General features: G+C 43.1%; 7 protein-coding genes across 20 annotated transcripts in view; 3 read left to right on the top strand and 4 right to left on the bottom strand.

Moving 5' to 3' along the window:
* The window catches only part of lef1 (lymphoid enhancer-binding factor 1), a 38,194-nt gene extending 20,636 nt beyond the window's left edge, over window positions 1-17,558 (top strand). Inside the window, exons 5-11 of one of the 5 annotated variants that reach the window (XM_076294757.1) lie at window positions 2,659-2,749; window positions 4,576-4,695; window positions 5,695-5,857; window positions 6,568-6,675; window positions 8,285-8,321; window positions 9,194-9,234; window positions 16,017-17,558. In XM_076294757.1, coding sequence (XP_076150872.1) covers window positions 2,659-2,749; window positions 4,576-4,695; window positions 5,695-5,857; window positions 6,568-6,675; window positions 8,285-8,321; window positions 9,194-9,228 — 554 coding nt within the window. In that variant the 3' untranslated portion in view covers window positions 9,229-9,234; window positions 16,017-17,558. Of the gene's footprint in view, window positions 1-2,658; window positions 2,750-4,575; window positions 4,696-5,694; window positions 5,858-6,567; window positions 6,676-8,272; window positions 8,322-9,193; window positions 9,235-16,016 lie in introns of all 5 variants that reach the window. The other 4 variants (XM_076294756.1, XM_076294755.1, XM_076294754.1 and 1 more) reach the window with 4 other exon arrangements.
* A 4,318-nt stretch (window positions 17,559-21,876) lies between these two features.
* uso1 (USO1 vesicle transport factor) lies at window positions 21,877-39,098 on the bottom strand. 4 transcript variants are annotated; one of them, XM_076294750.1, is made up of 28 exons: window positions 38,879-39,098; window positions 38,006-38,092; window positions 36,843-36,907; window positions 36,013-36,089; window positions 35,723-35,734; window positions 35,390-35,431; window positions 34,614-34,711; window positions 34,254-34,356; window positions 34,065-34,120; window positions 33,760-33,880; window positions 33,454-33,632; window positions 31,731-31,871; window positions 31,522-31,610; window positions 31,266-31,420; window positions 30,802-31,007; window positions 30,373-30,393; window positions 29,838-29,852; window positions 27,876-27,986; window positions 27,594-27,712; window positions 27,220-27,401; window positions 26,904-27,025; window positions 26,670-26,808; window positions 26,209-26,372; window positions 25,939-26,004; window positions 25,518-25,616; window positions 25,143-25,244; window positions 24,721-24,936; window positions 21,877-23,193 (listed from the first exon to the last, which is right to left on the bottom strand). In XM_076294750.1, the coding sequence occupies exons 1-28, from the start codon at window positions 38,942-38,944 to the stop codon at window positions 23,101-23,103; spliced, it is 2,946 nt and encodes a 981-aa protein (XP_076150865.1). In that variant the 5' UTR covers window positions 38,945-39,098; the 3' UTR covers window positions 21,877-23,100. The 4 variants fall into 4 exon arrangements, with proteins under 4 accessions (XP_076150865.1, XP_076150867.1, XP_076150866.1 ...); XM_076294752.1 differs by lacking the exon at window positions 29,838-29,852; XM_076294751.1 differs by lacking the exon at window positions 35,723-35,734.
* A 5,798-nt stretch (window positions 39,099-44,896) lies between these two features.
* Window positions 44,897-57,113, bottom strand: g3bp2a (G3BP stress granule assembly factor 2a). Of its 5 annotated transcripts, none has more exons than XM_076294742.1 (13): window positions 56,973-57,113; window positions 55,018-55,136; window positions 54,833-54,914; window positions 54,526-54,699; window positions 54,333-54,423; window positions 54,141-54,246; window positions 53,848-54,028; window positions 53,671-53,760; window positions 52,823-52,925; window positions 52,676-52,735; window positions 52,382-52,510; window positions 48,867-48,985; window positions 44,897-48,171 (listed from the first exon to the last, which is right to left on the bottom strand). In XM_076294742.1, the coding sequence occupies exons 2-13, from the start codon at window positions 55,110-55,112 to the stop codon at window positions 47,887-47,889; spliced, it is 1,515 nt and encodes a 504-aa protein (XP_076150857.1). In that variant the 5' UTR covers window positions 55,113-55,136; window positions 56,973-57,113; the 3' UTR covers window positions 44,897-47,886. The 5 variants fall into 5 exon arrangements, with proteins under 5 accessions (XP_076150857.1, XP_076150859.1, XP_076150861.1 ...); XM_076294744.1 differs by lacking the exon at window positions 56,973-57,113 and adding an exon at window positions 56,664-56,959; XM_076294746.1 differs by lacking the exon at window positions 56,973-57,113 and adding an exon at window positions 56,683-56,959.
* ints12 (integrator complex subunit 12) lies at window positions 56,226-61,383 on the top strand. 2 transcript variants are annotated; one of them, XM_076294749.1, is made up of 7 exons: window positions 56,226-56,318; window positions 58,411-58,574; window positions 58,670-58,825; window positions 58,920-59,117; window positions 59,249-59,404; window positions 59,509-59,664; window positions 59,864-61,383. In XM_076294749.1, exons 2-7 carry the CDS (start codon window positions 58,419-58,421, stop codon window positions 60,470-60,472), a joined length of 1,431 nt encoding a protein of 476 aa, XP_076150864.1. In that variant the 5' UTR covers window positions 56,226-56,318; window positions 58,411-58,418; the 3' UTR covers window positions 60,473-61,383. The 2 variants fall into 2 exon arrangements, with proteins under 2 accessions (XP_076150864.1, XP_076150862.1); XM_076294747.1 differs by lacking the exon at window positions 56,226-56,318 and adding an exon at window positions 57,622-58,030.
* An 81-nt stretch (window positions 61,384-61,464) lies between these two features.
* Window positions 61,465-72,204, bottom strand: arhgef38 (Rho guanine nucleotide exchange factor (GEF) 38). Its single transcript, XM_076294741.1, has 14 exons — window positions 71,860-72,204; window positions 68,320-68,495; window positions 68,045-68,162; window positions 67,500-67,647; window positions 67,385-67,402; window positions 67,050-67,249; window positions 66,732-66,865; window positions 66,460-66,564; window positions 66,189-66,320; window positions 65,458-65,832; window positions 65,130-65,264; window positions 64,427-64,628; window positions 62,929-63,167; window positions 61,465-61,992 (listed from the first exon to the last, which is right to left on the bottom strand). Exons 1-14 carry the CDS (start codon window positions 72,077-72,079, stop codon window positions 61,810-61,812), a joined length of 2,385 nt encoding a protein of 794 aa, XP_076150856.1. The 5' UTR covers window positions 72,080-72,204; the 3' UTR covers window positions 61,465-61,809.
* Window positions 72,205-75,991: 3,787 nt separating this feature from the next.
* On the top strand, window positions 75,992-80,488 carry ppa2 (inorganic pyrophosphatase 2). Of its 2 annotated transcripts, XM_076294740.1 has the most exons (13): window positions 76,005-76,123; window positions 76,207-76,274; window positions 76,921-76,985; window positions 77,107-77,148; window positions 77,247-77,300; window positions 77,765-77,884; window positions 78,348-78,434; window positions 78,533-78,659; window positions 78,750-78,877; window positions 79,030-79,115; window positions 79,393-79,462; window positions 79,546-79,585; window positions 79,997-80,488. In XM_076294740.1, the coding sequence occupies exons 2-13, from the start codon at window positions 76,211-76,213 to the stop codon at window positions 80,017-80,019; spliced, it is 906 nt and encodes a 301-aa protein (XP_076150855.1). In that variant the 5' UTR covers window positions 76,005-76,123; window positions 76,207-76,210; the 3' UTR covers window positions 80,020-80,488. The 2 variants fall into 2 exon arrangements, with proteins under 2 accessions (XP_076150854.1, XP_076150855.1); XM_076294739.1 differs by having other exon boundaries at window positions 75,992-76,274.
* Window positions 80,489-80,560: 72 nt separating this feature from the next.
* tet2 (tet methylcytosine dioxygenase 2) lies at window positions 80,561-113,309 on the bottom strand. Its single transcript, XM_076294738.1, has 10 exons — window positions 112,641-113,309; window positions 90,097-93,192; window positions 89,831-89,921; window positions 89,625-89,718; window positions 89,284-89,492; window positions 87,653-87,803; window positions 87,477-87,566; window positions 87,222-87,359; window positions 86,322-86,679; window positions 80,561-84,946 (listed from the first exon to the last, which is right to left on the bottom strand). The coding sequence occupies exons 2-10, from the start codon at window positions 93,146-93,148 to the stop codon at window positions 83,571-83,573; spliced, it is 5,559 nt and encodes a 1,852-aa protein (XP_076150853.1). The 5' UTR covers window positions 93,149-93,192; window positions 112,641-113,309; the 3' UTR covers window positions 80,561-83,570.
* Window positions 113,310-142,921: the final 29,612 nt, after the last annotated feature.

Here is a 142,921-nt window from a genome sequence, read left to right as displayed (position 1 = left end):
CCGTGACGCCTGTAGGTCTTCGATCCACCACAACACACATCTCCCTCGCTACAAAAGCAGAGCCAGGAGGAGACAGGCTGGGAGGGAGGCAGGCAGGGAGGGAGGGAGGGGGGCAGGGAGGGAGGGAGGGAGGGGGGCAGAGGGGCTTGGCAGCCACTCCACCGCACGAGCCGGCCTCCATATGTGCACCCTGTTCCTTCCGGCTGCCACTCATCTGCTCCACCACTTAAAAGAGAAAGAGGGAGTGAAGGAGGGGGAGCGACCGAGGGAGTGCGAGGGGAGGGAGGGAGGGAGGGAGCGCGCAGACAGGATGTGATGATGCAGAGGAGGTCTGGAGGAGCTATAAATATCCCACACAGGGCCGCACGCCACAATCAGACAGCGGCATCTCGCACGCCTCCAAACACAAGCCCAGTCCACCCAGGCTGCCCTCGCTCACAACATGCTTGGACTCCACAACTGGTGTTTGTGAACTCGCACGCTAATGTGGTGGGTGTGTGTGAGTAAGCCATGCGCAGGTTCAGACTTCAGAGTTCCCCGTGGGAGATGTTAAATGGATCTGATACGAAGACCAGTTCACTCCCTCACCACATGGTTTGGTGTAGAGGGTATGTTGAGGTGTCTGCATTCATCTCCCACTGTAATGTTTTAGCCCTGTGTGTCTGGTTCCACTTAACCAGAGGTCACTTGAGGACCGGTCACCATGGTCACTGCATAAACAACTAATACGGCTCATAAAACCATATAGTGCTATTGTTACACTGGCTATATAAACACCGTACCGTTCATACAAAAGAGGTACCACCAAGGGAACCGCTGGCCAAAATGCACTCTGAAGAGATGCAGATGCAATATGTAGAGGGGGCTAGAATGGCAAAACCCCAAAGCAAAAGTAAACATGTGAAGAGCCGGCAGAAAGAGACGATTGGCTTTGGTCTCTTCCATCTTTATTGAATTAGATGCCCTCACGTGGTGCTGTGGTTCATTCCAGAGGAGGAGAGCTGGAGGAACAAAGGGGCCGCCGCGTTCTAGTGAGGTGCGTGGACGCTCTTAGGAGCTGGCGTTTAGGGCAGGACTCGCACAGCAATGAGATGGGCTCGGCGGGGTGGTCCATATCAGAGGTCACGGACGCCATGTCTGTTTTCATCTGAGGTGCTTTCTGATTAAGACTTGGGCCAAGGCTGGTTCTTTCTACAAATCAGTCTTCTTTTAGTATTCATCAGTGCTGCCTCATGTCCCATATTTTCTGTCATATACATTAGAGATATTAGCATAGCAGCAGTTGGCATTTGCAGTGCTGTTTAAGTCTGCAAAACCTTATTTTGATGGGGAGTTAATTACATAAAACACTGCAGGCTGAAGGGTCAAGCAGCGGTTACATTTTAATTTGACAAGGAAAAGCCATCATGAAACACTCCGAAGTTTTGATCCGTCAGTTCCCTCATGTGGAACTAAGAAGAGAGTATGTTGACAGGAGTGTGTGTGTGTGTGTGTGTGTGTAGTGTTGTGTGTAGTGTTGGGTGTTAGTGTGACTGACGGGTGTTGTGTAGAGCCTCTCTGGTTCTCCCCTTCCCCTGCTGCCCTGAAGGAGGTGGTGAAACAGTAAGGCGCGTGGGAGATTAGCAGCCATGGGGTTAAAGTGAGCTCCCTCTCTTGCTCTCGCTCTCTCTCTCTCACTCTCTCTCACTCTCGCTCGCTCTCGCTTTGTCTTCTTCTCTCTCTCTCACTCTTTCTTTTGCTCTCCCTCTTTCTATTGTTGTCTCTCTCTCTTGCTCTCACTTTTACTTCCTCACCCTCTCTCTCTCTCTCCATCTTTCTCTTGCTGCTCCCCCCTTGCTCTCTCTCGCACTCTCGCTCTCTCGCGCGCTTTCTCAGTGGAGGAATCTGAGACTGCTACAGTGGTTTCAGATATAAGCCCTCACTATGGGGGTAGACCCCTTTTGAGCCCAGTTTGAAAGGAGGGCAGGGTAGAAAAGCCAGGATCCATTTGGGATTAGGAGATGGTGTTAATCTTGAGGCAGTCTCTCTCTTTCTTTCCCTCTCTCTCTCTCCCTCTCTCTCTCTCTCCTCACCCCCCCCCCCCCTCCTGTTTTTGTGAGCCTGTGCATAGCTGCGGGGCTTTGCGGTTGTGAGGAGATGCCAGTCAGACAGAGCCATCCATCGCAGAGGCCTCGGTGCTCTCTCCTCGTCTCACCAAACGAGTCCAAAGCTCTTGACCTTGAATCCTGAGAGGAGCCCTCCTGATGAAGAGCTTAGCGCCAAAGGCGGAGTGACAGTCATAGCGCCATGAATCATATCGAGAGGGAGCATTAGCCGAGCGCAAAAGCGTCCTTAATTAGCCGGTGATCGGCTTACGCGGCACACCGGACCGGAGGGACTGCTGTGCGGGACGTAGCCCATTCTCCTGACGTCTTGCCCGATTCCCCCCAGCACCGCATGCCCAATCTCACACGTCTAATGCCTCCCCATGCTCTGTCATGCTGCATAAGTGACAAGCTGTGTGTGTGTGTGTCTGTGTGTGTGTGTTGCTGAAAGGTTGTCTAATGGAATGAGAGTAACTAGTCATTAGTTTAGTCTAGTCTGGTCGTTAGATTATAGGAGACGTACGATTGCATTGGGTCAAATCATTAGGTGTGTAACATGCATTGTTTTCCACAGGTATGCAGAGGCATCATCATGGTCAAGACATTCCCAACTTCTATCCCTTGTCCCCAGGAGGAGTTGGACAGATCACTCCACCACTGGGATGGTAAGTGCTGGCATGCATGAAGGCATAAACTCACTTCACTCTCCCCCCCCCCCCACACACACACACACACTCACACAGGCACACAGTCATTTGGCACACTGTTCAACAAAGGAACGTGGTATCAAGATGGAGCCCTTTTCCTTATGCGGGCCTGTGTACAGTACAGCAGTGAACCCGAGGCCGGCCCAGCCCCAGGCCCCTCCTCCCCTTCTCTCCTCCTTTCCTCTTCCCCTCCCCTCCTCTCCTCCTCTCCTCCTCTCCTCCTTTCCTCCTTTCCTCCCCTCCTCCTCTCCTCCTCCCCTCCTCTTCTCCTCCTCAGCTCTCCACTGCCGCAGCCTCACAAGCCACTCTGTGCTGCCCCCCCCCCCCCTCCTGTGCCTCTCGCTCTCCTGGTGCACATGTCAAACAGACGCGGTCCGCAGCCATGCCTCTGCATCTCTCAAGTGCAAATTTGTCTCCGGTGGGCCGTGCTGGATGGTGGTGCCGTGGCAGTGGGGAGAGCGAGTGCCGCTGGAACTGAAAGGCTCGATTCAGGCCTGTCAGCGCCACGCTGGTACTGTGGGCATGCAGAGTGGAGACAGATGTGAGCAGAGTGAGAGGAGAGGAGAGGAGAGGAGAGTCAGAGCTGACTCTTCAGAGGCTGCTGCTGCTGCCGCCGCCACTGCTGCCTCAGGGCTACTCCAAAAGCCTTTTAGACGAGCCAGAGCAGAGCAGAGCAGAGCTGCCTCTCCACACTCCAAGAGATGAGCTGGTCTTAATGAGTCCAACAGAACAAAGACAGTGGACATCTTTGGTCCAACTAGGAAAAACCAAAACTTGAGAGCGATTGGTGATTTCAAACGGAGTTTGAACTGAATGTCTAGCTGCTTTAGACTAATGATCGTGAAGTTGTGGTATAGGTCCTTCGATTAAAATTCATGAGGCTTTATTGACATGACTTGCAAAGTTGACTATTCTCTGCCTTTTCAACATTATTTTGGCAATGTAAGAAAATGGAATGAATGCAGTAGTGTACCAATAAGAAGTACATAGAAGTACATAATGAAAAACAATGAAATGGATTGGATTGTACAGTGGTTATGTTGGGGGCAACCGTCACTCCAATCCAGGATAAACTCCAATCCAGGATAAACTCCACTTTATTGGAATGACTGGGCTTTACTCATTGTTTGTCCCGCTGTGGTAGACATACTGGACAGCCAGAGGCTGTTTATGCCTGTACCCAAGTACTCAGCAAATGGATAACTGTATCCTGAATAATCCTTTCATCATTAACCATAAATATAGGGAGAAAACAATATATGTCAAACATATAAGTTGTCTTAGTGGTACAGTCTACCCCCTCCCCCAAACAAACAAACAAATAAATAAATACATAAATAAACGTTATTACACCCAGCCCAGCTTCCCAATCTTCAGGACTAGTGGTGGCTGAGCTGAGAGCTCGTTACTTGGTAATGAAGCAGCTGTGGGAAGCTCTGTGTGCTTGTTTACTCTCCGCAGCATTATGCACAACCAGGGCAAACTTCATTAGCACTCATTAGCTGGTTCCCAGGCAGAGCTGAGGGAGGGCCTGAGAGAGCAGCAGAGAGGCGCTGAGGAAGAGGAGCATTGGATGGGTCAGAACAGCCCTGTCTCCCAGGAACGGTGCAGAAGCACTGCTCTCTCCACTAATACCCATCATCCCATGCCTGTGTTAGACATCCCCTTTGTATGCATTGTCTGGTCTCATTACATCTTACACTCTCACAATATAGCACACCACTATTGTCAGGAACCAAAGTTCCTTCTAAATGAGAATGTTTGTTGCTTTCCTCTCATTTCAGGTTTTCCCACCACATGGTCCCAGGTCCGCCCGGCCCCCATGCCACAGGCATCCCGCACCCTGCTATCGTAAACCCCCAGGTCAAACATGAGCCCCATCACGACACCGATCTGATGCACATGTAAGACCTGCCAGACTCACCAACCAACAACTCATGACGACTTTTAACAAATTGGGACATGTTCAGTTTCTGAACCCGATCATATCCCCCATCCCTAGAAAACACACACACACACACACACACACACACACACACACACACACACACACACACGTTTGCTCTCATTCTCTTACACTTACTCATACACCAGTTCGATCGAATCGCACTGGCTCCAGTCAGTGCAGAGGAAGTAGTTTAGTGTGCAAACATACCTTCAGGTATTGCGGAGTGCAGTCGACCAGAAAAAGACGACCCCGGTCGAACAAAATCATTTGCAGAATTTCCACTCCTATTACCGAGATGGAGAGCGGTGATAAAGCTAAGAGCGCCGGGGCGAGCTGATAAGACCTGGCCCCATGCTCCATTTCCCCACAGGCATCGCACCATACCTGCACTGCACATACTCCAGTCTGCTCGCCAGGCTCCACACACCGCTCTCTGCAGTGCATCATGGACAAGGGTTCATTCTGCCTTTCAGAGGGGGAGAGACAATAGACTGAGACAGACAGACAGACAGACAGACTGACAGGCACAGAGTGGAAGACTGAAAAGATGAAGACTTTGAGTTCTAGGCGAGATCTAGGCTGGGAGAGGGAGAAGGAAAAGGGAGAAGGAAAATGGTTTGGTTGCCATTACTGGTGAAGTAATCTCTCTGCATGAAAGCACCCAACTGGACGTGATTAAAGGGGCTGCCGCACACCGCTTCTGGCACTCGAGCGCTCTCACGCAGCTCTGCCATTGGCCGACAGGAAACAGACCCTCGCCATTCTCACACTAGCGCCGTCGCCGTGGCGGCAAAGCCTAGCACCACCGTCTCCATTGTTGAGTTTTTTTTTTTCTTTTTTTTTTTTTTCCCTCTCTTCCTCCCTCTTATGTTGCCTCGCTTCTTTTCCTTTTTTCCTTCCCTTCTTTCACACACTCGTCTGTGCTTTTTCCCCCCTTCTTCCTCTGTTTCTGCAGGAAACCTCAGCACGAACAGAGAAAAGAGCAAGAGCCCAAAAGACCTCACATCAAGAAACCTCTAAACGCTTTCATGCTGTATATGAAAGAGATGCGGGCCAACGTGGTGGCCGAGTGTACGCTGAAGGAGAGCGCCGCCATCAACCAGATCCTGGGGAGGCGGGTGAGTCGCGCACGCTGATGCAGCCATCTCTGCCTCTCTGCTCTTCTCCGCTCCACCGTGGGGCCTCTTCTGGAGGCTCCTCCACCATAGGGCTTCCTCTGTGATGGGGCCTCCTCCACCGTGGGGCCTCTTCTGGAGGCTCCTCCACCATAGGGCTTCCTCTGTGATAGGGCCTCCTCCACGGCCAGGCTCTCCCATCATAAGTGTCCCCATGCCTAGACCCCCTTTTCCTGACGAAACAGACTGACAGGCCAAAGAATTGACTAAACAAAAAATTGGTTGCCGATAATGGATGGTTTGCAGTGACGGAGCACGCCTCTCTGTGACTTGGAAAATAGTGGAACCGCTAAACATGTTTAATGCCTTAACCAAAGCCCTGGCGGTCGGAGGCAGCCAGCCACAGCAAAGCGCCATTTGCGGCTGTGTGGGGTAATTGCCCGCTGACATAGTTTGAAGTAAAGCGCCGCTAAATTGGAACCAGTGTTTTGATATGAAATCAAAGTTTTTTTTCCTCGCTGTGCATGTTAATCTCTTCATCGTGTTTCCCCCTTCTCTCTCTGCTGTTTTTTTTTCTTCCCATACAAATCGTTTGGAAGTTAAAAAGGATTTTTTAGCAAAACACTAGCACGCGTCTCTTTGGAGGGAACTTGAAAGTGCATGCCAGTAATTGACTGCCTCTTTTTTTCCCTAATCTCCCTTGTACTGAACAGTGGCATGCTTTATCTCGGGAAGAGCAAGCTAAGTATTACGAATTAGCCCGCAAGGAACGCCAGCTCCACATGCAGCTCTACCCTGGCTGGTCCGCCCGAGACAATTATGTAAGTATCTACAGAACAGCCCAGCAGATGAGAGGTGTGTGACCTGAGAGACCCCTCCCTAAACATTCCTGCATGGGTTACGTAGTGGTGGTGGTGTTGGTGTTGTTGTTGTTATTATTATTGTTATTATTATTATTATTATTTAGGTTATTCTTTTCAGTCTTTTTACATGCTACATATCTAGTACCAGTCATTTTTAGTTCTGTAGATTGAATTGAATTTGAATTTATTTTAATTAATATTTAATACATGAATGGAATAGTTGAGAATTATTTATACTTGTGTCAGAATTTATTAGTCTTACTGTTGTTTAAGATGTCAGGAGATTATATAGAAAATTATTTGAGATGGCGATTAAATGTCATCATGCAGTGTGGTATTTCCATGCATGTGTGTGTGTGTGTGTGTGTGTGTGTGTGTGTGTGTGTGTGTGTTTTTGAGTGTGTGTGCCTACGTAAGATGTTTTTTTTAGCTCTCTGTGTGCGTGTGTGTTGATGAGTATGTGAGCGCGTCTGCTTTTGTTAAAAGTGTGGCTCCAGCACTCACATTCACTCCACCACTGAGGTGCTTTGTGGTGTTTATCTGCCTCCCCTCGGGCACGGCAGGCAGCCCTCTCCTTGAGCCTCCCTCCTGCTGCAGCCAAGTCGCCCCACACAGGGCCACGCCATGCCACCGCAGGCTCCTCTTACAGCGCTCGCTCTTACAGCCTGCTGCTAATTACGGAGCGCCCGTCTCTGAATACTTTATGTTTACTGTGATGCTAGAACATTTCATATTTTTTGTACTCAGACTGTAAGATGTTACTCCACTATTTCAGCAGGCAGATCAATTTGGTATGGCAGAAATGGTTCCCCGTGAGTGGAGTGTTTGAGTCGGGCTCTGCTAGCTCAGAGCTCCAGCCCCAGCTCACCCAGGCCTACAGCCCATCCCTGCTCTGTCACAGACTTCACAGAGGCGCTCGAGGCTCCCTCTCACTGTCAGCACGGGCAGAATACACAGATTAGTGGCTGAATAAGTGGATTATCAGAATTTACAGCAGGAAACCAAAGCGCCCCTCATATTGGACTAAAAAATGACGGCACACTGCTATCTATACCTATAGTCACCCCCCCCCCCCTCCACACCACCCCTAAGGATTTGGAATAAGCTTCCCATCCATACCAATCCAGACTTCTCGAAAGAACAGGATGCTTTTTATGGAAATGAGGATGTGCCCAAATAAGATACCCTAGAATTATTTTTGACATTTTTCTGGTGCATCACTGGCCATCCTTATGACTGACTTAGAGAACTTTTACAAGTGGAGTTGTACAAATAAAAGATCACGGTGGTGCACACTGCATATTTTCAGATATTTAATATAATTTATTGGAGTAAAATGGATGTAGTGAAAATGACCACCTCAGGAGGAGTTTGGTGTGTAAGGGTGGGGCCTGCTGCTCTCTGAGCTGTGATTGGCTGGAGCAGTGAGTGGCGTGGGTTGCCGGCGGTGTCTAGCGGGGGATGAGTGAACATGGCAAATGGCAGAACGATGATAGTGGTCTAGTGGGCGTGAGTGCTGGAGCCGCACTTTAAGCCTTCCCTGTATATTTTATAGGGAAAGAAGAAGAAGCGGAAGCGGGAGAAGATGCAGGAACAGGCCACAGGTAAGAGCGCTGACCCTTGACCCCTGACCCTCCCACTGTGTGTCTGCTGCTGCCGCTCTGTGCACCCTCCACCTCTACCACTGGACAGCCTGCAGCACAGATCGCATCACACCAGCTCAGCACTGCCAGTCACACACTCACAGAGCCTGTGCCTGTCTATTGGCACTAAAGCACAAAAGCGTTTGAGCATGCTAAATTGAGGAGCCTCATGAATAATCAGCAGTAATTATACATGCCCTACATTATCCTCCTCACAGTCTGGTGATTGGCATATAGGTGAGGTTTTGCGTTGGCACTTGTGCTCTGTGCTCAGGCTCCAGGTAGGGCTGCCATCTTCGCCATCTCGTGCCCTTATCTCTAGACCACTACTCCCTGCCCACCCTGTGGCTCACTATTAGGTGGAGTGGATTTTTAAAGTGCACTTGTGAGTATTTTTCCCCCTTTTGCTCTGTCTCCCCCTCTCTCCACCCTCCTCCCTCCTTGCTTTCCTCCCTCCACATATTTCTGCAGACTTTGGGATTAGTCTGGCCATTCTAGTTGACTACTGCCTCGGGCTTTGCTCTCTCGTCTGCTTGCTTGCTGTTTTTTTGCTGACCTGTGAGAAGTTGTGGCTGCAGCCCTGTGCAGACACATTTTTAGCACAATAGTCTTGTGTGTTACCCCCAACACTGTACAATATAACGTCACTAATCTCCAGCAACTATAGTTATAGCTTGAGCTTGTACTTTCAGCAGTAGAATGTTGTATCTTTCTCGAGTAAGCCTCACCTGGCCGCCATTTTTAAATCACTGTTTGGTCAGAATTAGGATGGTTGGTGGATGGTAGCAACACCAAACTCCACCACCACTGTTAAAAGCTGCGATCTTCCGCAGGTACAGGCCAGAGAATGAAAACGGCGTACATCTGAGCTATGGTAAGACCACCCTACTCCCTCCGCTCTCCAGTCTCCTCTATTCTGATTCTGATGTGCTGCTCTTGGGTCTAAGACCTCTACAGACTAATCCTAAAGCTCCGACCTAACCATAACTCACTCATCATTGGCCAATGGAGTCGATTGTGTGTTTCTATCCAAACGCAATTGATTTTTTTTTGTATGTGTGTCCTCTCCTTCATAACCTCTCCCCTCCTCTAAACCAGTCTCTCTGTCACGTTTTTAAGGATTTATTATATTAATCCAATTGGCTCTGTCCCTGCAGTTGGGATGGTGCTTGTTGCATGGCATGGTTTCATGTCGTACACAATGTGCTTTCACGCTATCACATTGTCACCAATTCACTGCCCGCAAATAAGGACTGAATGAACTGTATTGTATTATTTTTCCACAGGCATCTCTGCAGTCCAAACAATGTATTGCTCTGTTGTTGTTTACTCATAAATGTGTGGCTGGCTAATCACAACCATGTCCACCCACATCTTTCCCTTTGACGGTTACTGCGCAAACAACAAGATTAGCACTTTCCTCACATTCAATATATCTTAAAAATAATAATAATAATAAAAAAAAAAAAATATATATATATATACATTATTTATTTTATTTTTTTTGATGAATGTGCTCTTTGGCTTTCTGTACATGTGCCCCTGCTAGGTTGTGCAGCCGAGGGCTGCTGCTGTGTGCTGTGAGGCCTGTAGGCATAGAGTGAGTGCGGCAGATTAAAGCACAGCCCCAGATGGAGCTCCTCTCCCTCACTCATGTGTCCCCCATGTGTGATCTGGCCAATGCCGTGAATGAATAATGACCTTGCCAGGAGTTTCTGCCTCACACGTGCTTTTCCCCACTCGGAAGGGGGAAACTAGCCACTATGGGGCTCCAAGTTTTTTCACCAGAGCAACTGCTGTGTGAACATGCAAGCATGGTGCAAACATGGGTGACATGAATCCTTTTTTTTTTAATCAGAATAAAATCAGAATTTTGAATTTTGCTGGAATTTGTTGTAAACAAGGGGCAGAATAACACCAGAAATGTAGACATAATTTTTCTGATCATAGCTCCCTATAAAGTCTGAATTGGACAGCTTTCTTTGAGTATCTCGTTCTTTGCATAAACTACTGTGGATTTCCAACTGCAACGAAGAAAGCATTTCATCTCTGATCCAATAATTAGCAGTGCCTTGTGGAGTCTGGACGGACACCCTTGCTGATTCATTGTGACAGCCTTAAACTAATATGCATAATACCAGGAATACTGATGCAATGTGGAAAGCCCTCAATTTATGCAGATCCTGGGAGCTGGATTTTAAGTTAGCTTAGCATAGACTGTAGAAAAAAAAAAATTTCTTTAAAAAATTAGGTTATTTGTCTATTTCTTCCTCTACACCACCTGGCACCCTCTAAGTCATATGTGGTGTTTAAGAAGAGTGAGATCCATTTGATGCTCTTGATTTTAGCTCGCACGTCTCGGCCTTGTTGGACATGATGCATAACGCACTGACTCTCTGAGCTTTCCCCCGATGTGTTGGATCCTTAAACAAAACAACGTTGCCGTAAATGGTTGGGCTGTTATAAATGAAGCCCCGGCAGTCTTTTTATCATGTCGTGGCTGCCCCCATCTCAGACCTGCCTATCTCGCCTCCATGCTGGGCCGGCAGTAGTTTTATGGGCATGACTCGCTGACAGGTTAGACACAGTGGAATGATGTAGTGTACATTTACATGACCAAAGTAAAGGCCTCCCATTTCCTTCCCCCCTCAGCACTGTGTCTGCTGCCTCTGCCTGTTGGGCTTTCTGTCTGACTAAGCCCTCTGATTTACCGGCTTTCAGATTCTTATCTTCTCACGACACACGCACACACACAGACGGAGACGCACACGCACACACAAACACACACACACACACACACACACACACACGTACGTACGTACACACACACACACACACACACACACACACACACACGTACACACGCATGCACACAGACACACACCAAAGGCTCTTGTTCCTTTTGCCATTGTGTGTTCTCATTTTAAAGGGGGGAGGTTATGTAACTAAAGTGCCGTTTAAAGAAATGTGAATTTGAACCTGCATTTTGGGAGGTAATCTCAATTGTAAGAGCAGAGAGGCTGTGACTCATCTGGCCCAGACGCATCTGAGCTTGCCCCTTTGTTGCTCGCTGTAACTCTACACACACTGCCTTCCTTGTTACACTCCCCACACAATGTGTGTACATTTGACCGTCACGCTCAACTCTGACTGCGATTGTTTGCCTTGTTGGCTGTTGAGGTTGATGTTGCTGTCCGATTCGCTGCTCTCGGCGGGCCTAAAATAGACACTGGCAGCATAAAGGAGGGCCGTGTTCTTAAGGTCCTTGTCCGCGGCGGCGAGGGAAAGGGGCCGGTGGTGCGGAGAGCGTAGTCCAGCCCACAGACATGAAAGGAGGCGCTGTTCTCGCTGGAGCCGTGGCCGCGGCTTCTGCTGGGCGCAGCTCCGCTGCTGTGATGTGTGGGGGCAGGAGTCAGCTGTCAGCCTTTGATGAAAGAAGAAAGGAGGAGAGATGGAAAGAAGGGGCCAGAAAAGAACAGCAAGGAGAGAGAGAGAAGGGGAGAGGGAGAGGGAGAGAGAGAAAAAATCATTAACACACAGGATTTTTTTTATTTGTAGTCTTGTCCTCAGTCCCTCATCATGCCTTAAAGGCAGAAGGTTTTGGTCTTTGCCTGAATCTGGGCAACATTCAGCCAGTGCTCCTCTCTCTCCCCCTACCATGTGCGTCTGCCAGCGGACCATGCTGCTGCTCCAGCCAGCAGTCCCCTAACCAGTGGGCTGACATAACTAGTGTCTGACCACCAGCAATGCACAAGGCATTGCCTCTGCTCACCAAAGGCAGTTCAGCAGGCACTCTGACATAAATCACAGGTGACTGCTCAGCTAATGTTACTGTGGGACCCTCAGGTTTCTGGCACCAAAACCACCGTGGCCTACTTGAAGGGGGGCAGAAGGAGAAGGAGGAGGAGTAGTAGAACAGCATCCTCAGCAGTTTTGGGGAGTTTTGTGCACATTTGAGTGTGGAGGTCCGTCATGCAGGTGTGCTGAGCTAGACGTGGCTGTGGAGGAGTGGAGTAATGGCTTTGAAGTCTTCTTGGGAGAAGGGCTCCCCATTTTTGTCCCTCTTCCTCTGTTTTTATTTTTTTTCTTTATCTGCCTCTCCTCTCTCCGGGAAGTGATCAAGGTGCATGCCTTTTGTTTAGGCTGGGCCTGAGGTTTGTTGTCATTTGGTCGCAAGCTCGTTGTGTAGATGTTTGAGGCAGCTGTTGAGCAGCATGGGGGACAGGAGGGTCCTGAGTTTGGTCTTTTCCATTTCCTCTCTCTCGCTCTCCCAGTTTCTCTCCATGTTTCTCTTCCTAGGAGGGCTGAGATTTGACCTTGTAAAGGTCCCCTCTGTGAGATTGTTATCTGGGGATGAAAAGGTACTGGGGTAAGGGAAGAGACAGGAAGAGCAAAAGAGGCTGGAGGAGGAAGCCAGGGGACTGCTTGGCAGCTGTTTTAGTGGTAACTTTTCTCTCTCTCTCTTCCCCCCTCCCCCTCTCATCCGTCTCTTTCTCTCTCTCTCTCTCTCTCCCCCTCTCCTCTCTCTCTCCCCTCTCCTCTCTCTCTCCCCCCCCCCCTCTCTCTCTCTCTCTCTCTCTCTCTCTCTCTCTCTCTCTCTCTCTTTCTCTTTCTCTTTCTCTCTCTCACTCTCTCCCTTTCTGACTCTCTCCCTCTCTCTCCCTCTCCCTCTCCCTCTCCCTCTCCCTCTCTCTCTCTCTCTCTCTCTCTCTCTCTGTCTGTCTGTCTGTAGTGGAGTTCCTCTACTCTGGAGTAAATCTGGCTTCTATTGTAAGTGCAGGCGGAACCCCTCCCTCCCTCCCTGGCCCCCCTCCCTCTGCTGACTGCGAGTGGCGGCTGGGCCTTTGAAGCTGCGCGCCGGCGGAGGGGTGCAGTCATTGTGCTGCTCTTTGATAGTGCCGCCCTGGCCCGCAGCTCAGGCTGTGCAGGGGCACGCCACGCCGCGCCTGGCCCCCGCGCTGCAGCCACGCAGGGCTCGGGGGGCCCCCAGCGACGCCGCCTCAGATGTGGGAAGCCCCCCACCCCACCCCTTACGCTCCCCCCCCCCCAACCAACCCCTCAGTCTCTCCACACATGCCTGAGGTTTTGGTGGCTCTCGCCTTACCCCCACCCCCAACTCTCTCCTCCACGGCTCCACCCTCCTTCCTACACCACCCGTGCACTGCCCTCCAGCCCAGTATACGCAGTACCCTCAACCTCCAACTCATTTAAGTTTTTTTATCCCTTTAACCGAGCCCCACTTTTTTTTTCCTCTCTCCTCAGGAGCCCTACCCCTCCCCCACCCTTTCTATGCTTTTTTGCTCCAGTGAAATTATAAAGACATAATTGTGCCGAGGCCATTTTTCCTTGCTCCTTTAATGTTATTGTCTCTGGGCCAAAGGAACTGCTGACAGAATGAAGCAGTTTGTTTAAAACATCATTTTCTTCCAGGTGCCGTTTTTTATTACTCGGTTCTGTTTTACCGTCTTCCTCGGAGCGCTGGGCTGCTTCTCGAGGAGAGGGTGTCTGAGTTTTATAGACTTGCTGCTTCTACGAGGGTGTTGCCAAACAAAACGCTGAGCCGGGCGCAGCCAGCCGAGGTCACTCGCCCACATTGAGATCGGTGCTAGGGGCTTTCCAGATGATTTGATTTCATAAATCCCAGAATGCTCTGGGCTTGTCGGGGCCTACAAGCAAGGGTTCCCCTGTAAGTTTCCACTTATATTTCACAGTTGAGGAGCCTTGTCAATCGGTTCATCTTTAGTATTTTTTTTTTATTGGACTGTAGCATGTGTTTTACTGGAAGAGCTATTTCTGTTTGTTTCCTCTCGGTAAGGTCTTTGAGATGCAGTGCAGCACTTCATGCTGTGAGCGAGTGGAAGAGCCATCTCGCTCTTCTAGTGCAGGCTTGAGGAGCTGTGGAACACACGGTCAGCTGATTTGCTGTTTTCACTTCTGACCAATCGGCTCTTGCGCTCTGGGCTGTGCAGCCTGAGTGGCTCAGCCAGTGCCACGGTAAAGTCTGCCCAGCCCTGTATGGAGTCATCTCACTGCTCAGCTTCACTTATTTTCAGAGCAATTTGTCCCCTGTTTTTTCCTTCTCTCCCCTCCTTTTTTTTTTTTTTTTTTTACGGCTCGGTAAGAAAGCCAAAGCGGTTGTGGGGGAGAGGATGAGGGCGCAGGAGGAAGAGGAGGGGGAGGAGCGGGCCCAGCTGCGGGCTCTTTGATTTGCCCCGGGAGGTGAACAGGCCGATTGAGAGACGCGGGGCCGTGCCAGTTATCTTAACCTCCCACACTTCAAAGAGGGCTGTGCCGCCACAGAGTGCGACGGAGCAGGAGAGCGAGAGAGGGAGTGAGAGTGAGGGAGGGAGAGAGAGAGAGAGAGAAAGGGAGTGAGGGGGAGAGAGAGAGACCAGCCAAGCCTCAGAAAACAGAGGAGCGTTTCATTTCCTGCAAGTCGGACCCAGCATTCCACAGCACTAATGGGGAGTAGCTCTTGAATCCCGGCGTTTGTGTGGGGTGGGCCGTGAGGTGCTGGCCCGATGCCCCTCCAGCCCCCAGGCCTCTTCCCCGGCAGGAAGGCCCGCGCTTTTCATCTGTGGCTGGGAAGGAAAAAGCTCCCCAGGAAGGGGGCGCAGGGCGCGGGGGAGCTTTGAGATCCTGGGATGAAAAGGGGGCGTGGGGGTGGGGAGGTAGCAGGGCAGAGGAGGTAAATAAAAGCAACAGGGCGCTCTCACCACTGCCACAGCAGCCACCCTCACCATCCCTTTCTCTCTCCCTCTCTCTCTCTCTCTCTCGCTCGCTCTCTCGCTCTCTCTCTCTCTCCCTTTCTCTCTCCTGCTCTCCCTCCCTCCCTCCAGTTCAGGGTCAGCCCTCTGAGAAAGACGCAGTCTTTCATCCACATGTGGTAAAGGCGTCTCTGTCCAGGTGGCGTGAGTGCTGGGGGTGGGGGCAAGTGTGGGCCGTGACCCGAGTGTGGCGACTCCAGGGCACATATGGGTGAAACGTTGCTTTGTGTGTGGGAGGATGGACTGAATGTCACCAACCAGCAAAGAGATGCAAGGCTCTGCTCAGTTCCCCTCACACAAACATCATGTACTTCAAACATGCCAAAAAAACCCACCATCTACTCACTTCTATTGTTTATTGATCAGTTATTCTGTTTGATGCTGTAGAATAATTCACAATGCTATGTCCATTATTGATGGGCTTCTCTATTAAAAAATACACATTGCCCTTATGTACCAACATACAACAGAAGCTAGTTAATATCACAGGCTTCAGTGGCCACCCTGGCACATCAGTGGCCATTTTGTTTGGCACTAGCAATGCTGAGCTCCAAGTTTCTTGTTCCTGGAAGTTGTGACACATGTGGTTTATAACACCACTGTTGGTTGTGCTGGAAAAGTGCCCATGTCCACCCTCGTCCACCATCTAACTAAAAAAACCAGAAGCATGTGCCTGTTGGCCTTTATGGGTCATGTTTTTGGGGTGAACGTGTCAAGTGGATATGCTGTTTCTCACGAGCCTATGACTAAGAACTTATTTTGTATTTGCCTTGATTGTCGGTCATATTAAGCCTTCCTGCACGTTGAGCTTGCTTGTCCATCTTGCTGACTTAGCAATGTGTCTTTGTCTTGCCCTCAACCCCCCCCCCCCCCCTGTCTCCTCTCACAGGAGGGAAGCGGAATGCGTTCTCTACATGTAAGGCGAAGGCTGCAGCTACAGGCCCCCTTTTAGAGATGGAGGCCTGCTAAATTGACCATGACCTCTCCTGTCCCTCCTGACGCGTCTGCCAGAGGAACCCTGAACCAGACCACGCTCCTCTCCTCTCCGCTCCTCTCCTGCAGTCACTGCTGTAGAGACACTGAACTGAGAAAAGACAATCAATCCTTTTCGAAGACCCGTACCCTCTCACGAGACAGGCCCTCAATCAAACGAACAAAACACAGAGACGGCGTCTGTTCAAGTTCCTTTTCTGTCCTCTTTTGACTTGTTTTATTGTCATCAAAGCCCTAGGCATTGCACTGAATACATCCAGCAAGTTGTTCACCCCCCCCACCCCCACCCCGACACACTCAGATGTTCACGTCCACACGAGCGTCCCCAAGCCCCCCCACTCTGGAGCCGGTCTGGCTGGACCTACGCCAGCTCTGTTCCAGACCGCACTGCCTGCCACCCCACCAGGGCAGCTGTTTGCTCCTAAGTTATTAACTTATTTTGCACCTTTGTTTCTATCAGCACAGTTCACTGAGTTCCTCCCCGTCACTCGCTTGGTTTCGTCCTCCTCACGGCTGACGTCTGGTTGTCCAGACACGCAGTCCTGTTCAGGGGCCCAGTACCTCTTAGCACCCTGCTGTCACCGCCAACACACTTCCCAGGACCCTGGGCCATCACAGACGACATCCTCTCAAGACCCAAGTTTGGGCTTTCTGACCAGGGGGTGCAAAAAGGAAAAAAGGATCAACATTTCACTCTGTTCACATCTGATGTTTAAATTCATTTTGAATGCTTTTTTGTATGTTTTTTTTTTTTGACATTTCATTTCTTGGTGTATATTTCAAGTGAGATTTTGTTCTGTTTTTGTATCATTTTTATATATATATATATATATATATATATACTGGTATATATGAAAATAAGCTTTGGAGACAGGAAAGCCATTTTTTCTTGTTGAAGCATCCTGCAGAAATGAAATGAATAGGCGTCTTTTTGATAACTATTTGTAACAGATAGTGACCTCTCAGTCTTGCGCTAATGTAAAATAATGCTCACTATATTATATGTACTTTTTAAAGACAAGAGTCTTCAGGATGCATCACTTTTCTTGGTATTTTTGCAGGCGATGTTAGGACAAAAGCATAAGAGTAGGTGCGCAGATGCCTCTATTTTATTGTTCTAAATCAAGACATGAAGCAGATATATATATATATATTTACCCCAGCACTTGACCGTCTTTCTTTTATTGCGATGTACCTCTGTCTTCTCTTTATTGTAGGTAATAGTGTGGTATTTTGCCATGTTCTTTATTCCATGCAAGCATTTCTGTAACATTTTATCAATTTTATGTTCTTTTTTTAGTATTACCTGATGCATTTTTTTACTCATTGTCATATTTTAAATCATTGTCATCTTGGTTTAGCATTTCGCTTCCAAGTGGTCACATTTTAACTGTGTTTCAAAATGTCTTGTTTTTTTTTAAGAAAATAAACAGGCATCATTGACTGAGAATGTGTCAAAATAATTACAGCAAAAAGAAAGCACTTCTATTTTTTCTCTGGATCGCATTGTTTCATAGGCAGATGTAATGAAGTCAGGACTGTTGCTGATGTGTAATTGCACATAGAAGTGTGGTGATGCCTGATGAAGAACAGTGAAATGTGTAGTGCATCTCTATCTCTTGGGGCACTTCAAAAGACTCCACAAAATGGACCAGCAATTAAAACCAACTAGCAAGCGATGCCTAAGGCTACATTCATAACGCATTAAATGCAGGATAATGAAAAGAGAAATCTAAATATTCTCGATGGCTTCTCTTTTTTTCCCCCCCTCAAATTGAGGAATACCCTGGTCAGTAAGGAGCTACCAAATATACAGTAATTTAATTCCCTCTGAGGCAGTGCCAAGTGAAATCGAAGCGTGAAATGGACATAAAGGATGCTATGTAACAGCACCCTCTTGTGGGCTTCAGGTGAAGTGTAGGATGGCACCATATGCCACTATTGCAAAGATGTTCCTGACTGGTTAGCCGCACTCTAGAATCTACAGTTATCCATGAGCCTGAAAACCAAAGGACCAACACAATCATTGTGGGAAGGAGGTAGGTTTGCTGTTATCCCCTCATAGCTGTATTATTAATAATAATAATACAAATAATAATAATATATAAAAATATATCACCATAACACTATTTTAACAAGAGGGTTGCACTCAAAGTTGTTCTAAACTCACCATCAGATTTCATTTAAATATAATTTCTTATGTGATCATTATCTGATGTTTCTTGTTAGTATAGACATCATAGATCATAGACACACACACACACCAACTATCTCAGCATGTATCCTTTTTGGCCCAGGTGCTGAAGTATTTTTAGATAATTAGACAAGACGCCCCTGATAAAAAAATGAGCCCAATTGATTTCCCTTAGTCATCACCATCCCTGTTATCTCCCACTCCCCCTGTCTTTAATGCCAGCCTGTCAGGCCTTATCAGGGAACCTCAGACAGGGAGAGGAATGCATCGCCGTGCTCTTCTGACAGCCCAGGCCAGCACACAGCTGCAGCACCCAACTTCACTTTATTGACCAAGACTGCACAGGTATCATGCCTACAGAATGAAAAGGCTGCAGTCTGAATAAGCATCCGCCAGATCCGTCAGCACCCCAGAGTGATCGTGAGCTTCATTTGCTTTACTCAAAAAGCTGTTGATCCATTACTTGGATCACAGCACCCATCTCCACATTCTTTGTTAAATTAGGATATTTTATTTTATGTTGATGCTGAGTCTCATTTTGTCAAATCAAAGTTATTTGTCTATTAAGTGCATTTCCTCAGAAAGAAGTAACTTTCTCTTTGTTTTATAAACTGTGGGCAGACACCCAGGTAAAAGTTAAGGTAAATAGTTAGGACTTTGTAAGCAAAGGTTCTTTTTCTGATTTTATATGGTTCTCTCCACACATCTAAAAACATTCTGTCATGCGAATGATTTCCATCGCTTCATTAAAAAAATTGTATTAATGTGCATATTGAATAATGTCAGACATATGGTCAACACGTACACATTAACCAGACACCCCACAGGGTGACAGTACTATACTATAGTGTGTGACAGGTATATGAAGTAGCCCTACATCCTGTTCAGCTCATGACAAATGAGGAATCCGTTGATTAACTGTTACTACAAAACCAAAAATAATTTGGGCTCCTTGAGAGAATTCAAACAAAAAAATACATTTGTGCACCTCCAACAGGGTGGGGGGCTGAGAGGGAGAGAGTGCTATGCTAACATGGAGAAAATAGAAATGACCCAGGCTTGCTTATGGAGGCCTTTAAAGCCATTGGGTTATTAATTAAAATGAGATGAACAAACAGTAACCAGTACCCGGAGAATATAAAATCACAAAAACAAATCTAGATGAGACTCCTAATATTTACAGTGTTAATACTAATAATATATTTTATTCTATTTATTTTTTTACCATGCGAACCATAGCAAAAACATACATACGAAACATACATACGAAATGTATCCATCCCATCCCATGTATTAAAAAGATTAAATAACAGAGCCACACACTCGAAATCAGGAATATCAATACTATTAAGTCCCATTAATAGTATCACTGTCAGTTTATGAGTAGATTATGTTCAACTTCACACAGGCCAGCATGAAACCAGAATTATTCACTGTGAACATTTCAGCTAGGAACACAGAAAATCAGAGATCTAGTGAAATACTTGATCCAAAACATGCTTTCATCTTCAGCTCTGCCATCAACAAAGCATAAAAACACAGCTAACAGCAATCTGGATGTTCAGTGGGGTGCATGGCCCTCTGGTGGTGATAATGTCTACTGCACTCATGTAAAGATCAGTTCAGCGCACATCTAAAGATCGCATCACAACACAATTTGTATGACGTTTAGGAAATGAAGCATGACGTGGCTATAATTGAGAGAGTCCTTTTGTCATTTGTCATGTCATTTAACATTTCATATTATGTGCCTGTGATAAAATTGGAAGTATAGCTCAGCCAACCGAATAGATTGATGTATGTATACACATGGATGTAGACTGCCGGCTGTCCATCCATTTCTGTCTGTAGAAAACAGCACAAACTTAAACAGGACTCTAGATCATCTGGGAATAAAATATCCAGGTGCACATGTGCGTGGCTTGCAGGGTAGTGTAATGTGAAGTGTTAAGTCTAAAACATAATGAATTGCAGAAATCAGACGGACAGCTGGATAAGTGAAACGTGCATTGTAGTCAAGACAAGATCCAGCAAGTGGACAGAAAAAGAACAGGAACCAATAAGACAGGTGAGTCTTTTTATAGACAGGGGACTCTCCAAACCATTCAAATGAACCACTACACTTGCCCATTTACTCAAACCTGCAAGGAACAAATGCTGGCAGAGATTCAAAATGAGACAAATGACAGCATAAGAGCTACTTCTCAAACTTAGACTTTATGCAAAGAAATTGAATGACACAGCCGTGCATGTAGTTGAAAAACACAGTCCAAGTGCAGAAGATCCAAGATCACCAACTCTAAGAAATTCATTACAGGAACAGTTGAAAATACTCATCAAACAGCATTAATGCATAGTGCTACAAGAGATGATGTCTGTCACTTGTTTGGGCTGGTGGGCAGCTGTTCACACTAAAACTGTGAAATACAAGTTGAATGATATAACTTATGACAGCCCGTGTGACGGGTACATAACAGAACCATTGCCACCCAAGTCAATATTTATCTTCTCAACAACAAAACATATCACTAATAACTGCAATTCTACAATGAAGCCTTGGCTGAAATGTCTATAACAAGTATGGCAAACAATTTCAACTCAAATTCAATGTAACATGTGATCAAGATTTTGTGCATGTGAATTCTCTAGTCTATAACATTTTACTCTGGTGGCTGATTATTTATGAGCTACAATGTAACCAAAAATTTAAACCAAAACATTCAGTCTCCTACAAATGTATGCATTTATTTTAGTGGGTATAATATGAACAATAATTCATTCTCGTACAGAAGCCTATCGCCTGGACCAGACAAATGTTGCAAAAATATTTGTCTTGCATTAGCGGGATCTGAGACGATCACAGCATATCAAAGGGCTGTAGCCGGAGTCCTCTAACCAAACGTAACCAATAAAATAGGTGCTGAGCGGTGGGCACCCGTAAGGAATTCTGTGATGTAGTAAATAAGCATGAAGTAGATGGTTCTGGAAAACCCAGATCCAGCAGGAGAGCAGAAGTGAGGAGAAGTCTTTTGTGGGTTTGAATCTCATCTCATCTTGCCCAGAACTAAGGAATGCCTAAAAGACCACATCACCTCCTCAGTAAGCTACTCCACCTCCTCATCAGTACCCCACCTCCTCATCAGTACCCCACCTCCTCATCAGTACCCCACCTCCTCACTACTCCATATCGTCTGAGAGAGCGACACATGGAGAACGATGCCACTGAGATGACTTACCACTGCATGGGCCATGCAATCAAGCTCACAGACATACACATAACACACACACATAATGCTGACAACAGACTCACATAAACACAGTGGACGACAGACAGACATCCAGACACACAGATACACACACACACACACAAGCACACTCTTTACACAGAGTGGAATCAGTATGGGATGCACTACCTTGAAACCAGATCATTACTTCATCATAGTTCTTATTAGAAAGAGCAGGCAACAGTGCTGGTTCCCAACCTCTGCAGTGGGGCTGCAAGGTGACAGTTCACAAAGGCTTTGGAGTGCACAGGGTTTGGGTCCAATCACAAAGACTACAATTCAACAAAGGAACTTGAATTTGTATTCTACCATCAAAGGCCTTGGGGAAACAGAATTGGAATCATTAAGTTGCTGCAAGTATATTTTTGTAATCCCAATAAATAAACTTCAATTTAGTTGTATACTTCAGCAAGAATTAGAATATACATCAACACAAAGCGGCAATTAATTTAGTTTTCCAGATATTTTAGATCTAACATACTTAATCCTACAAACATAATGCTAAAAGTACATTGCTTAGAGTTTTTATACAACATATAAAGTATTTTCTACAGATAAATACATCTAACGATACATAAATGTGGCATCTTCCAGTATAGTTGAGTGAAGTGTTGTAATCATTTAATATTTTAAAGGACCAGATGTTAAAAATGCAGAATGACTGAGACAGTATTATTCATTCTACCTCATTCAACCATACAAACATTTCAAGGGACGACATGTTGAAAAGGGGGATTTCTCAGAGATCCTCCAAATATGTAATTCTGAGGGAACTACTGCATGTCAAGGCAGAGAAAGAACACAGTATGAACTCACACAACGTAGTAGTATCATGCTTTGAATAGTCCTTCACATTTACAGCATTATGACTATGAAGGAAGAGGCAACACGACCATTTCTGACAAGAACATGGTCTTACTATTTCAACTGAAGATGCATGGCATAACATTCAACTTGCCAGAGAATTTGTAATTACCTCAAGAAAAAAATAATTGAAATCACTAAAATTAGGTTCTCACCCATTCTCACGCAGGCAGACTTTATGTACTACTGTATATAAAACTGTCGTAGGTTTTGGCCCAAAACAGACAGTCGGGCATATTAACTTGGCATATTTATTCCATTTATTAAAGGTTGCTTGTAATGAATGACATGTAATAAATCACCCAGGCACACTCAGTCTCACAAGTAGGTAGCTGGTTACCATTTCTCTCTACTTAACTTTCCAATTCCATTTCCTCAAGGCTGTGTTCGCACTCTAAAAGTATTCCACCATCCCATGTAGAATGCTGTTTTTTTTTCTTTTTTCAGTTCCGCTGGGAAAAGAACGGATCCAACCCTGGAGGAGATCTTAAGAGAGGGGAACATGGTGATGGGTGAAGCCACTGCAGGTCAGTCCTAAGGTCCTGACCCCTCTCTTCTATTGAGTAGAAAGTGGGGGGGCGGTGGTGCCAAAACGCCTTACACAGTTTCTTTACAACAGGTGGTATCTAAGGGTCTGTCTACTCATCATCTTCCTCCTCATCTTCTTCTTCATCATCATCATCGTCCTCTTCAGATTGGTCCTTGGAGTCTAGGTCATCCTCATCGTCAATCTGTGAAGAGACGATCATCAGTGAGTCTCGCAACATGCTACTGCTTGCAGGCCTACATGAACTTCTTTTTTCCATATGACGTATAGATGCCATACACTTTTCAATTATTTTACAATATTCCCTGAAATGCTTTTGTAATAGATACAATCATCAACAATAAAGAAAATGGTTTCCTGTGACATGACTACATTCCAATGCACTGATCAAGTTTGAGATGTTCACTCTCAGGCATTATATACCTTGAATATTGACCAGAGCAAGTCCAGTTCTCTTGACACTATCAACGTACACTGCCTTGCCAAAGAAAAGGTCACACACTCTAATGTTCCGTTGGACCGCCTTTAGCTTTGATTACTGCACGCATTCACTGTGGCATCGTTTCCAAAAGCTTCTGCAATTTCACAACATTTATTTCCGTCCAACGTTGCAATACAAGATCTTGTATTGATGACGGGAGATTCGGACCGCTGCGCAGCACATCCCAAAGATTCTCAATGGGGTTAAGGTCTGGACTCTGTGGTGAAAATGATGTCTCATGCTCTCTGAACCATTCTTTCACAATTTGAGGCCATCCTTCAAAATATTTTTGCTTGCAGTAACAAACAAAAAAAAAAAAAAAAAGGGTCAGCAGGTAGGTCTATATAAATATTTTCTTAAGATTCAAAGTAAAAAAATGATGGAAAATGCATTCCTTATATTGTTGGGTGGCTCACTTCAATTTCAATTTTTAAAAAAACATTTTGATTCGAGGGTCGAACTGTAGCACATCCTCAATGGTTTGAGTTTCCTCCACCAAAACTTTAGTGGTCTCCTTGAGGTCAGTCGACACGGTCACCGTTGGACTTGTGGATGGGAAAAGATCTGGGCACAGTTCTTCCAGAACTTTGTGCTAAGTTAAAGCGGTGTCGAGATGTTTTAATGCATTTTTTAGATGTATTACTATGTGCCCGAACCCGTATGACTTTGGGCGATGACCGCAAACATTTTCTTTACTGCAGCCGCAGCCATCATAACAAACAAGCTCAAACCATTAATAGTGAATGAAACTAGGCGAACTTGGTCAGACTAAAGCATATTTGGGTTGGTCCTAAAACAGGGTCGGAGGGGTTACGGCAAACAAAAATATTCTTAAGGATGGCCTGAGCCCGATGAATCCTAGGCATTGTCATCTTGGAATATGCCCATGCCATCAGTGAAGAAAAAATCCATTGATGGAATAACCTGGTCATTCAGAATATATTTCAGGTAGTCAGCTGACGTTGCTGAACCTAGCACTGCCCCCAGAGGGAGCCTCTTACCTATTTTTGGTGACCTTTTTTTTTTGGCCAGGCAGTGTATTTATGCTTGCTCTTCTACTCCTTTCTGATACAGTAGCTATGCCTGGTTACTGTACTGAGACCTCTGGGCAGGTTTTCCTGCTACCTGATAACCTGACTGGCATTAACTGGTCATTTTAACTGCCCACTGCTCGTCTGACTCGCAGAGCGTAGCCCTGTGATGCAGCTGCACTGCCCGTGATGCTCTCACCGGCTCGCCCAGGTCTTTGAGCTTCTGCTTGAGTGAGTGGATCTTCTGGTCCTGGTCGGCGAGCAGCATGAGCAGGTCGTCCTGCTCCTTCTTGGACTCCTGCACCTCCTGCTGCAGCTTACTCTTCTCCGCCTGCAGGATGGCCACAGTGCTGGTCGCCGAGGCCAGGTCAGACTCCAGGCCGGCCCGGCTCGCACTCAGACTCTTCTTCTCCTCCTGCGAGCACGGAACCATAACAACAGTCAGGAAGCCATCACAGCCAACAGAAAAGGAATCAGGGTTGGCCGTTTTACAATGACCAGTGACCAACAGAAACAGACAGACAAAATGAGACAGAGGGGTTATGAGGTTCTGTGACAGGATGGCCGAGGAAACATGGACAGCTGGCGCCGATGTCACAAGGACCTCTAGGCAAGACGCACCTGCAGTTTCTGTGCCTCTGCACTCTGAGCTGCCAATCGCTTCTCCAGTTCTGCTACTTTGGCCGTGTCAACTCCACCGTCCACACTAGCTGACCCGGACTCCTGTGAGAGATAGAAGCAGCGAAGGTCACTACAGTGACAGCATCAGATCATCCACTAGGGTGATGGTGGTACAACATGCTTCAGTGCAGATTTTCCTATAGCCCAATTTCTTGTACATGTACATGTACTGCCACCATGAATGGAATATCAACTACAGGTATTATATCTGAGGTGTTATGCGAGTGTGTGTGTGTGTGTGTGTGTGTGTGTGTGTGTGTGTACCTGTGTGTACCTGTGTGTGTGTGTGTGTGTGTGTGTGCGCGTTTAACTCACCGCAGTCTCGGATCTCCTCAGCAGTTCCTGTCTCTCTGTCTGGAGCTGTGTGATGTCAGCAGACTGGCTCTGTACTTGGGCCCGCAATACCTCCAGCTCCTGCCACAAACAAAACCACAGCACAACAAAACATAAACACTCACAGACAACATAAGCACTCACAGACACCATAAGCACTCACAGACAACATAAGCACTCACAGACAAAATAAACTTTCACAAACAAATTAAACACTCACTGACAACATAAGCACTCACTGACAACATAAGCACTCACACACAACAAAAGCACTCACACACAACAAAAGCACTCACACACAACATAAGCACTCACACACAACATAAGCACTCACACAGCTGTCAACACTATTGAACTTAGAAATAAAGCCTACTGAAGCAGTGTGAGAGGAGATGAGTTTTACCTTCAGCAGTTCAGAGTTGTCTGAGGCTCCTGCTGCCGCCTCAGCTGGAGAAGCTGCCTCAGATTTCTGTGGAGGAGACAGACAGACAAACGCGGCTACAACTGACTGCAGCACAATCCAACAGTGCAACAAGCCAGCAGCTGGAGTTGCACTGCCACCTAGTGTCTATACTAGGAAATGACTGGCACAGGTGGGTTTTAATAGTTATGCTATTTATAAAAGTTCCACATATTCAAGACAGTGCGTGCGCACGCGCACACACACTCTCACCAGGCTGTCTATGAGTGTGCCCTTGTCTGCGAGCTGTGTTTGCAGCTGTGCGTGTTGTCTGCGCAGCTCCTCCAGCTCCTCCCGGAGTTGACTCAGCTCCTCTGACTGCAGGCCGTTGACATGAGCGCCCTCCCCCTGTGAGGCCGACTGATCACCTGTCTTACCTGCGCGCACACACACACACCAGGGAGCACAGAAATAAAATTAATGATACAAAGTATTAAAACACTGAATACTACTACTGCACATCTGTACATTAATGTTTACAGTTGCAGTGTGCGTGTGTGTGAGCATGTGTCTGTGTATGCGTGTGTTTGTGTAGGCTAGTTGCTTTGCTTGTGTACGAGTGCTTAATTTACCCATGCATACCTGAGAGCTTACTAACTCTGAGTGAGTGAGTGAGTGAGTGAGTGAGTGAGTGAGTGTGTCAGTGAATGTGTGTATGTGATTGTGTTTGCTACCTAGTTTGAGCTTGAGGATGTTGTACTGGTCTTTGTGCTGCTGGATCTGGGCCAGCTGCTGTGTGAGGGTGCTCTGCATCTGCTCGCTCTGGCCCGTCATGGAGGCTACCTGCGCCTTCAGCTCGTTGATCTGAGCGTCCTGTACACACACACACAAAGCCTTGTTTGATACACATCCACAAGGCATCTATGAGTAGCCAAGCAATCACGGAGACCACAAATCTACTATCTTACCTGTTCTCGGATCAGCTCCTTATACTGAGTCACTATGCTGTCATGCTGCTCCAGCGTCTTTTTTACCTCCTCCTCTTTCTTCTCATCCTCACTGGACTTATGGACAGCTTTAGTTATCACACCTTCACATTAAAAAAACACACACACACACACACACACACACACACACACACACAGACACACACAGACACAGAGACACAGACACACCCTTTTTGAATCACAAAATTCAATGCCACACGGTGTCATTTACTGCAGTGCACCATCCCCATGACATAACATGGAGGGAGTTGGTGCTGTCTAAAGGCAAGCCACTGACCCTCCAGTTCCTTGACCAGTTTGGTGAACTCGTGGTCGAAGAGCATGTGCTCGGGCGTGGAGAAGACCGGCTGCGGCTTCTGGCCGGCGCGGGAGTAGAGCTCGTGCTTAGTGATGAAGCCCAGCTTCTCCACAAAGTTCTCCTTCCCAATGCGCTTCTCAATCAGCTGCTTTAGCTTATCTCTGAGAGAGGTTCCATTGGGAGAGAGAGAGAGAGAGAGAGAGACAGAGAGAGAGAGAGAGAGAGAGAGAAAGAGAGCGAGAAAAAGAAACTCAGGAATACAGACATAATGACGGATGATGGTTTAACTGTGGCCTGTGAGGGCTGGTGGTCAGTGAGCCCAGTGGTGGTGGGGGGGGGGGGGGGAGGCGTACTTGGTAGAGTTCTCCAGTGTGTTGTCGTTGTAGTAGATGCAGATGCCCAGCAGGAGGGCACACAGGCCCTGCACCAGCCGCTCGTCCTCTCCCAGGTTCTCCGAGATCTGCGCCGTCAGCTGACACGGCACAAGGTCAAGGACACAACAGTTTCGACTCCCACTGCCTCGACCCCTTTCCCTACCGACTCCCTCCCTCCGCCATTTCAATTTCCTGCTACCACACTGCCTGCTGCTTCCTCCCCACTCTCCTCCTGCCTGCTAAGCCTGCTGTTTAGGATACAAAGGGCACGTTCTCCTGGTTGTGCAGGAAGTGGTAGACGGCAATGGGACAGTTACTGATCCAGGTGCAGAGCAGCATCAGGAGGCCAACGCGGGTCTGCACCTTACTGCCCTGTGGAGACAACACACACACACACACACACAGTCGTGAGAAGGAATACATGGACGCCCTAAGAATAAGAACAAATGAGGGCACATTCAAAATGAGAGGTAGGCAAGCCAGACCAGGAGAGACACGGTGCATGCAGTTCTTACCTTGATTACTACCTGAGCTCTAAATGCCCCACTAATATTTATATAGATCTCTAGTGTGTGTGTGTATGTGATAACAGCAGATGCACCCTAGGCTAGTCTGCCCACCTCTTCATTGAGTGGTTCCTCACAGGACAAGCTGGCCACTGTTCTAGAACGCATAACATTCAGTCCTACATCAGAGGTCACCTTGTCCTGATAGAACATTCATCTATCTGGAACAGTGAGTGAGTTTAGATTAAATGAAACATCTCGACCCATGAGTCATTGTCTCCAGCCTGGAACTAATCCCCAACACAGATCACAACACTAATAAAATAACCTAATGAGTGTGTCTCACAGTCAGCTGACTGATGGGTCTCGTTTGATTTAATCGAACTACAAAATATGTTAGCTGAACAGACAGGACCGGAAGATTAAGAACTCAGAGAAACTTTCAAAACAGAACATCCGTGTACATATTCTGGAACCTTCTGAAAATTTCTAAGCCAAGTCACAACGCTCCTGGGTGGACTCGACATGGACAGAAAATAAAAAAAATGGCATTTTAAAAGCGTGGGAAAACAAATGAACTGAAATATAATAGCATCACACCACTATTATCTTAAAGGACGCAGCATCAGATAAGAAAACAAACAAAAGAGAACACAAAAAAACACAACCTATTAGTGATTAATAAGGTTACTTAAAAACAACAGCTGGGTCACAAGAGAAATCAATTGTACACACAGTTAGAAGAAGCATGCACTTCTCTATAGCCTGGACGGCAATCTGCTTCAGCATGGACAGAGCTCAGCTGACCTCAAGGTCTAGAATGAGCCATCACTGAAGCAAATGGCTCTTCTGACAACGCTTAGGCTAGGGGTTGATTTAAGATGCCACTTCAAATAATATGAAGGCAAACAGATCGTTGTGTTCTTCCAGATCATTTAATCTGAATGTTTATAATTTTTACAGGATTTATAAATTATAATTATATGATGGAATAATCTCTACACCTGATTGGCATGTATGGGCAAAGCTATTGCTGCATGCCCTTCAAAGTAGACTTCAAAGAGAAATAATGAAAGCGTTACCAAAAGCACTTCAAAACGGATCACTACATATTTATTTGAAATTAAAATGAAATTCAAAAAGGCACTTTGACATCCTTGCTTCATGAAAGAAATAAGAGAGTAGACCCCTTCACAGTGGGGGAAAACAAGAGCTACACGTGTAAAACTAAAAAACAAAACAAAATCAAAAGAATAATTGCTACTAAAATATATTAAAGTAATTGAAGGCATTTGTTTGCTTGACAAAAGTCAATGACTGCAAAAAATGCACAGCAAAGTGATCTGTACGCGTTTGGTGTTTCTGTGGTGATTTCACAAACACAGCCACAGTTCTTTTTTGGTATTAAGGCCTCCAGTTAAACATTGTAAGGGGCACGCCCAACTTCAACAAGGTTTGCCTTCAAGTAGGCAGGTTTGTTTTGTAGGGAAATGAAAGGGGAGATGAGTCAAGCTCAGGGCCTTTTGGGGGGAATCCTGTGGCAGGCATGTGCTGTGCTGTGCTGTGCAATGCAGTCCTTACTGCTGCTGCAGATGCAGGTGCTCAAATAAAGACAGAAAGAAAGGGGCATCATTCCAAAATGGAGACATGGTGCTGCACGGACATGATTGATCAGTCAGAGACACAGTAGGAGTATTAGAGCAATTGAAGTCTTCACCTTTTCAGATTTGGTCTCCAGGGGTGACGTAATGCAAAAACAGAAATGCATTGAGAGGGGGAAGGGGGTGAGAAACAAGAGGAATCACAACAGTTAGCTGTGGAGGTCCTTGAGTAGGAAGATGAACATGTTACAGGTGATTGTTTTTCCTGTGCTCTGATCACATTGCCACCTAGGCGCCTGGGTGTGAATGCCAGTGACATTGTGAGACCGCTCTAAGCAGAGAAGCGCAAAGGGATGGACACACTGGCATCATCTAGATCCTCCAGAGAGCAACCCCACCCCTCCCCAGAACAAACAAACAAACAAAAAAAAACAAAGTACCACTGCAAAGGGTCAAAGTTCAAAGCCAGGGCTAACAGGGAGATTGGGGTGTTGGGTCAGTAAGGAACAACAAATCGGGTGAAAACAGACAAACAAGAGGAACCAAAGGGAACACAACAGGAAGCCAGAACCCCCAAAACAGAGAGGAGAGAGGCACCCTGCTAGAGGCCAAGCCAAACCATCACGATGTGCTGCTCACACACATACTCACCCGCCGGTCGATTTTATCCCCCTGCAAAACCACAATGCAACACTATTGACATTCACTGACAAACACAACCAGGCACTCTCAAGCCAGGGGCGAACATCAATCTGCACATTAAAACAAATAGTTCATGAACATTTATACTGCAGGCACCAGTGTTCGACTACGTCCTTGTTTTTACTGTCAATAAACTGCACTTCATAATTCTGCACTTTCTAATGTATAAATCAACACAATTAACTGTCATAAGTCCTACCAAGGTACAATACCTGATTACAGGTAACAATGCAACTTCCTGTAAAGATGCCAGGGACAAAACACCATGTTCATAGCTCTACAGTTCTTACTGAGCCCTACCCCTGACCTGGCTACAATGCCTGCCTCCTGACCTGACCCAAGCCCAAGCTGGGCAGGCCGGGGCGGAGTGGGGGCTACCTGGGAGAGGATGTTGGTGCACTGCTGCAGGAGGGAGACGGGGGGCTTGCCCAGGCTGGTGGCCAGCTGCACCCGCAGCAGCTGCTCCTTCTGGGTCGGGTTGTCCTGGAGCGCGTGGGCCAGAGCCACCGCCGCACACCAGTTGGACAGAGAGTCTGCCGAGAACAGGCCTCCACACAGCAGCTGACCTGCCGAGATGGAGTTAGCTGGGGAGGGGGGCAGGGAGAGAGAGAGAGAGAGAGTGCACACATGATGAGGCATTCATAGAAAAGACATTCAGGAACAGAGAGATATGAAAAGATATGGTAGAAAAGAAAAAGACCAAGGAAGATAAAACAGGGGAGAGTATGGTAATGCCTAACAAAAATTGCAGCCTAAGGGAAAATATCCAAAATATTTCAGACTTCATCAATGTTATGTTCCATTTTGTCCAACACAAGTGAAGGGCAGGTGCAGATGCTTACCATCTATGGTGGAAGGCAGCAGTGTGGCCACGATCTCCCCCTGGCCCTTCTGGTTTTTATAGAGGAAGCACTGGAAGCAGTAGAGCACAGCACAGCGCAGCACGAACGGCTGCCTCTCGTTCACCATGGACATCAGCAGCACCACGATGGCCGGCCTGCGGAACGAGCGCAAACACTGTTGAAGACTTTGCATGAAATAAGGCGGATGTGTTTCAGGGAGCCTTTGGAGTTGAGCAGGAGTCGGTAGGAAACTGACCTGGGGGGGTTGGATGGAGCGTTGACTGATGCAAAATAGTCCTGGTTAACCTGGGAACCTCGAATAACCTCTGACACTGTGTTTATAGTCTGAAGGGTAGACAGTAAAACCATGTCAAGGGAATCATCTTTTCCAATAAATGACCATAGTTGAGGCGGCTAATGCTGATTGGGTAATGGGGGTGTGCGAGGCGCTGCAGTGAGTCTGACCTCTGTGAGGATGTCTGCGGGGACACCGGTGGCCATGAGGATGGTGCAGAGCTGTTGCAGGAGGCCGCACTGGAACATGGCCTTCTGACAGCTGGCCGTGGCCCCAGGAGAGTTCACTGGGGACACCAGCACCCGCACCAGCTACCAAGACAGGGGGAGACAGAGGGACGGGAAGACATGCAAACAGGACAATAACTTTCCAAAGCTCTGACAAAAAACTAAATCTTTTTCAAATAGTTGACACTGAGTAAGTTTACATTGTGGTATAAAATTATCACTATGGTTTGTAGACACCATGATGAGAGGACAAGTTTGAAACGGTAAAGCATGTATTTATATAACCTCAAACATAATCAAGTAATACACTGAAGTTATTCCTAACTAACATACTTTTATAACATTTTAAATAACAAGTTTAACTAATACTTTTAAAATACTGAAGCTATTCTACCAGAATTCACCCTATGTGCGCTCTGTATACCTATGTCTCTCTTTGTCGCTTTGTATCTCACTGTGGATGGGCGAAGCCTGTTTGGAAAAAAAGCATGCTTGGCCTTGCAGCTGCAGAGGGCTCTACTCAAAATAGCTAGTAAGAGAGAAATTGAGTGTAACCCATGAACGATGTGTGACCTGTGTTCACTGTATAAACCCCTGAACTTTGTGTAAACCCCTGAACTTGTGTTACGGTGAAAAGTTTGTACCCTTGGCAGCAATAGTGCTGACTTGCAAAGATAAAACCAAACAACGATCCTTTCATAACGCCACCTGTGGGTTCGAAGTTGGCAAATGTTGTGTCAGCATCTAAAGAGGGGTATAAATGTTGGTGTTCAACAATTGTTCGGGAGTGCGATCGTACGATCCACTCAGGCTTTGCGCTATGTAGTCATTAAAAGGATTTTTCACGGAACTCTGCTAGACTTTTGCGCCTTCTTTTTGGGATAAGTTTTTGACTTCAGCACTTATAATGGTGTATTTTTGGTACGTTGTAGACAAGATATTTGGACTTAAATTCTGGCCTGAGTCTGAATATCTGATACGACAACATGGACATTAATATTCCGATATTAACCGGGTTAAGACAATATTCATAATAAGACAGTGCCATGTAAACAGCATATTCTGACTGCCTTAACCAGAATAAGATCGTATTCAGAATAAGCATAACTGAAGTAAGGTATGTGGAGTATTCCAATCTTATTCGCAATATGAGGTATGTTCTAGCCTTGTGTTTTGTCTTCTGTTGCGACCTTCTGGCGGCAAAGTTTCAAAGTTATTTATGAGCGGAGCTATGTGGAGCTTCAGAAAAGATGTCGGGAATGAGAAGGTAGGCTGCACTTTTTGGGCAAGGAAGAAACACATAAGACAGCGTTGTGGCAACATAAGTGGCAGTATAGCTTAAGTAGTGATAAGGTTACTATGGAAACATTCACAGAAGGAACTTTAGAACTTTGTCGTTACTCTTATAAAGTCGTTATTAATCAGAATATGCTGCATGACACGTAAACAGGAATATGATAATATGATTCATTAACTCATGTAAAATCCATATTCGCAATATTTTCTTATTTTGAATAAGGTCAGTACTCAGAATATGAATGTAAACACTCATTGTCTCTTTACTCTTGTCTCTAATTACTATTCCCTACCTTTTTATACTACAGTCAAACCACAGTGGACCAATACGATCATGCTCTTTTAGGTCTACAAAAAACTACTTTCTCACCTGTAGCATGTAATGAAGGTTGGTGACCTTCTGAGCCGACCAGCCAGCATTGTCGTCTCCCACCTCAAACCACGGCTTCATCCGCTGGACGTAGGAGCCTTCCTTGAAAAAGTTCTGGTTGGAGCTGTTGTTCTTGAGTAGGTTCAACAGCAGCAACAGACAGTCCTCCACAACAATACCTGTACACAGAATACCCGGGAGATCGTGTGAGAGCTTGAACCTGCCATCAACTATGGAAAAAAAGAAATCTAGCACACAAAAGAATCCATTTAAATGTGCATTCAACAATGCATCTGCATTCCATACCTCCATCACTGGTGCCCTCCTCTGTAATGATGTCTAGGAGTCGCTCAAAAGCATTTTCAAAAGCTACAATCTTCTGAATGGCTGCATTGCTTTTCGTGAGTTGCTGTAATAACAGCAGACCCTGGGAGACAGAAAGCTCATTTAGACGACCAAACATAACTCATAAGACTGAAAAGAATCAAGTCCATAATTTATATAGGTAATGTCGTCTACACCATCTAAATGTCCTGTAAACAAACATCTACAGTCTAAATCTACCAATGACAAACATTGCAATCACTTCCAAAATGACAGGAATTACTTACATCATTACGAATGACTTCTCTGGAGTCGGCTAACAAGTCCATTAGTCTGGACACTCCTGCAGAGAACCCAAAAAGTCCCAGGTGACCAGATGCCAGACACCAGAGTAACACTTCCCTCACAAAAGGGTCTTCTATGGAAGAAACATTTACCCCGAGCCAGTCGGAGAACAGCAGTGTCTGCACGCTTACCCATGGGGCTCACAAGGATGATCCCCTGAACCTGAGCACACTGGTTCTTCAACAAGGCTGTAAGGAGCTTCACACCAGGCCATCTCACGTGGAAGTCAAATTCCTAACACACACACACACACACACACACACACACACACACACACACACACACACACACACACACACACACACACACACACACACACACACACACACACACACACACACACACACACACACACACACACACACACACACACGTGGCTGTAGCTCTCTATTCTGGTAAGTTTGGATGTGACAATGTGCTGGCGCTTGTGTGTGTGTGTGTGTGTGTGTGTGTGTGTGTGTGTGTGTGTGTGTGTGTGTGTGCCATCTCACCTCCAGGAGTGTGAGGAGCAGTGTGATGTTCTCGGGGTCCTGGATGAACCGCTCTGTGAACTGTGCTCCTACATCATCCTCCTGCTTCTGCATCTCCTCTGAGAGCCAGATTGGGAGGGGGGGGGGGGGGGGGGGGGGGGGGGGCGGACTGTGAAACCTTTTCGCTTGCAATGCTATGTCACGTGTTTTATTCAGATGAGAATTATTCAGAGAAAAGAGAAGAGAGGGAACAAAGGAGGTCTAGGGAACAAAGGGAACAGCTAAGGTCTGGGGGAAGAAGGGGCTGGGGTGGGGGGTGGGGGGTAACAAGGGCGGTCTAGGAGAGGATGAGTGGAGAGCAGTGGCATAGTAGTAAAAGGAGAAAAGCTGCATGTTCACAGCTGTCCTGTGATTCATGCTTGTGAGTGATTGAATGTAAAGAACCTCTAAAAGCACACAAAAAGCTTAGAACCAGGGACTAGACTAGAGCGGGGATTAAGACACTGCAACACACACAGATCCTCATAAAGGTCCTCATACAAGTAGGACATTAGTGACTGGCTGATTGGGATGATAGTTAATCACACAGTAAGTGTAGTGAGCGTATTGCATGAAAGATTTGTAAGAAGACCGAAAAAGATGAGTGAATAGAATTTACACCACCTATTCCCCTCACACAGACACAAAGAAAAGAAGTCAACACCCCACTGTTTTAACACACTTATTTCAGTATTATAGTTAATAGACCAACACTGGGGAAGGATAGTGAGGATTCTACAGCCGACTACCATACTGACCAGGAATATTCCTAGTCTTCCCTGAAACAGGGGGTACAGCATCTGCAAAGGGTGAGGTAGACAGTGAATCCCACCTCAATCATTTAGGAAGATCTCTCCATACATCCACCTATTCTCCTTCCTACATTCACAGCATCTACATTTCCATATGATCAGCACATCATCAAACAGTCTAGATGCACAGTCGGACCGAAAAAACAGGTAAACTCTCATTCAACAAAATGGCGCACAATGAATCGGATTCATTGGCAGCACCCAGGCCAGAGCCAGACAACATTAGCGGAGACAGGCCACCTGCAGGTTTAGAAAGTGTCATGCACATAAGTAATTTACCTTCTGATTCATCTGCAGGGTTAAACATAGAAGAAAAGAAAGGGGAAGATTCAAAACATGATCTTTGCTGAAACAGCACATCATCAAAATCATGAAAGACTGGCTGAGAGGACAGCGAGTCAAATTAGGTTTACAAAAACGTGGTAATTCACCAACATCAAATCACAATGAGTAGGCCATTTGGTGCCATAAATTGGTAAATTAACTGAATTAATTATTCATGCAGGGCAAGAAAATTCACCATCACAGATGTGAGTTAAAAAAAATGAAACAATGCCACACAAAACTACCTTGCTCTTCTTCCTCGTCACTGCAGATGATGTTGTATATAGTGTCCAGAGCATACCCAAGGATTTCAGAGTCCGCCCTGAAGAAACAGGCAACACTCTACTTAGTGAAATACAATTCCACCGTAGCGGACATCTGTCTGCTTTATAAGTAAGGGATAATGGACGACACAATGCGCAGCGAAGTGGTCATTATATCTCGAAGGTGCATTATTTTTCTGATAACCAGACGGTGTGGAGTCCATTATCCTGCTTATACCACTGTTGCGTTGTGTTGTGTTGTGTTGTGTTAATTTGCTGCTATAATTCCTACCATTTGATCGCTAAAACTGTCTTGTTTGTAGAACTACTTCTATCCGCCACATATCAACTCATTTCTCAACTTGCAGGACAAAGTGCCGTTGCTAGTTCTAGATGGATAGTTGCTATGGCCAAAGGCCAGTCATTAGTTCCATCTCTCTCATTGTCAAGCGGGCATATCTCAGGATTGTTACTTAGCCTACTGCAGTGCAACTGAGCTAAAAGCCACCTTAGTCAAATGCTACAACATCGGTCAGATTGCTAATTCGTAGCTCTGTTGCAATGTGACCGTTCATTTTAACTTCTCAAGGAGTTTGGTGAATTGATATACGGCCAAAAAAGCAGCCAAAAAACTTCATAGGTGTGCAATTATCAGAAATATTTGACGTAATAATAATTGACATTCTAAACACTGCATCACAATAGGAAATTCAGCCAAGCAGTGGTATGACATTGTATACCAACTAGAGGATGTGGACAAAAGATATTATCTTCAAGGATTCCACAGACAGAACAATTCACATGTACTATACCTGTCAGTTTGAAGAATACGAATCAGGTGGTCCATAGCCTGTGAGCCCACCTCCATGCGGTATTTCTACAAGCAAAAACAGCCATTTTAGTTAATACATGCACCAACTAGCCTGGTTTCACTAAACTCAATGCTTCGTTTCACTTTGTGAAGAGTCTGGATACTCACACTGGGAAATGTTTACAACCCTAGCAGCGTAATAGAAACGTAATAATCGTAATAAAACTTTGAAATCATTGGTCCAGCCTAACCATTGATCTATCTCATTGATCAGGTATTCCTAGCGTTATTTCCAACTTTGCCTAAGCTACAAACTAACTAATAATAAACCCATCGGCAGTCAGGAAACTATGTTTTTACCTTTGCTGTATAAATGTACACATTCTTTGTGCAATTTTTTTATGTTTGCACTTTGCAGGCGTTGCTACTACCTTTTACCAATGTAAACGCATTGAGAGGAGCCAGACTAGTACTTCAGTGAAAAGAAAATTAGCAGAGGCACTAGGTGGGCGGGGCCAGGCTACCCAACAACAGCAGGAGAGGAAATGTCATTCATATAGAGAAATTAGAAAACATTAGATAGGGAGGAGCTCTCTATCTGACACCCAACCATGTAATGTGCTGACCGTTAGGAGCTGGTGGGAGCCAGAGGTCTGTGGACAGCTTTGCTCAGCAGAATACTCCGAGCCCACTGGGGAGCACCCAGCATCCAGATCAGCTGAGCCACTGAGTGGGATTACCTCCACTCTCTCCCCTGGCTACCCTCAGAACTAGACATTCATGTCCGATCAACACATTACTCATGGCTGGGGAGGCAGGCTGCTCATTGAAACAGTAGCACCACCAGCTCAGTGGCGACAGGGGAGGCAAAAACAGGCAATTGCCTGCCTGGGTTCTCGAGCTGGAAGGGGGGACCCCAAAGGACATATTACATTGATGTACAGCAATGAAAGAGGCCAAACAAGCCCTTTTGGGGACCCTATACCATTAACTTGCTTAGCCCTATTCCAAAACTACATATTTGAATACTGGATACTTATTCATAACAACCTCTGGATGCTGATGTGCCCTAATGATAGGCCTTCATGCCACTGAGAGAAACTGGGTTTGGTTTTCGTCTGGCTTCTGATAATGTCACACTTGAGATTCATCTTTGCCGCATACCTTGGACAGAGATTTAAGGGCCCGGACAGCATCTCTACGGTCCTCCAATAGTGTTGAGGAGGCAACACGATCACAAAGCTTCTGGATCTGTGGAATAATAACAGATTACAAATTAAATGTCTTTGTGCAGCATCTTGCATACATATACTGGGATTCAGAATTTAGACTATTTCCAACACAAATCTGTCACTGTCACTCCATCCCTCTCAGCCATGCCAAGAATGTGAATACTGTCAGCTGTCCTAATGCACAGGCTCGTTACAAAAAAGCTGTTTAACTAACTTTACAACAAGAAGCATTTGTTTGACTGCCTTTATACCAGAAACCCCGACTTCGAGATGACAGAAAAATGCTTGAATATGTCAAACAATAAATTCACGATTAGCCATATCCATTTGACAGCTCATCAGTTCGCTAACACACTGCGCTAGCAAGATATCGCTGTTTGGCTATCAGACATGTAAAACAAGGCAGGCAAAAGTTAACCGTTATTTACGTACGATGGTGAACAACTCATGACGCTGGTAAATAATGTTATCTGAATGTTTGCAAGCGATCAGGGACTTATTTGTAACAGCTAGGACTTCTGTCCAGTTTGGCTTTGCACGATGCCGGTTAGCTCTGGTTTTCAAGCTAGCACAGAATAAATTCAACCCTGCCCCTCAACACCTCACTGTCACTCTGATGATTACAGCTGCCACCCACCTCACAGGGAGCATTGACACCCCAGTGCAAAACCAGGGTTCTGAAGAGAATATGATCCAGCTACAACAATTTATCTTGCTGTTGACAGTTAATTTAAATACTGGGCTACTAGTAAACTTAATGGCTGACTACCTGAAATTGTGAAAAGCTAGCTTACTGCGAACTCACCGTCTCAACACCAGAATGTTGTGGCCCCGCTGGCTGCCCGCCTATTACTCCTCTGAAAAAATTCATCCTCTTTGATGTCCTCTTGATCAAGAGTTAAACGTGTTTCTCTTAGTTAATGTACTTATTTCGTGTTTTCTGGTGTTTACGGGCCTTCAGTGATAAAAAAAAACAAGTACCTCAGTGTTGATCTGAGATAGTACATAGGCTACTATGTCGACCCCGGAACTTAGCATTCTGTAATGCGCAAGCGCGGAGACGTGGCGCTACGTGGCTCAGCAGACCAGGGGAGCTAAATATTTAAAGAGAACGTGTGTTAAATTAGACCCTTATGGCTTGTGCGCTATTTTAAGAGATTCTGCATTAAAATTAAATAAATTTGTGGTTTCATGTGGTACATTCCATAGTTTTGCTTTAAGTTTATGCTTCCTTTGTAAGCAAGCACACCAGATAGGGTTAACTGTTTGTTGTCACATAAGCAAATGTGTAATCTGGTCAAGGTCAACGGTTGATCAGAAGTGATTTTGCAGTAGGTAGGCCTACTTGCCATACTGTAGGCCTACTACACACCGCCACCGACTTGAGCTTCCAAAGATTCAGAAGGTCATTCATTTTCAATGGAAGCCGGCTTCTCTCAGCTAGTCTGGCTTTCACCAGACCAAGCACAATCTTTTAAGATTGAACATTGGTCTGGGGAGTCCGCTATGTATTTTCTATGTAAGAGGCGTGATCAACGGACATAGTTCAAATGACTCTGTACGCAATTGGATAGTCATTCACCAATCTGACCAACAAACTGGGTGACGTTTGCAGAGCGACGTGAAAAGTCAGTAGGGGTTATTAGCCAATAGCGTGCCAGGTGGATAAGCCAGCTTGTGATTGGTCCCAGCAAAATTGTAACGGAACCAGCAGAAAAAGATGCACAGGTTTCCAGGCTGAGATGCAGGGTGAAAAAGAAATCGCCGTCAGATCAGTCTGGGTTCACTCAGCCTATTTCTCAGATGCAAGAAGCGCGTGGAGGAAAAAGTACGAAAATATTGTACTCAAGTAAAAAAGTACCAATACTTTGATGAAATATTACTCAAGTACAAGTTAAAATACCGATCTGAAAATGCACTCAAGTAAAAGTAAAAAGTAGTTCATTTAAAATGTACTTTAAGTAAAAGTTACTTAGTTACTTTTTTTTGGGGGGGGGGAGCTAAGGCAGCCATGTTCATGCTCCCAGTGTGTAGCGCTGTAGCTGCAGCAACTCGAGCTAGGTAAAACTGATTGTTTCAGTTTTGTTCATACCGACAGTACTCGGTGACGTTGAGAAATGTCAAAAATGTGAAAAATCGCTTAAAGGAGTTCTCCTTTAAGTTTGAGCAGTAGTTGATTTTTAAAGTTAGTTGCACTCATCCTTGGTCACTTTGCAGTGAACAGTAATCCAGCACAATTGAAAAGCCCCTCACAGGCAGCTGAGGCAGGCAGGCCAATGTTGAGTTGCAGAGAGTTTTTTTATATTTGGAAACGAGCAGAAGGTTCAGCAGATTAAAGGGCGTCGAACTCGGGGGGAAAGTGGGAAGTATAGGGCCCCAATGGAGGAGAGGGCCCTTGAAAAAAACATTTTCACCAGGCATTAGTAATAACTCAGGTAATCCACACATAAAAAATCCAAACAACTCCATAAGTAGAGTCATGTGTAATGAAGTGGAATAACACAGGGGAAAAGTATTGAACACGCTAAGAAAAAGCACTAAGGCAAGGAAAGGGAAGGAACGAGCTAGAATCTGTAATTAAAGTCATTAGAGAGTAGTTATCCTTTCTATCTGTGCAAATTAACATAAGTTTGGTTAGTAGCCTACATATTGATGGGCTATAAAAAGGTTTTTCATTACCAAGGTGTCACACAAGAAATATTTCATGCTGGATAAAAGCAAAAAGCTCTCCCAAGACCTTTGCAACCTTATTGTTGCAAAACATATCAATGAAACTGGTTACAGATGCATTTAAAAACTTCAGAATCGTCCAGTAAGCAGCATGGGAGCCATTATCTGCAAGTGGAAGGAACATCACTGCATCATCAACCGGCCATGCACAGGATCTCCTCGCAATATTTCTGACCAGGGAGTCAGAAGGATAGTCATTGACATTGACTGAGTCATCCAAGAGCCAAGGACCACTCAGAGAAAGCTCCAGAAAGACTTGAAGGCAGCCAATTCAATTAAATTCAATTAAACAGTTCTGGAAGTAACTAAAGTTCAGGATTCACAAGAGGGACCCCTGGAATCTGTTTAGAACAATGGGCCAAAATCACACCTGATACTGCGACTAATAAGGTTTGTCATACAGGAAATGTCTTGAAGCTGTCATTACAAACAAAGGCTTTTCCACAAAGTATTGAAGAAATTTCAGTAGGCACGTTCAATATTTTTTTCCTGTGCCATTCCACTTTATTACACATAACTCTTATGTTTGGATTTTTTATATGTGTGTTAATATAATGTGTGGTGAAAATTTCGAATAGACTCACTGGAAGTTTAGGCTAATTACTGAAAAAAACATTTAAGTGTTCAATACTTATTTCCACCATATATTTATTTTACCTGAATATTTTAACTTCCAAATTAAATGTCAAAATGAATGTCAGACGAAATTTAAAGTTTGACTGACTGGATTTTGTATACAACATAGTGAAAACTGTCTAAGGTCACTCTCACTCTCCCTTGCTAAAGAGCTAAATGGTTTAGCCGAGTCCGCCTGCACAATTCATAAGGTAGTCTATCTTTTGTTTATTTAGTTGAGCATCGCTAGGCCTAGTGGACCGTTGTGCTGCTGGTGCAATGTCTTGCTCCAAGCCAAGTCAGGTTACCAAAAACAAAGGCCAAAGCTTGATTCATGTCCTGTTGTAGGCTAGCCTACATGCTGATCATTATCACTAGGCTAGTGGTTTTTTTTCTCTCCCTTTCTGTTTTCGTTAGTCTTAACTTTTTTTTTTTTTTACTCAAGTAATGGATAGGATTTTTACGGAGCCCTAAGGGGACATGAGAAAAAAAAATCTAAAGTTTAGTTTCATGTGCTCACGTGAAACTTTCATGTGCTCACCTGAAACTTTCATGTGCACATATGAAAGTTTCACGTGCGCACATGAAAGTTTCACGTGAGCACATGAAAGTTTCGTTTGCGCATACAAAACCTTTTCACATGAAACTTTCATGTGCGCACATGAAACTTTCGGCTTTTTGGAAATTATGGACTCTGGGCTAAAAAGGAGAGGAACTATCCAACTTGTTATAGTGCTCAGTTCAAAACCCAGCATTTATGATATGGAGGTGCATTAGTGGCAATGGCACAGGCATCCTGCACATCTGGCAAGGCACAATTAATTCTGAATTATGTACACAGGTTTTGTGCAACATACTGTATACTGCTGTGCTGTGTTCGAAATGTTCACTCGTTCACTATAGTGCACTATATAACAGTAAATGAGTGAGTGAGTGAACGAGTGAACATTTCGAACACAGCTTCGAAATGTTCATGTCAAATGCCAAAATGCACATATTACAGTGTAGCCTATATGGCTCCATTGAATAAGAGTGCAGATGCTAAAATAGTCTGTCTGCAGACCTGTGAAAGTGGGCACATCATAGAATGAAAAACATGATTAAGAAGACTCCAGACTGTTGTTGAGCAGCTGAAATCCTATCGGGTGAATATGGGATAACATATCATTCTAAACTCTAGCAACTGGTCTCCTCAGTCCCTAAACAGTGTACAACACAGTGGTAAACATGCCCCTGTCCCACCTTTCTTAAGACATATTGCCTCAAATTCAAAATGAAAACATATATTTTCAAAAAAACAATACATTTGTTCTCCTTCAACTGTTGATATGTTGTCGTTGGACTACAATTAATAGGGTTAACATGATTTGTAAATAATGGTATCCTGTTTTCTTTACACATTTTACACAGCATCTCAACTTTTTCGGAATTGGGCTTGTAGTTTCTTTCCACTTTCTTTTATTCTATCCTCATTTTCCTGACATGAGAGAGAGGTACCACCCAGACAATTTAATTCTACCAACATTTTTATGATATTGGTCACACTGAATCATAAGCCACAGAATTAGCCAAAGGGCACATCAATTAGTGGTGTGAAATACCTTTGTCAATATATAACAGTCCTCTCATCTCATCACCGCTCACTGTTTCACCATGACTCTCACGGTGGCTGTTGTCTTGTTGCGATTCCTCATAGAGGTACACCTGGCAGGTAGGACATGTTTTAAGATAAATACTGTATCTAAATAGTAATAAAATCACAATAGTTTTTGTTACCTGTATACAAAATATTGGATTTGTTATAGGTAGTAGTCATTTAAAATATCTTGGGATTTACAATGAATGCTGAGAAGAGAAAAAAAAAAAGATTTCAAAGTCAGTGTTCTGTGTCACTCAAAACATATTGTTTTATTTAGAGACATAAATGGAATATGGGTGAGTTACGCATGAATCTTGACAAGTCCATATAATGCTTTCAGAGAACAATGTGGTTTCTGGATTTTACCATGCTGCAGGCAATGATGATCACCCCTGGAATATGCTTGGAGATGGTTCAGACCAAGGTCTCACTTCCAAACTATAATCCATTGTAAAGTAGCCTAGTTACTGTATTATAGGAGGAATTCCCAAAAGCCTTAAGTTGTCAATAAACATTTTTGTGGGACAAAATCAGCTTCTTACAAATTTACAATTACTACCTTTATTGTAGCAAAATCATGTAATCTTTTAAAATGTTCTTTCAGGGCTGCTTGTTGGACAAGACAGCAAAAATCCCATAACTGCATTGGCTCAGGTAGATATAGAAACACCAGACTGTCAGGTCATCACAGTCACAGAAGAAGCTCTCTCCACTGGACCTGAAGCCTCCACTGTCCCCATCGCCACCCCAGGCCCCTCATCCCCCTCACCTACCACCACTGTGCCACCTGAGCCTCCCAGGCCTGAGGTTTCGTACGACACCATTGTGCTTTACCCTCCATACCTGGCTAACGGCAGACTTGGCTATATACAGGGTCGTGGCGGCTGGTCCGGCCCAGCGTGGCTTCCTACTAATGCACATACGGGAATGCATTACCACCGTCTTCTTCCAACCAATTACAGATGGCCATTCCCTCCAGCAGGATATCAGTTCCAAAGACCAGTCATTGGGCCACACTCCTATATCCCAGGTATAAGGCACCAAAGAGTCTTTGGCTATCCTTACGGCGTCCAAAGTGTCCATGGTATGTTAGGGGTAACTGGCTCTTCTGATGAGATAAGTGACTAGATCAGAGTTAAGGTTGGATTGAACATGAAAATAAACATGAAAGTAGCTTCCTTATAATCCAACAATAAATTATGCATTTCATGTTTTCACCAACCATCAGCCAAAATCCCATCTTTGTAATACATAATATTAATCTTCATAGTACCAAGATATTGTAGCCAGGCGTAACCACTCAGTTCTATTCTGAATTTGGGCAGGGTAAATTCGATCTGGCTTCCAGGCTAAATATATTGTGTACTTATTTTGTTTTAGCCAATGACTGTATGGCTTAAGCACAATGTTGTCTTTTGCTTGGTCTGATTTGTTCATCATCTGAAAGCAGTTGAAGGCAAGAGCCCACTTGCAGTGTTGTTCCATAGCGAGTTGGAATGCCTCTAACGTTCTGCCAGGTCCATTTACAGTGGCTGCCAGGACTGAAGAGAAGTATCTTCTTGGAGATTTCCTGCTCAGTTTAGCCAGCTAGTTGAAACATGAAAGCAATGATTATGGTTCTATTAAACAATCTCTTCTCATCATGCCAGTGTTGACAAACACTTTGTGGTAAACCTAAGTGCGTTCATTGTCTACATGAGAAATAATACTTCAGTTGGTTCATGTTGAGCCTTGTACCAGAAATTTCTTCCTTGAGTTCCGTGAATTGAATTTCTTCCGTGAATTGAGTGTGTGAAGGCTATTATAGACACTTTTATGCAAAACACCAGTACCACATAGTGCAGATATCAGTAGTTTTATTGTATGTTAAGTTTAACACATTCAAAATGGAAAACTAGAAACAAACCAAATAAAATTGCTCCACCTGCAACACATTTTCTACTTACAAAAAAAACAACAAAAAAAAACAATAAAGGCAAAAACAAAAACAAGTAAAGGCAATCCACTGCTTACCACACCTGCTAAAGCCAAGAGGATGATTCTACTCCATGGAACACACAGAACTGGAATGATGACACAAAAATTCTCTCCACTGCACCTTTAACAGTGGATCAAATTTACAGCCTTTGCTTTGGGGGGTGCTTTGAATTTGGGTGGATTAGGGTTACTGAAGTTACTGTGGTAAGAGTAACGCAGTCTGTCTGTGTAAACTTCTCCGAAGACAATGCTCTGAGCATTCAAATTCGGGTATTCACAAGTTTAACTGTAGACAAAGATATTCTGTTCTAATAAGGACTCCTTTCAATCCTTAAATGTACTTTAAAAAAAATGAACCATGTATGCAACACCTTAATAGAGTTATTGATAAGGGTTGAGGTGGATCCATCCCAAACACAGGGCGTGCCAGTTACAGAGCCAGGTCAAAATGCCAACTCCAATAGCCGCCATGCAAATGACCACTCCAGGTCAGACACACTAATGCACTGTGAGAAAATCTTCTACAGAGAACAGTAGGTTAAGTCCACATTGCAAAAACTCTTCATAGAGTGCTTTTTGGTCATGTATTTTACAAAATTAATTAACACTTGATATGGACAGCTCAAGAGAGCCACCACTCCTCTTCCCAATCAATCTGCATAAAAAGTAAGAACAATGCAGTTACACTGACAGCGATTGTCCCAAAACCATTGGAAATAGTGCAAGACTACCTAGCAAGGAAGACTGTTAAGTCCATTTTTGTAATAAAAAAAAAAAAGGTGCTACATCAAATAGTATTTCCCAAATCAGTGCAAAAATAAAATATAATAGCTTAATGACAACTGGAAATCTTTCACTGTTTCATACATATCCTGTTCAAGCTGCTTCTTGAGGCCCTTCCACTCCCACTCATATTTACTGGCAAAGAAGGCCGGGCTTAAATACCACAGCCTCCCCAGTGGAGATGGGTCAGAGCACACAGCATGCAAAGAGGATGGCAACACAGAGTCTTGGGTGCTCTGCTAGGGCAGGGGAGGTCAGTACAAAGTGGGACCTGCTCATCTCAAAGTAAACATATGAAAGCCTAGCCTAATGTGCTCCTGTCTTGGGCTTATCCACGCTGGTCTGAGGTGGGTTAAGATTTATGGCATGTGAAAACTGTTATAAAATGTCAAACCTCAATCTCCAAAGCTACACCTCATAGAGCGAGATGAGACATCAATAATCCATTTTTTTTGTCTTTGTATCCATTCAGTTCCGAGTTCAAAAGTTTGCAACAGGAGAGTTGTAGTCCATCCAAAAAAAGTGTTTCCGTTTTCTTTTTTAGTGTCCAAATTGTCAGTGTATATGCATTTGTTGCAGTAGATCTCACTGTAGTTCCCCTGGAATTGTTGTTTATTCGCTTATGGAAGCAACTTTGGTCAACTGCTTCACATCTGCTGTCACAACCACTTTTGACTTTTCAATCATAATTTAGGCACAATTTTTTTGTTCTCTTATAGCCAATATAAAAAAATAAACATACAAAACTTACAGCAGGTCATATATTTGGAACTCAAAAGCTGTCCAAAAAAAATACAATTTGAGCCAGAGAAACATGCACCAGCGAAGTGGTGTAGAATACTGCCCCGTTGCCCTGTATTAGACATTGTAATGGCTGTTGCACTTTGCTGAGAAACCCACCCAGCCACAGCTCATCAGTAAGACTGAAGGGATGCAAGAGAAGGCACCATCATGCTTGTATTAAGTCAAGGTAAGAAGAAATTCCTGCTAAAACAGGACTGTTCATTAAAGTATCTTTTTTTCAGTTTTTAACCATACATTTCATATGGCATCTCATATGGAGTCAGTGCTGATCCAGACATCCCTCTAGCCATCCTTCACTATAGAGTAGGGTTAAAAAAAACATTAACAATGATAAAATAAAAACAAATCTTTTCAGTGATAAAGAAAACAAACAAACTGCCACTTTCAATGTCACCCTCCTATTGTTCATGTACATTGTTGCTGTGTGCACTTAAGGTTTTTTTTCTTTCCCTTTAGGCTTTGAGTCCAGGGTGCAGCTTTCTTGAAATAATAATAAAAAAAGAACTTTGTTACTTTCCAGCAATAACAGAAACCTTAAACAGGTATGAGAAATATTGGTCACAGCACACACAGGCAGTAAGGGAATCCTGCCCAGTTCAATAGGTTAGCTTAAAGACATCAAGTCAGGGTGTCCATCAAGCTGCATATTATGGTGTCAATATGTCAAAGTACCCATTAGTGCATATGAATGAGTGCATTTTTATGCTGCTGAAGCAGTATTTATTAAAAGAAAACTAAAAAAGAATTTAAGAAATAAAAGGCAAGTTTGCCAACTGCACAAAATGTGTACCCAACACTTATTAAATGGTAATGAGAAGAAAACGATCATAGAAAAAATGTGCAATGGAGGGCTTTCTCAAAGTATCTCCTCAATAAATTTGAGGCATGTAATCTCTTTGCCAAATGGGCTAAACTATCAAAACCAAAGTCTACCAGTTCCGCCAAACTCTGCAGATAATTCCTTGTTGGTTTGTATTTAGTCACATTTACAAATTGAAGTTCGTGAAATCTGGAGAAACCAGAAAAGGATGCTCTGCTCAAAAGCTAGTAGCAAAGGATTTTGTTTGTCTGTTTCAAACCAAAATAAATGGTTGGCAGGCTGCGTCACATTCCAACTTGGAAAAAAAAAAAAAAAAAAAACATAAAAAAAAAAAAAAAAAAAAAAAAATATATATACTTGTATACATGTAGATCTTTTTCTTTCGTTAACGCGAACGGTAAAGATGAACATGGTACTACTTCCAAACTGCAGGGGCGTTGCAGGCTCAGCGACGCTGGGTGCTGAAGCGGCCCTCACCCTGTGGGCCGGCCCCTCTGCCGGAGCCCTGACCTGCTTTAGGGGCCATGCCCCCTCTGGGGGGTGGGCCCCTACCATCGCGCTCCCTCATCATCCCTGCACCGGACACGCCGCGGGGGCCTCCAGGGCCGCGGTCGCTGCGTCGCAGGTCTCTGCGGTCGTCCGGTCCGCTTCCACGGGTTTCGCGCTCCCGCACAGCCCTCGTTTTCTTCTCCTCCACGTTCAGACGCACCTCGCCACGGAACATGATGGGCTGAGATGAAATCAAGACCAGACAAACGGGGGTCAAAATGAGGGTACAATTTTACAGCCAATACAAAAACTGATTGTCAGGGCCTCACATGTAGTGACTGACATTCTAGCAATGCTACACTACCAGTCAAAAGTTTGGAGACACTTAGAAATTTCCATTCCACTCCATTATAGACAGAATACCAGCTGAGATCATTTGGATTGTTTTTTTAATCAGGGCAGCAGTTTTCAGATTACATTATGTGCTTACATAATTGCAAAAGGGTTCTCGACTGTTGTAGAAAGAAATGGCTGATCTTTAATGAAATCTACATTGCCCGTTATCAGCAACCATTCATCCAATGTTGCAAAGGCACATTCTGTTTGCTAATCTGATATCATTTTAAAAGCCTAACTGAGAAAACATTAGAGAACCCTTTTGCAAATATGTAAGCACATAGTGTAATCTGAAAACTGCTGACCTTATTAAAAAAACAATGCAAATGATCTCAGCTGATATTCTGTCTATAATGGAGTGGAATGGAAATTTCTCCAAGTGTCTTCAAACTTTTGACTGGTAGTGTACATTACTGTGCGGTCCACTGCACTTTATACGATTATTTTTGAAAGGCACATATAGAACAGATTTCCTAAAGCAACACTAGAAACCTGTTTTAAAATATGTAATGTGGGGGAAACCTTTTATACCGTTCGCACCTTAGCTGTAAGGATTCTCTGCACGGGATCAGAGTCATCAAAGACCACAAAACCAAAGTTCGGCAGCTTTCCGCCGACACCCTTGGTGTTAATCCGGAGCTCAACAACAGTGCCGAATGCTAGAGAAAAGGAGAACAAGCACAAATTCATAAAAAAAAAAAAAATGTAGCTACAATAAGTCAAGTCATTTATTTATATAGCACATTTAAAAACAACAGGGGTTGAGCCAAAGTGCTGAACAAAGAAAAGGTTAGCTAATAAGTCATAACAATAAGACCATACATCTACACAAAGGCCATACATCTACACAAACTAAGTGTGATTATTCATATCAAGACAGCATTAGTAGAAGCGACAAGAAAATAGATAAGATAAATAAAAATAAATAAGAAAATTAAAACAAGACCAAAAACATCATACTGTATTAAAAGCAAGTGAGAAAAAATATGTCTTGAGATTGGATTTGAAGGAGGTAATTGTAGGGGATGATTTGATATGTGGAGGAAGGGTATTCCAGAGATTTGGAGCAGCTACAGAAAAAGCTTGGTCGCCACGGGTTTTAAGGCGTGTACGTGGGACAGCAAGCAGTAGTTGGTCTTAGTGTTGTCACGATACCAAAATTATGACTTCGATACGATACCTGCCATAAATATCACGATGCTCGATACTAAGGCGAAATCCTAAGATATCTGGAGAAGAAAGGACTCATACCTCCTCCAAGTGTATTGAGTCATTTGTGTTGAATTTGGTGCACTTTTGTAGTGTGTAGGTCAATTCTGGGTTCTAAACTTCTAAACTTCCTACATAATGATTATTTTTTTATAGTCAGTAAAATAGTAGGCCTAATTTCTGTGATTAAGTCCTTTATTGTTTGTTATAGTTAATTTACATTGTGTTGTGTTTTGGCAATAAAGTAGCTTTAAATAGCCAAACTAGGCTAGATCAAGGTCAGTGTTCAAATTACTGCATGCAAATCACTGAATGCTATGCAGAGGGGCCTAATCTTTAGGCCATCTGATGTACAGTATAGGCTACCCTAGGCCTTCCCGTGTTCATGGGATTTCTTTGACAGTTGCAAAGGGGAAAATGTGAGGATAGTCTTCTTTGCGCCCAGTGTACAAGTACGACGTTCCAACCACTCAGGTCTTCGTCAGATAGGCCTACACCATTACCTGTTGCAATATATCTGTGTGCATTACTACATTACGTCTATTTCTTTGATAACATGATTTGCTAGCACGTACTGTAACAATACGCCGCTATTATTATTAGGACTCAACACGCTTTGGTGGTATTATGCTGTGGGCTTTAATTAGCGCATTTCGGGTAGCCTATCCTACATCTGGGCAATAATTATTGAACAAATTGCAGTCTACATGCCATGACAAATATTACCAGTAGTAGGCTACTGACCGAACATGAAATAGATCGTTTACAAGTTATGGTAATGTTATTCTGGCGTGAACATTGCGCTTTCATCACGTTAGCACCCTATGATTACAGCTCGTTATGTCTCGTCAAAATGATTACAGCTCGTTATGTCTCGTCAAAATTCATTGATGAAGGAAGGTTCGCTTTATCCCAGAGAACCATACTCGTTTCACTTAGGCTAGACTAAAACATAAGAGAAGAACTTGGCACTAACCATGTAGTCGTGTTTTCTATAGCATATTCGTTAACCTGTCGTTCTTTGAACTCTTTAAAAATGTTGGGATATGTCTGCGAGGTGTTTTGCCAAGTTCCATGCGTAGCCTACTGCTTTTAAATGACTTTGTGTACCTGATGGCTTGCCTTAATTCGCGATGTATCCGAAATAGTTGCAGATTTCACTGCACCTTTTGTTTTATCCACAAGGCCTAGAACTGTCGGCAAAGAACTATGACGTTGGCTGCGCACTCACTCACTCAGAGCTGCCTGCTTGACACGCTCACTTGCCTAGATGCGTGAAAGGAGCAGTGAGAACAGCAGTTCACACAGACACAGAACGTTATTATTTTAATAAAGTATCGATTCTAAAAACGTCTGAAATCGTATCGTTTTTTGCATGAAGGCATCGCGATACCTTTTTAGTATCGATACACCGTGCAACACTAGTTGGTCTTGTGACCGGAGTGACCTGGTAGTAGAGTGTGGGGGCAGAAGTTCAGAGATGTAAGGTGGGGCTAAACCTTTTAGGGCTTTAAAAACAAAAAGTAAAATTTTAAACTCAATCCTGAATTTGACCGGAAGCCAGTGTAGCCGAGCTAAAATTGGTGTTATGTGATCACTCTTTTTGGTGTTGGTGAGGAGCCTAGCAGCAGCGTTTTGTACCAGCTGGAGTTTATTTAGATTTGATTGTGACATGCCAATGTACAGAGAATTGCAGTAGTCTAAGCGGGAGGAGATGAAGGTTTCAAGATCAGTTTGAACGGTTTCAAGATCAGTTGCGGACAGAATGGGTTTTATCTTGGCTATGGTTCTTAATTGGTAGAAACTGCCTTTGACTACACTGCTGACTTGTTTGTTAAAATTCAAGGACCCATCTAACTGAACGCCCAGGTTTTTGACTAGGCTATGCAGGTTAGGTGAGAGAGGACCAAGTGCACTGCTTAGGTTGGCGACAGAGGAGGGGGAGCCAAAGAGAATTATTTCTGTTTTGCTTTCATTTAATTGCAACTACTTTGACACAAAAGGTTCTGTCCTCCAGATAGGACCTAAACCAGTTTAGGACTGAGCCTCGCTGTCCTACTTTGTCATGTAGGCGTGCCAGCAGAATGTTGTGGTCTATAGTGTCAAATGCAGCACTGAGGTCAAGAAGGAGAAGGACAGCACATGAACCAGAGTCTACGGTGAGCAGAATGTTGTTAAAAACTTTAAGTAAGGCAGACTCTGTGCTGTGAAGGGCTCTGAAGCCTGACTGAAACTTATCCAAGATGTTGCAGTTGTTTAGGTGGGAGGAAAGCTGCTGGAAAACCACCTTTTCTAAGATTTTAGAAAGAAAAGGTAGCTTAGAGATGGGTCTAAAGTTTTGGGGGTCGCTGGGGTCCAGACTGGGCTTTTTTTAACAGAGGCTGGACTATGGCATACTTAAAGCTAGAGGGGGCAGTACCATTGGATAAAGAGCAGTTTATAATAGCTAGTATAATGGGGCAGAGTATACTGAAAACTTCCTTGAACAGTCGAGAGGGCATGATGTCAGAGGGGCAAAAGGAGGGCTTCAAATGAGACACTACATCTGACAGCTGAGAGGAGGATACCGAAGAGAACAGCTGAAAGGGGCTGATGGGCTCAAGGGTCTGGGGTGGAAGAGGGTTTACAGGTGAGATATTGAGCCTGATTTTGTCAATTTTTTCAATGAAGAATTTTAGAAATTCCTCACAAGTAATTGATGTGTCAGCAGGGTTAAGAAATAAATGTATTGTTTTAAAGAGAACCCTAGGCCTGTGAGCCTAGGGTTCTATATATTGTAATGTTTCCTTCAAAAACGTTTTGTATTCCTTTAAAAACAAAAGTTGATTAAATAGGACAATACTCACACATGAAGAAGTCCTTTAGTTCGTTCTCATCAATGTCATGAGGGAGGTTGCCCACGAAGAGCTGATGACTGTCTGGGTACCTCACCATCCGTCTGCCCTCTGTGTCACTCTGCTCTGGCTCTCCCCTCCCTGCAGATGGGGATCAAACTCCATATTCAGAGGCAACCGAGCTGGGTTTTCTTCAGAACGTGCCTTACAAAAACATGCCTCACATCTTGGTGTTGCTTAGGTAGAAAGACTTTTCTCCCCTCAAACAAAGTCTATTTCACACACAAAGGAAACACTAGACCTCACCTTTGTTGATGAAGCTTAAATGTGGTTTTCCGACCTGGGATTCCACCGGGGCAACACCATCTAAATGGTATTAAAATGAAGTAATCAGCAGAGATCCCTGGTGGTGAAAAACAGTAGTGCCTTAAGGTGGATGATTTATTTTCTCACCAGGCCTGGGTCCTCTTGAAGTGAAGGTTGGTCTGTCACGAGTCCGCTGGTCCCGGGCCCGCATTGGCGGAGCCTGAGCCTCAGTCTTAATGTCCCCTCGGGGCTTAAAAAGAGAAACAAGAAACAGGCACATCAATAAACTAGGACATCAAGTCAGGAGGGTATTCCATCAACCTCGCTAATGAAGGTGGCGCTTAACAAAAATAGCCTGGCTTGAACTAGCGTAGACTTTCACTTGAGGCTGAAGCCATTCCATTAACTCAAGTTAGCTGCATCTAGCCTTCGTTTATTCAAGTGTGGCTTAGGTCAGCCTCATGTCTGAATCCTCATGTCTCATGTCATGAATTGGGGACAATATTTAATAAGCATCATTTAATTGCAGTAATTTTACCTACCACCAATGCTGGACAAAACTCATAATAGTCCTCAATGGTACAGCAGTCAACAAAATAGCAGCTGCAGTAGCCTAAGCCTATATGTGGCTCCTTTAAGTGAAGGAGGATCCTTCACTTAAAATGAAGTGAAGGATCATTCATGAGAGGATTTTGGGCTGCACAGATTACAACTCAGATCCACAGATCTGGTTAGAATGGCAAAATACATCAACATACATTATTTTGAGGAAGAAGCTCAAGTAGCTCAGTGTAGCCAGATGGGTCTTTGGCCTAGTTGGGAAATTAGGGCTTTAAAAAATATTGGCGAAAATTATCGGCCGGAATTGATCGGAACAATAATAATATTTAAATGTTTTCACTTATTGGCCAATATTATATTGGCCGCCAATATATCATGCATCCTTACTAAACACACACAAATAAATATAAACATCACAAATGCAAGACATTCACCTGTGAGCTTGGTGCTTTGAGAACATGGGGCGTCACACCAGTGCCACTTGGAGGAAGGTTTTTACTGGTCACCGAGGCCCAGGAAAAAGTCTGCAAGACATCACCATTTAAAAAAAAACACACAAAACAAAGGCACAGTGGACTTCGTTTTCGTCAACAAAACCAAGGTGGTGTCACCTTGGGTGCTTCCTGGGTGTTGGATGGCACCTCCTCAGGCACAGGTGAGGGTACCTTCTCCTCCTTCTCCTCCACAACCTTCTCCTCTATCTCCACCTTGAGGGCCTTGGCCTTTGGCTCAGGTTCTAGCTCTGGTTCTGGTTCAGGGGCCGGTTCCTCAAGCGGTTCCTCAACACCATTACTGAGAAAGTAGACCGACTGTGTAAGGGAGACTGCGCATGTTTGCCTGTATGACAGCAGAAACCATTACTATGTCTCCAATTTGTTGTGTCTGCGTGAGAGAGAAGGTTCACCTCACAGGATGTGGCTCATAGTAGTTGGTGCCATTGGAATTCTCCGGAACAGGTTCAGGAGAGGGTTGCCTCTCTTCAGTCTCCTCCTCCATTTCCTCTTCTGATTCTGAAGACGAATAAAAGATCTCATAATTCAATTCACTATTTTTTGACATTATTACACATAACCATCATTGACAAGTAAACACTCACCTTCATCAAGTTCAGCCTCAGAATCTCCAAAAACTTCATCTTCATAGCGGAAGATGTCATTGTGTACATAGAATTTATTAGCCACAGAACCCTGCGGAAACAATCACACCAGTAACTAAACCAGACACATCATTACCCATTTCCAGTCACAAGTAGGACAAATACTCTGCAATGTTCTGTGTGAACAAGTTACCTCTGGAGCAAGGACAAAGGTCTGCATGAACTTCCTCATGGGCTGCCCATTGTTTGACAGCTCCCCCAACACCTGGACAACGACCCCATCATTCAGTGTGGCATGGGCATCAACAAGCCTTATTTTTGTGTGGCATTCACTAAACTGTAGCGACATGACTTTCTTGTGAATTTCCTGCAAAAGTGGATTATTAAGGAAGATTTTAAAACCAGGCTTCATCCTGCCAGACATGACAGATGTCTATTCAACAGAAACTAGTGTAATATTATACACTGGAATAAGGAATGTGACTCAAATATGTACGTACAGCCTGGCCATACACCGCCTCTGCCAACTTTCCATTGGAGTCCAGACCTCCATGCACATACGATGAGTGTCTTCCATAGAACCTGTCAGATTAGAGGACAGATTGCAGTAACATTTCTAGTAATATTGGCAAGGAATACAAAAGTATTTAACCTACAACTGAAGCAGGGTACTAACTATACATACCTGTGGAGAAAATCTGGTGCCTTATTCAGAAGTGTATAGTACTGCCTCACAAACTCCCGCCCTACAAGCAGGGGACTTGGCTTCTCCATCACCATTTCTTTGGTAAACAATTTGAATTACTGAAATGAGACCAACAAGCAACAAAAATCTGAACGTGAATCTTGATCATCCAAGTAAGGCTGTAGTGCATTTTTCTTGCTGTAATTCCAAGCAAGTACAAATTGTATACACATTGAAAGTGACTGATTCTGCAGTACATTCAAAATAATGAAATATTACAACTAATAGTCCTACAATGTCATTGCTCCAAATTTGAAGCCATAATTGTTGGCCTTGGGATGAAAATCAAAGGAATCTATGAGAGCTCTGAGTTTTTCTAGATTAATCTCCGTTTTCTCCCTCCAGACACCCAAGACCAAAGTTTAAAGGACGAGGCTGCTGCACAGCTAGACAACACATTCGTCAATTGATATAATATTCAACGTCCTATTTCATGACTAGGCCTACTTCTTCGACTTAATGTGTGCGTGTAGAACATTAGCACGTTGTTATCACACCCGTCTTATTTTCGTATGACAGTAAGGCACTATGTATAGATCGACCGTGTTCAACACACTGACAATTTTTACATAAGAAACAAAACGCATGATTGAACCTTATAGCTACTGTTACTATACAAGACGCTTGCACTGACCAAGTTAAGGATGCAAGGTCTGAAGATATCGTTGACCCGTTTGCAGTGGATGACCCCTATCTAGTATAGCTAGCTGCTATTGGAATGCTAAATTCACGCCGGCTAACGTTAACAATTAGTTCGTTTAGTTTACCAATATAACAAATTTATCAGGGGGAGAAAAAGCTATACCCCACTTTTATTTGCACAGCAAGTAAGATCTTTCGGAAATGGATTAAACGTTCTCAATAACATGAAATGAAAACCCAACTAGCCGTAAATGTTTAGCAAGTGTACTTGTGGCGTCGTTCCTTTTTCCATCAGGCACCACCGCTGTTCAATGTGTTCCTGGTATCGAGCGCGTACAAACAACCATTTATGATGCCTAAATCCACCTAATAACGTTACACATTCAATGATCATTATTAACTATTGGAGGTCAACACAATTTAATTACCAGTAATATACAACGTTAATACGCCCATACACATGAGAGAACGACACCGAAAGGGTAAAGTTAGCTGACGTTACCAGAGCCCGTTTAGACATTCTCTGACGTTACACTACTGCTACACCTAAAACAAACGAATTTGAGCGAAAATCAACGCATGCCTAGGTCTACTTCTAGGTAAGTTAACGTTCTCAGACATAATGCTACGCACGCGTGTTCAAATGCAAAATATAACGCACGACACTGAAATCATATACATTATTTAGCGACATAGGCTAGCCATACTAAGTTAACTTACGTTCCCTCGCCTAGCAGCTAAAAGTAACACCAAGATGAAGAGGGATGTCCTGACAGAATGCTAACGTTAGCTAGACTACAATGTTAACATGATAGCACTACGTTACACATAGCAGACTTTGAATCCCAAACTTGGGGTAACTGCTAAGCACAAAGTTAACGTTCACTTTTGTGTTGACACTCGTCCAAGACCGATAGCAATCTAGCTAAATAATGTTAACTTACCGTCAGCTAACTAATTTACCGGTAGGCCACTTCAACTACTACCCGAACACCGCTAACGTTAACTTAACGTTATCTTATGCGACAAAGGAACTGAGTTGCAACGTCAACGTGTAATGGAAATATGGTGAACATGTGACATCGTAACGTTAGTTGACGGGCAGACAGGTAGTAGCAGAAAACACGTATCATTAGATAAAGGGGCATTTTAGTTTAGCTCATGAATTACAAGTTGGCCATTTTCCCCCAGCTAGTTATGCTAACTTGCTAGCATCTTTCGCATGGTAGGTTAAGTCCACAATGTACACTTACCTTAAATATTTAAGGGCCTATCTAATTGAACACAGTGATCAAATAAATTATGTCAAACAGTGATTCAGTCAGCCGAGTATATTTATATAACAGGACTGCCTGACGCCTTTATTTCCAGACTGATAGGCTACTGTGGCTTTTGATCTCTGCTCTTCAGAGATTGGTATTTAAAGGGGTACCCCCCAATTTGATTGTTTTACCCCTGCAATCCAGGGCTCGAATCCCCGTTTAGGCACAGTAACTGACTGGGGACTGGATACATGAATTATGACGTGAAATCCTTAGACTACATTATCATTCATGTATTTTACTTTTTCTAGTTCCAAACCCTGTCAAATGAGTAAACTAAAGGGAAATGCTAAAATAAATTGGTGTAGCTGATTGTATCAGGCTATCGTGATTACAAAGATAAGCATGGTAAAGAGGTGCTGGGAAAACCCATGATTTTTAAAATTGTTATTATTATTATTATTATTATTATTATTATTATATAGAACAGTGTAATGTCCAATCATCATTGAGCATCTTGTGTCCAATCTGCGCAGTGTTAGCCCGCCTGTCCAATCATCATTGAGCATCTTGTGTCCAATCTGCGCAGTGTTAGCCCGCCTGCACAACCTGCGCAACCAATCGTTATCGCGAACATGTCCCATGTTCCTTGTGTAACGCTTAAAACTAGTCGATAGGATCCGAGCGTTCCCTGAGTGAAATTGTACATAAATGTATAGCCCTTGTTTAAATATGGGGATTATTTACATTGGATTATTGCTTAAGTCTGTTGTATACATATATAAGATATTGGGGAAAACGAATGAACGAACGAATGAATGAAATTATGAACTAGGCCGTGTTTCCATAGGAGGATTTAAAGGTTGGACAGCGTTGGAGACGTCTGGCGGCGAACTAGCTGGCTAAGCTTGAAAGTGCATTATTATTGTGACATTACTGTCCGATATAATATTTGTGCTTTAATGTTATCAATAGCACGTTCTCAAATACTGACTTTGACTTGGTTCGCCTGGTAGCTGAATACATTTTATAATCCTAACAAATAACAGGTAAGATATACCGGTGAAAAATAACCTAGCCATAATGCTACCTGCACTTCCTGCAAATTAATGAACATTCGTCCGATTTACTGTGGTTATTTAACTATGATTTTAAGATTCTTGGAGACAAAAAAAAACAAAACAAAAAACAGCCTGTGATGTTAGTTTCTAACATTTACTTAGCTTCAAGTATCATCACTGTTGCTTGCTATTTCTAAATAAATGAATTCATCATCAGGTAAATTCATTCGCCACATTAACGAAATTTCAGCAATGTCTTCATCAATGTCTTTCAGCAATGTCTTTTTAGCAGTAACGTTATTATTACTACTATTATTATTTGAGCCGAAGGGGTTCTCATGTACGTTTTATTTGATCTGTACCCACAGGTAAAATTATGGCTGGATCAGTTAGTCTTGAACTAGACCCTATCTTTCTGAAAGGCCTGGGATACTTGCATTCGAAAAGTAAAGACTCTGCCGAAAAGTTGAAGGCGTTACTTGATGAATCAATGGCCAGAGGGAGCGACTCGACCTACCGGACCTTACAGAAGGTTTACCCCCCCCCGTATTCCTTTCTTTCCTGTGAATAAAATTCAGAAACCTTACATAACTCTAATGTCTCCCTGATGCTGCTGCTGTTTTGCAGGAGGTTGAGGTTCCTAAGGTGCCAGGCCCTAAGGTAACGTTAATTAAACAGGACTCAAAGTCCTCCTCCAGCTCTTCATCTTCCAGCAGCAGTAGCAGTAAATCAAGCAGTTCAGAAAAGAGCAAAAAGGAGAGTGAGAAAAGGCCCAGTGAAAAGGTGTGTTCTCTTTTTGAAGACAGCCATGAATCCATAATATCCTTGTCCCGCCCCAATTATTTGTAAAAAATAAACCTGTTTTGTGATCCTATAGGTTAGGGTTACAGATTTATTGGATGTAGCTGATCCACCAAAGAAGGCCCGGACAGAGAAACCTTTGGAGAACCGCACCTCCCCAATCACTGTTCCAGCAAGCAAAGAACTGAGCCTGCCTGACCTTTCTGGCCTTGATGAAACCAGCGCTGATATCTTTGCTATGGAGATGGGCCTTGCTTGTGTGGTTTGCAGGCATGTGTCCACAAAACAGTCTTGTAGTAATGTCTGCATGTGTGGAACTACACTACCGATAGTACATGAAATCCTTTAAAGGTTAAATATGTTGACGTGCTAAACATATGGCCTTCCATTTTTTTTTACAGGCAGATGACCGTCACATCAGGTAATCAGCTAGTGGAATGTCAGGAGTGCCACAACTTGTATCACCAGGACTGCCACAAACCACAAGTCACTGACAAGGACGTTAATGATCCACGGTTGGTGTGGTACTGTGCACGGTGCACCAGGCAAATGAAGCGCATGGTAAGATAAAGCATACACAGGGTACATTACAACCTCTTCTTCCAGTCACTGTTCTCAATAGAGCTTTTGAATGTATATTACCTGTATGTTCTATTCTTTCACAGGCACAGAAAACCCAGAAGCCCCCACAGAAACCCTCTCCTACTATGACATCATGTGCAGCCCCTGTTGTGAAGGACTCACTAGTGAAAAAGCCTGAATTGAAACCCAAAGTGGAAACCACCAACACATTCCAGGCCTTCAAGAGAACAGAAGTTAAGGTAAGCTTGAGCACAACCACACTTACCAGGTTTCCTCTCTGCAGGTTTCATAACCTGGTCAGTAGGTTTCATAAAGATAAGTTAGAAATTGTAAGCCATACTGTGTGCATAGTATCACCACAACTATTTTATAGAGTAAGCTATGTCCATGTTCACACATTAATGTGTTTAAATGCAACACATTTAAATGTTTTTTTAGGCATCGGCAGCTGCTTCATCTAACACCGCAAGCAGTGCATCCTTGCAGTCTAGTGGCTTAACTGGATGGGCAGCTTTTACCAAGACTTCCACTGCCGGCCCCTCTAGCACAAAGCTGGGCTCAACCACTCAGGGCACCAGTGGTAAATCCACGCCTCCCTCCTCTGGCACCAAGCCTGCTGGCCTGTCTGGAATGGCCGGTGGCAAATCAGGCCTGGGCACCAAAGTGTCTGGCAGCCCAGGAGGAAACAATAACGGGAACAATGGGTCTAGCGCAGTGCCCCTGAAGCCACCTCCACCGCTGACGCTGGGGAAGCAGGTGCTGAGCCGCTCCTCCAGTGGGGACAGCCAGGGGAAGGTGACCGTGGCTGGGGCCTCCTCCCCGGGGGCCTCCTCTTCATCCTCCTCCTCCTCCAGCGGCAGCAGTAGCCTGGGAGGGAACGGGGGCTCAGGAAATAACGGGGGCGGCAACGGAGGCGGCAACGGCAACAACGGGAACAAGTCATCAGCCGACGGTAAAGCACCCACCTCGCAGGAGTCTCAGCTTCAAGCCATGAAGAGACTGCAGATGGTGAAGAAGAAAGCAGCACAGAAGAAGTTGAAGAAGTGAAAGGGGGCAATGTTGAGATGAAGGGGAAGCCAGACTGCTGGGATGAGACATTGCCATTTATCATCTAATTCCATTAAGATACTAAATCAATGCTGCCGGAGTAGCATGGACCTTTATGTGGGTATGTTTTGCCTCGCTCTGTCTCCATGGATCACTGAAAATGTGTTTTTAAGGACATTTAATAAATAACATTTTTAAGTAAGATTTTTTTTTTGTGTTTGCATCTTAAAATACGTTAACAATGACATGTCATTTTTTCCTTTGCTCTTTGTAAAGCAACCCATCTTGGAATTCTAAAGCAAATTCCTGAAAAATTTTAGTGACCATGAAATTACCATGTTTTCCACTCACAAACATCTCGCTAATTGAGCAAATGTGCAGTGTGTGACTCTAATCCAATATACAGGGTTTCCACGGGTCATGGAATTTCTTGAATATCATGGAATTTTGGAAAGTCTATTCCAGACATGGAAAGTCTATTCCAGACATGGAAAGTCAGGGAATTTTATCCTTTTTGGGACAAAGTCATGGAATATCAGGGAATTTTGTTGTAGGAGTTTACAATTTACTTGCCAAAATACATTTATACAAATATGTCCACGCAGAACTGGTGTACATCTTGTTATTAGCTTTACTGCCTGCTTGAGGAGCCCAACTTTGTTTATTCAGTGCCCATTTATTCATCTCCTGCTCTAACAAAGTAAAAGATTCTTGAACGCTACATGACTGCACTGAAATCATTGGTCGGTATATTGTACCATTCATTACATAGTAAGTCATGCAAATTCAGTTTTCTTTTCTCAGGGAAAAGTCATGAAATTTTACATTTGACTTAGAGTGGGAACCCTGAATATACCTTTTATCAAATTCAGTGATCTAGCTGTCCATTCAATGTGTGTGATAATTTGATTGGCTGTTCAGCTCAAATATCAACAACCTTTCATCAGGATAACAGACTGTATCTTTTAAGTTTTTACACAACAGAGACAATGTTCATCATAAAATCTTTATTCATTTTGTAGATCTTTGTAAAAGTGATAATTGCACTATATTCAGATTGTATTTTTGATCAATATATTTACTATAAAAACAATAATATATTGATATAATCATATATTACATTTGTATCACAATAATATAATAAGATATTTGATGACACACTTCTTGATTTCAACACTGAATGTGTGTGGAAAGTGCTTAGCACGTATAAGGAAATTATTTAGGGCATTGCTCGATTTCACAATGGAACTGCACTGTCCACGGCCATTTCATCACTTCATACTGACCAGTCTTTCAGTCAGACGGACTTAAGAAATAAATGTGTATTGCGGTTCCCTCTAAGCGTAGGACATCTTTCCGAGGTAATTAGCTGGGACATAGCCCTTTTGGCCGTTGGCCTCAGCAAGCCACCAATCCTTGTTGCCTCCGAGGTCGTTAAACTGGAGGATGCGGACATGCTGGTACTCCTGAAGGGTCAGCTCCTGGTCACTGCGTGCTTGGAAAGCATACACTGCATAAAACTGCAAAGCAACAAGTTGATCAATTGTAGGTGGTGTTGCCTATTGGCTTAAAACAGATAAGCTCCCTGAATACCAAGTTTCCTGCATCACAACCCACCTGATTGGCCTTATTTTTAGGGCTGGCAAAGATCACCAACAGATGGCACTGTTCATCCATCTCTAGGGTTACACTATTTTTGTCAGACATGGTGACATTCAAGGAACACAACTGACATGTAGACCACCTAGTGCATCCGGTCAGCATGTTTAAATAACTGAGGGTGTGATATGTTCATGATTGTCAGACAATTCCAAGTGTGCCCAGCATAAACACTGACACAAACGTAGGGGAACTTATGCATTCTAAACATGTTACATGACAATAATAATGTCATAAATGTCAGATAGCTCTTATCTCTGAGACAGAAGCAATCCCTATAAACCTGACAGCTGCTAATTTCCTGTATATGCTGTGAGGTTTCTAATGATTAATTCTATAAGAGAGCTCTTCCTGCCATATGGCACACTGGATAATGGCATGTCATGATATGTCATATTTAAGTCACCTGCGATACACTGACAGCGCTTTAGCATTTTTCAAGACAGTATGTTGGAGTTTCCTATATTGTTTTGCAGTTTGTTGCTATGTCAGGCTTATCTGGAATGGCCAGTGACATGTAACTGCAGGCAGCACAGTAGCATCACAAACATTTTAAGTACGCCTGATTTTTTAAAATGTATTTTTTTTATCCAAAGCAGCCCTTCAACTAGGCTTTCTCAGACAAGTTAATTTATTCTTAAAAATTGTATTCCCCAAACACTAAATACTGCAATTTTGTATTCCTCTAACACTGATAATGGCATGCAGGCATTGTTAGCATATTAGCAGTTTGAAATTCAGCAGATTCTAATTTTGTCCTCCCCAGATATTTGACAATACCAGTGAGGGAAACTTACCTGCTGGTCTTCACTGGTCTCAGCGTCCTCTGCGCTCTCTGGTTCCCCCTGCAGGCCAGAGAGGGTGGAGGTGCTGTCAGAGGTATGGAGGCTGAAACTGCGAAGGCTGCTGCTGCCGCTTCCCGACACAAACAGGCTCAGGTTGTCAAAGTCATCCGTCTGCTCCGCCTGTGCCCTCGCCTGCTCCCGCTGAGGGTTGTATGCTTTCAGGAAGGACGAGTACACGTAGCCCCGCGTACCTGCCACACACACAAAGAGAGCTCTGTCTGTCAGGAGAGCAGAGGGGAAACCGGAGATCACCTCTGAACCACATGGGGAGTGAATGGCAGCTTTGTAAGTAAAAAGGTGATCCTAGCTCAGCTTATAGAGTATCAGAGTCAGCAGATGGGGACCTGGATAGACAAGTTTGATATCTTATTTCAAAGTACTGAAATGTGGTAGGCAGTTAAAGTATGGTTCAACTTGAAAATATTGACTAATTGCTATTCACAGCATTGCAAAGTTCTATGTGGATTTTCTGTAAAGTGAAACCACACGTGCACACACATGGGTGCACAAGCCCACACACTAACCCCCCACACCTACCCCCCCCCTCCACACACACACCTACCCACACTGCCCCCCCCCCCACACCTACCCTACCCACTCACTCAGACTTGTTTATCATCAACTGCACTATACACAAACTATTTTCCTAAGCCTTTTTTTCCATTGCATGAGAGAGTCACTGGGTTTTGCACAGCAAGGCATGCTGTGTTGATGTGGGTGCTGTTGCTCATGGCATAGATCACAGCATAGTTACAAACAGCAGGCTGGCCTTGTTGTGAGGCAACAGCCTTCAGGGGACAGGATAGTTTGGAGAACTGTGACATTGCAATGCCTGCTGGGACTTCTCCACTGTTCTCACTGTGGAAACAGTTCTTCCAAGTGACACCCCTGCATTTCTTATCCCATGACTAAGATATTTAAATGAATTGTATAATAACATTAACCGACGTAAAAAAGATTACACTTCCTCCACACCTCTAAAATATTCATTTTAGTGATATATATTCATGATATACTGTAGGACAAATAATTGTGTGACAGTTCTGTGCACTGAACAGAGGAGCATAATTGGTATGTGATAAAAATATTTTATATATATATATCGACAAATCATTTCAAAATAAAGAGCTCTTAGATTCATGTCTCTCAGTGGAGATCACAGCATCCTAATGGAACACCTGTAACCTATAGAGACTCATTCTTATGATGCAGCTGGTTACACCGCACATATACGAATATTCACCCATATGTGCCCATATTCAAATGAAGATGCCTCCATTTTCATGTCGGTTGGAGCAAACATTTCATCTGACATAAAATGTCTTGACAAACATCCCTTCCTCCATCTCTCTCTCTCTCTCTCTCTCTCTCTCTCTCTCTCTCTCTCTCTCTCTCTCACTCACTCTCACACACAGACACACACACACGCAAACACACACCACACACTTACTGCCTGTGTGTACCAGCCAGCGGCTGCTGCTCCCCAGTGGGTCGTGGTCCTCCAGCAGGGCCACCAGCTCCCCCTCCAGCAGGCTCACGTCTTGCTCCTGACAGGCATTGCAGTTGCGCTTCAGCTGGTAGAGCCGCTGAGCAGGGTACTCCTCCAGCAGCCGGGCCCTGTGTCCTTCCTCCTGACGCTGAATCTCTGGGGCCTGCGGGGATTGGACAGAAGCACAGCCATCAGCGCCCATGAAGGGCAGTGGCAACTGCTAACCAGTCCTCCAGGGTGGAGCACCACTGAGTAGTCTGCCGCCCTCTGGGAGCAAACGGTACAAAAGTACGCAACGAGTAACCAAGACCCAACAGCTTTATCACCGCACTGCACTTTGCTGACTAAGATAAGATCTCAACATTGTGCATTTAATTGACTTGTGATTAGATCAATGTAGAAAGGAGCTAGCCAAAGCATATGAAGGATGACGGGTCTGCTTTCTCAACTGGAGCTCCCAAAGTGACGAGTTATTAAAGAGGGTGTTCAGGTGATTATGCTGCGCTGAAAACCCCATTCAGGGTAATTATCACTGTTGAATTATCACTGTTATCATGCCAGACACGTTTTACAGTGGCTCTCACACAGGGGTAACAGACGTGTAGAATACTTGTTTGAGTTGTTATTTTTATATTTCTATAATTGGCATCTTGACATCACTTACCACAATTTTCTTGTCTCGTTTCTCGAAGCTCACTTTCCTCTCCATCAAGCGTTGTGCATTATCCTTGACGAAAGCGAGATTACCAAGCTCCTCCATGATACTATTTTGGACTTCACTGATGTTTGACAAAGGTGCCTGAATATCGCAATGAGAAACAGTGCAAAATATTAATATTGCTAATTAAGAATCAAACTGAAGAAGGCAGAATTTCTAAATTCATTGTGCTTGTTTCTTTGTGTTTGTACTAGGTCACCACCTTAAATTAGGATACCTTCTCTGGCAAACCAGAGGGAAATAACATTAATTTATCTATGTATCAGGTGCTAACCGGGAGCTGGTGGATGGAGGGGCATTTCTGCATGGCCATCTCCATCAGCTGCTGCAACAGGGCCACCAAGAAGAAAAGGCAGTTGCTTAGGATGCTGCGAGCGGCCGCGTTGAACCTCTGCAGCTCCTCCACCAGCTGGGCATTGAGGGCTTGGTAGTCTCGGCCCGCCAGGCACGACTCCTCAGAAGGCGAGGGGGAAGAGGAAGAAGAGGAAGAAGAGGGGGAAGCGGAGGAGGAGGGGGAAGAGCGTGACTCTAGACGACTGCAGTAGTCGAGCAGCTTGTCGTAGCGCTTCAGGATGAGCTTCTGCGGGGCGGCGAACATGCTCTGCAGCGAGGACAGAGGGGCCAACACCTGCCGCTCCACTCTCTCCGTCTGTGGAGGACAGCAGCACAGAAACACACTCGCACACAGAACAAGACAACATTGCAGCAAACACGCTCAAGGTAATGTATATCATAGTAGAAAATAAGTATATTCAGATAGATAGATAGATAGATAAATAGATAGATACTTATTAGGGGAAATTCAAGTAATATTCAGCAATGGATGTTCTTTAAATAGTGGGTGGACAGCTGGTAAAAGTGAGAAGCAGGATAAAAAAAATGTGGATGTGAAATAAAAAAAAAGAAGGTGTAGCCAACAGAGAAGAGAAAATATAAGAAAAAGTAAAAATAAGGTGGATTTCATACATCTTTTCAAACTGATACAAGTTAAGCAAAACAACTCACAAAGTGCTTATAAGGGTCTATGGTAGTATTGTCATTCTTGGTTCTGTGAAACCCATTGGTGTCTATTACGTCTGGATCCATCATAATTTTTCCAAGATCATTGGCATTCTGTGCAGTCACAGATACCATTTCCTGAAAAAGAAAGACATGAGGGTGTTACCTTTGCCACAGCTACTGTATGTAGAGAAAATTAAAACCTCATAATTTGTCTACACTTAAACAGAACAAGAACATTTTAGGAGAACTATTCAGTGGTTTTAGGGGAAAGTACCTGTGCCTGCTGCAAGTAATACAGGACATTTTTGACCAGCAGTCGCACAGATTTCTCCAGGCTGCGAAACAACTTCTCCTCCTTATCAAACAGTTCATCTCGAACCTACATACAAAATAGTGTTAATTGTCATTCCAATGGGAAACCTATGTGGCATATTTATGTCTATAACATAACATTTCAACTGAATGTATATCCTCAAATGTAAATGACTACATACAAATTAACATTAACAAACAAACACAGCTGCACTTCAGTGCTTTAATCAGTACCTGTGGCTCGACGCCTGTGAGGAACTTCAGGTAACCTGTAAACCTATCTGACTTCTTCCTGATGGAGTGGATGCTGAACTTGTTCAGCCTGCCTTTCAAGGTGCCCTCTTCATCGCTCCTTTTGTACTTCATTACTGAACACAGAGGCAGTACACAATTGATTCACACATTGTACTTATTTTCATTCATCAAAATGGCAGTGATTTTTCACAGTGATATGAGAAGATATGGCAGAGAGCAGTAGAGATACAGTACACTGAGGCTGGCAACTGGCTTTTGTTGTTGTTTGTTTCGCCTGCCTACTGTCCACACCCTTACCAATGTCTTTCCCTCTCTTGAACTCATTGATGTTCAGGTTTATGATCTTGGCTGCAGTGAGGGCCTCTTGCAGTGGCTGGCGGTCGGGGTGGTCATCAGGCGTAGCCTGCCAAAGCTCGGCCAGTAACAGGGGATATTTCATGATCCGCTGGACCGGCTTGATAAGGAGAGAGCCCATGTCCAGCAGGTTGGATTTTCCTCTGAGGTAAAATTCAGGAGATATCAGTACCAACCACATACCAAATAGACATCTGAAGGAATATATTCACACACACACATGAAAGATTTTTGTCATAAACAAATGTGTTGCATGGTTTGTCAGAATGTGTACTTACTCTTGTTCATATATCTTCCTGTAAAGTGAAATTTAAACACAGTTATTATCACTCTGAGGGATGATGTTTCAAATTATGATACTGGAAATGAAATAATGAAAATGTCTTTATTTACTTTAGTGAACTTGTACATGTCCTGAAGTGTTGCTGAATCTCCTTCTCCTTCTCATAGGACTTGAGCAAGGTGTTGGCATCATCGTGATGATAGCAGTATATTTTATAGACTTCCTCTAATACAGCTTTGGCCTGGATGAAAACCTCTCCTGATGTGTGAACACAAAGCAAAACAGAGCAGGTGAAATCCCTCACACATTAGGCGTTTGTGTCATTTCTCAGTGGTGGTATGCTTCTGTTATACTGAATACTTCCCCCTTAACATAAGTGTGAACTTCAGCCTTATTCCAGAGACAGGTCACCAACTTTACACCTTATCTAGTGGTGCGGAAACAACTGAAAGCTGCTGTGATAACTGTGAGTGTCTGACCAGGGGCATAGCACAAGATCCTGGGCCCCTGCATAGGCAGTCCTGATGGACCCCCATGTTCCTCAACCCAGGTAAAATAAAATATATTCCAGACTTTTACCTCCCTTGGGCCCCTATAATCAGTAGTGGTTTTACCCCCAGTCCGACGCCCCTGTGTCTGACTGCTGAGAGGTTACCTGTGAGTACTGCCTGAGGGTCAGGCTCGGCAGTGGCCTCCTGAAGCCGATGTAGGAGCTCAGCTGAGACGGCACACACTGACTCCATGTTGGTGAACAGGCGGTCCACATCCACTACCTACAGGCCGAGCAGAGATAAAAGATATACTGTTAACAAACTCCACTGGTTCCACTAGCTCTCATCAGTTTCTTGAAAAAAAATTGTCCTATGCAATGTTGCATGAATGAATGCTCAGATGTGATGTATGTTTTCTCCAGTGAGGGCAGGACTGTACCTGAGCTACTCGAAGAGGTTGTAACACCTCTCTAATGCACAGTTCCAGGTCGGTCAAGAAATCGTTTTCAGTTTTCACCAGCTCTTCAATAACCTTGGCCCTCTTGGCCATTTTCCTCTGCCGAACCTCCTCGGGGTCAAGTGCAAGGGACGAGAGGTCATGAGGAGCCATCTTCTCTGATGGGACAAGAAATGTACACAGTGAAGGATGAGTATTCTGACGAATAATAATGCTTGTTGGATTTTCCATTAATATTACATGGCTGGTATATTAAGGGCATATTAATACTTAAAAAAGGCTGGTTAAAAATGAAATGATATGATATGATACCTACAGAACATGTGAATATGCATTTATATAATGAGAAGTGTCTTGTATGGAACAGTAGGTGGACGTGAAAGTACACATAAATCTAGCTCTGTTTGCCTGACATGCAGCCAGACTCCAGCCCGTGGATACACAGATCTAATGACTTTGACTGGATGCCAGCCACCTTCATTAGAATTTCAGTCAGGTTCTCTCTTTTTTCCTCTCTCTCTTTTTATCGCTCAGAGCGGCTAATCTGTCTCTCGCTGCCTGCACTTTGCATTTGAGACGAGGCCTGAACGTGTGTTCAGGGAAGAGTGATGTTTCCGCACCACCTCATCGCCTCGCTTCTTCCTCTCAGAGAGAGAGAGATAGAGAGAGAGAGAGAGAGAGAGAGAGAAAGAACAAGAAAGACTAAATTCACTGGTAGAGAGAGAGAGAGAGAGAGAGAGAGAGAGAGAGAGAGACAGAGAGAGAGCGAGAGAAGGAAGAGAGGCAGGCAGACATGTCCTGGTATCAGGTTACAGAAGTCATCACCGTGGTGATGTAATGTCATGGCACTGCAGACATTCCAGTTGCTTCAGCTGGAGGAAGTACCTGACAACTGCATGCCACGCCCACATCCAATGAGCACAAACATAAACTCTTTCTCCAAAGAGTCAAACAGCATACTGTTTGGAGAAAGCTTAAGAAGCTCATAGTGTATGACGTAGACAGTCATTGGCACCAAGAAAGTGATGGGCACAGTGAAAGCCAGTATATGTTATGGTCAGATATCTCTAAAGAATCTTCTCATTTATTACCCCAGGTAACACATTCCTATCTGGAATACAAACAATCCATATGAAAACAATGCCATTTGAAAGGGCTTTCCTTTCTACAATTCTCAACTATTTTATACGCTTAAAAATATTTGCTATATTGGTGACTCAATATTTGTTCCATTGGTGAGAGGGATGGCAGTGGTATTCTGTGAGCTTTCCTATGAATGAAAATAGAGAACAATAAGCCTGTCAATCTCACAGAGGCGTACGGGAGTAAACTGGATACTGCCGCCCCCACCCATGATATCACCTTACAAGTGTCCACTATGTTTCAACTGCTTTAAAGGCTAAATACTTTTATACTATTCTCATTTACTAGACAGCTCATGGACATTCAGACATGTTTTTGTGAGAAAAAACTGACTGTGAGAATGTTCAAAGTCCCACTGGAAGCTATGCTCGTCAGCCTCAATGAGAAGTGAAAGGGTCCACCCGTGAGAATGTGAACTGAGCTTCCTTTTTTTTTCGCCTCTAGCTATAACTTGACAAAAAAGCAGCACATTTGGCAGCATCTACTTGACCTCAAATAGTGTTGTATAAGACAATACAAAGTAAAACCAGACAGAACTTCAGTTTAAATCTGTAGTGCAAAATGCCCTCCATTGGTAGAGATTTCCCATGAAAGTAGATAGCCTTTCACAGACTGTCCCATTGAAGCTTCCAGAAGACTGGCCTAGCTGGATTGCATGTCACCAAGAGGGAAAATGACATGTTGAGAACCTGGGTCTGTCTCCATAAACAATGGTACTTTGATGGATGTCAGCAGTCCAAACCAAACCTCAGGAGTGAGAAAGGTGGTTGGGAAGGATATCCCTTCTGGCCAGGTCACTATACCTGTGGAGTGCGGGGCATGGGGATGTCTAATAAACCAGTTGACTTCAGACACTTCTGAACGAAGCTAATCTTCTCTCCCCTCACTGAGATCTGGAGGGAGGCCTGGCTTAGTTTAAGCATCTGGTTGACCGTCTCACATTGTCTCTGGAGGTGGCATGCATGTTGAGTTGAGCTATATTGAGATTTATTGATGAAGGGCACTCTCTCCTTAGCTATGCACACACACACACACACACACACACACACACACACACACACACACACACACACACACACACACACACACACAGGCAGACACACACAAACACACACACACACACACACACACACCCCTACATGACAAGACACACACAAACACACACACACACACCCCTACATGACAAGACACACACATACCCATACACAAAAATGCTGATTTATAAACTAAGATGCTAAACCTGCTAAACAAGTAAGGAGAGTATGCACCAGAAAGAGTGAATGGTTGTAATTATTATGACCTAACCAACCAGTGCTACCGTGAAGGGAAGTCATTGTTCTGCAAGTCCTATATTTCCTCATTCAGTGAAGTCATCCCAGCTCTTGCACGGCTAAGACCAAATGAGTAGACCAAGGTCAGTCAAACTAGAACTTGCTGTAAGGGGTTTTGCAGACAGGGATATTGTATTGCCTTCAGGCACATAACAAGAAAGCTGTAGAAAGTGCTGATATGCTATTTACTGCCACTATTTTACCTACATAACGAGCCAGCTGATCTCCTGGCATTTAGAACATTACAAAAAGAAAGGCCTATTTGTTTGTCATTGTTAATTCACCACAATGGCCTCACTTTATCAGTGACTATACACTTAAGTGTGTCAGACCATTCTTAATCACAAGTTTTAGTGCATCACTGTAAATACCAACCAGACAAGTAGCACAAGATTGCCATCATAGTTTTCTTTAAAGCATTACCAATGATTTTCTGTCTTGCCTGCAGGTCTGCATTCCTATTGTGTGTGGCACACAGACCTTTGTCATAGAGACAGGCATGGCAGGTTCTCATGAAATGCTGAGGTCTCGTTTTCTGTCACCTCAGAAAGTAGTATTGTTTTATGACATTGCAGCCCAGTTGATTTGATCCAACAAAAGATAGAGGAAGGACATAATTGCAGCTATCCCCACTGTTCGCTGTACTAATAGCATGGACCCTGTCATGTGTTTCGCTATTCTTGCACTGACAACATATAGATTCCATGTAGTAAGCTCAGTGATTTTATGCACAGTGGAGTTGCCATAGTGAAGTCCCAATCAAAGGTTACTTCTCCTTCTTGTTTACGCCCAGCCTGTTGGCCGGCCCTTCCCAACACTACCGGGAGGCCGGTTTGCATATGTGACATGACATCATCCCAAAGGAATTGCTTCATCCTCCACATACAACAGGTGCTCAGCATCACATGCACAGGCCATACACACCACAAGACGGTGTCACATTATGGAACTAGTAGAACCTGAGATGAAAAGCATTTTCACTGGCAGTGTTATTCACTAGAGCTAACATAAGCACATCATATGTGATGTGAGTCTAAGGATAGCGTACCTTTGAGCTTGGCGCTGTACTCTGTCTTATCCGACTGGCTCCTTCTGATCAGTGTCCCAATATTAATATCGCCTTTGGAGCTGTCATCGTCCACGATGGTGTCTGTTTTCCTCCTTTCTAGGTACCTGAGTAAAAGCCTGCTTCTCCTTTTTATCGTCTTGTCCTTCTCCTTCTTCTCCTCTTTCTCCCTTTCGGTCCCGCTGGCCTCTTTGGGATCCATGGTGAACCCCTCGCACCCCTCCTGTCGTCTCTCTGGCTGGCCCAGGGAGAGAGAGAGAGACACTATGTGCGTGCTTGGGAAAGGCAACAGGTGTAGCACTGCTGTGTACACTAGCAACCTGCTGCATACAGGTAACTCCTCCCCCTGGTCTTTCTATCATACCTGCCACAGAAGAGACCTGGAGGCCACGCCCCCTCTCCTGCACTGCTATGCGTCATCACTAGAGGTACCTATGTCCATGGAGACGGAGAGAACAGGCAGAAAACAGAGAGGGAAAGTGCCATGGAACAACAGATAATGCCACTGCAGTAAAGGAAAGGAAGGCGTTGGAAGTGCACGTAGCCCTTATGCATTATTCTTCCACCTGAATATCTCAAGTGCCACAACATTAAAACTCAACACAGTGTCTGTAAAGAGATTTGTGGACCATAGTAGCTTATTTGCATATTTGCCATAGAGGTGACATGTAAATTTTGATGAACACTTCTAAGGCCAAGCAGAAACCAGGGCCATTGAACTGTTCAATGCTTCACTTAAGGGAAGAGGAGAGATAGACTTCTCTGCATAGTCTGTCTGCCTCTTCACCCCCTCCATGTTTGGATACTGTCTGTCCACTAGCCATTTTTTACCACTGTCTTTCTGCCTCACTGTTTGCATGCTATATTAGCACATATGCATAAACCCTCCCTCCATGCCACAGCCGAACTGTGGCCACAGTTTTTCTTAATATAGTTATATATATAGATATATAGACTTTATTCTTGCACTGTTGCACTGTTGGACTTACTCATTTGCACTATTACCATGACACTCACTCACACAGAGCACCTTACCTTACCTTACTATGCACAGAGAATCACAGGCTTAGTCCCTGCCTCAGTCATTGCAAGCGCCTCTTGATTGATTAATTAACCCACTATGTGGATACTGTTTTTAGAATTGATTTAGATTAAGTGTTAGTTAGTATAATTTGTATTTTAGTATATTTAGTATATTCTTTATCTTCTACTGTCCTTATTGCTTAGTTGTGTTTTTTATATTATATACTTTTAATTACTTTTTCTGCTGTAGTGAATGTGTGTGTGTTGTCTGTATGCTACTGAGACCTTGAATTTGCCCTGGTGATCAATAAAGTATCTATCTACCTATCTATCTAAACAACATTCAAACACCGCTCAGAGCCTCCTTTAAAAATCCTACTTCTTGGATTTCATGGCTGTATCCTCATGTATACAGGGTTCTCACTCTAAGTCAATTGTAAAATTCCCCTGACTTTCCCTGACAAAAAACCTGAATTTCCATTACTTGCTATATATAATGAAACCAATGATTTCAGAGAAGCGCGTAGCTTTCAAGAATCTTTTACTTTTTTAGTGCAGAAGATGAATAAAAGGGGCATTGAGTAAACAAAGCTGGGCTACTCAAACAAGTCGTAAAGCTAATAACCAGATATACACGAATTCTGCTTGGAAATATAGTTGTATTATTGTATTTTTAAACTTTACATGGCTACACAATATTCCATGACTTTGGCCCAAAGATGATAAAATTCCCTGACTTTCCATGTCTGGAGTGGACTTTCCAAAATTCCATGATATTCCAGAAATGCCATGATGGTTGAAGTAATTGTGCTCTTATTTGGCCATTTAAAAGTAAATCAACACATTAAACTAATAACTAACTTCTCTAAACCTACCAGCATAACATCACTCTTGAGATTTGAAAAGGTTTCAAAGGTTGTTTAGTAGAACTGTGACACGTAAAGACTTGAGGCAGACCAAAGTCTGTATTTAAAAAATGGTTAATCATATCAACCATTATTTTGTTAAGGACACTGTCATGTGGTTTAAGTAAGCTCAGCACTGAACAAAGAGGTAGGATCAACAATGACCTCATAGGTAGAGTAAAATAATGGCCAAGGGAAATATGACATGAAACAGGATCATAAAATGCTCTGAAGCCAAGGTAAACACTGGCAAAGCTCTGCTATCAGATGTTGAGATATTGACAGTGGTGAACTATGACAACAAGCCCCTTCAAATGGCAGAGAAGGCCACACACAAAGGGGAAGCGGTATTTTATTGCTGGGTCTGTATAGTAAAATCCATCATAGTAATATTTTTTATTAATGTTTAACACAGCAAAGTGTTTCTCTGTAGGAGCAGTTTAGCGACCTATTTAAACAAAGTTTTCTGTTCTCACATGACTCAGAAATACAGGAGCAAACACTAGCTTGGCGTGAGTGAGGGGAGGAGTAACTGAGAGTACTCTGTAACTTTCAGTAACTATTAACAACATTATTTACATGAATAGAAATATATTCGGTCACATAAGCATCACACTTTGTTCAACAAAATTGTTCTAAACCTGTTTTAATGTCAGCATTGTAAATGTGGTTGTATTTTACCAGGAGACACAGTAAACAATTGTTGTGGAAGGTGGTGGTGAAAAAAGATGAGTATTGCCAGTAAATTCACAGGTGCCACATATATTGCACATGTGGGGAAAACATTAATGTTAGCAATGCACAGTGTAGAATGTTTATTCAGTAAATACTACCAACAGAGTTGAAATGCTCTCGTTGACTTTCCATATACAGTATACAAAAATACTAAGACAAGACTTGTATCAGGAAACCAAACAGACTGAGTTCATTATGAATCGTTCATAACACATCTAGTACCAGTTCATTAGTCAATACCTGTCTCATAGGCCGACTTTTGATTTCATCAGTGCCCGAGCAATGAAAATGGAAGGTTGTTTGAGATGTGCCATTTTACTTTTCTGTATAGTGTAAACAACAGGTCTCACCCGTACCCAGATGAAATCCACAGTCACTCACCTTTACTAGTGAGATCAGTAACACATAGCCTACACACAGCACTTAATGTGGAAACCTGACATGGAAATGGTGGATACAAAAGATATCAGAGTGTAGTGCAACACATATTTACTAGTTTTCTGGCACTGAATGTGCCTGATATCTTTTGTTTGAACAAATGGTGAGGTAGACAATAAAGAAGGGGAGAGATTAATCTAATGTGCATGTTTGTTTACTCAGCACCAAGCACAGACAGCCGATAAGGACTGTAGTCTCTGAATCTGCTGGTTTAATTACACTTAGGCCATTGCACTCTTCAGGATGTGCTAAAAATAATACATACACAAAGGAAGGCCTACGATGCAGATAGGCCATTACTATAGTGACCATTGTGAATACAATCTGAGGCAGCACGATGCCATGCTGGTGCTCTCAAGGGGTGCTGAAACTGAGCTACTTTAGTAGGCCTACAGTTTGGGACACTACCTTACCAAAAAAATGCTGAAGAGTAAAGTACCTCTTCCAGCATGCACGCATATGCGCATGCACACACACACACACACAGAGAGAGAGAGAGAGAGAGAGAGAGACACACACACACACACCTAACCTGAGTTACATAATGACATTGGGTTTAGTGTACTTTGGTAACACTAAAACATACAGATAGGCTAGTGTTTACTAAAGCCAGCACATGATGTCAGGAAAACAAACACTGGCAGTTGTGTCACTATTTTTGGCTGTTTCAACCACAAGTGTGCTGCACTCCTTTTTCAAAAGGCCCTCTCAGTTTAAAAAGCACTCTGAAAATTAACTTGGGCGACTGTAGGAATTAAATGGACCTGTTATTTAGGCTATGTTATGGAATTGGCAATCCTTGCGCAACGTCTAGTGTCAAGATTTTTTATCACGATTGTCACATTTTTATAGTGACTGATTGGTATAGGCTACTGAGTTAAGAAACATATTTCTGGAGTAGAATTTATGTTGCACAACATTTCGCGCTTCGTGTTTGTTGACGGATGTCAGCCATTTTCTGTTGGCAAAGGTCGCTGTCTTCCATGTTCCTCTACTGGAAACATGTTCCACAGTGTAAAGATAGGTGGCAGTGCGAGCTTAAGGAAGCGATTGGGAAGTACCATGTGGAGGAAACTGTAACACGAAAGCAGGAACTGAGTGGACATATAAAGGCTTGAATTATGCTTTTGTTACTACGCTCTTCGGTGAGGTATTCAGTTGCCGTTTTTAACGCACAGACCATTTGTAAAAACGAAGTTATTTCACGAATTATCTCCCCCTCTCTCAGAAAAATGACGCATTATCAGACGGAAGAGAGAGGACGGCCAAACTCGACAGACTACAGGATTTATTTTAGTAAGTCGAATAGCCTAATGTAGAGAAATGCACTTCATTCATTGCTCCACTTGCAGAGGCATGCCTCGCTTACAAAATGCATCCCACAAGGAATGGCATCTTTGGACGGAATAGCAGCTCTTGAAATGGTCACATCCACGTCGCCAAGAAAACTACCTAACGACCTGACTACTATCAACCGTTACACAATAGTGGCGCACAATTGTCTATAGATTTCCAGTTATTTACATAAGGGTACATATTGGACTTTTATTTCATAAAGAGTAGGCTAGCTGTCTGCGTGAGTAAAGTAGGCTAATATCTGTTGAGATGCTACAATCAATGACCTATAGGGGTAGGTTAATTTGTAGCCAAGGTGAAACATGTTACCACGAGGAATGCAACTTTGTGTCATTTTTCTGTTTGGAATGTAGGCCTATAAACCCAATTTATAATACAGATTTAACATCTTAAATTTGAAGGGCCGTTCAGCAGACATCTTACAATAGCGTGTAGCCTAGGCTAAATTTCAAAGTCTTGCTTAAGGGGTATTTGATCAATCATTGGGTCAAAAAGGAAATGAATCAGACACAAAACCAAGAAACCGTAATATCACTGACACTGCATGCAGGACATTGTTCTTGATGCTTCTCCTTTCCCTTTCCAGAAACCTCAGATGGGAAGTACATCTCACCTTTCCATGACATTCCACTTTATGTAACAGATGAACAGGTTTGTCCTTAGTCCATAATTGAGTGAAGTTGTAGGCTTACATAAATATACATATAAAAAACACGTTGTGGAGTTGAATCGTTTTTCTTTTTGTTAAGCTTAAGCCTTTGTCTCACTACAGGAAAATGAGATACCATCAAAGAAGTTAAAGACTGATGATCAGGTACCGCCCAATTACTTATGATAAAAGTCATGAATAGCATATGTTGGAGAAATTGTCCAAAGTCAAGACATTAAAAATTCTAATCTTATATTAAACAGCTCCTGTTTAACATGGTTGTGGAAGTGCCTCGTTGGTCAAATGCAAAAATGGAGGTAATCTGCAATATGTACAAAACCCAGTGATGTATTTTCATTATATGAAAGTGTGAAGTACCGTTTGTGGACAATTGTACTTGATTTTGGTGCATCGATGCAAATGTCAACCCCATAAGTTATGTGTCTGTGCCCCCTAACCCCCCACCCCCGCCAGAAGCATTCTTAGACATTCTCTGGTCATTTCTGTTGTTCTTACACCAACACTTAAGAAAGAGAGACAAACACTTTCTTAGACCTTTTTCTGTCAAAGAGAAGGGATACCGTTCACTCAGATCGTTCAAATTACAATGAGTAATCTCTTAAGAATCAACATTGTCTATAAATGATTTCCCCAAACTATACCATTTTAATGTCACTTTCATATGATTTGGGGATCGACGAATAAAGAAATATTGATAGTTATGTTATGATTTGAAAAAGGAGCAAAAAGAATAGCTTTGTTCCTTTGATTTGTTTATCAGATTGCAACAAAGGAAGATTTAAACCCAATTAAACAAGACGTGAAAAAGGGTAAGCTAAGATACGTGGCCAATGTGTTTCCCCACCGAGGTTACATCTGGAATTATGGAGCTCTCCCTCAGGTGAGATTACTCTCGAGCATCAGAACAGGGTTGGTACATTTTTACCTAACTCTGGCTTTGGCCCCTGTTTATTAGTACCAAAGGTGGCTGAATGGTGTCTGCCCTTGCATTATTTACAGTTATTTTTTACAAGGTGCCTGTAGAGTCATTTGCCCCGGTCCATCTGGCTGGCAATATTGGCTTTTAATACTTTCAGAGAAATTAAAGGCTGAGCTGAGGCTCTACATGCCCTCGGGTTCACTTATAAAAAACGGGCTGCTTGCACTTGGCCCTTTGCCTTTAAAATAGACATGCATCAAGGGCCCCTCTTTCCACTCCATGCCACATCCACTTGCACTTTACATTTTAGCTGTTCCTCATTCCTTAACTGCAGCTAATGTGTTTCAGTTGTTTGAATGCACTTTTCTTTTTACACACCTATTTACTCTTTCCTTTTTGTGTGTGTGTGTTGTCTTTGAGTCAGACATGGGAGGACCCCAATCACACAGACAAAGACACAAAATGTGGTGGAGATAACGATCCAATAGATGTGTGTGACATTGGCTCCAAGGTGAGTGTTCAACATCCTTCAGTGTACCGGAATTGTTTGTGTATGTAGCACAAGTCTTTTCCCTTATGTGTGTGCACTCATTCAACTGTGTCCTACAGGTGTGTTCTCGTGGGGAGGTGATCCAGGTAAAGGTGTTGGGAGTTCTTGCCATGATTGATGAGGGAGAGACTGATTGGAAAATCATTGCCATTAATGCAGAGGATCCAGATGCCCCAGAGTTGAACAGTGGGTTTGAGTAAGACATCACTGTAATTATGGTGAAGCCTTTTCGATGTTGAGTAGTTATAGCAATGTTACTTTTTTCAATGTGGGAAGGCATTTCAGATGTTCGTAAGAAAAAGCCAGGTCATCTGGAAGCCACGGTTGACTGGTTTAAGAAATACAAAGTGCCAGATGGAAAGCCGGAGAATAAGTTTGCATTCAACGGACAGTTCAAGGACAAGGTAAGGGGGTTATTGTGCATGCTCAGCTCACTCAGTTTCATTCTGAGAAATCCTGAAGATTCTCTTGGTGTGTGCTCTATCATCCCATTATTTTGAGGCTCTCCTGAGTATGAGAACCTAAAAGAGCGTTTGTTGTCCTTTGTCATTTCCAGGACTTTGCCGTGCAGGTCATAAGGTCCACCCATGACCACTGGAGGGCCCTAGTGCAGAAGCAGGCTGAAGCTGGAGAGATAAACTGGTGAGAACTGGTGTGACATGTCATATTGTTGAAGCACTTTCACACCATCATTTAGTATTCCTTATTGAAGCGGTCAGCCCTTTCATCTGGCATAATGTTGCAGGTGTTTCTTCAAGCATTGTACTTAACTGTGAGTTTGTTAAACATTGGTAATTAAGCATATTGAGTAATATAATACCAGAATCAGTAATTGGTTGGAATAAAATAACAATTAGTGATTATACTGTATATCTGGTGTCACAAAGTTTTAATGTGATGGATCCGTGTCTCAAAACAGCCTGAATGCCTCAGTCTGTGACAGTGCTTTCAAATGCAGCCAGGAGGAAGCCAGTGCCATTGTCCAGTCGGTGAGAGAAGTACACACCTACACCAATTCAGACTGGACGTTTAGGCACAGGAAATTATGTTTATTCTCTCCTGTCTTCCACAGGCTCCATCATGTGGAGAGGCCTTATCAGTGTCTGCAGAAGGTATGTGGAGATGTGCTACTTACCTATGATGCAATGTTCATGTAGTGTTAGTTAAATTGTTTAAGACATAGGGATATGTATTTAAGCATGTGAACACATTAACATGTTGGACAGAAAATGGCATTTATGCGATAAGACATTTTCTTTCAGGGAGTGAGACCTTTTGTTTTTGACAACTTCTTAAAATATGGAACTACAGCCTTATCTTCAAGTACTCCCATATTTTTTCCAATATTTTCTAAAAGTACACCCTTAGTGAATGTCATATTTTAGTTAAAAAATGTGTATGCAAATATAATGTTGTGCTGATACTGGAACTGGCAAGTGTAGTATTATTTGTGTACAGTAGTATTTATGAGTGGTCCCCAGTAGAATGGACACGTTAATTACATTAACTTATTTCTTTTGTAGTGGATAAGTGGCACTTTCTCTGAAATGGCCTCTGATCAGAAGACGCAATTGGGAGAAACCTGCGCAGAAGCACTTACTGAGAAGGCCGTCTAACACAACAAGGTTTAAATTGAAGTACTGTATGACTATATAGTGTCCACTCACTGCACAGCTTTATTTGTATGCATGCATGCATACAATTTTGTTTTATATTGTTTTAAGTTGATTTTTAAATTTTTGAAGTCTGTAATCGCAGGCCTTGGATATTTCTGACAAAATCTGATCTTTTTTATATTTTCAAATTCAGGAAAAGAGTGGTCTTAGTATCAAGGTATGGAAATGTTTTTGTTAGTGAGTTTCATGAAGATTTGAATGAAAGCTGCCAAGCAGTTTTCAATGTGCCAAGATGATCGCTCCATATTAGTTTGATTCATTCATGCATTTTGTTAATTTGGTGACAAAAACCCAATGGGTGAGTTTCGTTATTGACTAATAAATAAACCGTGCAATACATGTCATTTTTGTGATGCAATTAGTAAATATGCATTTACTCAACAGCAAAAAATAAGCAGCACAGGTTTGAAATGCTTTAAATAAATATAAATTTTATTAAAAACACCCACATCTCAGCAATATCAGGAATGATATAATAAACAGCTTTCAAATAAACTGCATTCAGTACTTCAGTACATTACAATACTTACAGTATTTATACCCATCCACATTCCATTTTAAGCATACCAAACTTCGGGGGGAACAAGGGAAGCAGTTTTATTCAAAAAACAAAAAAAGGACCGAGGCAGAATATATCTTTAACCTTTAGTGTCTAACTGCAAAATACCAACATGTGTACATGAACTGCTAGCTTAATTTTGGAGCTGTGCACTCTTGTGCATTAGTCAAACTCATAAAGTCATTCAAGTAATGTTGACACCACTCAGAAAAACTCATAAGCTTTTTCAAGTATGGCTATGCTTGTCACCCGCTATATCCTAATCACTTTTCCCCTCTCCTCCACAATTTGCTACTGAAGCTGGGTCCTGTACACTGAAATTTAACATCAAATTTTCACTTTACAAAAAAAAATGGAATTTCTCATCACTATTCATTCTGTCTAGTTGACTTATAGCTAACAGGGCTCTACTGTGGGAACTGTTAAGGTAGTTGCTATTTGACAGTTTGCTGCGGCTTTTACATCAGCCACCGTGGTCTACTGATCAGGGTCTGTGTAAAATACCAAATCTATCCATAGATAGAGATGAATCAATGATTGTTTATGAAACATGGGCCGTAGGTACATCTGGTAAACTACAGATTCTACACATTTTTATGTGATGACAGGGATTTAAAATGACAAAGATAGAAACCTCTGTGATACAAACACATGGTATGTACAACACATTTACAATCTACCTTTTAAATAAATGTTTGTAATCTTTAATTTTATCAATTTTCTGAAAAAAAAAAGAATTGAAGTGCTTCCAGAAAATGTTTATACATGTTAGAATGGGGAAAATGTTTCACACATAACTGTTACCCCACAAAATATCACATTGAATTGAATGGAAGAGAGGGAGAAAAAGTATTATATAAATGTTTAGTGGTCATAAATAAATTTTACTTTAGCTATACACAAGCACGCAAATGTGCATCTATGGTCATAACTGCCCTGGCTTTACTCTTCTTTTTTTTAGTAGAAAGCGAGTGCTTCACTTATTTAGTCAATGCCATACTTTCCCTTTAATCAACTCAGTGCATATGATCATACCATCAAATTCATTGTTTTAAAGTTATCTGACAATCTACTAAAACATAAGTACAAAATGCAGGTAATTTCAATGTTTCTTACAAAGTTACTTTTGTGTGTTTTGTAGTATGTACAAATAAATTCATAGGGATTCATGATGCAAAGGCCAATCCCTGAAGGAGAGGAGACAACATAAAGGACACAAGCAATGTTTATGTTGTGATGCACAGAAATAAGCTGAAGTATCCCTGATTTTGCTATTAGATCAAAGCCTGAAGTTCAAGTAATACTTTCTAATAGATCAAGTGTGAAGAAAGTAGGTAATGAACTTAACATTGCCTTGGCCTAAAAGTTTTGTGAGACTGTGGTAACTGTAACTGTTAAAATGTGAAGTGCTATGAAGCAGTAAGAAAAAAGACTGAGAGAGAAATAATAAAAAGCCTTTGTATCATAATCCTATTGCCAAACTAGTTCTGAGGTATATGACAAGTAGGTACTGTACATCATTCATAAGCCTTCTCACTGCCCCAATAAAGATTCTCACATTATATGTTTGTAGCAGGTCGAGTAGCACCATTTGAAACAAAACTCGCTGAAACCCAAACAAGAAAATTACGTTTTTACAGTACTAAAATCTAAAGCCTAAATTCCAGAAAAAAAGAATTAATTTACTGTACAAATATCAACTTTTTAATTATACAGCTAGATTACAATTATTATTTGAGGACCCCACAGCAAGCCAGCTGCCTTAAAAACCATGATGCTAACATAGACCTAACCCTGTTCCTTGAGCTTCACCTGCATGCTGTGAGGAACGTGATCATCAACACAACAGTCACATGACTAAAATTAACATGAATGAGCACCAACTCCAGATTTGTTCTGTGGGCCAATGGCCTAGAACTATAATTTCTGACAAAAAGGTTACCCTCAAGGAAAACATACAAACCTCCTGGCAGATTTATTCTGACTCCTAAAAATATTACTGTTGTAAAAAAATGCACCTTTTGAATGGCTCAAAACACAGTAAATAGAAAGTACATGTAAAGGATTTGTGAAACCTCTGAAAGCACCAGACAAATGTCCTTTTGCATGATGATTCTATCGAGTATTGCAGGCCAATTCCAACCATGTTATTTATTTATTCAAGAAATAAAATGAGCCTTTTTTTAGTTAGAGGCCAAATTTGACCCTCATACCTTCAATATCAAAAACACTGTAAAACATTTGTTTAAGTTTTTGAGGATATTCTGGCATTACCCACCAACGAATCATAAAATAACTGTTTAGTAGCCTTTGAATGACAGTGTGTATGCACCAATTTGACTTTTAACATAAGACACTCTTTACCTGTAGCACCGAGAATGTGATCAGTGTTTTCTGTGAAAATCATCTCTATTTTGAGATATTCCTTTAGATAAAAAAAAATGTAAAGCCACCAAAATGAAACTTTTTGAAACATTGTTTCCAGTAATATTTGTCCTGATGTATTGGACTTAGAGAAGCACCAGAGAAGTAGAACAGTGTGAATCCTGTAAAAAGTAACCAAATATTAAATAAATACCTCCTTAGGGTTAGTCAGTAAAGCTTGATCTCTGGAGGGGTGACATGATCTGATCTGTCATCAGTGGATCTCTGAAGTTTGCTCCAACTGTTCTGGTGATGTGGTGTTTTGCTCTTGGGTGACAAGTCACTCACATATCCCAGAGAGAGAGAGAAAACTATCGAAAGCTCATAGGCAGCGACACCAAGGTCATTTTCTCATTGCATTTTAGCACCATTTCCAGCACCAATGATGAGTGTATGTTTCTGCATGTGGAGACTTCACACTGTAAGGAGCCCACATGCCTACATGAAGCAGTTGTACGGCCCTGTGACCTTGGTAAAGGCGTAAGGTGCCGTGCCTACGTATGTGTTGGTGGTGGAGGACATGGACCTCTCGGTCAGGGTCTGGATGAAGCGCTTGTAGGGGGGCTCCACCAGCTCAGAGTACTCTGGAGGCTCACGCTTCACCTTTTTGTTGCTCTTGCTCGGTGTGCTCTCAATACCGCGCTCTGCATCCTCCTCCTTCTCCCGTGCCTTCTCTGCCAACTTGGCTTCCCAGAGAGCCAGTCCGTGTTTGGCCTCATTCATGTTCTTGTGCTGGTAGAACACCAGTGAGATGCGGGTGGGATGGGTACGGTTGGGCTGTTTCAGAGGTGTAGTTGCGTGCAGCTCCCTCTTGGCGCACTCAATTAGGATAGAGCCGTGGCTGGGTGCCACTGCAACCCCACCAATGTCAGGGTCCAAAAAGTTGTGTTCATTGTCTGACCACACATCCTCCTTCCCCTTTGGTGTGGTGGGAATCGGGGCACCAGGCTCCTGTTTGACCATTGCGCTGTGCATGCTGCCGTTAGGCAGCCCAAATGGAGGTTGGGCACCAGGCGTCAGGCATTCACTTCTAAGCGGTGGAAGCCCCTGAGGCATACCGTTGGCTCCATGCAAGCTCATGTCAGGCTTAGCTTGCATACGCAAGGGGTCCAGGCCTGGAGCAAACATCTGAGGATTCTGTGACAGGTATGTGTTGGGGTACCTACTGAACTGATTGCCTTTGCTCACAGATGCATAGTCCAAACTGGGATGGGATGAAGGAGGCCGGGAGATGGCCTCCAAATACTGGGCTTCAGGTCCCCCACTAGGAGGGTAAGGAGGGTATGGCCCTACTGGGTGAACCCCAGGCCTCACAGCGCAGTTGCCAAAGCCATTGACTTGCAGGCCTGGCTCACTGTAGCGTGGGGGATAGTTAACCCCGTAACGCTGATGGCCCCCGTACTGCTGTTCAGGGTACATGGGTGGTCTCTGCTGCCTGTACATCTCCAGGTGCTTTGGACTACCGGGGTAGTAGGGATGATAGTTCTCCATCGCCATTCCCCCATTGCACTGATATCCTGGGTAGAGGTTATTGGGTGTAAGAGCGTTGGGATAGGGGCTGGCTGGATTTCCTCCATTCATGTAAGAATTTGGTACATGTAGAGGTGAGGGGTAGGGACTCGCTGAGATGGGTGACTGCGGGTACAAGCTGCCCGGCTTTGGAGTGCTGGGAAAAGGACTGGGAGAGCTGGGAAACCGGGGGTATCCTGCGGGATGAGGAGAGCCGGGTGCGGGTGCGAAAGGGTGCGAGGCGGCCTGCTGGTGCTGAAGAGGGTGTGGCTGCTGCCCATGCTGAAGGGAAGCGCCAAGGACACCTGTGTGGGAGGAGAGGAACACAGAACAGAGTCTCATGTTAACATGTGTTGTAGACAGTGCAACATTATTATTAATCAGCACATCTACAACCCCAAAACAGAAAAAGTAGGGACGTTGTGTAAAATGCAAATAAAAACAGAATGTGATAATATACAAGTCTTGTAAACCCATATTTAGCAGCAAAAAGGACATAGACAACATATCAGATGTTGAAAATGAAAATATTTGGACTATTTCATGGAAAATGTATGTTAATTTTGAATTTGATGGTAGCAACATGTTTCAAAAAAAGTTGGGAAGGGAGCATGTTTACCACTGTGCTGCTTCACCTCTTCATTCCATCCTCAGTTCATTTTTAGGAACTGAGGAGACCATTTGTTAGAGTTTTAGAGTTTTGAGAATGATAGGTTGTCCCATTACTCCCCGATATAGGATTTCACTTGCTCAACAGTATGGGGTATTCTTAGTCATGTTTTTCATTCATTGACAAATCTGGAATGCAGACAGGCCATTTTAGCACCTGGATTCTTCCTCTATGGAGAAATACTATTTAAATATTTGCAGAATTCATTTTGGCATTGTTTTCCTGAAATGTTCAAGGTCTTCTCTGGAAAAGACATTGCCTGGATGGCAGTATATGTTGCTCAAAACCTGTATACATAATTCAGAATTGATTGTGCTTTGTCAGATGTGCAAGATGCCCATGCTGTAGGCACTAATGCTCTTCCACACCGTCATAGATGTTCGAACTGAGCACTAAAACAAGTTGGATAGGTTGGATACTTATAGGCCCTCTCCTCTTTAGCCCAGATGAGTACATGATTTCCAAAAAGAACATTTTGATTGGTCTAACCACAGGACCTTTACAAATACAATTTCATGTTAAGAAGCATTAAAATTACATTGTTCCATCATTTGTGCACACATGTTTACACAGAGTGATGAATACCCTTACATCTTTACTTCTAAGAGACCCTGCCTCTCTAGGATGCTCTTTTTCATACCCAATCGTGTTGGCAGTAACCCTAATTAGTTGTGAAAAATTCCTCCTTTTGTTTTCTTTATCATTACACAACTTTTCCAGCATTTTGTTACCACCGTCCCAACTTTTTTTGAAACATGTTGTGGTATCAAATTCAAAATAAACATATATTTTGAAATAGTCATTTTCATTTTCAACATTTGATATGTTGCCTGTGTCGTTTTTGCAACTACATATGAGTTTAAGAGATTTGCAGATTATTACATTCTGTTTTTATTCACATTTTACACAACGTCCCAACTTTTTCTGTTTTGGGGTTGTACAATAATTTGGCAATTTAAACTCTGATGTGTTACTTTGAACACTGAACCCTACCCTATCCCTGCACATACCTGATATAAGTGTGTTCTGGCCTGCAGGATTCTCATAAGTGCTCTGTTTCTTTGCTTGAGCGGTTTTGTCTCCCTTAGAGTTAGGTGTGTCAGGGAGGCCAGCCAGTTTGTTAGCTGAAGCTCTCTTGGCGTCCAGTTTTTTCTGCCGGCAGGACTTGGCAGGCTCAGCAAGCATGCGCACTTGCCGGCGAAAGTTGCTGAGCACCTGGATGGCGCCGGTGCGGGTCTTCTCCCGCTGGGCCTCTTCACTGCCAAACTCATCAGTGTTGGAGGCTTTGTACAGCGGCAGCACATGCAACTGTTCGTCCTCAGGGATCTTTGAAATCTCACGATTGTCCTCCCTCGTCAGTGTACAAACCTGGGGAAGAGGAGCAAGTTAGTTCAGCCATATGCTGCTTTAAAATATGTCTTGCAAATGGGGATACTATTAGCTAGAGGTAAATCGATGAATCGGTTGGGCGATTAATCAGGCCGATTTTTGGCCTTTTTTCAGCCGATAACCGAGTATATTAAGCCGATTAACAGGCAGGTGCATCTGCAGGCTGCCCAGTATTTTTGCTGTGGAACACCTGTGACACACACTGCCCCTTGTGTCAATTAAATTACCAGCAGACATTTGGAAGAGTACAACAACATTGTTCCTGGGGGAAAACTGAGGGTCTTAAATTCTTATCTTATCATTATTTATCATACAAATAGAGGGACAAAAACAGCCAAATATCAAAATATCGGAACGATTTATCGGCCATCGGCTGACCCTGATCTCTAAAGATTGGTATCGTCCATAGAAAATCCCATCTCGGTCGACCTCTGCAATCAGTTCTTTTCAGTCAGATTCTAAGTTATGGATGTATGGACCTGAACAGATCAGTGTTGCTGGCCATCTCTAGCAGAGCTTACCACAGTGCTGCCTCCCTGCATGTTGTGTAGATCTCTGTGGGCATGAGCACAGAAGTCCAGGCAGGCAGTGACCCCAGAGAACGGTCGCCCCTCCTTTACCCCGAGTCGACAGTCAGGAGCCCGGTGCTCATGCTCCACCTGATGAAAAGCACACAGGTCAACTAAACCAGCCTCGACTGGCATGTGCAGAGCTGTTGCAACCTATCAGTACCCTGAAAACCTTTTGATGTATATTAATATTATGTGCCACCTCACCTGGTTGCCATAAGCATCTGGTGCCATCTTCTTATACATCGGGGCCATTATCGTTGCCAGATTCTGGAGGTTGTACTCCAACCTTTCTTCCTGTGAAATAAAATAAAAAACTTTAGACACAAATCCAGGAGGAAAGCTTCGGGCTTGGTAGTGACAAAGATGTAGATACAATATACCTCTTTGGGATCATCCCCAAGAAGCTTGAATTTGCGAGGTATTTTACTCCGGGCAAATTTACAACCATTGTAGTACATGCTCCAGGAACAGCCGAAAGAGAAGGAGGCTCCACAGGCATCAGGGTCAAGCCCTTGACAAGCACATGTTCTCCTGGAAAGAGCACAGAGGTCACATCAGATGATCACATTAGTTTAATGTCCACTCCAAGTCAGCTACAGTGAGAGTCCTCCCCACCTTTCATAATACACATGTAAACCTGCTTTTTGATTTGTAGAGCTTTTTATTTACTAGAGCTTTTTTAGTGAAGGCTGTTTTAGCATTGTAACATTTTTTCGAAAGGTTATAAACATTGTAAGTGAAATGTTATTTTATGATGGGTGTGTTTTTAGACTACCTTAGCTGTCTTCCTGTCCCGGCCACCTTGAAGGAAAGGCTTAACAAGTCGATTAACAAATGCAATGCAAATAGCGCAAAGCACAGTCAATGAACATGAGAGTAGACGACTCGCCTCTAACAATGAACGCGAAAGGAGAGTAGCCGACTGTCCTCTTACGTTCATTGACTGTGGTTTGCGCTGCATTCGTTATTTGACTTGTTAAGCCTTCCTTCAAAGTGCCTGTGACAGGAAGTCAGCTAAGGTAGCCTAAAAACACACCCTTCGTAAAAAAACATTCTTTATAACCTTTCGAAACACTTACAACGTTTACAATACTTCGATTTGTCTGTAGACACCCTCACCACACTACCACAGAAGTTGGGGCAGCCGTGGCCTACTGGTTAGCGCTTCAGACTTGTAACCGGAGGGTTGCCGTTCGAACCCCGACCAGTAGGAATGGCTGAAGTGCCCTTGAGCAAGGCACCTTACCCCTCACTGCTCCCCGAGTGCTGCTGTAGCAGGCAGCTCACTGCGTCAGGATTAGTGTGTGCTTCACCTCACTGTGTTCACTGTGTGCTGTGTGTGTTTCACTAATTCACAGATTGGGGATAAATGCAGAGACCAAATTTCCCTGACAGGATCAATATACTTATACTTATACTTAAGTGTCATTCTATTTTGAACATTGTCAGTGGTGTAAAATAGTTTGTTTTTGATGTGAGTGTATGCCCGGTTCGCTTTCACGCTAAGACAATTTGGTGTTAATGCAAAAGACAGTCTTGCTCAAAACTCCTTTCTCATGTTTGTTTTAGACAATATATGACTGCCAAATGCTTCCCTGGTCTGCCACTTTAGGTAGCTTGATCATGCTGCGTTGTGGTAAATGATACAGAGCTAAGACACATTAGAGCAGGTTAGATTGTAAGGTTATAGCAATACCCTGACATATCATCTCCCACCAGTGCCTTTGTGGTGAATTATTCATGTAAAGTCGATTCTGACTGGCATAAAAAGAAGCCTTAGGTTCTTTAGTTATGGTATTACCCGCTGTGGACCATTTAACACCAAACTGTTGTTATGCAACCTTTTTGGCCCATTTTATGTAAGCTTTTTGTTCTGGTTTGAATAGCACTCCAGCAGAGTTTTCTTCTGTACTTGAATGAAACTGGTTATGCTTCTTGTGTTCTTGTCTGGAACTGACACCCTGTAGATGATAATTGGATCTAAATATATGGATTATGGTTGGTCTCTTACTCCTCGTTGAGGGCACATCTGCGGTTGGTAAGGGCACCATGCTTTGTCAGTGTGCTGCTCAGCTCCGAATACAAGCGGTCGGCCAGGCTGATCGAGATACCCTCCCAGATCAGTATCACTATGACGAGGCAGGATGTCTCACACTTGTGACTTGGACGTTCGCGCACCAGCACTAAGAGTTTCTCATCCACGCTGGCTCTCCTAATAACCTACATACACAGAAACACACCCTTTATGCATGTTTATGCTTTTTGTTAGCTGTTGAATCAGGTTACATTTCCTATAGTTTTATAGGTGATATTAACAATGAACACATTATTCATAAAGTTAATTCGACCTACCCATTTGGCAATAGGGCACCCTTGTGTACTCTTGCCTTCCTTGCCTGTATACACAACCTTTTCAATCCTTATGGCGCTGCCAGTAAAACCAGATCTGTGGACAGTAAGTAGAACAAGTAAGTACAGATTCGACTGTAGAGACTAGAGACTGAAAGAAACGGTGAGAATTATGGTTTTGAGCAGTTCAAGCTAAATGAAAGGCGTACCTCTTTTCCATCATTTCACGGATGCCAGCGATATTGGGAGCTGCCCCAAGATGAGTATAATATGGGCCTTCATCCTTCTCACTGATTTGCTCTGGAGAGATTTGGCAATAATAACAATGTAATTGCCAAGATGATATCATAAAACAATCTATTTTTATCAACAAGTGAGTTCAAACTAGACTGATGGGTTTAGATGACTAGACTGCTAGTTTGGTATGTGACTGCAGTGACTGTGTGATTGAATAGAACAGTGGTAATGGTCTCACCAAGGCAGTGGCAGGGTGGAATCTCATACTGTGTCTTCACAGGAGTGTCCAGGAGGTTCTTTATGGGTGTATCCAACAGCTTCATGGGTGACTCCAAAAAGCTTTGTAGCCCAGGCTCTCTTTTCACTTCAGGTGGCTTCCTGTCCTCACCACCGCATGTGCCAACATTTGTTGAGAGCACAGTCACCCCGCCTGACATCTCTACCTTTACTTTATTTGGCGATTTGACCACTAGTGACTTCTTTTCAAACACGGGCGAGAGCTGGTACTGACGGAGCTGCTGCTCCATGGTGGCCAGGATGCTCCGCTGCTGCTGGCTCTGCTCACAGGTGGAGGATGGCCGCTCCTGCTTCACCATCACTGGCCCTCCACCGTTTGGTAGCAGCTCCCTGCCCTGCTGAGGCGGCATGTGAGGGGCCTCAAATCTCAGGCCATTCTCCTGCTTGATGGCTGGCAGGCCATGGCGGAGGTCATTAGGACACTGTGGGACAGCATGCCTCTCCTGCTTCTGAAGAAGGTGCATCCGCAGAGCAGCATGCCTCTGAAAATCCCCTTGTGGCCCAGGGCTGGGCAGGGCGTCACGCTGATACTGGGCACAGGCCTCTGGGTGTTCCAGTTTGGGGTACATTTGGCCAGGCGCCTGTTGTGGTGAAGGTGGCGGCATCCGAGTTGAGGGGAAGTCCATGTGGTTTGGCATCCTGTTGTGACTGTGAGTTTGCTGCTGAGGATATTGCTTCTGAGCACTGGGACCTGGGCTATACTGCTGCTGTAGCTGCTGCTGCTTTTGCATCTCCGTTGCTTTGTTGAATTTGAAGTTATCCTTCATACCAGGCCCCTCTGCACTGCCAAACCCAAACATGGCCTGGTCGTTTTGTGAAGGCTGAGATTTGGGTCTGTGAGATGGGCTGGACATGGGTTGCGGAGATGGCCCTGGTTGAGCCCTGTATGTTGGAGACATCAGTTGCTGTTGTTGCTTCTCTGACCTCATGTAGCTTTCCATCTTGAGGCGGTTTAAGAGCTCGGGGTCCATGGGGCCCTGTGATGGGTCTGATGGCTGGGATGTAATGTTCGAGGTGCTATCCTGAGAGCACTGGCGCTGAAGTGCGTTAGTCACCTGGTGACCCTCATGCTGAGAGTGGGGAGGGAGCAATGGTTGCTGGTGAGAGGGCATGAAATTGGGTGACAGTATCTGCTCAAGGTCTTGGTCTTTGCATAAGTGCTCTTGCTGAGCGCAAAACTGGTTGTCTGCCTGCTGTGGTGGTACACTACACTGCTGGGGCATGTGCTGAAGTTTGGGTGGCCCTGGCAGAGGCCCAGTGGGTGAGGGTTTAGAGCCCCTTTGCTGCCAGTCATGTGTTTGACAGTCCTGTTGCTGCTTCTGGTAGCCAGGCTGATTAAAGCCCTGTGGTAGGAAGCCCTGTGTGGAGCTGGGGTCATGTGATTGCCCCTGGGTCTGCTGAGCAGGTGGTGGCTGCTGGTCCACTGGGGATTGAGGGGGGAAGCCACCCCACATGGATGGCATGCTAGGGGACTGTGTAGTGGCTTGGGAGTTTAAGTCAATCCATCCCATCTGGGAACAGGCCTCGGCTCTCTGTGACATTTCCTGTGTGTGGGTCAGTGACCGCTCACTTTCAAGTGTGCCACATTGACCCTGCATTGGTGTCGAACCAGCCTGAGACTCTGGCTCCCTGTCTGCACTCGTCCGTAGGGAGGGGATTGTTGGATGGGACTGGCCAGGAGCGCCCTGCAGGGTGGAATGCTCAGCTAGGCCAGGGAGGCCAGGCTGCTGCTGCTGCTTCTGCTGCTGCTGGGCACCATACTGCATGTGCAGCTGGCCTTCAGGAGTGCTTGGGGGCCTCGCTGAGCTACTAAAGGGCCCAAATCCACTGCCCTTGTTTGTGTGAAGAGGAGTACTTGAGTCTAACGAGGGGAGGTAGGGGCCCTGGTTGAACTCTGCATTTGGTTTTGAGAAAATGCTGGGGCCCTCTGGGTTACTGTGGAAGCACTCAGAGCCATTTTGGGCCTGAGAGCCAGGGCTGACCCGTTGTGGTGGAACCATTCCAGGTGCCTGGTCCAGACTGTGAGGTTGTTCTAGGTCAGGGATCTCTGGTAGAGGGTGTTGCTGCTGCTGCTGCTGCTTCTGAGGATGCTGGTGGTGCTCCCCTCTAAAGTTGCTGGAGAATCCGTTCATGAACTGGGTGTTAAAGCCACCATTGCCCAGCTCTGGGGAGATCCTAGCCTGCTGTTCAGAGGCAGGCATCTGGGATGAAATGGGGTAACCTGAGGTGAGAGAAGGTGCCTGTGTGTTCTGTTCAGGCCTCTCACTAATGACAGCAGAGCAGACTTCTCTGTCTGCCTGTGACTGGCCAGTCTGCGGGGCAATAGACACCTGCTGAGGGTAATACTGAGAGAGAGTTTTTTCTAAGAGGTCACCGGGTGAGCCCACCATGGAGGGTTGGGTCTCTGTAGCACCATTAGAAATAGACACCGATTTACTCCTTGAAAGTGAGAAAATGTCCCCGTTGGTGAGGTTAAAATTTCTTTTGCTGTCCAGTTTACCATCCTGCACAGCATTGTCACACTCGTAGTCACCTGACTGCGGTGGTGGCAGCTTGGTCAGCTCTGGAAATCCATCCAGCCTGTCCTCGGCTCCACCAGACTCTGTCCTCTCCCATGCTGTCAGCTCCTTGTTGCCGTTCACTCGTGGCCTCTTGGGCTGCTGGGGCCCAAGCTGCGCTTGCTCGCTCAGACTGTGCTTCATCTCTCCATTCACGCCGTACACTCCCGCCTGGTCAAATAGGCCCTGCATGCTTGCAGGGCTGGAACAGTTCTCCCGATGTCTCTTCATTGGGTTGGCTCCCAGGCTGCTGCCGTTGCTGGGCTTGAAATGGCCCCAGGCGTCCCCATTGAGTTGGTGTGGGGAGCCAGCTTCAGGCGAGGGGCTACCATTCTGCAGCTGGCTGATCAGTTTTTCTGTCTGTGGGTGTGTAACGCCAAATGGTGCTCTACTTAGACTTTCTTCCGTCGCATGACTGGCCTTTTCTGTTTCCATCTGGTCTGCTCTGAGTCCATCCACGAGGCTGCCCTCTCTGCGTCCTGAGAAAAGGGAACACAAAATATAAATATATTGATTATTTGTGAACTGAATATGGTATAGTAGACAGGTATGTTACATATGTATGTGCATAGATTTGAAATATTAATTTTGCAGTAATTCACAAGGTCATGATATGAAAATATCATGGGAGAACAATGATTAGGCTTTTTTGTAAATCACACAGAATAGCACCAGCATTCACACAGAAGCCTTGCCCTGCCCATCTTGGACATTTCTGATGTGGGGGTATTATGTCAAATTTGCAGCCAACATTTGCTATAGACTTAATTTAACATACTGTAACATGTAACTGTGTTGCAGTACATAAAAGTATTGTTTTTTAGGGGGCGCTGTGGCGCAAGTGGCTGCAGCATCCATACCACATTTAGGTCCAAATGCCCATGGGGACTCATGATTCAAATGGTTCAAATCCGATTCTAGATCCCACCCCATGTCTCTCCTACTCACTTCCCTAACACTCTTCCTTATCCTATCTGAATAAAAAAAAATGAAGCCTAAAAAATGTCCTTGTAAAAATTTTGTATTTGCAAATCTAGCATTTATCTTATTAAAAAACAATAACAAATGTTTCACTTTTGAATAGGATAAATGGATCTTCTATACTATATTGTTGTACAGTATGGCTACATAGATTGTACAGTATGGCTAATTGAAACATCAACATTTTCCAGATTGTTATCTTCCAGTATCTTCTTATAGAAGACACATAGGATCATTAGCAATGATGGACTTGATTAAGAAAAAAAAGTAAGGAAAAATGGCCTGGCAGCATTCTTGGAATGCTCAACATTTCCAGCAGCACACGGGTGAACCTGAGCAGCTGTCGGTGTGTGCCACAGCTCACGGGCAACGTGGTGTTTACAGAGGGAGGGCCAGCCCTTTGTTCGCCAGCATACCAGCGGGCCCTGAGCTCCTTTTGAGGCAGATGCTCAAAACAAAGGCCCATGTCTGGATCTGGCTAGACACTGACCTCATTCCCGTTAACCGGCAAGTCTCCAGGGGGCCAAGAGTTTAAATTGAAGGAGTTACAAAGCAGCGGATAAAGCTTGGGTTTCAACTCGCTTTTGTCTGAGGCAGTTTTCCTTTCTCTGAATTTTCACTACTTTCGAATAATCTGACAGGGAGACATTCTAGACTCAAGACTTTCCTGCACCTCTAAGAATAATGGACAGAAACGAATACTGCATGCATCTGAGGTCTTACCTTCCATATATCAAATTCATTTCTGTCTGCAGCAGTGTTTACAGATGGTAGATATGGCGGTGGGACTCTGCAGCACATCAGCTGTTATGCTGTGATATTCCACACCTTCCACCCCCTATTGTAATCCCACCCCATGAATAATTCTGCTTGCTTGCATGGCAGGGGGTGGGGGAGGCTGAATCACTCATTAGTACAGGCAAGGCGCACTGTTATAGTTCCGTTATGGTTACGCTGCAGGGAAAACGATCTCTGACAACAATGCAAACCTCAGAAAGTTCAGAATTCTCAGGCCAAGTGGTTGATGCTGATATTGGTGTTACTGACCTAATAGTCTTTTGATCTGGACAAATGTGTGATGTTCATTATGACTTAGAGCTGAAAATGGCTTGCTCTACAAGTCTGTGCTGTCCAATAGGGCATAGTGATAATCAACTTAGACAGCAGACACAGGAGGTCTGTGTGAAACTGATGGCATTACCATTAAGCCTGTTAAAAAAGGCTTAAAAAGATGAGTGACGGTGGCATAGCCCTGTCAACAAAGTGTGTAAACTGGGAATTCTTAGTCACTTTCAATGGTAGAAAGGTTTTTATTGCCATGTTATAGCATATTGTGATTCGTTTGTGTGTGTACATTGCGATTTATTCTGTAATATTACTAGGACTGCACCAATCTACTACTCACCATCTGAATTTTAAAAACTTATAGCAGATTAAAATGCATGAGCTGCAGTTCAAGATAACTGACCATACAGATACGGATTGACATTTCAGTAGAAGCCCAAACAGTGTCTTTCCCCATCTTCATCTGTGCGTGCCTCTCTCTCTCTCTCTCTGCTCCCCTCCCCCATTGCCAGGAGCAGATATAGAATTCTGTGATGGCATTGATTTCTAACTGCCAGGCTGTGATTATTAATGTATGTCACATCCGCAGCATCTGTGAAACAATTACAGCGTGCAGACCCCAGACCCAGCCGCAGTCTAATCCATCATAATTATGCGATGTCTCTCTGCAGACGCAACAGGGCGGAGCCATGCCCAAGAAGAGGCAGATTCCTGTAAAATATCCCAGTGACTCACATAGCCTTCGGATGGACAGAGCCACTAATGTTTGCTGACAGCGCCATTAAGGTGGAGCAACACTGTCATCCCGTGGTTGGGATTTATGGGACTTGGGAACACAGCTTTCTGTGTGGTGCTCTCGTATGTGATGGCAGCCTCCACATAAAGGGGGATATGGGGAGACACTCTCCAGCCATAACCCAAGTAGCCTTATGACCGGCTTCCACACAGTCTACTGTCACTCATATTGAAAACTTTTTCCATTGTGCAACGGTCCATTTATTCCAAAATCCCAGGAATGCATTCCCAATGCTAACACACCTAGTTGGATGTCTTGCCTCATCATTAAAATAAATCGATCTAACAGGTTAAGAAATGTGCTAGTGTGTCGAAGTGCTAAGGTGGGCTCATCACAGTCCAACTAGATGCTTTGAGGGGATCACTCAGAAAACATAATTAAAGCACAAATACTCTTCTACTAGCAGATCCCATCCACCAGAATATATTTATGATCCTAAATCAGCCATGCACAAATCAGCACATACACCCCTTGAAATCTGTGCTCAGCACTATTTATTTGACTGGCACATATATCATGTCCTCTCCTGCACAGGGCCATAGAACACAACCACTGTGCAGCCATGGAGAGATAAGAAAAACATAGTCCCCAACCTTTGAAAGCATAATTGAAGCCAGATTTCAATTCCCACGAAAACCTCTGCAGCCCTCCCCCCCTCGCCTTGAACTAGCACTGAGCGATCTATAGGAGCTGTGGAGTGCAGTAAAAAGAAAAAGAAAAAAAGGTAATAAATGGACAGTATGGCTGGAAAGAGTTGAGGTAGCTGGGCTAGCATAGTATGTTTCATTTGGCAGCGTGATGCTCCGTCATTGGAGCTGATTATGACATCTGGAGTCGATTACATTTGCTCATGATCATAGGAGAGGAACTGTCACCTTCAAAACTGCAGCTGTTACATTGCACACGTCAGGTCTACATACGGGACACAAGAATCACTCAAAGAAAACAAAAAAGCCTGTAAGTGACCTTCAATTAAGGCCGTCTTATGTATAGGGCAAGGTACACAAGATGGAAAGGATTTAAAGATGAAGGATCAACTGTCAAAAGGAGTTGGAGTTTATGCAGAACCATATACCAAAGGAGTTTACTGAGTGCACAGGAAAGCTAATATAGAACAGATCTTCAGCAAATTTATTCCAGGTGTCTGATTGGAAGGGGAGCTTGAAGTAGCACCTGCTGATCTAACTTAAATGTGCTCTAAGCGATGTTGGGTAATGTCACTTCTGTTGATATTTAAACAAAACAGAGAGCTAGCTCGCTACTCCCTCCCCCTCCCTCCCGTGCAATTGAAACTCTCCTAAATGCGCAACTTGTCAGTTTGTTATGTTTTTATGGTCCAGGCTGGACCAAGTTTGTTTTGGAACCATGTTTTGGAGCCTGGGCTGTCCAAAGAGACTGCGTTGTATTACAGTGTATTCAGGGCACAGGCAGCTAGTGGATGGTGAGGTGATGTTTGCTGTATGGGACAAAAAAATGTTTAGCTTAGAAACCGAGTAACATCGCTTAGAGCACCTTTAATATGGACAAAACTCTGACTTCACTCACAGAAAGTGTCGTAACCATTCAACATGTCTTGTTATGACTTTCATAAAAAAGGGGAAACATTTCAAAGTAAAGAAATGAAGCCATTCTTGCTCTCACATCCCTAACCATTGCTGTTTTTTTTAGAATTGCCATTTTTGTTCAGACTGTAAAATGACATCTGAGAAACACAGTTAGCACTCAGGCATCAGGGCCCGTGGTGCAGGCAGGCAAGTTAACAATGTCCCCCCGCCTGTCATCCTGTGCAGGACTGCTGCCATACACCGCCCCTGGTGTTAAAGTGCTAAATCTTCCACTAACGAGCCAAGCCACCAGACTCTGTTTGGAAATGGGTTCCTCAGTGACAGCTCTTCCAGCCAAGCCTGAAATGGCCAGCTGGAATGTAACCTCGATCAAAACATAGCCATGGCAACAAGATGGCACAGCACTGTTTAAAAAATGCATCAACACATTTCCAACAAATCAGGTCTCTAGCTGTCTGTCCTGTGTCTGTCAGAGGTGACCAGTACTTTCATAAACTAATAAGGCTAAGTCTAAAATAATGGAAAACAGAATGGTTTATGTTTGTTTACATACACTGCCGTTCAAAAGTTTGGGGTCACTTAGAAATTTCCATTCATTATAGACAGAATATCAGCTGAGATCAGTTGCAATGTTTTTTTTTAATCAGGACAGCAGTTTTCAGATTACATTATGTGCTTACATAATTGCAAAAGGGTTCTCCAATGTTTTCTCAGTTAGCCTTTTAAAATGATATCAGATTAGTAAACAGAATGTGTCTTAACAATATAGAAGCTACAAAACTAAGAAGACATTTGTTTATACCTCTAATTCCTGCCAGGCTTATAATTGAGACTGAGCCTAGTGCCTTAGCCCTTAAAGGAGTACCGTCACACCAGTGTGACGGGAATGTTGAGAAATTAACGTTCTAAAGAATATCTGGGTTCATTGAATTCAACATAGAATTTTAGAACCTTCAATTGTTGCGGAACTTAGAATGTTCAAAAACCTACACCTTTAAGGGTTAGAATAGATACACAAGGGGTGCATGTGAGGGGTGCATGTGAGGGGTGCATGTGAGATTAATAAAGCAGAACCAACACATTGGTTCCACTCCAACTGTATTATCATGCGCTCTTGATGACGCCTCTCCACCAGGCCCAGCAGCACTGGGATCACCTCCTCTCGGCTGCTGCCAACCCTGGTGGTGGCGCAGGGTACAGTGGGTGTCCCCCGTCTTTCAGGCTCCGCTAATGAGAGGTGACATGGCCCCTTTGTTGGCTCTGGGGGGGGGAAACCATTTCATTTGACCTGAACCACCATGAGAAGAATGTCACAAGTCACATAGAATGAAAAAAAGTTGATTTCTCTGTGTGACTTCTATTTGAAACCAGTGTACTATTTCAATGTAAAATACTAAAACTACTTAAAATAACTCTTTTGGAAAAATGTCCAGATGTTGGAAACAGATGTACACCAGTAGACAGTTTTAACTGTAAATTGTGTCAGCTCTGAAGATTGGCTAAAACTCTTTGTGATGGGTTATTCCACTTGGCCCTGGAGCCAATCCACTCTGGAGCGACACTCCAGATTTTGCAGCCAGCCCGGGACAGCCAAGCAGCTTGTCACAGTTGGATACACCCACTCCGAAAACAAAAAAAAAAATCTCTGAGAGCTGAGGATAACAAAGCCAGAGATCCCAGCTGAGCTCTGAGCACTCACACACACACACACATACACACAGACTCACACACACTCGCACAAAACAAAAATACTCATGTTGACTACAACAACCCTGAAACAATAGGACTGCATCCTGTGTACAGTTAATTAAAAATAATTTTTTAAGCTCCAAGTTCCTTTGCTGTAGCTAAGGAACTGCACATTAACTAACTAAAAAACAGATATTTGTGTAGCATAGCATTGATTTATCTGCATGTTTTCTTTGATTTATTTTCCATCTGACTTGTATTGCCTTTTCACATTCTTTGTCATTTACATGTGGCGTGCAATGCCATGACTGTTTTGAGGTGTGGTTTGCTCTCAGTGTGTTGTGTTGTCTATCCTGTCTTCCCTCTTTTTCTCCCTGATGTGACACTCTGTCACGGCCTGTAATTATCCACCCAGCCCCTCTACTTTTCCTAGTCTCTGGAGTGCCACAGCCCTTTTCCTGTTGCAGTTCAGAGGGAAAAAGGGTCTGTCTGGACATTTATTTTTGCACACCTGTAAACTGCTCTGTCCAGTGCTTGAAGAGGCTTGACAGGCCGGGCACTGCTACGGCCTTTGAGACTATGTTTTAACCGGTATTTATAGCTACTCCGTGGGTTACTGGCTCCTCGGCCCCAGGGCAGGGGTGGGACAGACGGAGGGTTATTGGGGTTTGACAATGTGCAGCCCGGTGCCAAATAAGAACTTCACCACATGCTGGCGGCTGTAGTGGAATCAGGCAACCAGTTGGTGGGCCATGTAAATAAAGACAAAGATATGGGGCAAGACTGCATTTTTGTCTGGTTGTTGTGGTGTCTATGTTGTGGTAATCCTTGGGAGGACCCGATCTTACACGCCCAAACTTAAATGCCTCCTGAGTGACTACTGCTTTGGCTTTGCCATTTTTGCTGCTGCACAGAAGTAAATTGGGAAGTGCTGATTCCTCAGCATCTCTTGAAACAAATTAGAGGATAGCATACAGGTACAATGAATGTCAAAACACACTGCGTTGCTGTCAAACCATGATCAGAAATAGGGCTGTTGAGAGAGAGGGAGAGAGAGGGTCGTTATGGCGAGACTTGGCAGCCGTACGTGACATTCACTGATAACGACAGCTGTGAGGCCCGTGGCTGTGGACTCTCAGGTTCAGGCCCGGGTGGCGAGGGTCAGCCCCAACAGACACGTCCAGGAGAGATACGGGAGACCTCGTAAATCACACGGCAGCCACCGTTTCTTTCTTTTCCTCCAAAAATAAAGCATTATCTCGAGTGTGTGCTTCCTCTTTCTACACCTAATAGCCCCATAAGCGTGTTCCTCAGAGATGATAAGCACAGGGAAACACACTTGAAGAAACGAGTGGCAGTAAATTTCTTTTTTTTTTTTTTTTTTTAAGAAAAACACTTCCTTTGTTGAGTCGAGATCACAGGTCTGTCTGATTCTAAATCCAGCCCATAAAAGCTGTGAAGGTAGTTTTTGTCTTTAGTGTGGGTTTTATGTTTTACTGTTTCCCCAATTTCATCTCCATGATTGAGGCCAAACTTCAAGAAATGTTGGTTAGCATGAGTAACTGCTAACACATTGAACAAATTTGCTGTGCTGCTGCTCAGCTGTTGTTTTCCTTATACTGCATTTTTGAGACAACAGTCAGTTGAAACAGTCAATAGAACTTCAGAAGGTCACAAAATGCTCTTATATACAGGTCTTGTTACATGTGATTGCAATGCTCAGTGGCCAGCCCTGGGCCATTTCAAAAATGCCTGGGAAAACGGGTTGTAGTTGAAAGTATTTCCTCAGTTGTGTTAGAAAACTGAATGACTGTTTTGTTTCCGATGGTTTCCTCTGCACACAATTAGCCACTTCATTATTTCAGTGCCAAAATTGATGAATTGAACATATTCAACAAAATCCTAATATGTTTTACTCAGTTAACCTATCACATTGCACAAGATGAAATGAATGACTGAGGGCAGCATTGCAAGGCACTGTACTTGACTGGATTAATGGATTAGAACAGCATCAGAAGTCATGCAGTACATAACCCTGCAACAGTAACATTCATTTAGCTGGTTTTACATTCACTGGTTGCCAATAGCGAATGTTGTAACAAGTAGACGTTTTTTAAAGATTCTAAGAACACCCTACACAGTTTTTAAAGGGCTGTTTTCTGGTTTACATTCACACCATCACTACCCTGTTACAAAGGGAAATGTAGCCTGATGTCCGGGTGATAACAGCAAATAAATCTATCAGTGATTTTACCAGGCATATTAATTTACCATCTAACTGACATCATGGTACAGTAGCAGCCTATTTCTAACATCAACATAAAGTAATGAAACAGACAACTAAACTAAGGGACAATAAATATGCTGTGAATAATGTTAATATACATAGCCTACCCTATTTTGCTGGAAAATATAGCCTTTGTGTGTCTGTCCAGGTTGAATACATTTTTATAGGTAGGTAATTGACGTTAGGGTAACCGGCAGATCAGCATTGCTTTTTTCATCTGTATTCTTCTTATGTGCCCAGAAGGCATTTATTGCGTGACAGTAGTCAGCCTCTGCAGCTTCCTCATGCAGTGTGTATGTTAAGCAAATTTAAACATAAGTTGAATGATTTTCCATGGACTTTTAAAAAATGGCGCTTCTACTGAATTGGCTAAGTTGGCTCTTGTGCTTGACCAATAAACATGTAAGTACATTAGTCATGGTTCCTATGTGCAGGGAAAAGTCCCCACCCCAAGGAAGCTAGAATGGTTAAAGTGGTAGTTTCTCAAAAGGTTCAAGGGACTGCAAAAAAGTCAGTCTAGTGCGCAAACACCTAAACGCCTGCTTCTTGCATCTGAGTGAAACCTCATCCTCGGCTCCCTTCCTCTGTGTAATTGGGTCAGATGACTGGCATGCTACAGCACTTTAAATCCCTCACACAAATATAGAGCTGCGCTCTGCCCCTGGCTCCCATTCCGCCTGCATTACTGAAGGCTCCAAACTGTCATTCACCGGGCTGTAGTAAACAAGTGGTGCCTTCATCAGGTGTACCGAGTGCACCCTGAGTTTAGGTCTTCACAGTGGTGTAGTCTGCGTGATACACAGGACTATGCAGTATACCCACTTAAAAAGCATTGACATCTCAGTATACCCACTAAAAATAGGCAAGGATACGTATTAACATTTGGGGTTGATCAAAGTATACCCACTACAGCTAACTAGACTACATCACAGTATACCCACTACAGCTAACTAGACTACACCACTGGGTCTTCGGTTGGCAAACTATGCAAACTCAAGCAGAGTATCTACAGTATAGTATCTTTGCCTCCTGTGTAATCACATTGCTCAAGGTAAATATCACATGTCCAAGAACAGTAGTGACTAGGGGAAACATTAAGCACAGTATGAAACTACTGATTGGTTGTAGTAGCAATCCCGAAAGCATTTCAGTGGAGACACAATGTATTTAATTTAAACATACCAGTAAATGCAAAACGTTGAATGAGCGTAATATAGAGAGTATTCGCCAGTGTTGGCTGTGGAGATTGCCACCCATGGAAGATCTGTTGAGAGGAGTACACATGTCGTTTTGTTCCTCACCTCACATTTGTAATATGTGTCACATGTGCTGGGGACGGTTATAAAGTACCTCATATGGCTAACCATGGCACACAGCACTCCCAACATGTGACAAATACGCCTTTTGGGCTCCCAACAAAAAGGCTTCTGTGTCTGCTGGTGGGGGCTGTTACTTCTGAGGCATATTTGCATGCAGTTTTCCTCCACATTGCCTGCCGTGCCAAGAGGCTTTAGATGAGAGAGGCTTGGCAGGCTGTGGGAGAGAATTGTAATAGACATGTGTCTTTGTGAGGTGAGAGGAGGTATAACTGGGCAGCTGCAGTGCATTACAGAAAACTGCGAAAGTTAATGTGGTAAGTGTAAGTGAAAATGTTGCGTAATGATCATTGTAGACAAACTTATGCAGCCCAAAGCATTGCAAAAAACAATAATGTTGAGAGTACCTCACAGTCAAATGTCTACTATACACTATATACTAATTTTTACAGTGTTGCCCTCAATCTTACCCTCAGTAAAAGCAAATACATTGTTGCTTCGAGTACCGGTATGTGCTGGAGGGATATAATAGGTGACTTGGGGATTTGCTGTCAGTGGCCATGAAAAAATATTTACTATTGCTAAGACCACACATTTACTCTCATTCCATCCAAGCTCATTCAGCCGAACTGTAAACAACAGCAGAGACCCAAACAGCTGCTTCGGCAACAGCACACACCAGCCACACATGCCACACCAGCCCTAACAGACAACAGTTGCATCCTGCTGCTGCCAGCTTGCCTGGGGCTGCCTCTGGCCACACTCTCCACTGCTCGAGCTGATGCCTATCTTTTGTTGGTCTGGCATTGTCCTTCCGTCCACAACATTTCACCTTTTTCTGTTGTAACCCAAACGATGTGATCTGCATATCAATGGAGAGAAAGGGAAAGTTCCCCCTCTGGAACTAATTGGTGTTTGTCTCAAACCACCATATGGTCTGTGAGGTTTTCAACCTATATGTGCTTTTAACTGGGTATTCCCAGTTATAAGTTTACAAGAAGGTGTTTTAGGCCATTGGGGTAAAACAGTTATTCACTCAGAGTATTGTTCTACAAAGGTCTTGAATGAGGAGGACTAAGGTGATGACAGAGCTCTTGAAAGATACATTACCAATAACACTGACCAACTATCATATGCAACTATTACATATAACTATTATATGGGGAAACATTCAGAACAGGGGAAAATCAAATTTCTAATAATTTTTTGAAATTATTTCAGAATTATTTCAATGCTGTAAGGACAGCAGACTTCTTCAAAATAGCTTTCTGGTATCCCAGAACTCAAAATACCAGGTTAAACACACCTACCTATATTGTGTACAATTTCTGTCTACATATCTGTATTCTTTTAAATTTACTTTTCAAATTCCCTGCAACTGTACACCCCTCTCCACGGGAGATATATGGACAACTGTAAGTTGTGTGCTGATAATCTCTCCTCTCCTGTCTTTCCTTGTACAGTATGAAACGGTGCCCTGGGCATGTCCCTAATGACATCAACACACATGGTAATGCCATTCTAAATCCTCTTTGTGTTCTCGTGGAGGCCAGAAATCTGGAGACTAGATTAATAGATTACCTCAAACCGGGGTGGATATACACTTCTGTTTGTAATTTCACCCCTGGAGAAGCCCCTCGAAACAGAGTGGGGCCCAGACCAGCCCTCATTGTTCTTTGTTGGTAATAGGAGGCAGATGTGGCTGTGTGGTACCGATCGCATTGAAGTCCTTTGTGTTGCTCAGAGCATGGAGTAATGGTAATGAACATCAGTCAGTGTGTGCCTCCCATAACCTAGCTTTGACATGGACTCAACAGCAAGGAAATCTACTTTGTGTGGTTTTGCTTGGAGACGAAAGGGCCCCGCTTCAGTCAGTGCAACCCAAAATGAATTAGCAGTTGTTGCCACCAAAGTGGCCCAGAGAAAGAGATACAAAATGGCATGTGATGTCTGGTTTCCATGAGCTTTAATATAGGAGAAGTAAAAACAGCCCAGATGAGGGTTTTAGGAGTTCAATGAGGACTTGCACTGAGCCTCTGTTCAGCTGCCAGGGTGCTCATTGATAACCAGTCTGACAGCTTTTCCCAGTCAGTCATATGATGTCAAAGACCTGACTCCATATCGTGCTTTTAAATCTTGCATGGTAAGATTTTCTGGTTACAGGTAGATAAAAAGACATCTGAATTATTTGTACGTTAGCTGGGTTGCACAGCAGGTTACTGCTTCTATGAGTAACACAACATGTCTCAATGGCCTACAAACTGTCTCAGTTTATTGTTTTAAAAACGACAGGAGGCCTCAGCTTTAAGGTGCTATTTCCCAAACCAGGCCTTGCTATCTTTTGTTGGCCCTTTCCCCTCCATGTCAGTGTTTTTAAACAAAAAAAACATCACCTGAACTGGTTTTAAACAGGGTTTTCTTTCCAGGACCTAACTGCTGATATCACATGACTGCTGTCATGACTGAGCCCACCACCACCACCACTATGCTGCCTTGCTGGGCAACCATTGTGATGTGGTCTGAAGGGTGCTGCAGTGTTAGTGTCTTTGATTCATCTGCGCTGCCCTGTGCTGACAGTATCTGATCCCACCTCTACTGAGGTCTCTGAGGTCAGCGATGGTGGGTAGTGGTTGATTATTACCTCACATCAGGTCGTGTAACTGTATAACTGGGGTTTACCTCCCTGAACCAGTTAACCCAGACAAATAGATAGTGAGAGAGAACGAGAAAGGAAAAAAGTAGTCACAGAGCTGTATTTGTCTTGTTTAGATAGGCATTTCTGGGGATTGTTTGGATTTGGATTAGACCACCATCAACTAACAATAGCAGAGTCTGACCAAAAGACCGTATGAAGCCAAAGATTCAGCTGTCAGTCTGTGCACTTATGTTTGTGTGCAAAGCCTTCATCACACTGAGGATCTAATTAAGAGGTGGTCTTTCTGAGCATGCACGACACATCACCACATGAGACACTAAAGCTATTCCCCACCCCCACAATGCACACTCCACTTCTCCCCTCTCTCTCCATTCCTTTGTCTGGAAACCAGTCAATATATCTGACTAACTTGATGAACTGTGCTCAGTGCAAAGTTAATTTCTTTCAGGGTGCACGGTAGCCATGACGACCACCTTATTAGTGCTTCACAGCCATCTGCTCCAAACATTAACCTAGTATGGCTGACTGGAGTGAGCCTTAGCACACATGAGCTGTACACAATGAATCACCTCAGATCAATATGGCTCCCATTTAAAATATGAACATTATTACTCTCAGATGTATTCTTTATTCTATAGAAATTATATAATGTTAGCCATAGTCAAGAGGAAATCCCACATACTATATAATTAATTGGTAATGCTTTGGCCTCTTTTCAGTGTGTATGGTGAGCTAATGGCTGATTTTTGAAGACTAAAGACAAAATAAAAAACTTGCTTATAGCTTTATTTTGAGTATCTGCAATTGTAAGAACCAAAAGATCCCTTTTTCTTCCAGAAAGACATGGTTAAATGTCTGATTTCAGTTTGTGTAAATCCAAGCCCAGAAAAGCGTTCACTTAAACAGGAAGAGGAAGTTGGTGGTAAACATGGGTCAGTCACATGAGAGGAAATCTAAACACTGCACCCATGAAACAGCAGCAAGCTGGGAACCTTATCCACCAACAGCTACCCCATTCATTCTCTTCAGACAACTCTTCTGCACCTGATTCCAGTTTTAAAGAGCTCCCCAATAAATAAATGCAAACATACAGTTGATGCAACTATTTAATGGCAAGCAATTCCTTCCCTGAAACAGAGTCTTAATTCTCTGATTGAACTCTATTCCATATGAGTAGGGTGACAGGAATAGCTAGGAAAGCTTTGATGTCTTTCAAATGCAGTAGATGGTAAGATAATCAGTCATGTGTTCTGCATCTGATATTGGCAAGGAATGTATCAATATCTTTGCTCTCATTGGTTTCCAGGCAGCCTGACCTCAACGACTGTTGCTATGGTGTCTTTTCCTCTCCCATGAGTGCAGGCACGTGACGCAAGTCTTCTCCTATTATGGAAGCTATGGCTTGCACATCACTCAGAGTGAAGGATGGTCTCACCATGAGTCAGGGCGTCCAAGAGAAGGGCACACCGGCCAAAAGCAACAACAAATACAAGTCATCACTGTAAGTGCTGTGATGTGATGTGATGTGATGATGTAGGTGAGTGCTGTTGCTATTCAGTAGGAGAGCACAGTTGAATTAATCAACCAAATCAACTTCTGAAACACAAACAGCGAGTTGAATGACTCTAATAAAAAGCTGAGAATGATACTGGACTCTACTGTTTCAAGAGGTGTAGGGATAGGGCTGTCATGTGGGTAGATTAAGGTAGATTACTTGATCAATAGACAGGGCTGAGGGAATGCAAACCTGTCAGGACAGGACTCCACATGTCACTCCAACATCTTAGCACAGGGAATATGCTAGCGCCCACACTGACACCAACTTATTCAGAATCAAAATAGGTCATTTGAAAAAAACATTATCCTAAATATGTTCATCTGCACACTGTCAAAAACAAACACACACAAACACACATACACACACACCTGTCAGTGGAAGGGGATGAGCCAGACTAGCCAGCTGTCATGGCTTCACATTCCTGAGTGGAAACCTAATATTGAGCGTATGCTTGAGACCTTCAGAAGTAGCTAGCTAGTGATGTCACTGAAAGACTATGGTAAGGTTACGGTCTTGGATAACACTCATAGCCAGCTGACTCTCGTTGGTGTGAATAGAAGGCCTAAATACCCCCCTCCCCCTCCCAACCCTCCCTGGTCTGTTTGACAGCCATTTTAGACGGGGCAAACATTTGAATGTGTTTAGTTGGCTGTAGTTGTCAAGAGTCCAATCTCTCACATGGTGGTGGGAGGAGCTTGCTGAGGATCACATGACTGATGCATGATGAGGATAGGTTTGAAGTTTCCCTGCTCTGAATCACAGGCTAAGCTTATTAGTCATTTCACCCATTACCTCCAAAGACTATTGGGTACTTTCAGCTTCCCTTTCAAACTTGTTGATTTTATGTAAGATACACCGTAAAGTAAAGGACTTTTGAAGGTTTGACTGTAAGATCTGGCCAAGCCACCTCACAATCAATGTTAACTGTAGAAACAATGATTTGTCTACAAGAAATGAACTGAGAGTATATGTATGCAAAATCCTTCAAAGTGTCTCATGCACATGTGGTATATCCCTCTGTCTGCCTTCACTTTCAAAACCAACACACAAAAGTCATTTTGACATAAATATATACTTACAAGAAATAACTGCCAAATCGGTAGAACCATATCTGAGAGATAGGAGTATCTATCTACAATACTAACTGCCAAATGTTCATATAAATTTTTCTGAGTGAGACAAGTGACCCAGTTAGATATTCGTGTTTTCTGTTTAGATAACCTTTTCTTTGAATTTCCACACATGGTAAGCGTAATGTACCCACACAGTTTTTGGAAACCACATTTACATCACATGAACACCTTTTAAAAGAACGTCTACCTCCAGAAGAAGACCACAAGGGAAGTGAACACTTTTGTCAGAGGGAAATGTTGATAAGGAACAAATCACGGGTTAATAGAGGACATGTGCGATCTGCCATTTATCAATCAAAAGAAAATTCACCTTATAATCAATCAATCAATAACTTTTTAACTCAAAGTTAATAAAGCAACATTTCAGTCTTGGATAATGTTTTCATATTGCAGACTGCCTTATCCAGCCATGTCTGGGCCTCCACTAACCGGTGACCCTGCTGCTGTCAGACAGACGGCCTTTCCATGAGCCACCGCTCCTGGCGTGGACACATTCTATATTTTAGATACCTTGGCCAGCAACGCCACACCTCCCAACTCCACCGCCCCCCACCTAACTCGGCACACACTCTCTCTCACACACACCCCACCCCTTCTCCACTTCCCATGACAGGATGGTGATGGTGTTCCCACATCTAGAGCGGGCGGGTAGATAGCTTCAGAGATGCTACTCACTGAGGTGGTTACGTAACGAGCGTGCCAGAATGCTAGGATAGTGTTTGTAAACAGAGCGGCCATGTGCGCTCGCTCACGTGGAGACAGCTCGGAGTGGTGCCCTTGCCGGCTCACCCCTGAGGTAAACCCTGACACTGATACGCTCCTGTCCAGCTTGGGGCTCCGGGCTCCCACCCTGGCCGCAACACACACGCCGCCGCCAACACACGCCAGCGTGCCAAGAACCACTCCAACAGGAGACGCCCAGCACTGGGGTTGCCTTTAGATTCCGCAGCGAGGACATCATTAAGGCTACACTGGGGGAGTGTCAGCAATTATAAACTGGAAGCTGTCAGATTACTTAATCAGACAAAGGAATTGTGCAATGTCACTCACAAACAGTCTGTGGTTTCCCCACATGGAAAGTGCTGCTGTTTCAAAATGAACACGGTAGTAAAATTAACAAGATGGAAGTTAAATTTCAGACACATAGTCAACTAGGACAACCAAGAGAGGACAGACACAGGGAGGCACATAAAATGGCTCCTCAGAGCCTATCCCCAGTGCCTGCTGCAGAGATTAATGCAACAGCAGCAGGCTGATCAATACCACCTATCTCTCTATTTGGAATCAGGGATCCAGCAGCTGGTTACTAGGAAACGCTAAAGCTCTTTGAACTGCTCTAAACCTGTTCCACCATGTCATGATCCGAATGGCCTCTGGCTAGAAATATGATGCACTAAGCTGACGTCAGAAGTCAAAGGTCAGCCTGGCTCATTGTAACAGGCAGCATTGTTGTTGGATGCTGTGGTGGTGGAACATTCTTACAAAAACAGATATAGTTGGTGAATCGACTGGAATGTGGAGGGAACTTTTGAGGCTCCACACTAGAGAGGAGTCTCCCCCACAGTCTCCTCCACGCTGTGTTTATCAGGCTGTGCTGATTGATGAGAGCTGTCCATGCCTACCTGATTTATCCAACTCTCCTCCATTAGGCAAACCTCCCCACTGAGCTCTCCTCAGATCTGTTGTACTTCCATGCATGGATCAAGCATATCAAGCTAGCAACATAGCAGTGTTGAGCACAGCACATTTTTGTTGTTGCACAATGTATTAGTACTGAGAAAAATCATTTTTCCACACAAGATGTTTTGAGAAATAATTATCATAAAGTAAAATGAATCATTAGTCTGCCTAGACATTCTTTCAATTTAGGAAGGGTTGTTCTACAAAATACTTTTTAGATTTAAGTGCATACATTATGCAACCCAATGTATTTTAATTTGATTCAACCACTGTAGTAAATTCTTCACTGTTAATTCAGATATTTCAGTGAATTGTTTGACATGGTGCTGCTTGCTTGTGCAAAGATATAAAACATAATCTTTAAAAACATAGACTTAAATCTATTCCCAAAGACAGAGTCAGTAATCTGAGATATCTGAGAACAGTCTAAGCTTTGTTGTGAATAGTAAATCTTTGCTTTCTATTCTCATTAGTTTAACCAAATCAGAAAATGATGCATTACTGAACCCAGTGTACGCACACAGAATCTATACAATATCAACACGTCTTCCACAAAGTGAGCTAAAACCGGTCAAGTCTATGGTGCTCTCCCCGTCAAAACAGCCCTGATGTCAGACTCACTTGCACTGGGCTTGAGTATGGAACCATGTTGACACGGTGCAGTTACCGACCATGCTTACCATATCAAAACAGTGCCATGCCATGGGCTGGGTGGAGCACTCTGCCATTGTTACATAGAAGGCTCCTGACAGTGAGCTCTCAGCACAGAATGCTGGAAGCCTCAGCACCATACAACCACAAACTCTAATGGATTAACTCAATTTGGTCTCTTGTTCTGGATTGGGCAACGTGACTCATATATTAATGCCAGTGAATGATAATAACTGCTTTTAGTGCAGTTTGACAGTGACTTGACCATACTTTGTTTTTGCTTCACTTTTTGCTATGAATGCAGTGAGCTTTAGATCTAGATACATGTGAGAGAGTGATCATTTCAGTGGATTGCACAGCTCTGCTGGAATGTTTCTGCTTAAAGGGAGGGCACCAGGTAACAATCAACGTTACCATTTCTTTATCAGCTCTCCAAACAGCTGGATTAGGTCTTAAACTGTATTCCTTTGGTGAGGAAATTCACATCTGTTAATAGCCTATTCAACAGCAACCTCTTGTTGCAACACATGCTGGATAAATGCTTTATAGCATGTATTATTACAACAACACAACAATAATGTTGAGTTTTTTTGTTATTGAGATTTTACAGGGTATGTAGCTTTTGCAGGGTTGACATCTAACCAGATTCCTTCATTAAAGAGACCTTAACATTTGTACCTCCCATCTCTCAGAGGTTTGTGTACAGCACCTTGTTAGAGACTCATGGCTGTAACCCCCTGCAGGCGTAAGCTTTTTTAGCACATCAAACTGCCACTGTGAAAGTGCAAGGAGGGAATACACATGTCAAATACACAAACCCTGATGAGCAGAAGGTGAGCCCTTCATCAGTCAAATTCTAATGGGTAATTATGATGTTAATCCTAATGTTAGTGTAAGTGAACTCAAACGCTTCAGAGAAAGCTAATTTGCAATTCATTTGTTCAAGAGGTCTTGGCTGGGGTTGTAAAAACAATTTACCATGTTTAGAGTGATGTGTGAGAACCAGCCCACACAAATGTAAATCTTTTATTACTGCTCTTATTAAAGTTATCACACCCCATAGTTAAATGTAAAGTTCATCAGGAGCAGTAACACAAAGCCAAACACCCCAGAAACCACCCTTCTCTGTATTTACCAATACACATGGGTTTGGTTTTTTGCTGTCTTAAATGCAGATGCAACAGCAACTTTAGGCACTAAACAGTGTAGTTGGGCAAATGCTAACATTAAATAGCAATGTAAATACCTTTGAAAGTTTGCTGGCAGTGACTGTTTAACTTTTCTCTTAGTTTTGAATCTCTGTTAAGAACTTGGTCCCTCCCCCACACATCTAAGTATGGAATTTGTCCAGAGCCTACTACCAGAGAGAGGCAAATATTCTCCAGACCCATGAAACGGATCATGGAATGTGAACTTTAAAGGCATGGAATGGATGTGGAACATACACATACAGTGGAAAATGCAAAGCCAGCATTTTTTTCTTAAACCACATGATGATTTTCTTCAAACACTGTAAGGATTCTAGGTATCTTCCAGCACTCTGCATTTTTGAATCTCGTTTGTTTGTGTCTATCTAATTTTGGATTCTTTCATCATCTATAATAAATATGTGTGGTAAGAAGAATTTCTCTTTTATTTGTAAAAAAAAAAGCTCCCAAATTCCCTTCCCAATTCCTCAGCTAATGGTGCTCAGGGATTGGGTTTCATTTCCTTTAAAGCTCCTGACCTTGTTGTCTTCCACCACTACAATTCTCTCTCTTTTTTCTCTCCTCTCCTTGGACTACGCTTGCCTTTGTGTCTGCTTGTCATTCATCAGTGAATGCAATGAAAGCTGATTCACGAGATGCACAAAGCCAGAAGCTACACTATCCCCCGCTCAACTCCACTACAGGCTCAGTGCCATTATAGCACCACTGCCCCCAAAAGAACACTTGCTCAAAATTCCCTCCATACACACTCATAAGCAGGAAACCATCACCTGTATATTCGTTATTAAAAAACACTAATGGAGTTAACTTGGATACATTAAATAATTGTCTAACTAAAATATCTCACCACCCAAAAAAGAACAAAAAAAATCAGCACAAATAGTTTCCCTTCCAAAAACACCTTCAATTTATCACTCCTAACACAGATATCCAAATAAGGACAAGAGGCATTTAGGAGATAAGATACATTTTCAGCTGGGGGCTTGAGTGTTCCATTAATAGCAGATGTATTTGGTGATAAAGCCTGAAGAAAGGTAACCAGCAGCTATTCAAAGGTCACCATTTTTATAGCAGTAAAATCCCTTAGACCAAGAACTGTCTAGTGGACCATGGTAAAGGATTAAAATCACTGTGATATCTCTCTATTTCTACTAGCTGAAAAAAGAAAAAAATGTCAGCCATGTTGGAGAAGCTTTATCTAATATCCCCTCCTTATTATGTTAGCTCTCGGTGCTACAGAGGATATTAGCATGCAAGGGCTAAGCCTACATTAGCTGAAAATACTCTAAAGCCAGAGGAAAAGAAGGACAAGACAAGGAGAAACACAGAAAAGAACTCTCACCTCGGTTTACGTCCCTCCACTCTGTAGAATTCCAGCAAACCGTCTGGCTCTCCTCTTTAACAAATCCTAAAGGGCAGCCATCTTGCTTCCTCCTGTTCTTCTATGAAACAGACTATCCTCCACATCAATATTCATGGGCCAGTCTGACGTCTGCCTTCATCATCAGAAGGAGAAGCCCGGCGTCGACGCTGTTGGCCACTTGGCGCACACTCACACACACTCAGTCTCACACACGTTGACACACATACACAAGCACCTACACACACACACTCACTATATGTAGTTCTAGCTGAGGCTGTGGCTGGCAGACTGGACAGTGGTGTGCATGTGGATCTGAGAGAACCTGCTCTGCTGGCAAGCTGAAGTAATCGCAAAATCACCTTCCTGCTGAGTCCTTCCCACACAAAGGGCCAGGGTTCCTTCTCTCTCCCCCCTCCTTTTTTCAGCCGTACACAATAGTGCACACTATTGAGGCTGGCCCGAAGCCCTGGAGTGGATTACTGCACAGGATATGGCTCCAACAAGTCAGACCACAGAAGGGAGGAGGGTAAGACTAGACAAAACAAATGAAGAAGCATGAAAGAGTTACCATGAAAAGAAGAAAACCGATTTAAAAATATCCAGTGATGTTAGTCATCTTAAGGACTCAATCCATGATCCAACAGAACTTCACCAGTCCCATGCTGTCCTCACTTTGTGAAGAAAAAATATTAAAAAGACTTACATTCCACAACTGTGGGTTTATAAGGCTGACAAAAAGCACCCGCCTCCAAGAAACAGGAAGGAAGAGTGAGTCATACTAAGACTCAGCAACAGGCAGGGTGCTATTTTCTTTTTCTTCTTTTATCTCTCTCTGCCTCTTTCGCTGACGACTATTTGCAGTATTCTGTTTCTAACGGTGTTGGTCAGGGGAGTTCCCCTCTGGCATGGCCTTTGCCTCTTGCTCTGAGTGCAGGGTGAGAGACTCCACTTGTCCCCGCGAGGCAGCCCTGCCCTCGTTTCCACAGCCACAGTCTTATTTTGGCCCGGCCTCGGCTCACAGGCTCATTTTAGAGCAGGGGTAAGACAACACTCCAACCTTTCAAAGGCTCAGCAGAGGCAGCATATTTCTCTTTATGTGTCTGCCAAGGCCCACCTCCTGTTTACATTGGCCACGTGGGTTTCAGCGAGCGGGCTGGTGGTGGAGAGATGAAGGAGGGTGAGGGGGTTAAAAAGACTAATTCAGCAGTGTGAACCAGTTAAGTGGAGAAGACAGAGTTGTGTGTGTGTGACTGAGGCATTTTTACATGCGGCATGCATCAGGATGCAAGTGGTCAAGGATGAGGTTTGATTTTGAAATGAAATGTTATACTGGCTGCTAGGTGTGCAGCATGCACAGAACCAACATTGCTGCCAGTGGTTATGCATTTGTGAAATATAGCCTACTCTAAATCATCAAGATGAATTACACAGTCAGCCTAAGGAAGCTGGTTCTAACGGTTTGTTTAGGTGACAACACTCAAACTCCAAAAGAACAAAAATAATGTTATTACATAATTAAAACAATAAAAGCCCACTATCACACAGCCAATCTTAATATAAATGTAAAACAGCATTTCTTGCATCATCTAAAATGGCTGCCAACACCATGTGATGTGCTGTATTAAGTGCTCTTCCTTCCAAGACCATATAGAAAAAAGTAAGCTACATTTATTTGCTTGTTATGGTAGTGTATTAATGTTCTGAAACAACAGAGCTTTGAAAACTCCATCAGACAAAAGTGAAAAATTGAAATGGAATTGAAATTGAAGATTGAAATTAAAATGAATTAAAACAGATAAACAACAACAAAACATGTAATCCATCCCTATTATTCCAGCTGCTGCAGCTCCTTGCATCCTTTTTAACCCTTAAAGGAGTACCGTCACACCGGTGTGACGGGAATGTTGGGAAATTAACATTCTAAAGAATATCTGGGTTCATTGAATTCAACATAGAATTTTAGAACCTTCAATTGTTGCGGAACTTAGAATGTTCAAAAACCTACACCTTTAAGATGGTGCTGCCCATGTGAAAGCTAGCAGTCTTTCCCTCTGGTAAAGAGAGGGAAAAACTTTTCTGTCCTATGCACATTTAAACAGGTGGCTCTTGTCTGAAAATAATCTGCCTTTGGCTCTTCTCCAGTTTAAAAGGAGACCCCACCCCTTTCCTGATGGCCTGCTATGTCTACCAAACTGCTTGGTTGCCCTGCCTGCCTTCCAAGTCAAGCTGCAATGACATTTGTTGACTCAATAGTTTCAGGCTGGGAGCAGAAAAGGAGATTTGTTTTTACACACAGCGGAGGAGGGGCAGAGAAGAGGGCGGGTGAAAGGGTGCAAGGGTAAAAAGGTGGGAGGGAGGGGGGGCTGGTTTAGTCAGTAGTAGTTTTACCAAGACTACTGGGAAAAGAGACAGGTCATACAAAAGACTGAATGTGAATCTTAAGCCCTATTCATTTTAGCTAACACTATCATTGTGTGTTCTGCTCTATGCTAAGATTTCACAAAGATCAAAATTGTGGGTACACAGATAGTAGATAGTAGTAGTAGTCATACTAACCTGTTAGTTATATCACACAACAGGGTTAGTGAACAAAAGACAAAAGACAGGCTCCCAAGCCTGTATCTCATAACTATCTCTGTTGAACTCAACTCTGGACATTGGCCCCTATTGGCGTTTATATGTACAAAGACTCAATAAGATAACTTATACAATACCCTGCTGCCCACATTCTACTACATTGTCCAGGAAACTGTCATCATTCCTGCCAAGTTCTACCTGAAGTAAGGATTTTCTTTATATAGCACAACAAAAGCTAGAAGCAGTAAAGCTGCATACCAACTCTAAAAAATAGAAAGTGGTTCTTCAAAAGAACAGATAGTCCTCTAGGCCAGCCCTGGGTCCAGGCCCAGAGAAGGAATCTCATATAGATGGGCAAATTTGCCATCCATTTACAAGCCCATGTATACAAACATATGGCAGATTACATATATGTGAGATACATAAGTGTAATAAAGCATTAATAGAATACATGTGAGATACATAGCTGTAATAGAGTATTAATAGAATGTATGCGGGGTTGGTAGCCTATATTGTGGGGCTGTATAGGATCATGGATTATCCATTTCACAACAAACATGTGATGAGGATAGTCAGGGTAAGACGTTTGTTTCAAAAGGCTCAAAATGAAACATTCTTGAAATGCCCTCATTTGTCTTTTTTGACAAATGTACGGCAATGGGCCATGGACAACTCTGAAACGGGAAGTGGAAGTGTGTTGGAGTGAACATCTGAAACAAAGTTTCTTGTGACGTTAACATTATCTGTAACACCATTCATCATTGTGAAATGACACCAAATGCTCCAGCTGATAAGAGGAGATGGCCATTAGGTATTGGGGAATATCCAGAGCAGGAGTGCAGTTCCTCCTCTTGCTTCCTCTGTCCTGGGATGGTTGGACATATCATTTGAGTACACTTTTGAGAACAGCCCATTGCAGGATATGATTCAATGAAGACAATGTAAGTCGTCAGCTAACTGTCTGACTGTATAACTGACTACTTTGATATAACTGAATGTAATTTATAATTATCATTTTTCTTTTCTGCATTATGCAATGTCATTTTTCTCTGTAGGAATTAGTGAGCCTTTAGTAGTACTGCTTTCAGAGCTGTTTTCAGGGGAGAAATTGTAGACACATCTGTGTGGCGCTGAATCCTTGGGTAAAGCTTATGGTAGTGTTTGATGCTGATGGCTCAAACACTAGGTGAATGGAAGACAACATATACAGCATTTTCAAAACTACAAGAATGCTGAACCTATAATTCAAACAAGTTTACATTTGGTTTCTTACCCCATCCCTTTGTCTTGTCTGTGTGACACTCTCAGTCATGGTCCTTCAGTTCAATTTTATGAATTTATAAATTGCTATTAACAATAGGCAACATCTCAAAGTGCTTCAGTGAGCGCCCAAGCCCTGACCCCCCTTGAGTAGAACCCTGCTTAGAGCAGGTGCCCATCTGCTTGCGTAGTGTGATTAGTGAACCAGTAAGACTCTTGCTGTGCTCACTATGGACGAGTAATGACCACTGATTCAGAGGTGTCAGGTACGGCAGACCGTTTCTTTTGTCATTCCGGTTCCTGCTGCCAGTTCCATCAGCTTTCAGGGGTGAGCAACCCTGACCTCAGCAGTGAGAAAGGAGGGAGGGCTTCACCCTAAATTACTAGGGGGCAATCAAGATATGGACACACTTGTCACTTGAGTGAATTCACACTTCGTCTAGATGTTAGTGCATTAGAGGGAGATTAAAATGAACAATTAACTCTTTTTTACTCTGTTGAAGTGGAGGGGACATGGACAAGGCCTAGAGACCCTGGCTGCAGTTAGGCCACTGCTCGGGCAAACTAACAAACCTCACACTTCACTGAGTCTGAGACATCAGTTGTGGATCAGTAACACTAGAAAACACTGACCTAAGATGATCAGCTGGTCAGCCGCAAATGCTGGAACACACTGCACGGCTACCTGTTGTGCAGCCTAGATGTCTTGTGTCCCCAATCATACCTTGATCGGTGACTTGAGATTCCATGCTGTTTTTCAAAACTATCACACTGAATCACTAAACAGAGTGTAAACAAATGACATGAATTGTAGGTGCATGATTCCACACCATTTTCCAAAATCTGCAAGATTTTACCAAAGAGGTGGCCATATATGCAGTGGGTTGGTCTGATCATGTGCCTTGGCTCCACACAGCTACTGTCACATACAGTGTAGAGGGACCCAAGTGCTTCACACACTGTCCCCAGAGCTGACAATTTTCACAGCCCATCAGTGACAGTTGACACCACATCTGACATGTTTACGCAACCACACACACCCACAGCCTTACCTCTCAAGACACCCCCCTCTCAAAAACACACACTTCCACACCATCACAGCACACCTCCCGTGCCAATACGCAAGTGACCGCAAGCTCCTCTCTAACAAGATGTCACCTCCAGAATGCCCCCTCCTGTGCTTATCTTAAAAGACAAGGGAGAGTCGTTAGTGCAAGGCCTGCATGGCCTAATTGCTTAAGTCACAGCAGGGGGTTGGGGAGGGGGTTGCAGGGGTGACTGTGGGGACCGTGGGGACTAGCAGGGGGGCAAACAACATTGGTGCTGGAGCCACCAAGACCAAAACAAGGAGCATCGCTAAGAATCCCACTCAAATCCTCTTCAACAAAAATTCCTATTTGTCTTCTTATAGATGTGAGCAGAGATACGTTCAGTCAGGTTTTTCTTTTTGAAGATTCACCAGCCATATGACATTCCCCTGGCCTCTGCTCTAAAGCTGTGCACAGTGTTCTGTCTCTCGGTGAATAATCATTCACAGAGGTGCTCCTCAAGGCACAACACTGATTGGACAATGCTCAAAGAGGACAACCCCAGTTCCCATGGCGACCTCCCTGCTAGAAAGAAAGGGTGTGTGTGTGCGTGTGTGTGTGCGTGTGTGCGTGCGTGCATGCGTGAGCTATTGGTAAGGGCTTGGGGGAGCAGCAGTAGGTTGTGGTTCCCGCACTCAGTGTTCAGGTGCCTGTGGTCAGCTCCTCTGGTGAGATGCTGGGTTTTATGGGACTCTATTCAGTCCTCGGGGGGAGGGGGAGTGAGATGACTGCATGCCTATTATTCCCTCACCTCTCTCCTGGCCTGGTGGAGTCCCCCCAGAGAATGGGTCCCTGCATGATCCCCAGGGTCTATGCTTCCCATTGGGATACCATGCTGCTCCAGGAACCTGGCCTCCAGCCTGTCCAGCCCTCCATCCACATATGCCTGAGAATGAGCCACATCAGAGCAGCTCAGTTACTCAGCTCTGGCCATGAGTGTCACACAAATGTATACATCATCAACGCATCATCTACTTAAAGGAACTGTATGTAAGAAATGCATTTCAATTAATCATAAAATGGCCCTTAAATGTCACTAGACATTAAGAAATCATGTTAATTTCAAATACTTATATCACTGACAACAGTAGTCGGACCAGGATATTGTCATTTAAAAAGTGAAGTTGCAGCCCTCAACTGATGTTGATGTTGTGTTTTGTCATGTCATTGGCCTGATGCGTCACCCTCCACCTATCTACCAGTTTTGGCCACAATCTTACATATGGTTCTTTTAAACATCATCCAACAGTACAAAGAGGAAATGTGCAACACAGTGCTAATTAAATGGATTGAATGGAATTGAAGTTTTATCATCTTAGATACAAGCTGCATTAATGAGTAAACATGCTTTCTCTGCTTTGGTCATTGGCCAGCAGCTGAATAGAAACTACTTCCAGCTGACAGAGAGGGAGGCTGGAGCCTTGAGCTCAGGTTTCTATTGTTCCGTGCGTCACACCTGGGTTCTACACACATTCAAAGGTCAGCAGATCCCAGCTCTCTGGGCAGACTAATTAACCTGCCTGCAAAAGTGAGGCTTTTCTGGTGCCATCTGGTCATAAAACCACAGCATAATACCGCTGCTCTTCAGGAGACATCTTGTGTCTTAATGACACAGGACACAGAGAGGGAGAAAGCCCCATTGTTTTAAAATTCTTATGTGACTTCTGAACAAGGAGGAAATTATGCCCCCCACTGGTGGAACAAAGACCTCCAGCACCACCAGCAAACTGGTAAATCCACTTGTGAATCTCAGGATTTATAACCTAAAATGAATGTGGGCTATATTTTTTAAAAATAGCCCTATATGAAAGACAAATGAATGCTTAAAATGCTCTTTGTCAGATTAGTTATATTAGTTAGTATATATATACATGTTTCTAAGTGACCCCAAACTTTTCACCAGAAGTATATATATATATATATATATATATATATATATATATATATATATATATATATATATATATATATATATATATATATATATAATTGCAAAAGGACTCTCGACTGTTGTAGAAAGAAATGGCTGATCTTTAATGCAATATCTACATTGCCCAATATCAATTATCAGCAACCATTCTTCCAATGTTCCACATAAAAGGCACATTCTGTTTACTAATATGATATCATTTTAAAAGGCTAACTGAGAAAACATTGGAGAACCATTTGACAATTAAGTGACCGGTAGTGTGTATGTGTGTGTGTGTGTATATATATATATATATATATATATATATATATAATATTTCATTTCAAATTCATGTATCCAAAAAGTGGAGCGTTGAAGACTCCTGGACCACCTGTGTGGCAGAGAGAATTCCCCAATTGTTTGTCACATGTCACATGAGCTCACTGGGCATGGAGCGCTCTATGCTGGTGTGTGTGCGGAGGGCAGTGAGGGGGAGATAGTGAGGCCCCTGTGTGTAGCCAGCTGGCACGCGACATCTGTGTGCGTTAATCCCTGCTCCCCACGAGGGTCTCTGTGCCACACACATGAAGGGGACCCTTCCCATTCTGATCTGCCTCTGACTGGTACTTTCTCCCCACAAACCGAACTCTAAAACTCCCGCTAACCTGGAGGAGCGTCTAAGAGGGACGGCACAGATTATTTTAGGCACCTGTTCTTTAAACAAGGCGCTGCTGCGATGCCCTCTTCAAAGCTGAGTGATCTGTAAGAGCGAGAAGGGATCATTTTTCTATGTCAATCTATATTCTCAGTTCAACCTAATGTTTTTGCAGTCTTCATATACACTGCACTCACTATAGTCCTCATTGTCTACACCCATTTATATTATATTTATAACATGGTAACTGAGTATGGCTCAAATGTGTTTAATAACAATACCATCAACATGCAAACAATATCTAAAGTGACTGAAATAAAGTGGATTATGATTCATAGGCATTCACTATTATCCATTGCACTGCAAGGTTTGGAACTTATGATTAGTTACACATTTCAAGTGTGATTCAATTCAAATGTTATTGTGGCACTGAAAATTACAGTTTTCATGTAGGCTAATTATCATTTTAAATGCTATTAACTTTGTCATTAGTTATGACAGCATCACTGAGAAATTACATGCACTGGTATTGGTTAAGGTAATCTTTCAAATGCCTTCCCCTGTCACTGACCGTCTCTCTGTCTTTGTGTGCTGAGGTACAGTGGTGCTGCCCGGTGTGTGTGTGTGTGTGTGTGTTGCAACAGGCTGTGGAGCGGCTGGCGGTGACTGCAGCTGTCTCCCCACTGCTTATCTCTTGGATGCCAGCAGCTGAGCTGGGCCTTTGGATAACACTGACATGAAGTCATCTCCTCACCTGCTACACACATACATGCCCCCTCAAAACACAGATGCACACATACTGCATAAAGACATGTTGTCCTTATGGTCACCATTTAGGTCCAGTGTAAAATAGCTAAGCTATTTCCTCCCAATTCTGAGACATTCTGAGACAAAATTACTTGCTGGCTCGCAGTTGAGCAAATTCTTGGCTAAAGATAGAAATGGTTTTGTTTCTGGTGAGTGGAAATTCTTAGCCTGATCCAAGAACACGTTTGAATTTGCTTTGGCAAATTCCCATTGCCAGTGATTTCCGAAGTACGGAATCCCAGGCAATCGCTCATCCAGCATGGGTGGGCTTTATACGATGACAGACAGATGAGGAGGATGGAGGACGGTTGGCACCGCTTTTTTGGCTGCAGTATTGTCAGTATTAGATGACACAGATATATGTATTTTCTTTGAATTTGAGGAAACAACTGTATTGAAAACCTTAATTTACAAGAACAATTTGATTGTTGTACTTCTGGAAATGATTAGGCAAAAGTTTAATGTCCCAATTTAGGTTTAATTTCACTGTGGTTATGACCCTTGAATATATAATTCGTCCAGACCAACTCTGAATTGAGAATTTGAAATTGAAGCAAAGTAGGCCTATCTGTCTAACTTCAGCCTAAAACAGCAGCACAAACATTTAAACAGGCAAAGCTGATTCAGGTGTAAAAGAGAAAATCTGCAAGGCCGTATTTTTAGATGTTTTATACAGATTTTTAGTAGGGACAAAATTATGGGAATCGATGCAGTTAAGTATGCTAATAAGGTTGGACATGTCAAGAGAAAGCCACTAAATGCAAATAACATGTACATAATCAAATGCATTGTACATTTGCTGAGATAAACAGACACATATCCATAGGAATCATGTCCATGTTGGCCGACAGTGGCAATGCCATGGAACTTATTCTGCAATATTTGATGACATGCCCCACAGGACTGCACCCACTTAGTCATCACCGGTACTAGCATGCTAGCCTGAAACTGCACCAGTTCTGAGACGTTTTTTGTTTGTACCTAAAAATATATGCAGTGTTTCTTAAAGTGTGGTCCAGCACCGGGGACCAATGGTGGTCCATAAGCTATCCCAACTTGTATGTAAATCCAAACAGTTCTGCAACACTGCCTATGTAAGCTATGCCAGTTTAAATCATATGAATCCTCTGACACAATAAGCAAGGTGCAAATACAATAAGCAAGGTGGTTCAGTAAGTAGGCCTATTGTGTAATATACTATTGAAGTGAGTCTACTGTTTTTTTTTTTTTTTAGCTAGGTGGTCTGTGAGTTTTTTTATATTGGTTAAGTGGTCCTTGGTCTGAAAAAGTTTGAGAAACACTGGCATAGGGCCAAGGTTTTGAAATACTGGTGTTCCTCTTTAAGGCAGAACCTGTTTCTGATTTCATCATGCCAGTATAAAAGTAGTGACAGAGTGCCAGGCAAAAAATACGTAAACATACAAATGACAAAAATGCAAAGTAAATGTCAGACAGCATCAATCTTAAATGCAGTAAATGGATGCACAGACAATTGTCTATTTACAGTATATATTAGGGCTGTCAAAATAACTGATTAATTTCGATTAATTAATTTGAGAAAAAATAACTGATTAAAAAAATTAGTGCAGATTAATCGATTCCATATGACCTTTGACCCCGAGCCATTCTAGTCAGTAAAAATTAGACTGTAAAATGAAGGAGAGAGAAGAAAACGTGCTGCCTGGATCATTGATTGGAACATTTACTTTTAAAAAATGGCCTGATGGTGTTGATAAAAATAAAGTGTTGAAAATAAAGTCCTCTGCAATGTCTGCAGCAAGGAATTTGCATATCACCGGAGTTCATCAACTCTATAGTCGCACATCAATGCAAAGAAATAAGTGTTGACATTGAGGGAGTGTTAATTTATTTTTATTGTGTCGCCTAAGTTATATCTGTGGCCTGAAATGCCTTGTATGTGAAAAAAAAACTTTCCGAAGCACTGTTGAATTTATTTCCTCAGCATATTAGGTCATATCATAGATTATTATGGCCATTATTTGAACAGTGAAAATAATAATAAAAGAGTTTTTGAACTTTAATGTCACTAATGCTGATTATTAAATGATTCATTTGAATTGAAATATTTAAAATACTTTCACAACAAAAAAAATATATGCGATTCATTTAGATTAATTAATCACAGAGTATGTAATTAATTACATTAATTTTTTTAATCGATTGACAGCCCTAGTATATATAAATTTATGTTGGATCTTATCTCAGGCAGTGATTTAGAATTGGCTGATGAGTGTGATGACTGAAATGCACAATGACTGAAATGCAGTCATTGTGGCTCTAACACGATCATGTGCTTGTACTGGTGGTAAAAAACTGTGACACCTGGACTGCTCTCTCTCTCTCTCTCTCTGTCTCTCTCTCTCTCTCAGAGATGTGTCCTTGGCTATGACCTTCCTCTGTGTCTGTCCACATAGTATGTGTACCATGAGTGTTTGTGTGTGTAGCTGAATGCTCATAGGCACCAGATGGTCCAGAAATCAATTTCATATGGATGTGTGCTTGAAGGCAGAATGTGGGGCTGGCAAATATTTAAACATAAATATTTACATTAACAGAAGTGTCCCCTCCTCTTCTTCCCCCCACTCTGCATACACATCGCAATAACTAACATTTTCCATCATACCATGCCTCTTATACAACAATACCAATGTATTTCTGTTCCTTCAGAAGCATGTTGAACTGCCATTACAATAAAAGAAAACTGTCCACATAAAGGATATGGATTTTCTACAAACACTCCAAAACAGTCTGTATGTCATTCGAGCCCACAACAAATCTGGCATCTGAGAGAAAAGTTTTTTCCCACCTGCTTCCATCGTTCAGTGGTCAGCTCTGCTTGTTACTAAGTTAGCGTGTCTGTAGACGGCACTCATGCAGAGCTTAATGATATTTCATTCAGCAAGACGTCCCTAAGTGATTTCATGTGCAAATGTGCCGGGTTCCTGCCTCCCCACGGCTAACAGCACCAGTCTCATTAGGACTTTAATTGGCAGAGTCCCAGGAAGGAAAAGCACTGAACGGGGTCATTAAACTCCCCATCAAAGAGGTGGGTCTGCTGCTTTCATTTTTTTATACTCACCATTTCATTCGTTTCAATGGCCATAAACGGCACTTGGCTCCTGGACACTGGTAGAAATGGATGCTATGTGGCCGATAGAAAAATATCAAATAAATAAATACATAAATAAATAAATAAATAAATAAGCAATATAAACTACATGGAGAGAATGCCCATATGTCTGTTATGGTCCTTAATGGGTATTTACAGCTGCAATGCTACAGAGTTCTGAAACCATCTTCCTGATGACATCAAATGTGCTCCAACTGTTTTAAATCCAGACTTAAAAGGAATCTGTTCTCAGATGCTTTTTGTTAACTGATTTAAAAAAAAAATCTTTTATCTGCTCATTTGTAAAGCACATTGAATTACCAATATGTGTGAATTGTGGCACATAAATAAACTTGCCTTGCCGAGGTCCCAATTAAATTTTAATTACATTTACCACAGATAGGGCAGGTGTGTTGATCGGACAAGCAGGAAGCTTAATTACTAATTAAAGCTCTGGTCATTTAACACTCTGGCTTCTTTGCATATGAATCTGTGCACCCTACTGTCTTGTCAACACCAGGGTTAGAGATAAAACCATGCTTCAATGTTAACCTATTTGTCAGGTGACGCACTGTATCTCATAACTGACTAACTGTCACTCTTTAGCTCTGGTTTCCTGAGAAACTATTCTGTAGTGTTTCAGTAGTCAATCAATAATTATTTGATAAATATTTGTCATTGCTTGGTCTGATTTAAAACCCAACTTAGAGCTGTAAAACAAAATTAATGGACAATGTCAAGTGCTTTCATTCATGAATTGTGTGTGAGATGTATACATTTAACCACTAGAGGGCAATGTGACCAATGGATTAAATCCAGCATGGTGAGAAGGATCTCTGGAAGAGCCAAGGAGTCCAACACAAAGAAAATGCAGCTGTAGCAGCACAGAGCTGAAAACAAAAAGAGATATTTGAATATAACTGTATTTCTGTCAGATATACACATCCAACAACATTCTAAGTCACACATGAGAATCTTTGCAAAGAGACTGTAACATGTTAATTATTGAATTTAATTCTCAAATAAATGTCAATGAGTGTTTTAATTAGAGTTCTGCAAACCCATCAGTGGATAAACACTGGAAATCTAAAAAATCAAAAAAAAAAACCCTGTCAAGTTCATTTCACTTCAGGCACCCAAAGTATGAATTCCATAATGAATGTAGGATCACCCAATGAGTCCAGTGGGAGTCAAACCCCACAAATCACCCAGCAAGATCTGCGGCACAGGAGGCCAATAACTCAGGCTGCAGCCAAGCCACAGGTCCAGCCGGCTCACAGCCACCTCTTGCCTTGCCTTGCCTTTAATAAGGGCTGTTCCATAATCCAATGTCTATCTGGAGATTTGGCACGTCTGTGCTCACTTATTGTGAGTGGGACTCACGCTTGTAATCGCTTGGGGGGGGGGGGGGGGGGTTGTGGGATGGCGTTGGTGATGAGCGAGAGGAGTGCAAGTGCAATCGTCATATGATAATTGAAAAGCAGAGAGAGCGTCCCCTGTCCGGCTGGCACAGAGAGATGGGGCTGCCTGGCAGCAGCAGCAGCAGCAGCAGCAGGGCCGTCTGCAGCGGAGGGGGGTGGAGGTGGAGGTGGGGGTGGGGGTGAGGTGGTGCGTTGATGGCATTCCCTGCTGCGCCCCGTGGCGCTCACGCAGGAGCCGAGCTGTAATGACCCGCTCCTGAGCCGCGCCATCATCGTCTCCGCAATTAATTCCTGCTCCTCCGCGCAGTAGAAAAAAACAGAAAGGAAGAAAAAAAGAAGAGGGTGAGAGAGAGGGAGAGAGAGACGGAGAGAGAGAGAGAGAGCGCTTCTCATTATATCACGGTGCTAAAGCCCCCAGGTCTCAGCTCGCTCCCCTCCCCCAACCCACTCCAGTCTTCCCCCATGTTTGTTTTATGGCCTGGGCTCCGTATATCAGCGTCCATGACGGTTCATTCTCTGTCTTTCCCCCCTTCTTTTTCTCCTCCTCTCATCTCCCTCCATCTCTCCCCACCACAGACTGACTGACACCCCGCTGCTCCAGGGCTGCCCCCTCCCTCCTCCCCCCATGAAGGCTTGTTACCACAACCCCTTGTGGCATGTCGCCATGTTTTTATTCATACATACATTTCCTCTGTGTGAGTAGGGGGGTCACACGCCTTCATGACACCCATCATGGTGACCACAAAATTGTGCTATTGTGAGGCCACTCTGAGAATAGGTGATGAGCAATTATAACACAGCACATTTCAATTCTCTATTGTAATGCTCTATTCTCTAGAGTTCTGTTCACAATAATTCACTGCTCCATACTCCAGAGTCACTGTACAAAATGCATCAGTTGCATTCCGGCTCTCTGAAGCAGACTGAACGGCAGTCTTCGTCAAGCTTAGAATCTGATCTTTGCAGAGATAACAGGTAAAATGTCATTGGAACTAAAAACTGGCTGTTGTGGGTTGAAAAATGGAACTGATAACCAACAGTTCTAGGTCTTAAAGTTTAACTGTTTCAATTGGGGTTTGGGTTAAATTGTGGATGTTTCATAATGCATTGGGACATAAAACAAAAGCAAAACACATATCAAAGCTAATCACAAATATACTTCAGCTGGCCATTCATATCAGTCCTTGTCCTGTCCTTGGTATTTCTGCAGTATAACACGGCCTCCCATATATTATTGCTTGAAGATACATAACTGTAATATGGTATATGTTTAGTCTAAAACTAGCAGGCTACCTATCTAAAAGCATGTAGAACCTTGCCAACACACCACTAGCAGCCCAGCTGACATGGATAAAAAGCTTGTGACATAACTGGTGACTTTGACTATTGTTGCCAATGTGGCACTATAAAGGCTTTATTTAAATTTGCGTGAGGTATTCTGATCTGAACCACAGATCTACATAGTGCATAGCCTAGACAGGAAAGACAGGTAATGTTTATCTGTCGTTCACATGACCATATATTCCATCAAACTTCATTTGAAGATGATATGAAAGTTATACAGTTCATAAAAACATGCATCAAAAAGTGTTGGTGTTGGAGAAAGTGTCAAAAAATATAATAAAAATGTGTATACAACCAAATCTTATTTGCTAGAATATTTTTTTCTTTCAGTACTTTCATGTTTTTGTCAGATTGCCATAGTTTTAACAGGGGGTTACTGCACTAACTCATTGTTCAAACTTGACTGCATCCCTCTAGTCGAGATGTGCATTTTGCCTTGGAAACATTATGGAGATAACTGACAGATTTGGAATGTGTCAGATTCATTAACACTTCTCAACAACATTTCCTTCCATTCACATGGCAAGTATGATTTTACATCTTAGTGAATGAGATCCTACATCTTCGAAAGAAAAGAAATCAAAAGAGACAGAAGAAAAATGTCAACGATAAGTGAAAACGATAAGAAATATAGAAACATACTGGTTTTCTCATTAATTAAAGCCACATCATTCCTGCTTTACTGATGAGGGTCACTCTGGGGACCTGAGCCTAGCCACGGAGGGCTGAGGATTAAATGGAGCTTGTCTGTCCTCCAGCTCCAACGCATCTGTTAGACGAGTCAAACTAGGCCCCCATCAAACTCTAAAGCCAATAGAAAACACCCATTCTCACTGACCAGAGGTACCCGAATCTGACCCTGACGGCAAGGGGAGAAGTGATGACAGTGGTATGTGAGGGGTGTGTGAGTTCTGTTTAAGACTAAAGAACCTGGACGTTCAGGCTGGTGCACTGGGTGTAATTACATGGATTTTGGGTTTCCACTGTGTGGATATTAAGAGAAGGGTGGCAAACTAGACATGTCTCAGAAAGAGAAGGATGAGGTCAAATGGTGGAAGGCTACAAAGTAGAGGGCATTAAAAAGCAATTGTATTTCATTACTAATTTTGAACCAATGAAACAATTCAGGACAAGTGGCAGAGTTACTTCTGCAATATATTTGTGAGTATGCCTCTGAGTAACTGTGTAGGTGTGTGTGAACACACACAGTGAACTGATCCAAAATATTTGTGGTGGCTGCATGGAGCAGGTTGTAGAGCACTTATGACATTTTATGTGCACCCTGTGTGCATTTGAACATCCTCACTTTGAACTTTTTCCTAATCGAGATGGTATGTTTTTTTATGATTATCTGTTTTCTACATTTTAGAAGAGACGCATATTTGAACTCTGCTCCTTGGGGACAGACCGATAAAGTATTACTGCCCTTTCCATCGACATTTCTCTGGCAGAGGGAGATAGTGTGTGGTATATGCAAGGAACTCAAACTTTATTTTCGTTCTATATCTGTTTCTTTACAATCAATGCTTCAGTTTGTGAAATACGTCCCATAATCAACCCTTTACAAATACCTGGATGGGGCATTTGTTTTCCTTTCTCTGTCTGGGACTGATAAACCTAGTAACCCAAAGAGTGTCTGATTTGACTGTGTTACATTCTCAGCAGCAATGCTTTCCCAACAAAGCCATTGTTCTTTTTTTTTAGGGAGGCTGATATTTAAGCAGATCGGCCAGGACCTTTTCCATGGCTCTCAGCACTGAGGGGACCAAGGGACATGAGTGAGGGAAGAGGAAGGAGACACATTCTGTCTTGGCCACATTCGGAATCTGCTGCACAGGCTTAGCAGTGTGTCTCCAAAGTGTCAGTGTTTGCCAAGGCTGCTTGCCCACCTGCTTGCACAGATGAGAGCCGTGTGGCTCGATGTTTGCAGATACTGGCTTGAAAGCACAAATGCTTCCCCAGTTCCCACCCCATCCTCCATCAACCAGAAAGTGCTGCACTCCCTCAAAAGACACCATTGGCCTGCCGAGGTGATGAAGTCAAACATCATAAGGAAGCACCTGGCACCTCCCTGCCCCCCTCTGACCACTCCCATGACCGTTTTCCTGTCCGTCCTGAAATTACTGTCAGTCAATTCCTAAGCAGACTGGCCACAATTCCAATACCCTAGTCTAAGTAATTGAAAAAGTAAGCAAAAGTATTACATAACATCACTCATCACCATTAATATCAGAGTCCAGATTAACATCAACCAAATAAAAAATAACCATTAAATGGGAAATCGGATCTAAAATGGGCATGTTATGTAATTTTGACAATGTGTGACAAAAATCATCTCTATAAACTGGGAAACATCTAAGACCAGATAGAGGAAGAGAATCCCCTTTTCAAAAACAACCACCCAACCTTTTTACTGTCACAACTATAACGACTAGCCCTAACAACCTACTGCTGAGGATTTTATCCCATGCAGATTCCTTTTCAAAGACAAAGATATTATCCTCGGTTATGTGACACCAATACATATAAGCTTAGATGCCATGCACATAGCAACTGTATTTTTGAAAAGTTTTATCTATCACAGTTTAACTGAAATACCATCAATATGAAGGTGGCTTGTGCGCATAGTTCTAGAAAAGTCCACCATATATAACATTTCTTTCCTTTTTCTGATTCCTTCTCCTCGGCACACCTCCAAAAGAGCCCCACTCCATCACAGGTGGGGTGTGTTTGAGGGAGCACTGAAGGAATGCGCCCAGGTAGTGCAGATATGGATACTGACAGCAGTAGCTGAGGTGTCAGATAGGCTGGAAGTGTACACTCCAATTAGCGCTGGCTGGCGTAGCGCGGCTGGGTGAGCTGGGAGGCAGGCAGGCAGGGTGGTTCAGGGCGATATGTATCATGTCACCGGGGAAAGCTAATGTGTGCTAGGTGAGACGCCATACATTACAGCAGTGGAGAGGAAATGAGGCGGGTTTCTAAATAAACACAGCCAAGGTCGACGCCGTGCCGAGGCGCAACGTGCCTTAATCTCGCTCTGTTTATTCCCCCCGGTCTCTCCCTCTCGCTCTTTCCCTCTCTCACTCCCTTGCTTTTTTCCCTTCTCCTTTTCCAGCTCAAGCAAAGCAGGCAGGGTGATCTCATCAGAGACACCTCCAGAATGCACAACAATCTTTGCTGTCAATCAAGTCTTCTTCATGACTGCTCATCATCTCATTCAGAGCCTGTTCCCTTCCAGCCTATTTCATACACACCATTTAGCCTGGTCTTTAATAGTGTATTAGAGACTAATGTTCAATATCCTCTATTCATCTTTATTTTTAAACTTAAATCTTAATGAAAAAATATATAGGAACAGTTTGTGTATTTACATTTGTTGACAGCATTGTGCAGCTGTATTGCGCTGTAACAATTTTCTGTTTTTTGCCTTGTGAAACTGGAGCTGGTCGAATACAACATTGGAATTATGCCATAATGCTACATTCAACTGTTTATTCTACTGGTTATTGTCTACGGAGATGGCATTTAAAAAATAAAAGTCATTTCCCAAATTCATCCATATCGAATGGTACTTGTATGAGTAGAACATATGTGTTTCTATTATGATTAACAAAATGTTTAAAACTCAAATAATGGAGTAGTGAAAAAGATACTAATACAGTGTTTCCCATACATTGACTCATTTGTGGCGGCCCACCACAATGTCAACATTGACCACCACACAATGAATTTCCATGTTGTACTATTTAAATTGGATGGAATCTGTTCATTGTAGAGCTGTGTGCACCTTTGTACAACCTCTCCTTGTCTCTGTCTCTAAAAGAACCTACACGCCTGTTTAAAGAAAACATTAACAGTCCTGCAATGCATAGAAGCTAACTGGCTAAATTGTGCTTAAATCTGTTAACATAACCACGCTGCGCTAATTTGTTAAAAACTGTTAACATTGAAGTTAATTCTGCAAACCACAAATAGAATTCAATTATGTGGGAAACACTGTAATATACTAGTAAGTGTATGTGCTACACTAGGATATACTCATATTCTTATAATATTCACATGCATGTCTGCATACACACACACACACACACACACATGCGATAGATCAGGTGGGGTCGATCAATGAATCCCCGTCGCAGTGCCTCACACTCTTGCGTTCCGTGACCTTACTCCAGTGGGATCTTATTTCCATCGACTAAATGCTGGCTACGCTTAAATCTGGCATGGCCGTTATTAATTACTCCTTGGAGTTCGCTTAAAATCCAGGGAGAGAGGAGCGGGAGGAGTGTGGGCAGGCATACAGCCAGGAATAAAGCCTGCCACGCGGGGCCCATTCCTCCCAGCTCTCTGACGCTCACTCCTGCAGCTAAGCCCCGCTAGAGGTTAAGACCACCTAGGCAGATTTCCCTGGGGGGAAACGGATGCTCCGCAGATAAAATGGCTCGCCGTCAGAGACGCCCGGACAGGTGGAGATGTGCAAAAGCGTAATTCCACTGATGGAGACTCTTCAACTTCAATGCCCAAATACCACCCACCAGGAGATGTGAAATTCACTGTAGCCATTAAATGGTGATTGACTTTTCCTCAGTAAATGCAAGGCAAGAAAGTGTGAAAGACAAAAAAAGGGTTTTCCTCACTACTCCAAGAGGCAGTCAACTACCATGGAGTTGATGATCTATTTTTAAAATGAAAACAAAACGTCATAAATTCAAAAATAGATACAGTACAATAGATACAAATAGATACAGAACAACCGGAACGTTTTCAGACCCTTTCTGGAAAAAGAAACTAAACATTTTCCAGAATGGGAAATATTTCTAAATTTAGTGTTATCAAATAAGGAGGCATAGCATTAGGGGGTAGTAGTGTGAGCGCTCATTTACATGAAACTGTTGAACCACTGGAGATAACGTGAGTAGCAGCAACAAACAACGTAGCCTATTTAAAACGACGAACAAAGCAAATTCTTGCTGTCCATGAAAACAGCATAGAGACTTAGATCTTTAAATTGACACTATCTAAGCATGTTTAAGTTAGGCTAATGAACATGTTGCATTCTATACGGCCTGATTATGTAATTCTTTAAGATACATAGCCTGTCTCCAGTTTTTTTCTCAACTTGACTAATTAAGAAGAGTTAATAGGATACAGTATTTGACCGGCATATCATCAAAATGTCGGGAAAACAAAGCCACCGGCACCATTTTTTTCAAGCGGAAACTCTGGTTGGAAACAACCAACAGTCTTTCTAGATCTGGCCACTCAGCCAAACTGAGTAATCTGGGATGAAGGGCCTTGGTCAGATAGGTAACAAAGGACCCTATGAATGGTCACTATGAATGAGATCCAGAGTTCCTTTGTGGACATGGGAGAACCCTTACAGAATGACAATCATCAGTGCAGCTCAGTGCATGGTTTCTTCCACACACGCTGTTGGGAATTGTGGCAAAATAGTTCAATCTTTGTTTCATCAGACCAGAGGATTTTACTTCTCATCTGGTCTGAGAGCCATTCCGGTGATTTTTGACAAACTGCCGGCAATAAATGGCTTCCGTCTGGCCACTCCACCATAAAGGCTTGATTGGTGGAGTGCTATACTGATGGTTGTCCTTCTGTAAGCTTTTCTCATCTTCACAAAGGAACTTTGGATGTGCTGATGTGTGTGCGGCAATTTATTTTGCTAGTTTTATAAACTGGAAGCACTTACTTCCTGTTGGATGTGACATACGACACTGATGGTATTAAGTAGGTGGCACTACCTTATAGTGACCAATTCATTACATGCATTTTGTGATCTGCAGTGCAACGGTAGACAAGTTATGAAAAATGCCATTCATACCTACTGGGGGAGGGGGGAACTATTGTTGGAATCTTGCATTCTGATTGGCTATTGGGATCCAGCAATCTGATTTGCTGGCGGAAATCCTGAATTCTGATTGTCTGCTGGAATCCTGCATTCTGAGTGGCTGCCAAAATCAAGCATTCTGATTGGCTGTTGGGATCTATTGGAATCCTGCAATCTGATTGGCTGTTGGAATCCTGCATGTGTCACACAAAACACACACCCATAATCACAAATACCTCACTTCCTGTTGGGCGTGGCTGATGCAGTGTACATACAAAAGTCGTTCATCTCGGTGAGTTACACACAAGGGGGCAGGCGAATTCCCGGAAGTAGAAAATCAATGGAGGGACCACTTCTCTGCTAACCCCCATAGAAGCCCATTCATTTTAGGATTTTTTTGAAATACCATAACTTCATATAGCATATATCCTGTGCCGACATTGTAGCTTCTGTATTATCTACATAAACAATACAAGGCAAAACAGACTTGACTACCTCGTACGTAACGTTAGGTTCCCGTAAGAAGAATGTTTAGCATGTCCGGTTGTAGGGAAGATAATGCACCATAGGGAGATAACCGTATTGTTTGGATAAGAAGCTAATGAGTCCAGTCCAGCCAGCACGGAAACTCATGAACAAAGCTATGTAGCCATTGTATGTTAAAGCATTGCATAGAGGCCACTAACGATAATCATTTCAGAGGTTTTTGATGGATTGACCGTAGGTCGGAAAAGTGGAAAGAAGATTAGCTTCTAGGCTAACTTTTTTGTTTTGTTTTACCATGACTGTTTTTGAAGATGATCATGTGTGGTAGTTCCAACATTAACACGACTTGATATCACTTGTGAGGATGATATCAATAATAATACATAAATCAATGTTTAACTTTGATTACTTTGAAGGCAAAGGAAGTGTGAGAAGAATTTCTGTGTAGGCTATCTATTAGTTACAAGATTCAGTTTGATGGCTAACGTCACAAAGTTAAGTGCGAGTGTGCGCAGTACTGGGGGGACCAACTGAAAAATCTGCCTCAGTGCCCTCCCACTGAAAATGACGGAGTCTGTTCGTCCATTTCTTTTACTGTCTATGGTTACACACAACTACTGTACCAAATTTGGTGTGTGTAGCTGAAACTATATGCCGGTCATGTGACCAAGTGACATAAGCCAGCACTATGGAGTCCCTGGGCCACACCCAGGGCCAAGCCTTTGTCCATGACAGCTTTGTCTGACACCTGTTGTGTGTGTAAAATTTCATGAGTTTTCGCCCATGGGAACCACCTCAAAAAAGGCCAAATCTGGCAGGATAACGGCATCTATAATAATAATAATAATAATAATAATAATAATAATAATAATCCTTATCGAAAACAATAGGGCTTTGCATCTTTGGTGCAGGCTGTACCGGAATCCTGCATTCTATACCAGCCTGCACCTCCATAATCTGAGTTCCCAGAAGTTTGCATCATGCTTAACAAACTTCTGGGCCAAAACCTTCACAACCGGAAAACAGCTACTTTCAGAGACGCCCACTGATATCACTTCCTTTGTGTTCATGGGCTAGCCTAGAAATCTAGATGCACCCTAGCGGCAGCAAATTACATTTGCTTCCAGGGCTAGTCTAGCAACTCTCGGTTGGCTTGTGAGCTCGAAAATTTAAACTTCTATCAGGCCAATCAAATCGTGTATAGAGTCGTTAGGAGGGCTTAACATAATGATTGATGGCAGAGTTGCAACGATTTTGCTTGAATTCCCTGCTACTTGAAAACAAAGAAGATGGATGTTGCTGTTGGCCAACAGTGTGACACGAGTTAAGCTTTTTTTAAGTTGGCAAAATTTTGAACTAGCCAACTAGCTCCGCTGGTGGGAAAACGCATCGGACTCATAGCGCTGTCCTATTGCGCGCAGAGGGAATTTGAAAGACAACCGATTATCCCGCCCCTCGGACTGAGCACTGCGAACGGTGAGTGTCCAGAGAGCACTGCGAACGGTGAGTGCCCAGACCCTACATTTTAATGTGGGTCTGGCTCGTCAGGCTATTCATGGGCAAAAGTACCTACTAAAACCAGTGCAAAATGGCTGCCGATACAAACGTAATTGAAGCATGTTTAGAGTCGATTTTTGAAGAAATTGAAGTTCGTAACAACAGTTGCTTTAAACCTCTACCAACGTTATTTTGAACAAATGTTACCAAAAAACACAAGAAAAAACCTCTCCTATACATTAGTTTGCTGCTTGGCACACGGTCAGAAAACCGTAGCAAAACGGTGCTAAATACTTTGATTTTGAACTTGCACCAGCTATAGCAAAAAGTTGTTTACAACTGAATAGCATATAGCGTTTTGTACCCTGACATACAGTAGATAGTAAAGAACACTGGGACCGATCTGGCCGCAGCCGGGCAGCTACAGTGCTACACTCTGGGGGCATGTACATGGGAGCTCACAGACATGCCCCCAGACACGTACTGTGTAGCGCTGTAGCTGCCCGGCTACGTTAGCTGCTGGCTGTAGCAGCTTGAGCTAGGTAAAACCGACTACTGTTTCTTTTTTTTCCGTACCAACAGTACTCGTGACCTTGAAAAAGGTCTTCAACCGGACATCTAGTATGTCCGGTTGAAGGGAAGCTAACGCACTGAAGGGAGATAACCGTATTGTTTGGATAAGAAGCGTAGTCCAGCCAGCACGGAAACTCGTGAACAAAGCTATGTAGCCTACAATAGCATTGTATGTTAATAAGGTAAAGCATAGAGGCAAGTAAACCTAATGAAAAACAGTAGTTTTACCGTTAGGTAGTCTAACGATAATCATTTCAGAGGTTTTCGATGGATTGACCGTAGTTCAGAAAAGTGGAAAGAAGATTCAAGGCTATAACTTTTTTGTTTTGTTTTACCATGACTGTTTTTGAAGATGATCATGTGTGGTAGTTTCAACATTAACACGACTTGATATCACTTGTAAGGATGATATTAATAATAATACATAAATAAATGTTTAACTTTGATGATTTGAAGGCGAAGGAAGTGTGAGAAGAATTTCTGTGTATCTATCATATGAGTTACAAGATTCAGTTCGATGGCTAACGTCACAAAGTTAAGTGCTAGTCTGCGCAGTACTGGGGGGACCAACTGAAAAATGACTCAGTGCCCTCCCATTGAGAACGACGGAGTCTGTTCGTCCGTTTCTTTTACTGTCTATGATCGTTACACACAACTACTGTACCAAATTTGGTGTGTGTAGCTGAAACTATATGCCAGTCATGTGACCAAGTGACATAAGCCAGCACTATGGAGTCCCTGGGCCACACCCAGGGCCAAGCCTTTGTCCATGACAGCTTTGTCTGACACCTGTTGTGTGTGTAAAATTTCATGAGTTTTCGCCCATGGGAACCACCTCAAAAAAGGCCAAATCTGGCAGGATAACGGCATCTATAATAATAATAATAATAATAATAATAATTATTATTATTAATAAAAAAGATTAATTTGGGCTAGATTTTTTCTGTAGCTGAAGTCCGTTTCCTTTTCTTTTGAAGGGGGTCAGCCCTATGTTCCCACAGCCCTATGTTCCCACATTTCTAAGAATTTAGTGTTAGGCAGTGTTGGGAGTAATGCGTTACAAAAGTAATGTAATTACTGTAATATATTGCTGTTTGCGGTAACGCGGTAAATGTAAGGCATTACAAAAAATAAATTGGGTAATATTTACTCGGTACAAACTTCAGTAACGCGCGTTACAATGCAGTTTAACCCAAAATTAAGCGCTTGTTTTGTTTTGATACATATTCGCAAACACCATGCGAGAACAACAGAGGAGAAAAAATCCGCGCAAAATAGTAGAACGTTATCTCCTGATACTGGTTGAATATGACTGTGGCTGCAGCAGACTCGCAGGCGGACTCTATTTGCGGGATGGACATAAGCCTACGCTCATTATTTTCAGCTTGTCAGAGACAAGGCTATGAAGAACATAATAGTTAGTGCACTTTGTGTGCGAAACCGAAAGATCTCTCAGCTCGCGAAATAGCTCAAGTAAATTAATGAAACATCTAAAGTAGTGCCACGCTAATCTTTTTGATTCTTGATAAAACAGAGACTAAGCTGTTGTGCATGTCAACTTTGTGCTGTGAACTTAAATTGAAGAGAATAAAGGGATAGAAATGCAGAAAAAGATTGTGTAGCCTGGCAGTGCCACCGCTCCCACCACGCGCATCACGCACTTTGCATTGGGCACCAAAGGACAGAGGGAGCACCCAAATGTAACCAATGAATAGTAGCTTTACTGCAAACTGCGTTTCACTCTTCACCAATAACGTTTACAATGTCAAAATGCACTAACACGATGTTACATGCAAGTTTGATACCTTTTGGGTTCTCTCAATCACCACGTAGTACTAGAATTGGTGGGTCTTCAATCATTCGTTTTCCAAGCATTTAGGCTGAAGCACATGATATGCTGAGTCGACTGAAACGCATTCCATTCAGATAGCTAGGTGGATACCAGGCTCATAATTCACTTGTATTCGCAAAACGAAATGTGAAGCAACATGTCATTGCATAGGCCTACTTCCATTTCCAAAGCAATGAAGGTTGCTTAAAACAACTTAACATTGTGCATATTATTATGACCGCCGCGCAGCGAAGCGAATCGTTTTGATCTGTAGGCCCCCCGCTGGACTGGACCCCCGAAAGGAGGGTAGGGCAGACACAATTTTCTGTGAATATCTCGAAAACCGTAGGGTTTAGGAGGACCATTTTTTTTTTGTATGTTGATCTCAAGGGGCCATGTCAACCCATTCCATAACCACTCATTTCATGTATAGCGCCACCTAGTTAAACACAAAAAAGTAAAAATTAGGTGTTGTAATTGAAGGTATCTGTGACCTAACAAAGTCAAAACTGTACAAAATTGGAAGTGTATGATCATTATGACACCCTCTGTATGCACGCCAAGTTTCGTGGAATTCCGTTCATGGGGGGCCACACAATAAATTAATTTATGTTACTATACACCAACTGGCCTGTAGGTGGCCGGAGACAGTTTTCTGTGAATATCTCGATAACCGTAGGGCCTAGGAGACTACTGTTGTCAGTGATATAAGTATTTGAAATGAACATGATTTTTTAATGTCTAGTGACATATCAGGGCAATTTTATGATTAATTGAAATACAATTTTTACATACGGTTCCTTTAAAGACATGTCAAGATGGTGGCCTGCTGGCCATTTCTGTGCCCTAAGTGAGCGGCTTTGAGTGAGTGACATTTAAATGATAACTCAAACACCTAAAGTAAAATAAAAGGCCTATTATTTACAGACCATTACTGTGTATTTTTAAACATTAATTTCTAAAGAAATGCTGTTTTACTTATAAATGGTGCACTGTCACTTTAAGAGCATTGATTTTTACGTTGTCATAATGCCCTTTTGCCAGCTCTTGTTTACAAGCCTTATTTGTTTGAGTTACATTGATAGCACAATATTAACAATAATATGCACAATGTTAAGTTATTTTAAGCAACCTTCATTGCTTTGGAAATGGAAGTATGCAATGACATGTTGCTTCACATTTCGTTTTGCGAATATAAGTGAATTATGAGCCTGGTATCCACCTAGCTATCTGAATGGAATGCGTTTCAGTCGACTCAGCATATCATGTGCTTCATGTAGCCTAAATGCTTGGAAAACGAATGATTGAAGAACCACCAATTCTAGTACTAGGTGGTGATTGAGAGAACCCAAAAGGTATCAAACTTGCATGTAACATCGTGTTAGTGCATTTTGACATTGTAAACGTTATTGATGAAGAGTGAAACGCAGTTTGCAGTAAAGCTACTATTCATTGGTTACATTTGGGTGCCCCCTCTGTCCTTTGGTGCCCAACGCAAAGTGCGTGATGCACGTGGTGGGAGCGGTGGCACTGCCAGGCTACACAATCTTTTTCTGCATTTCTATCCCTTTATTTTCTTCAATTTAAGCTGACATGCAGAACAGCATAGTTTGTGTTTTATCAAGAATCAAAAAGATTAGCGTGGCACTACTTTAGATGTTTCATTAATTTACTTGTGCTATTTCGCGAGCTGAGAGATCTTTCGGTTTCGCACACATAGTGCACTAACTATTATGTTCTTCATAGCCTTGTCTCTGACAAGCTGAAAATAATGAGCATAGGCTTATGTCCATTCCGCAAATAGAGTCCGCCTGCGAGTCTGCTGCAGCCACAGTCATATTCAACCAGTATCAGGAGATAACGTTCTACTATTTTGCACGGATTTTTTCTCCTCTGTTGTTCTCGCGTGGTGTTTGCGAATATGTATCAAAACAAAACAAGCGCCGAATTTTGGGTTAAACTGCATTGTAACGCGCATTACTGAAGTTTGTACCGAGTAAATATTACCCAATTTTTTTTTTGTAATGCCTTACATTACCGCGTTACCGCAAACAGCAATATATTACAGTAATTACATTACTTTTGTAACGCATTACTCCCAACACTGCTCATTTGACATCGTTAAGCCACACTCAACATACAGGCAGTGTTGCAAACTTAGCGACTTTGTCGCCATATTTAGCGAGATTTCAGACCCCCCAAGCGACTTTTTTTGTAAAAAGCGACTAGCAACAAATCTAGCTACTTTTTCTGGCGTTCTTGGAGACATTCACAAGCAGATAGTTCAAAATCGAGCATACAAGTTAGAAAATCCTAAAGCATTCGTTTAGGCTATGTAGCCTCAATGTTGTCAATGCAGGACAGACTGTCGGCTGAGGGAAAAACAATTCTGTCGGTCTGTCCGAGTGACATTAACTAAATAAATCCAAAATATAGCCATTGTCGTAAGGTTACATTGTGTGTAGCCTATGGTGAAGTTATAATCAGATTTCAAGCTGTGCAAAGCAAATGCAGCAGTTGGGAATAGGTTGGAAATTACTGATTTTCAGCCACTTAATGCTCATTCTGGTGTAGCCTATACTATGACAAGATGTAGGCCTACAGAAGTGTAAAGTGTATCAATTACCCTAATATACAAGTATATTAAATTAAATATATTTAAATTAGGCTCTTAAAGTTGCCTATTTGAGTAGGCCTAGGAGAAAAGCAAACAGGTGTAAAGGGGAATTAAAGGGCCATCACCGTTTTTTTTTTTTTTTGGAGGGGGGGGGGGGTGTCACGACCTGGTGACGTAATTGATATGCAAATTAGTGCGTGACGTCATCTAGCGACTTTTGGAGCTGGCTTTAGCTACTTTCCATTTGAAATAGTTGGCAACACTGCATACAGGCTTCGTCACCTCCATTGACAAAACCACATTTTTAATCGATCACATCACCTGAGCGCACTTCAGATGATTTTGTTTACAACAAAAAGGTTGTCGCTAGATAAGGTATACATTTAAATTTCGCTATCGCATCTGCTGTACAAGATATTGACAGCACAATAACTTTAAAAAACGATCAAAACCAAAAAAAGTAAACAAAGATGGCAGATGAAACTGTTCTTATGAGAAATTAACACTGTATTATCTGATTATACCCATGCTGTAAGTAAGGGATAATGTATAGAACGCCTGTCATTATTGGCAAAATAAGTCCCAAAAGGGCGAACCGGACTTGTTCCGCCCTAAAGGGACTTATTTTCCCAATAATGACCGGCGTTCTATACATTATCCCGCTTATTACACGGCTACCCACGGTTCGATACAAATTTTCTTTTCTTTTTTTTTTTTTTTGGGGCAAACTTCATTGCCATTGACAGCGGTCATTATTTTTTTCAGAGGTCCTTTCCTCGGAAATAATGACCGCAGGAACTTTGGGAAATCCCATTCAAGTCATTGGAGTGTTCTACTTGCCTTGTGAAGGACCGTGTAATAACCATCAATAATGTCTGGTGTGATTGATGTGCCGTCTGTCAACCAATTTTCTAACATTAGCTTGCTAGCTGAAGTAAACTAGTTTAATGTCATACCGTAGTGTTAACATTATCTTAAAAGACGCCTAAAGCAGATGCCTTTTTCTTCGAACGGATCCATAGTCATCAATATAAAAAAGTGGTGATATATTCTCTACAAGAGAGTCGCGGTCTTGTGTATGTGTGTGTCTGTGTGTGTGTGTGTGTGTGTGTGTATGTGAGGGGGGTGTGGGGGGGGGGATGCAGGTGTGTGATGTTGCTCCCTTGCCAGTGTCAACCAGAGATGGGAAATACTTCGTTACTGTACTCAACTAGATTTTTCAGGTATCTTTACTTTACTATTTATTATTGAGGCGACTTTTTACTTTTACTCCTTACATTTTAACAAGAATATCGGTACTTTCTACTCCTTACATTTTACAAAACTGGCTCGTTACTTTAGTTTCAAATAATTTCAGTGGAGTTACCATTATTATTTTTCGTGTCATCAATAGAGGATGGGAATATAGGCTAGGCCTACGTTGCACTTGACGCACCACTACAAGATGACTCGACAGATGTGGGCGGTATTCATTCGCGGCAAATCATTGCAGCTTGATGGCAGTAACGTTAACGTTAGCACATATAGTAGTATGTCTCAATTAAATTAAATTAGTCAAAAATGCCCCCTCCTCTCCTCGCCTTAGGTGCTTCCCTAACTTCTAGCTGCAGTGTAGCCTATATCCTTAGCAATAAGTAGATGCAGCATTGGGTCCTGAACAGGAATGTAACGGAGGCTAAACGCAGGTAAATGCAGTTTACCCACAAATTTCAGAAATAGTTTATCCACCTCTTATTAGAGTTTATCCACCTCTCAAAAGAGTTTATTCACCAATTACAACTGATAACATTTAAAAATCACACTGTATTAGGCCTATCCACAATAACAACTAGATGTACCGCAGAGCGGTACAAAATATGACCGCCGCCCAGTCCAGCACATGTTTTCCACAAAAATAACTGTCTCACTGAATTGCATTATGCACACTCAATTATCACTGGTATCTGCTAGACAACAAGTACCAAAACATGATTAGTTCACAGATTTCACATGTAATATACATTTTATACAACCCCACCCCCATCTTGCCTGTTCATAATTCTGAGAAATTCTTGAATTGTGTGCATGTGTGCGTTTATGTTTATGTTTATGTGTGTGTGGGTGTGTGGGTGGGTGTGTGTGCGTGCATGTGTGTGTTTGCCTGTTTATGTGCCTGTGTGTGTGCATGTGCATGCATGCGTATATATGTCTACTGTGTGAGTATGTGTCATACGTAGGATTACTGTGAATGTATGTGTGTGCGTGTGTATCTGTTCATGCACATGTGTGCATATGGAATGGGTTTACCCTGGAGGCAAACATACGCAAAAATTGGTCATCCTAGGCCCTACGGTTCTCAAGATATTCACAGAAAACTGTGTCTGCCCTACCCTCCTTTCGGGGGGTCCAGTCCAACGGGGGGGCTACAGATCAAAACGAAAACAGAAGGTTCCATGCTATCCATGTGGGGTTACATGCCCACCAAGTTTCGTGTACCCCGGTCTTACAGTGTCCCGGGAATCCTTGACGGAAATTTGGACATGCGAAAAAGAAAAAGATCTGACTAAACCTATATGACCGCCGCTTCGCTGCGCGGTGGTCATAATAATATGTACACTCATCAATACTCTATGAACCACTTAATGGCCACTTGTATTATTATAACATTGGACAGTAACCTCCATCATCATCAAACATGTTCTGAATGCCTTTTCTTAAAATCTGATAGGCTACCGCATCGCGCAGTCCACCTTACCATGATCACAGAATTCATAGTTTACCCACCTATTTTACCACTACATTCCTGGTCTTGAAATATTCACAGGAATCCATAGCAATTAAATATTCATGTTGATTTATCCAATATTAGTTGTGCAGATGTATAGTCCATCTTATACATACCCATGAAGCCAACAAAGAAAATGCAAAATAGACACTTTTGTGTAATTATTCCATTTTGTGTAGTCATTCTATATCAGAACCTGACATACAATCCAAATAATCTACAAGAAACCTCAGAAATGCATCGTTTTGTTTGTGCATTTTAGGTAACCAAAAGTCCTATGGGGAGTTTCCATAGGGCATTACAAAACGCATGAGCATACCTTGGCAAATAATGGTCTAAAGTACTCATTTTTCATTCTATATGGATCTACTTTTGCACACAGCTTCGCAAGACCTGGTGCTAGGGCTCAGTTGTGTTTCTAAAATCATATCAAGTGACCTAGAGGGCTGAAATGTG

This window comes from Alosa pseudoharengus, unplaced genomic scaffold (genome assembly GCF_046254945.1).
Source record: "Alosa pseudoharengus isolate Yale_2024_CS ecotype anadromous, Long Island Sound unplaced genomic scaffold, YU_APseudo_1.1 YU_APseudo_1.1_scf_2, whole genome shotgun sequence".
NCBI lineage: Eukaryota > Metazoa > Chordata > Actinopteri > Clupeiformes > Clupeidae > Alosa > Alosa pseudoharengus.
Note: the sequence above shows the minus strand (reverse complement) of the source record. Positions and strands in the feature narration are given on the sequence as shown.

Excerpts from the sequence above, each read along its gene's own strand:
- uso1 (XM_076294750.1), bottom strand. The coding sequence starts at position 38,944 with ATGAATTTTTTCAGAGGAGTAATAGGCGGGCAGCCAGCGGGGCCACAA. Across the intron at positions 38,093-38,878 it reads AACATTCTGGTGTTGAGACG|ATCCAGAAGCTTTGTGATCG; the intron begins GTGAGTTCGCAG and ends ATTATTCCACAG. Across the intron at positions 36,908-38,005 it reads CCCTTAAATCTCTGTCCAAG|AAATACCGCATGGAGGTGGG; the intron begins GTATGCGGCAAA and ends TTTTGCTTGTAG.
- g3bp2a (XM_076294742.1), bottom strand. The coding sequence starts at position 55,112 with ATGGTGATGGAGAAGCCAAGTCCCCTGCTTGTAGGGCGGGAGTTTGTG. Across the intron at positions 53,761-53,847 it reads ACACCCAGGAAGCACCCAAG|ACTTTTTCCTGGGCCTCGGT; the intron begins GTGACACCACCT and ends GATGTCTTGCAG. Across the intron at positions 52,736-52,822 it reads TTCAAGAGGACCCAGGCCTG|ATGGTGTTGCCCCGGTGGAA; the intron begins GTGAGAAAATAA and ends AATACCATTTAG.
- ints12 (XM_076294749.1), top strand. The coding sequence starts at position 58,419 with ATGGCTGGATCAGTTAGTCTTGAACTAGACCCTATCTTTCTGAAAGGC. Across the intron at positions 59,405-59,508 it reads CCAGGCAAATGAAGCGCATG|GCACAGAAAACCCAGAAGCC; the intron begins GTAAGATAAAGC and ends ATTCTTTCACAG. Across the intron at positions 59,665-59,863 it reads TCAAGAGAACAGAAGTTAAG|GCATCGGCAGCTGCTTCATC; the intron begins GTAAGCTTGAGC and ends ATGTTTTTTTAG.
- arhgef38 (XM_076294741.1), bottom strand. The coding sequence starts at position 72,079 with ATGGATCCCAAAGAGGCCAGCGGGACCGAAAGGGAGAAAGAGGAGAAG. Across the intron at positions 65,265-65,457 it reads CCTCCATCCACCAGCTCCCG|GCACCTTTGTCAAACATCAG; the intron begins GTTAGCACCTGA and ends TGCGATATTCAG. Across the intron at positions 61,993-62,928 it reads AGACCAGTGAAGACCAGCAG|TTTTATGCAGTGTATGCTTT; the intron begins GTAAGTTTCCCT and ends GTTGCTTTGCAG.
- ppa2 (XM_076294739.1), top strand. The coding sequence starts at position 76,100 with ATGCTTTTGTTACTACGCTCTTCGGTGAGGTATTCAGTTGCCGTTTTT. Across the intron at positions 76,275-76,920 it reads AGACTACAGGATTTATTTTA|AAACCTCAGATGGGAAGTAC; the intron begins GTAAGTCGAATA and ends TTCCCTTTCCAG. Across the intron at positions 79,586-79,996 it reads CTTATCAGTGTCTGCAGAAG|TGGATAAGTGGCACTTTCTC; the intron begins GTATGTGGAGAT and ends TTTCTTTTGTAG.
- tet2 (XM_076294738.1), bottom strand. The coding sequence starts at position 93,148 with ATGGAAACAGAAAAGGCCAGTCATGCGACGGAAGAAAGTCTAAGTAGA. Across the intron at positions 89,719-89,830 it reads CGTGAAATGATGGAAAAGAG|ATCTGGTTTTACTGGCAGCG; the intron begins GTACGCCTTTCA and ends TACTGTCCACAG. Across the intron at positions 86,680-87,221 it reads TGCAGGGAGGCAGCACTGTG|GTTTGTACACTGACGAGGGA; the intron begins GTAAGCTCTGCT and ends CCTCTTCCCCAG.